This window comes from Heloderma suspectum, chromosome 6 (assembly GCF_057233095.1).
Source record: "Heloderma suspectum isolate Gila_16-S chromosome 6, 16-S_ref, whole genome shotgun sequence".
NCBI lineage: Eukaryota > Metazoa > Chordata > Lepidosauria > Squamata > Helodermatidae > Heloderma > Heloderma suspectum.
In genome coordinates, this window is record NC_139463.1 from 89,349,548 (window position 1) to 89,493,726 (window position 144,179).

A 144,179-nucleotide genomic window follows, 5' to 3' on the forward strand; every position below is an offset into this window, starting at 1 on the left:
ATTTACGTAGCCTATCACGGCTGCCTTTGGAAATCTAGCCGTGATAGGCTGCGTAAATCGTTACGTAGCCTATCACGGGTGGGTTTTTTTTTCCACTTTGTATTTCGCGGCCAGGGAGATGGGGCACTTCTCTCCGACCTGAATTTCGGCCAGGCGAGGCAGGGCGCCTTCCTCCCCGGCCTGAATTTCAGCCGGGCAAGGCGGGGCACCTCCCCCCCGGCCTGAATTTCGGGGGGAGAACCGAAGCTCCTCCCCCCCACTGCGAAGCAAGCTGCAGGACCAGGTAAGTGACTTTCGTACATCACTACTGCCAGGTAGGCTCCATCCCAGGGGGATTCGTTTGTGTGGCGGGGGGCATTGCCATGGAGTCCGTGGCAGAATTCTCCAGCATCCCTAGCCCTGATACTTCCAATTACTCAATCTTTTCCTGGTTGGTCTTTAGAATGTTTTATGTAAATCTTACTCGAAAGATCCAACAGATGAATTACCAAGCAAGTTTATAAAATTTCGAACATTGCTATTTTAACTAGATCCTCTATGGCACTGTGACTTAATTTTATGATGTGGAACAACATATTTCATTGTTATGCATTTTTGTATCTTTTGCTGGTGGTCAGTTGACTGTAAATAAAGGATTCCTTCCTTCCTTCCTTCCTTCCTTCCTTCCTTCCTTCCTTCCTTCCTTCCATATACAACATTGCATGGCATTATCTCAGCTCTGCTGCTCCTGGATTTCTTCCTGCAATAACACAGTCCCTGTCATAACCTCCCCCAAACATGGTCAAAACTGATTAATTAAACCACTTCCACCATAGATATGTATGAAACAACGGAAAAACAAAAAACAAAAACTTGAGTTGACATCCACTTTTGATTTACAGTTCTTGGGAGGTCATCATCTTGTTAAATGATTCCTTTTAAACTTTCTTGGAATGACGCTCCCCTCCTAGATAACCTCAAAACATGGCTTCGGTGACCTATCATGTGATTGTTGTTGTTGTTGTTGTTGTTGTGCTATGCTGTATTTTATGATGCCAAACACATCAAATTTAAAACTAGTTGACAGAAGGTAATACATTTACTCTCCTCCTTCTTTACTTTACAATAGAGCTGTGCAAAACAGCAAAACATGAGCTTGCCAAAATTATTCAAATTCCATCTCAAAGCTCCTTCTGACCTAAGTTCATATCAAATTGTGAACTTTTTTTTTCTTCTAGCATGAAAATGTACAGACTTCTACAGATTGTTTCTGAGCATGTGTTCGCTCCAGAAAATGCAAACTGGGTAAATAAATCCTGGTTTAAAAAAAGAACTGAAAAATTTCTCATACACCCCTGCTTTGCAAAGAAAAACTAACATTGGTTGCTCTTCTCAATTATGGGTAGCAGCAGTATTCTACACTGCATGAGTTATTTGAGATCTCCAATCCTCCTTGAATGCTGCCTGTAACGATATAGTCCCTAGTATAATCCCCCTAGGAAAGTCACTGCTGATTTTGTTGGCCCCATGCACCATAGACAATCCCTGTGAAATAAGAGGTGGGGGGAAACCTGACATCCCACTGAGCTGTAAAGAATCTGGGAGGTCAACATCTTTTAAACAGCTGCCTTTATGTTGTCTTGGCATGTATTTTCTGCCCCTGGTAAGCTGGAAAGATAATGGGCTTTTCTTATCATAGGTTTTTGAGATCCACAGAGTGCTTGGATGTGGTTCGAACAACACTGGGACAAAGAAGATAGACAGACAGACAGACAGACAGACATGGAAATGACAACAATAGCTTTGCTGTCATATCTGATCATTTCAGTTAAGGTAGAGAGAGAGACAACAAAAAACCAGTGTACAAAAAGATGTTAGTAAGGTGTATTAGGTTATAATCATGTACCATGCTAATATTATTTTGTATTAATTTGGATCTGTAGCCTGAATAACAAGGAATACATCACATTCTCAGATTTTAACTGAATTAGACACTCTCATGAAACAAAGGAACATATTTTAGGTGTTTGTTACAAATAGACAATGAAATAGATTGATGGTTGAGTTCTTCTACAGAGCCTCTGCTCTGTTGGTCAGTTTCTCATAGAGTACAGATGGGCAACCTCTGTCTCTCCAGATGGTCCAGCCTTCACCTCCCATCAGCTCTAGCCAGCATAGCCAATGGAGAGAGGTGATGGGAGTTGTAGATCAAATCATCTGGAGGGCCACAAGTTGCCTCTCCCAAAGCTGGCAAGGAAGTCCTCTGGGAATTCTTTTCATGCAGAACAGTCGGTCAGATGCAATCTCAGCGGTGGATCTGGTTGAAATGAATGAGTTCTGACATTGCTATAGGAGGTTCTGTATGACAGGTAGGACTGTAATGCACATTGTCACCACACTCTGTATTTCCTTCTATCAAGGAATACATAACCAAAGCCATGTGGAAATGGTAGATATTTGTGCCAGCTGTGTTAATGCCATCTACATAACAGTTAGCATTTCTGAAGCAATTTAGAGTGTTTGCATCTTTCCATATACATTGTCCAAGGAATCCTTAAAACAATCCTGTTATATAAAGTAGATCTGGACACCAACTTAAAAGCCTTTAAAACAGGATTTAACTAATTTAGAGAGCAATTCTATTCCCCCTAGATAGCATCAAGGGGGGAGGGGACAGGATTGTTTGGTTTCTTGGAGCAGAGGGCAGAAAAAGTTGTTCAACCTCAGAGCCTAGAAACTGTGCTCCCCTTCCAACCTCATAGCCTGTGTGGTTCTGGCTACATCCCAGCACTCCGAAAGGGGGCACAGAGATGGGGGAAAGGAGCAGTCCTGGTGGTGGGGAGGAGAGGAGACATGGAAAGCTGTGTTATGCAGCTTCCTGTGCTCACCCTGGCCTCCTTCCTTCTCGCTCAGAAGCACCGTTGCTTAACGGGAGAAATCGCCCATCTAGTGAAAATGTAGGGCAGCCTGAGCACAGAGACGAGAATCACCTCTGTTCACTGGCCTCCCTGCATTGGATATTCAGCAGCCTCCAACTGGATTACACCCTTCTTGCATGTAAGGCCAGCAACGGATACTAGTCATGAAGGTGTTGCCAGGTGTCCTCCCTCTAGGTGCATGTACAAACTTGTGCATGTTCTAAAAGACAAACATTCATCAAAAGGACCTTTTTTTGACATTGGCAATAGACTATCATTGGCAAAGTGGGCGAAGGGAAACTCAGATCAATCCAAATGCACTTAAGCTTCTGAAAACCATGGCGTATCTACTTAGCTAACAAGTATTAAAACATACACATAACTTTTAGGGAAATACTGTAGTAGCGCAACTGCAATTTAGATACCAGGAAAATGAACTATTTCAGCCTTCAATGAAAACTTGGATTGTGGGGAGATGAGCTGAATTCTCGTGGAGACGGGCAGTGGACTCCAGACATTGAACTAGGGCATGGAATGTGTGGACTGTTCAGCTGGCAGGAGGAAGCGTTTTGGGGGTGAGATGGAAGGCATGAAGTAAGCAGTATTGCATAAAACCCTCTTGAAGGAAAATGAATGGGTCACGGGTAAGCGTAGGGAGTGAGGAGAGACAAAGAGTTAGAGCAGTATTTATCAGGATGAAATATTGTACATTCGGGCCAGTTCCTGATGCACAGTCACTGCAACTAGAAGGAGGGGGAGAAGGGATCTATCGAGCATACAGAGATAATTCACTTTACTTCCCCTGTGCTTTCTATGCTTGCCTTCTGTTCCTTTGTGAATGGGTCAGCTTCAGACCTGTTCACTGCGAATGGTGATTACCTGTTCAGGTAGAATTCAACAGCCATTTGAAAAAGATCATGAGGAGAGAAGCAGAGGTCGCAGCAAGCCTCTTTTCTAAAGGTCAGCCAAGGGGGGATACACCAAAAATGCTGGAGCTCCAACCAAATTAGTTTGAAAATACATCCAATTAGTGCTCAGAGACAGCCCACAAAGAGGGATGGAGGTAAGATGTAATATATGCATAAGTGGGGAAATTGCCAAAGAAAACCAACACAGTCACATTTGACTTGAAAAGTGGAAAGCTGTCTACAATGAGGGACCTGCTAAAAAGTTGAACAGGGGAGTCAAAATGTTTCATCCCTTCAAAATCAATATAAATATAATAATTGAAACATGCGGTTCCTCAAAACCACAATAATACAAGCTCATCTAGAATATGTTCCACAGGAGAGGAAATGAAACAAAAAGTCCAAGAGGTCAATGCCATTTTTAATTAGCAATGTCAAGGAGGCTCTTAAAAGAAGGTGGGGGGAAGGATTGCATCACAAAATGGAAGTCTTGCCCAAATGAGGAGAAGAAAATGGAGCCCAAAATTGTGCAACAAAGTTGCAACCTGAGAACAGGAGATGCAAAAAAGCATTTGAAGAAGCATATCATTAACAACCTCAAGGCCAACAATAAAGAATGTTTTAGATATATCACAAGCAGGAAGCCAGCTATGGAGGTAATTGCACCATTAGATGTCCATTCAGTTCCAGGAGTACTAAAGGAAGATAAGGAGAATGCAGAGAATCTATCTGAGTTCTTTTCATCTGTCTTCACTGCAGAACATGTAGGACAGATACCTGTGCCTGAACTGATGTTTCAGGATGGGAGTGTGAGGATCTGAGTCCAATTGTGGTGACAGAAGATGAAGCTCTCCATCTTACTGAAAAATGGAAAGTTAATAAATTGCTGAGGTCAGATGATATCCATCCTAGAGTTCTTCAAGAACCCAAATGTGAACTTGCTGATCTTCTAAAAGAAGGGGTATTTCCCTCATCTTTTTTAATAGTAGGCCCTTGCAGATAATAAGAGGAGTGGGAGGACCTGAGCAAAACTGGCTGGAACGAGCATGCCTGTGAATTCATGTTTAGCCAGGCAAGAAGCCCACACCTCGTAGTCTTAAACCCCCAAGGATAACAGTGATGCAAAGGTGAAATGGGCACTCCTAGTAATGCAAAAAAATGAAAAAAAATGCACGTTTTGGAAGGGAGGCTTCCATAAGATCAAGGATTCATGGAAAGTATTGGCAATACTGAGAACATACACAAACTTTAGCTATGAAATGAGCAGAGTAGACTTTAATGCCAAAACACAGGAGAATAATCAGATGTATCAGATACGAATTTGTTACCAAGCCAGAATAAGGAAAAAGAGAACCTCTGGTTCTGGAAAATAAATGGAAGAGCACAACATGGCATTTGTAATGGTTTGTGTGTGTGTGTGTGTGTGTTTAACATGAAAGCAAGTATTTAAAATGAAGGCACACTGGAATTCATAGAGTGAGGGAGACATGAAAACATGCTCACTAAAATTATATAACCTTCTTGAAAAGAATAACTATTGATCTAAGACTGCAGTGCTATAACCATATGCCTGGGAGTCAGCCCTATTGATTTCACAGGACCTACTTCTGGGTAGACATGAACCACGTTGCACAACACATAATGGAAGTCCCCAAACCAACCAACTAAAGAAGAGCAAATTGATACAATTTGGAAGACTATGGTTATGTGAAAAATTAGTCAGCAAGTGCAGCAAGCAAGGAACCCTAACTTTAAAATAGATATTATAGCACCACATATTCCATGTATTTCCTGTCTAGAAGCCCTACACACCTTAGATCAACTTCCAACCAAGTAAAATTGCCTATATTTTTATGACTAATGCACATACATGCACACACATAATAACACACACATGCACACAGAAACATACATACATACACACACACACACACACACACAAACACACACACAAAGAATATAGCATTTGTTGTCATCCTTTTCATTGTACAGTGATGTAGTATTTAAGCTGTTTTTCCCAGCTCTTCCACAAGTATTCAGTGATAGAATAAGAATGATAATTAGTGAGCTCCTTTATTTCTTTAGCAATCCAGTTATATTTTTATCCATGGTTTTTTTTTGGTTGCCTTCATTTTTTTTTAATTGTCTTCCAAAATAAAATAAAATGACATGTTAGAATTATGCAATGGAAAGAAATTGAGTGAATCCTTAGCAATGAGCAAACTAAATCAAAGAAAACACAAAGTGGCTTTTATACCACTTTTCTTATTGAAATCTAATTGAAGGTTCTTGAGCATTCTGTGGGTTAATTAGCTCTTCCTGGTTATTATGGCATAAACAAGAAAACAGAAGGTGAGCAACCAAAGTAGATCACAAAGAAGAGAAAAGGGTTATCAGGAAGCATCCGTACATTAATTGTGGGAAGCCAGTAGGTGATGCCAGTAAGTTGACACAGGAGGCAAATATTTGCTGCAGACATTTTTCTGCAGACCTTGTTTCTTTACTACTGAAGACAGCCCAAAATAAGAAAAAAGTCCAAGATGCATGGGGATTCCTACTACAAATGTATTTTTGCAATCTGAGAACCCATTTCTGTTCTTTGTAGTCTATTATAGTATAAGCAAAACAAAACTATAGGGATAGAGGAGAAGTCCTTACATGAGTTCCTTCATGGACCTTGAAGATGGCTTTTCCCTGAAAGATGTAGGAAGATACAGGAATGAGAACGTAGAAGCAATCTGTCCGATGACAAGGTCTCCCCATTGATAAAACTCATGCCTTCTGCTAATGTGGTCATTCACTCTGTATTTACAGAAAGGAGTCTTCATGCTGTGGTGAACAGAACCTGTCTTGCACACAAACTGAGGTAACAGCACAAGCAACCACAGCAACAACAACACCATTTGGAGGTCCAAAGTTCCCATTTAGAGACACATACCCCTATTTTCCTCAAGAATATGTGATGTCTCAGATCTGCCTGTTTATAAAGGGCTTGAATGAGAGCTGACCATATGTATTTTATTTATTATTTATTTGTGATATTCATATACCACTAAGTATAATAAAATACATAAGGGGTTTTCACATAAAGGTATATATTAATTAAACCTCTACTGAAAACCGTTCAGTTGAAATAAGGGGGATATCTACACCGACTCCCCAATGTTATAATTTCTGAATGTTGAGTGTTTTTTCTTACTATTTCACACACAGATGAAACCCCGAGAAATATTTCACCCTTTCCTGTACTGATGCATCAAGCAATATCAAGAGAAGGAGGAATCCTTTGGGGATAAGATGGAACTTTTAGTTGCAGATATCTCAAGCTACTATGCATATTTTATCTCTGTAGAAATCCCAGTAAATCCAGCAGTGCAGACATCCCTGAAAATAATCAGCCTTCCTGCGACAGAGCTTCTGGCCCTTTGGTCCAGCTCTGAGTATTATTGGTAGCTTTTATAACAATGTTGTTGCAAATTTTTCTTGAGGCCTCTAGACATCCCTTGGGGCTTAGTGAGCGGGAGGGTTAATCATGCTGATGATTTCAGGGAAGAAAATTTGCTTCCCATGTGCTGCCATTATTGTGGCAGTGAAAACAGCCAAACAACTGAAGCAGGATCAGGTGGTATGTGGCTTTGACTTTTCACCCTTTCTTTGCCCAGAGCAAAGGTAATCTCAGATGACTTCCTGCTCCGATTAGGTAGATGTGAAGAAGACAGAGAAAAGTGCTATCCTGCAACCTATGGATATAATTTAGTTTATCCACAGGTTGAACCACAGACTCACATTTGTGGAGTTGCAGATGTTTAGAAAGACATTCTCCATCTTTTGAAACAGTTATCGGTAGGGATCACCAAACTCACCGGAGTCTGCCCTGTGATCCGCCCACTGGATCCCCGCATACTGCCCACCCATGCTTGCGCTGGGACACGTTCCAGCTGGTGTTTCACAGGAGTGCTGCGAGCGCCTCCGCAGCTGCCCCCGTTGGCAACTGTGTCCCTCTCCCACTGCTCTTGCCACCGCTGCGGCCGAGAGCCAGACACGGGACAGAGGCAGGGGCTGCTGCTCTTGGCGGGTCTGCGATGTGCCAAGTCGCGCAAGAGGAGGGGGTCACAGACTGGTGTCCGGGGGGCAGAACTGGAGGGAACCCACCAGGCTCAATCGCCCAGATGGACACTAGCAACATCCCTCGCTATTGGCCAACAAGGAGAAGAGCCAGATCATGGATTTCTTTTGCCTCAGCAGCCTGGCTTGGACGTCCTGCTGCAAAATTGCCCAGTGACTCCCATCTAAGTCCTGAGATGACTATTGCGGGCAGTTCTGCCCTCTCAGTGCAGGGGGGCAGCGTGATACCCTTCCAGCAGTCCAGATCCCTGCCAGCTGTCCAGCATTCAGTTTCACCTGGAGGATGTCTGAGACCTGCTAACGTCATATGTAATCTACCCTGTTGACCTTTGGGCTGCACCTCACCCAGATTTCATTTCTGACTGGCTCGTTATTCATCACTGGCCAACCTGCTGTAGGAAGGAGCTAGCTTAGCTTGGCAGCCTTCTGACATTGAACGCTCAGTGCAGGGGAAAACGTGATACTCCAAAATGCAAAGGCAGTTAGAGAACTTAGACAAGGCACTGGAAAACATTATTTGTGTATCCAAGAAGAAACACTAAAGTGAATTGAAATCATACACCAGGGCAATTAGAATCACACCCTCAAAAGTCAACAAAACAGATAAAGTCAAGCATTTAAAAAAGCAGTGATGCAGCTTGATGCAGAGAACACTGTGTGTGCTTGAATCAAATGAAATATACAACATGCAAGGCATCTACACCGATCAATAGAATCATTGAGGTAGACAACTCTTGGACAGAATTACTCATGAACTGAACAATATTCACTAGGTTGTGTTTTGGTTTTTTTGCCACCATCTGAGGAATTACATCTAGATATTTCGTAAGAGAGGGAGGTTGGTGTTTGTTTGTTTTTTAAATGCTATCATAAGAAAGCACGAGGCTTCTATCAAAGCAACATTGAAAACATATGGAATGAGAATTTAGTCCAAGGAAATATAACTCACTCCCCCTGTACCCTGTAGAATAAACGTGTAGCAGGTATGTAGTCACCAGTCAAGTCCTTCAGCTGACAATTATTCGGGAACAACCCAGGGTGTTCTCAGTAGAACTTAATGATTAATAAGAGTAGAATCTTATTCCAAGTTTATCTATACAATAGTCGACGTTTCATTGAGAAGTAGGGGCAATATTTTTTCCTTCATATGTAACGCAGACTAATGATTCATACATTTTTGAAAATGAAGATTGATTCTCACATTCTTTCACTGTTTTTCTCCTTCATTTTGCTCTTTTTATTTGCTCTTTGATGTTTAGGTCTGGCTTCCTGTAACTTGAGCCCATTATTCCGTGTCCTGCACTCTGGGATGATCGAGAAGAGATCCTGGCCTTCCTCTCTGTGACAAACTTTCAAGGTCTTGAAGAGCACTATCCTATCTCCCCTCAGCCTTCTCTTCTCAAGGCTAAACAAACATGCCCAGTTCTTTCAGTCTCTCTTCATAGGGCTTTGTTCTCAGTCCCCTGATCATCTTTGTTGCCCTCCTTTGAATCCTCTCCAGTTTGTCTGCATCCTCCTTAATGTGTGGCACCCAGAACTGGACACAGTACTCCAGATGAGGCTTAAGCAGTGCTGAGTCAAGGGGAACTAGTACTTCATGGGATTTGGAAGCTATACTTCTACTAATGCAGCCCAAAATAGCATTGGCCTTTTTGGCAGCCACATCACATTATTGGCACATATTCAGCTTGTGATCGACAACAATTCCAAGATCCTTCTTGCTTGTAGTGTTGTTGAGGCAGGTATCCCCCATCTTGTAACTGTGCATTTGGTTTCTTTTTCCTAGGTGCAGAACTTGGCATTTATCCCTATTAAATTTTGTTGTTTTCTGCCCAGCACTCCAGCCTATCAAGATCACTTTGAATTCTGTTTCTGTCTTCCAGGGTATTAGCTATCCCACCCAGTTTTGTGTCAGCTGCAAATATGATCAGCATTCCCCCTAGAATCCTCGCTGGTCAGCTCTGCTCCGCAGCAATTCCACAAAGCCACCAGCCGGCTCCGGAGTGCCAGCAATACAGCCGCCATTGCTGTGCTGTATCGCTGGCTGAGACTGATCCGGGCACAAATGGCATCCACTATGCCATTTGTAGCCATAAAGCCCTTAGATTAAGCTAAATGCAGCTGTAAATGGCTGCACTTACCTTAAACTAAGGGCTTTACAGCCGCAAATGGTGTCTGCTACGCCATTTGCGTCTGTGGTTTTTCACGCGATAGGCTAGCCTATAGGGGGTCAGGCATAACAATCTGAAGGAGTTGGAGGTTTGGCAGAACAATTTTTTTACATACTTACTGGCAGTACCCTGAGGGACCCCAGCTCCCTTCCTCAGGACAAAGACAGGCATGGTATCGGTAAGACCTAAGGCTCAGAAGGCAGCCTTTCTTTATTTAAAGCGGGTCCTGGACATGTCAGAAGATTGCCTCCCCAAGCTTTGCTTAAGAGAACAAATGAAGAAGGGTGGCTGGGCTAAGTCATGCCAAGAGTTGCTAACCTCCAAAAACTTTCTACCAGATATTTTTACTATACTGGGAGACAAAAACAAATTGAGGGACTGGATTTATGGAAGAGATAATAGGCAGGACCTAGATCTAATTACATTTTCAAACTTTTCTCCATGGTATTATTTGTTTAACATGGATCACGAAAGAGCTCAGTGCTTGCAAACTCTTGCTTCTTTCAGAACCTCATGCTTCCAGACCATGCCCACAGCATTCTTGGATGGAAGATATAGGCATGTTCAAGAAACCTACGGTTCTGTATCTGTGGTATGGGAGAGTTGGAGGATATATCTCACAGGATATTTGCTGTCCTGTCATTTATATCAAAATCCCAGGGAGAGATTCCTGGGACAGATTTTGGCATGCCTTCAGGGTAGAAGTATCTATGTGAAGATTCATTGGTTACTGTCAGACTGCGATTCTTATGTTACACACAAAACTGCTCTGTTTGCTCAGGCTGCAAAACATACTCTTGCAGGTACTCAGAATGCTATTGCAGTGGACTGTGCAGGGGAGTTTTTAACTTGATTTATGTTCACATTCTGTTATTGGATGATGTTTTAAGTTGTGTTGCTTGCAATGGGTATTAGTCAAATGCAATACAGTGTTCAGAATATTCAGAACTGTCCCAAATATGTCCACCTGGGTTCCTGGTGCAGTACAAAGCTTGACTGGAGGGGCAGGGAGGGGTGTAGCCTTGGCCTATACAGAGTCCACTTCTGGTCAGATACCCCATCTTTCCCTTCTGTTCAGATACCCCTCTGACACTCAGCCAGTTTGGACTGTTTGTCAGTGGTGTGGGTCACCCAAGACATGATGTGGACTCTGTTAGTGTACTGCCCACCCTGCTGCCTAACAGTCTTCATGTCTGAGCTGACTGAGGTGGTCTCAACTGTAGTGCTGAAGATCTCAAGGATTGTGGACTTTAATATTTGTGCTGAGGCTACTTTGTCAGGAGTGGATCAGGATTTCATGGCTGACATGTCATCCATGAGCCTGTCTCAGATAAGTTCTTACCAAACCTATATGGCAGGGCACCTTTTGGACCTGCTTTTCTGTGCTGGATTGGGAGAAAATGATGTTTGTTTGTGGAAGCCAATAGAGGCATGGACAGGACATTATCTGATCACCCTTCAGGCTACCTGCAACCTCTGCAGAGTTGTGGGGGCATGTCTGATGGTCCACCCTGGAGGCTGGTGAGTCTGAATGGATTTCTGAGGTCTCTTGGAAATTTTCCTACAAGCTTTCCCAGTGGTCCCGCCAAGGTCCCTGTCACCTCTTGGAATGAGGGGATGTCCCAGGCTAATTCTATGGTCAGACCACAATGTCCTTGACCTAGTCATAGAACCACATTAGATCCTTGCTATCCTGAGCTTCTGAGGGCAATGAAATGACTATGCCGATGATCAGAGCAGAAATGGCAGAAGACTTCTAAACAATACAACTGAACAAACATAAGAATGCATTTGCGATCTTTGATGATCATGGCGGCAAATAAATCTTTCTTCCTGCCACCATTGCATGTGCTCAATGTTGTCCAGCAACTCTAAAAGTCTATTTGGTGTAGGATTTATAATAGAACAGCTCAAACCTTCACAGACCACTGTCAGAAATGTGCTAGACATTCTGCAGATAAAGTTGTTTGTATCCATGCTGAAATGTATGCCATTGTTTGACAGAATCTGAGATGGATGGGCTTGTGAACCATCTAGTCACGTTATGGATACCTTTCAGCTTGTGCATCTTGAGGATGTGAAAAAAAAACTGCTTGGAGGACTGAGGTCTACTACTTGCTGTTTAGGTGCTTATACATACTGGCTCAGTGGCTTGTGAGATCTGCCAGAGCTGGGCTGGGTATCTGGACATCCGAGGTGGTCAATGCCTCCTTGAGGGACAGGAAGGTTCTTGCACCTTTGAAAAAAGCAGTGGTGAGGCCCTTGTTGAAGAAACCAAATTTAGATCCTAGGATTTCAGATCACTACTGCACTGTGTCAAAATAGCAATAGCTGTTCTTGGGCAAGGTGCTAGAGTGTATGGTGGTCTCACTCCAGGCAATGTTGTATGATACCAACTATTTAGATCCATTCACATTAGGTTTCAGACCTGGTGATGGGATGGAAACAGCCTTGGTCACCATGGTTGATGACTAATGGCAGGGAATGGAAAGGGGGAGGGCAACTCTGCAGGTTCTGCAAATCTCTCAGTGGCTTTCAATACCATGAACGATGGTATCCTCCTGGATTGAGCATAGAGGCCACGGTGTTACAGTGGTTCTGGTCCTTCCTGGAAGAGCCGTCTCAGATGGTGGTGCTGGAGGACATCTGTTTCATCTCATGGCCATTAGCCTCTTGGTTGCCACAATGTTCCATCTTGTCTCTCATGCTTTTTAACATCTCCATGAAACCACTGGGGAAAGTTAAGAGGTTTGGGCTGAAGTGTCATCAATATGCAGGTGATACTCAGCTCTTCTTGTTTCCATCTACAGTGTCAAGACAAAGTTTGTGAACCCCTTAGGACTATCACATATTTAGAGCCTCAAATGTTATAAGATCTTAACGTAACCCATAATCCTAGATAAAGAACAATAGGTAACCTGATTAAACAAATGACACGCAAACATGATGCTTTTCCAACATGTATTTATCCACAACTGATTCAACATTCAACACCCATGTATGAAAAAGTACGTGAACCTTTAGATTCGGTACCTGGTGGCACCCCGTTGAGCAGCAATGACTCCAAGTAAGCATTTCCTCTAACTGTTGGTCAGTCTCTCACATCCATTTTGAGGGATTTTGGCCCATTCCTCCTTACAGAACTGCTTCAGCTCAGTGACACTTGAGGACTTCCTTGCAGGAACAGCTCGCCACAACATTTCGATGGGGTTTAGGTCTGGACTTTGACTAGGCCATTCTAAAACACAGAATTTCTTCTTCCATGGCCATTCTTTTGTAGATCTGCTTGAATGATTAGGATCATTGTCGTGTTGCGTGACCCACTTTCAGTTCAGCTTCAGCTCATGGATGGATGGCCAGACATTTTCCTCTAGAAACTTCTGATACACTGCAGAATTCATGGTTTTGTCAATGAGGGCAAGCTGTCCAGGTCCTGAGGCAGCAAAACAGGCCCAAACCATCACATTTCCACCACCATGCATGATGGTTGGGCTGAGGTTCTTCTGTTTGAACTCAGTATTTGGTTTTTGCCAAACATACCATTTCTCACTGATGCCCCAAAGTTCTACTTTTGACTTGTCTGTCCAGAGAACATTGTTCCAGAAGTCTTGGGGATCATCTCTGTGATCTTTAGTGAACTTCAGACAGATGACAATGTTCTTTTTAGAGGGCAGTGGTTTCCTCCTGGCTATCCACCCATGAAAACCATTCTTGTTCAGTCTTTTTCTGATTATTGGGTTATGAAAACTCACATTAGCCAAGGTGAGAGTAGCCTGCAGATCCTTGGATGTTACTCTGGAGTTCTTCTTGACTTTCCGGATGATGTGCCAGTTTGTTCTTGGTGAGAGTTTGGTAGGACAATTGCTCCTGGGTACAGTGACTGTGGTCTTGAACCTTCTCCCCTGTAGACTCTCTGTCCAGCAGTGGATTTGGTGGAGCTCCAAATTCTTAGAACTAGTTTTGTAACGCTTCCTAGACTGATGAGCAATAACTGCTTTTCTGATGTCCTCAGAGTCATGACGTGTTTCCACACAACAGTACGGTGAAGACCACAGTCCCAAAGTTTCTGATCCTTTAAAGGGTTGGGCCTTCCAAACTCACCCCTGAAGATCTACCTAAGCACTTAAACACCTGATTCTAATTATTCTCTTTAACTGAGCTGATGCTACGATGGGTTCACTTACTTTTGCACATACCCTGACTCTTAAATACTCATCATTTGCCTAATGTATACATTGTTTTATTTCACAAGGTATGGAAATAGTTAATATAAAACTTACTGGATATTTAGAAAGGTCTGGTTTTAATTCATGAAGACTATCATGGTAAAACTACGGAATTTCTGTAATTAGCATTGCAGTTCATAAACTTTTTCTCGCCATCCCAGGAAGGCTGTGGACTTCTTAAAACAGTGTCTGGTGGCTGCTTTGGGATGGATGAGGGAGAACAAACTGAAACTTAACCCAGAGAAGATGGAGATACTGTGGGTTGGGAAACCAACGACTCTGGATGGAACATTAGAAGAACCATGCTGAATGAGACCAAGGGTCCATCTAGTCCAGCATTCTGTTCACAAAGCGGTGAACCAGCTGCTGACCAGAAACCCACAAACAGGACACAAATGCAACAGCACCCTCCTGCCCATGTTCCCAAGCAACTGGTGAACAGACGCATATTAGGGATGTACGAAAGTCACTTACCATTGCTATTCGTGTCATCCGTGGGGGGGGGAGGCCCCCCGAAATCCTAACCCTGCCAGCTCTATTCCGTGGCCACTCTGTGGAGCCACCGGCTGGGTGCATTCGCAGGCATGCAAAGTCTATGGACTCAAATGGCGGCGGTTTTTTGCCATGATAGGCTACGTAAATATTTACATAGCTATCACGGCAAAAAAAGCAGGGAAGCAAATGGCGACTGCTGTAGCCACCACCATTTCCATCCTTGTTTTTTGCCATGATAGGCTATGTATATATTTACGTAGCCTATCATGACAAAAAAAAAAAAAAAGGACGCAAATGGCGGTGGCTACGGCGGCCACCATTTGTGTCCCTGCTTTATTTTGCCTTCATAGGCTGCATAAATATTTACATAGCCTATCACGGCTCGGGGAAAGGATGCAAATGGCGGCTGCTACGCTGGCCGCCATTTGCGTCCGCAGGCCTGCACATTTCACAGGACTACGAATGCCTGGGTAGGATTTCGGGGGGAGGTGCGGAGCGCCTCCACCCCACCGCAGATGCCACAAATCGAAATGGTAAGTGACTTTCAGAGATCCCTAGTTCCACTCCTACTTGGATGGCCAATTCCAGAAGGTAGTGCTGGGGGATTATTGCTCTGTGCCATGGCAATTATGCCATGCAGTTCCACGGGGCTCTATTTTATCTCCCATGCTGTTTAACATCTACATGAAACTGTTGGGGAAGGTATGGGCTGAGGTGCCATCAATATGCGGATGACACCCAGCTCTACCTCTCTTTCTCATCAAACCCAGGTGAGGCAGTGGCTGTTCTAAATCAGTGCCTGGGCATGGTAATGGCCTGGATGAGGGCCAATAAACTGAAACTCAATCCAGACAACACAGAGGTACTGTTAGTGGGTGGTTCATCTGCCCAGCTAGGTGATATTCAACCTGTTCTGGATGGGTTGCACTCCTCCTAAAGGATCACATTCGTAGTTTGGGGATGCTCTTGGATACAGAACTGTCACTTGAGGCACAGATGAACTCAGTGGCATGGAGCACTTTTTATCAGCTTAGTCTGGTGTACCAAGTATGCCCTTATCTGGAAAGAGATAGATAGCCTTGCTACAGTTAGCCATGCTCTGATAACTTCTTACCGCAATGCGTTATACGAGGGGCTGCCTTTGAAAATGGTCCAGAAACTTCAGCTGGTCCAAAATGGGGCAGCAAAATTGTTAACAGGCACTGGCCAATAAGCTCATGTTATGCGAGTACTTTTCCAGCTGCACTGGCTGCCAGTCCATTTCTGGGCCCGATTCAAAGTGCTGGTATTAACATTCAAAGCCCTTAATGGCCTGGGGCCAGGTTATCTGAAGGATTGCCTCCTCCCATATGTGCCTGCCTGGACCTTAAGATCATCCTCAGTGGCCCTCCTCCATAAGCCCCTGCCAAAGGAAGTGAGGCAGGTGGCTACTAGGAGGAGGGCCTTTTCTGCTATGGCACCCCGGCTGTGGAATGAGCTCCCTAGTGAGGTTTGCCTAGTGCCTACATTGTAGTCCTTCTGGTGGCAGGTGAAGAACTTTTTATTTTCCTAGGCATTTTAGCATTTCAGCTTTCTAGACTTTTAGCTTTGCTGTTTTAAATCTGTGTTTTAAATCTCTGCATTGCTGCTAGGTTTTATTCTGGTTTTATTCTGGTTGTATTGCTATACCAGGGTTTTAATGTTTTATATATGTTATATGGTTTTATTGTGTGCTCTTTGGTTTTAATTTTTTGTGAACTGCCTAAAGACCTTCAGCTATTGAGCGGTATAGAAATGAGATAGATAGATAGATAGATAGATAGATAGATAGATAGATAGATAGATAGATAGCCTATGACAGCTAAAGCGGGAATGCAAATGGCATAGGGGATGCCATTTGCGTTCCCGTTTTAGCCGTCATAGGCTATGTAAATATTTACGTAGCTTATCATGGATAAAACAGGAATGCAAATGGCATAGGGGATGCCATTTGCATCCCTGCTTTAGCCGTGATAGGCTATGTAAATATTTACGTAGCCTATCATCGGCTACCATAGGGACGCATATGGCGTCCCCTACTCAGGATGCCATTTGTGTCCACACCAGCCCAGCAGCGGCTGGAGGCCCCGCTGCAGGTTGGCCCAGCTGGCGGCTCTGCGGCCTGGCCATGGAGTGGAGCCAGCCATGCAGGATTCCAGGGGGGAGGAACGGATCACCTCCCCCACCGTAGGGGATTCCGGGGGGAGGAACGGATCACCTCCCCCCACCTGTGGAACCCGGCGGAGCCAAGTAAGCAGGGTTTTGTACACCCCTAGCCCTTCATGGCTTATTAAATCAAACAAGGAGGGGATGTCCGGCTGGGTCCAGGGGGCTGTAAATTCCTCCTTGAGTGAGGGAGTGGTGCCTGCCACTTTAAAAGAGGCAGTAATTAGACCACTCCTGAAAAAGCCTAACCTGAACTTGGAGGATGTTAACAATTATAGGCCAGTGGCCAACATCCCCTTCCTGGGCAAGGTGCTTGAGTGGGTGGTTTCAGGAGAGCTTCATGCACACTTGAATGAAACAGATTATCTAGATCCATTTCAGTTGGGTTTCAGGCCTAGTTTTAGAATGGAAACTGCCTTGGTCACCCTGTGGGATGATCTCTGCCAGGAGAGGGAAGGGGGAGTGCGACCCTATTGATTCTCCTGGACCTCTCAGCAGCTTTCTATACCATCGACCATGGTATCCTTCTGGATAGGTTGTCTGGATTGGGAGTTGGAGGCACTGCACTGCAGTGGTTCTGCTTAGGGATGTCAGAGAATTCCACTATGGATCCCAAGGAGGCCGAATTCCAGTGAATTCGGCCCCCCGAAATCCGTGGTAGAGCGAAGCCTCCCACCCCACCACCCCGTGAAAGACAGATAGATAGATATCCACAGTTGGCTACAGAATCAGAATCAAAGAGTGCTTATCAATGGGACCTTCTTAAACTGGGGAGAGTTAACTAGTGGGGTACCGCAGGGCTCAGTCCTGGGCCAAGTACTCTTCAACATTTTTATGAATGACCTGTAGGAGGAGGTGCAGGGAATGCTGATCAAATTTGCAGATGACACAAAATTGGGTGGGATAGCTAATACCCTGGAAGACAAAAATAAAATTCAAAGTGATCTTGATGGACTGGACCACTGGGCAGAAAACAACAGAATGACATTTAATAGGGAAAAATGTCAAGTTCTGCACCTAGGAAAAAGAAACCAAATGCACAGTTACAAGATGGGGGATAAATGGTTCAACAACACTACAAGCGAGAAGGATCTTGGAATTGTTGTCAATCACAAGCTGAATATGAGCCAAAAATGTGATGTGGCTGCAAAACAGGCAAATGCCATTTTGGGCTGCATTAATAGAAGTATAGCTTCCAAATCCTGAGACGTACTAGTTTCCCTCTACTCAGCATTGGTTAGGCCTTATCTGGTGTACTGTGTCCAGTTCTGGGTGCCACACTTTAAGAAGGATGCAGACAAAGTGGAGAGGGTTCAGAGGAGGGCAACAAAGATGATCAGGGGACTGGACACAAAGCCCTATGAAGAGAGACTGAAAGAAATGGGCATGTTTAGCTTTGAGAAGAGAAGACTGAGGGGAGAGATGATGGCGCTCTTCAAGTACTTGAAAAGCTGTCACAGAGAGGGAGGCCAGGATCTCTTCTCGATCATCCCAGAGTGCAGGACACGGAATAATGGGCTCAAGTTACAGGAAGCCAGATTCTAGCTGAACATCAGGAAAAACGTCCTGATTGTTAGAGCAATACAACAATGGAACCAATTACCCAGGGATGTGGTGGGCTCTCCCACACTGGAGGCCTTCAAGGCAAGGCTGGACAGCCATCTGTCAGGGATGCTCTGACTTGGATTCCTGCATTGAGCAGGGGGTTGGACTCGATGGCCTTGTAGGCCCCTTCCAACCCTACTATTCTATGATTCTATGAAATGGTGGCAGCTACGGCGGCCACCATTTGTGTTCCTGCCTATTGCTGTGATAGTCTACATATATATTTACATAGCCTATCACGGCCTCTGCAGGAACGCAATTGGCATCCCTGTGTTAGCCGTGATAGGCTATATAAATACTTATGCACCCTATCACGGCATTCGTGGAGAGGCGATTGGCGGCCGCAGATGTGGCCGCCATTCTCAAAGCACTGCCAATGGCAGCAGGTAGGCACCATTCTGTGCACATTTCGTGGGTTGTGGGGTTGTGGGCTTTGCTCCTCCACAGATTTCGGGGGGGGGGGAAATGCCCTGGCATTCGGCCTCCCTGGAATCCGTGGAGAAATTCTCTGCCACCCCTATCCAGTAGAGCTTTTCTGAGTTGTTCATGGCCAGTTACATTCTGGGCCAGAGGGAGAGACTGTGGAACCCTTGGTTGCACACTGTGACAAGGTTGCACAGTATTTTGAAGATAAAGTGGCTCAGATTCATCATTAATTGGAAACCACGATTAATGCAGTTCCATTGGTACAGGCGTTCAGAGCACCGTCTGATCCAGTTTATTGGATGAGTTTCAGTTATTAAGGCCAGAGGATGTGGACAAGGTGCCTGGCCAAGTCTGATCGACTACTTGTGTTCTTGACCCTTGCCCTTCATAGGGATGTTAAAGAATTCCACCACGGATCCCAGGGGGGCCGAATTCCAGTGAATTTGGCCCCCCGGAATCCGTCACAGAACGGAGCTGCCCGACCCTCCAGCCCGCGAAAGCCCTGTGAAACAGAGCCTAATTGGCTGCCGCTCCGGCTGCGGCTTCGGCTCCGGTGGGGGTGGTGGCGGCATCGGCAGCTCCGGCTGCTGCCGGGCTGCTGCGGACACAAAAGGCGTCCTGAGTAGGGGATGCCATTTGCGTCCCTATGGTAGCCCGTGATACTTAAATATTTACGTAGCCTATAACAGCTAAAACGGGAACGCAAATGGCATCCCCTATGACGGTTTGGATTTGCAGACCAAGTGCTTTTCTTATGGACAGTTTTACACTGCATGTTCCCATGTAAACACACCTCATCTTTCTTTTTGTTTTTTTAATTTTAGCACCCAATGGAAGAACAGCCATTATAGTGAACAAAGAAGCTCTCTAAAGTTTAATTTGTTTGTAGGGACCCAAAAAAGGGAATAGACTGTTCAATGTAATTGATTACAATAGACTATATATGTGGCATTGTCTGGTTATACAGAAAAGCACTATAAAATTAATAGCAGTTAGTAAAAAAAAAGTGAAATTGGCTGAAACATACTGTAAATACCATACACAGGCCACTTTTTCACTTCAAGTTATAATTCTTCTTTTATATTCTTCACCCTTCCCCATCTCCATTAAAACCAAGTTCACCATTTTGCGCACAATTCCAGGAAGGAAGGGAGCTTTTGAATTGCTTGCTCCCTCCCCTTGCAGGTGGATGCCTGAGTTGTGTCTAAGGAAATTAATCTGGGCAACGCTGGGTACTACAGCCACTCTCTCTATATACAAGGAAGTCCTTGCAATCCTTTTAAAGAGTTATCTATATAGACTCTATCTTTGGAAGACAATCTTACTCGGTCAGGAGTGATCGCCATGATGATACAAGGAAGTGTTTGTCTGTACATAGGTCCTCAATGGACTTGAAAACCATACATCTGATTGTTATGGTACTTCCAGGATTTGTTGCACCTCCACATGGGATGGCTTTAGGTTAGGGATGTCAGAGAATTCCGCAACGGATCTCGGTGAGGCCGAATGCCAGTGCATTCAGCCCCCCGAAATCCATTACAGAATGGCCTGCCACCCCCCTGCCCCCCACAGATCCCCCCAGGACGAGACTTACCTGGGGTGGATGTTCTGGACGGCGGCGGCTCCAGAGGCGGCTTCGGCGGCGGCTGGTCTTCTGACCAGCTGCTGCCGCCGCCATTTGCAGTCTGTGTGCATGTGTATGTTTTTAACATCCACTACGCTATTTGTGTTCCCCTTTCTTTTCTTTGTCTTAGTCAATGTAAATATTGAGGTAGACTAAGACAGCGAAAAATAAGGAACGCAAATGGTGGCGGTCGTAGCCACTGCCATTTGTGTACGCGTTTTTTTAAAAAACCCAGACGTGATAGGCTATGTAAGTCTTTATGTAGCCAATCACGGCTGAATACAGGGACGCAAACAGCAGCGGCTACGGCAGCCGCCGCTGTTTGCGTCCCTGCAGGCTGCCCAGCGGCCGGATGTCCAGCTGCGGGCAGCCAGAGCTGGCTGGCGGCTCTGCAGCGTGGCCGCAGAGTGGAGCCGGCTGGTCAAGGATTCTGGGGGGAGGGACGGAGTGCCTCCACCCCCACCGCGAATGAATCCGCGAAACGGTAAGTGACTTTCTTACATGCCTACTTTAGGTATAATGAAAATTGCATCCCCCATCTTGAAACACAAGGGCGGCCAATCAAAAACTTGAAGGATTTACTGCTTCAATGTAACCATTGGTTTGCATATCCTCCAAGACTGTGGAACCTAGACACCTGAAACTTGCCATGCAGACCCAGGGTTATTTGTAGGGGTGTACAAATCATTTACCCCATTCCGCTGGGGCCATCCGCATTGGAGGGGAGGTGCTCCGTCCCTCCCCCCAGAATCCTCCCCATCTGGCTCCACGTCATGGCAACTCTGCGGAGCTGCCCAGTGGGGTTGGCTGCAGCTGGACTTCTGGCCACTGCCGGGCTGCAGCCGCAAATGGCGGCCACTATGCCGGCTGCCATTTGCGTCCCTTCCAAGCCATGATAGGCTATGTAAGTATCTACGAAGCCTATCAGAGCAAAAGGCAGGGACACAAATCGCGGCCGCTATGCCATTTGCGTCCTTGTTTTTTGCTGTGATAGGTTACGTAGATACTTATGTAGCCTATTATGGCAAAGAGCAGGGGCACAAATGGGGTAGTGGCCGCCATTTGTGTCCCTGCCTTTTGCCGTGATAGGCTATGTAGATACTTACGTAGCCTATCACTGCTTGGCAGGCATGCAAATGGCGGCCTGCATAGCGGCCGCCATTTCCGGCTGCAGCCCAGCAGCAACCGGAAGACAACTCGGAGCTGCCAGTGGCGGCAGAGCCACCACCGCCACCACCACCACCAGGTAGGGTCCATCCCAGGGGGATTCCGCAGGGTGGTGGTGGGGAGTGCTCTGTTCCACCACACACTCCGGGGGGCTGGATTCTAAAGAATCCGTCCTCCGTCCGTGGCGGAATTCTCCCACATCCCTAGTTATTTGACAGTGTACACCTAATGGTTGTTTCTTAAAACACATTACTTATAATTAATTTGAATGTGTCTGTGAGGCTGCAGCCTGCAGTACCATATTCAGGCAGTACATGGTAGACAACCAGGACATAGTTCTGCAGTTCAGACAGTTTGAAGCTAGGAGGAAGTAGTCTGAGAGAAAGACTTATATGGCTGCCCCTCACCTCTTCTGCTGGGCAGCCACCCCCCCTCCCGGGGAATGAAGTGGACAGACCCCTCCTTCAAGGGGCTATGGGGGTCACCATGGCAGGGGTTGTGCCTAGGGGCCAGGGCAGGCATAATGTGTCCAACTCTGCCAGCTGTGTAACTTTGCTTGAAGGCTTCGCTGCATCAAACTACATCCAGAAAAATAGTCATGTGATAAAGAATTATAACTAATCATTCTAAGAGCCCAACCTAACTTTTGTGATCTCTCTGACTGCTATCCCTGTTAGCTCCCACTTCTAAGTCAACTAATTCTCTCTCTGAGATACACCAGATTAACAGCCAACTAACAGCCAATTAATAACCTCAAGTTGAAAAGCTCAAAGTTTCTTTCAGTTGATGTTCAGGCAGAAGATGAAGGCAAATGTGTGAGGCATATGAGAAGGCAGGGGATTTTTTCAAATGTTGAATGTTTAATATGAGTGATAAGAGATGGTGTCAGTTGTCAGGCCCCCTCTCCAGGGATAAATTTATCTCTAAGGGAGAATTTCCAAGTTGGATACTGGATACATCTTGTCTCTGCTGCACATGCTTGTACATGTGTGGCCATTTTACATGTTAGGAAGTTTTATTTTGGACATATGGTAGGACAATTATGTTTTTCTAGTATATAATTAGCTACTCTATTTTATTCTAATTGTGTTTTCCTTTTCCTCCAAGAACCACAGTTTTCCCCATGTTTCTCCTCAAAGTAATCCTGTGTGACAGGAAAGGCTGAGAGGCAGTGACTGGGCCAGATCATCCGATGAGAAATGGGAGGCATTTCATTTGCTGGTCCTCCTCAGGCAGCAAAATGTCCTGGACCAGCACTGGCTGTGTATGTATCTGTTAGTAAGTTAGTAAGTCTGTGTCTCTTTCCTGAGTGTGTGTGTGTGTGTGTGTGTGTGTGTGTGACAGAGAGACCCCTATGTCATGTGTGTTCAAATGTTCTGTGTCTGTGCCATATACCCATAAAAGGGGAAGCTTGTGTTGAGTTCTCCACCATAAAAGAGATATTAGTCTTTTGCTTCCAGGCATGCATAGAAGAGAGACATATTTTTCCCCTTTTATTTTATGTTATTGTCTCTCTGTGTGTATGTACAAGTGTCGTGTGTGAGTTCAGTCCTGGGGACAGAGTACTGGGTTGCTACAGACAGCTAGCCCCTGAGTCCATCATGACCTTAATCTGGCCATCGCTGTGTGGCTCTGAGGAAATCATCATAGGGTGTCATCATTAGCAAAGGTAAGTTTACAATTTTGTGTAGTTGTGTGACTTCTTCCCCCTCCCAATACACACACACGCACATTTCACTGTGCATTTATGATCCTAAAGTGACTTGATTTTCTGCAGAATGGGAGTTGATGCTGGAACAGGTCCAAAGAAGTTCTTTTGTGTGGCTGTGTGATTTCCCCACCCATTTCTTGCATGTTCAAGTACATCTATTTCCCCTTTTTGAGGGATGGGATGGTAACTGTTAGTGATTCACAGACTACTCTGCCCATCCTTAGGGATGTACGAAAGTCACTTACCTTTTTGAAGGGTGACATTTGTGGGGGGGGAGGTGCTCTGACCCTCCCCCCGAAATTCTCCCTGGCCGGCTCCACTCCGCCACGACTCTCCAGAGCCGCTGGCCGGGGCCACCCGCAGCTGGACATCCAGCCGCTGGGAAACCTGCACAGAGATGCAAATGGCGGCCGCTGTAGATGCTGCCATTTGTGTCCCTGAATTTTGCCATGATAGGCTACGTAAATATTTACGTAGCCTATCATGGCAAAAAATAAAAAAAGGAACGCAAATGGCGGCTACGCCATTTGCGCCACTGCTCTTTCCGTGATAGGCTATGTAAATACTTCCATAGCCTATCATGGCAGCCTGGCAGGATGCAAATGGCTGCCGCCGCCGGAGCATCTGCCCCAGGTAAGCTTCATCCCGGGGAGATTCCGCTTGGTGGCAGGGGGTGGGAGGCCGTTCCGCCACGGATTTTGGGAGGCCGAATGCCAGTGCATTCACACTAGGGACGTACGAAATTGGCCTTACCTGGCTCCGCCTGTTCTGCTGGGGGGGGGGAGGCACTCCATCCCTCCCCCCAAAATCTTTGCCGGCCGGATCCGCTCTGCAGGGATTCTGTGGAGCTGACGGCCGGCTCCGCCAGCAGCCAGACATCCGGCCACTGGCTAGCAGGGACGCAAATGACGGCGGCTGTAGCCACTGCCGTTTCTGTCCCAGTAGTCAGCTGTGATAGGCTATGTAAATCTTTACGTAGCCTATCACGTCTGACTTTAAAACAAAAACGCGCATACGCAAATGGCGGCGGCTACGGCCGCCGCCATTTGCGTTCCTTATTTTGGGCCGTCTTAGTCTACGTAAATATTTACGTAGACTAAGATGGCAAAAATAAGGAGAACGCAAATAGCATAGCAGATGCTATTTGCGTTCCCCCTTATTTTCGCCATCTGAGTCTATGTAAATATTTACATAGACTAAGACGGCCCAAAATAAGGAATGCAAATGGCGGTGGCCGTAGCCACCACCATTTGCATATGCACGGTTTTTTAAAAAAGTCAGACATGATAGGCTACATAAAGATTTATGTAGCATATCACGTCTTTTTTTCCCTCCCCCAACACTGGAAATGGCGGCGGCGGCAGCTGGTTGGAAGACCAGCCACCGCAACCGCCACTGACAGAGCCGCCACTGGAGCCACCGCCGCCCAGAAGATCCACCCCAGATAAGTCTCATCCCAGGGGGGATCCGCGGGGGGGGCGGGGGGGCAGGCTGTTCCGCCACAGAGTTCGGGGGGCTGAATGCACTGGCATTCGGCCTCACTGAAATCCGTGGCAGAATCCTCTGCCATCCCTACAAATCAATGTCAAATACAGATAGATTTCGAGTTTAGTCAGAGTATGTATACCCGACTCCTGGTGCAGTATAAAGGCCAAAGGTACAACAGGTCTGTAGTCACCAGCAATGGCCTCAAGCTGATTGTTCCTAGGTAGAAATTCTGATATACTCAGAAGGAAAAACATGCAACTAATTTGCATAGATCAGATCCCACATGTTTCAATATAATAGGCCCTGTTCAGGGGTGAAGTAGGACCACAATTTGTTATTCATAAGCAATTCAGACCAATTATGCACACATTTTGGGAAAAGGAAACGGTTTCTGGCATTCTTTGTTAGTTTTTTGTCATTATTTGCTCCCTGATGTTCTGGTGGGGCCTGAACACTAAGATGTAGCATTTAGGAAAAAAGATGCAAGCCAGTAAGCCAGCACTGGAAGTTAGGATAGAGAAGATCTCGACGGCCACCAGGTATTTCCCTTTGGTACTCAGATAGGCGGGAATAAAGGAGAGCCAAACGCTGCAAAAGACCAACATGCTGAAAGTGATAAATTTGGCCTCATTGAAACTGTCTGGCAACTTTCTGGCTGGAAAAGCTACTGTGAAGCAGACAATGGCCAGAACACCCATGTAGCCCAGAACGGTGTAGAACATGGTGACTGAGCCTTCATTGCATTCTGCTACAATTTCCCCAGTCAGTGAATGCATGTCCATATCTGGGAATGGAGGAAATGTACTTAGCCAAATCAAGCAAATTCCTATTTGAATAAAGGAGCAGGACATGACTATCAAATTTGCCACCCTTTTCCCTACCCATTTTCTCATCTTGGATCCTGGTTTGGTAGCCATGAATGCTAGAACCACAGTGATGGTTTTTGCCAAAAGAGCAGAAAGAGCAACTGAGAAGACGATGCCAAAAGCTGTTTGCCGGAGAAGGCAAGTGATCTTCTTTGGCTGTCCGATGAAGAGCAAGGAGCAGAGGAAGCAGCAAAGGAGGGAGATGAGCAGGATGTAGGTGAGGCTCCGGTTGTTGGCTTTGACTATGGGAGTGTCCTGGTGCTTCACAAAGTTTCCAAGTATCAAAGCTGTGATCACAGCAAAAGCAACAGCAGAGAAAGACAATGAAATCCCCAAAGGTTCCTCATAGGAGAGATAGCTTATAACCTTGGGAATGCATTGATCCTGCTCTAAGTTTGAATAGTGATCTTCTGAACAATCAATACAGGAATCCATATCTGGAAAGAAAAAGTAGTGCTTTTTAAGAAGAGATAGAGAGCAGATGCAATCTGAGAAGATGGTAGAGGCCGTTAAAGTAACTTGTCTTGAATAGGGATGTCAGAGAATTCCGCCACAGATCTTGGTGAGGTCGAATGCCAGTGCATTCGGCCCCTCGAACTCCATGGTGGAATGAAGGCCCGCCTGCCCCCCACCCCATGAAAGGCGTGTGAAACGGGACACCTACCTGCTGCTGTTCGTGTTGACTTGTGAATGGTGGCCGCGTCCGTGATAGCCGTGATAGCCTATCACGGCAAACGCAGGGAGGCCATTTGCATCCCTGCGGAAGCCGTGATAGGCTAAGTATTTTGCCATGTATTTTGCCGTGATAGGCTATGTAATTATTTACATAGCCTATCACAGCAAAAAAAAAAGGCAACGCAAATGGCAGCGTCTACGGTGGCCCCCATTTGCGTTCCCTTTTTTTTTTTGCCGTGATAGCCTACGTAAATATTTACTTAGCCTATCATGGCAAAATACAGGGACGCAAATGGCAGTGGCTATGGCAGCCGCCATTTGCGTCCCTGCAGGCTGCCCAGTCGCTGGATGTCTGGCTCCGGGCGGACCTAGCCGGCGGCTCTGCGGAACCTCCACAGAGCGGAGCCGGCAGAAGAGAATTTCAGGGGGAGGGACGGAGCACCTCCCCCCACTCCAAATGTCACCCTTCGAAAAGGTAAGTGACTTTCGTACATCCCTAGTCTTGAATTATTCATATATCCTATCCCTATCAGATAACATTGCCCAAATATATCTGCCTTAATCCAAGTCTGGAAAACAATATATATATATAAAATAAATATGCCTCTCATATGAGATAGAACATGGTTCTTCCTGATGTATTATGGTAACGCATGAACTTTGAGCCAAGACATCTGGGTTTAAATCTCACCTGTGAACCACAAGCTCACCCGGAAGCTGCTTTCTCTCTCTCTCTCTCTCTCTCTCCCTCTCTGTCTCTCTCTCTCTCTCTCACACACACACACACACACTTAAGAACATAAGAGCCATGCTGCATCAGACCAAGGGTCCATCTATTCCAGCATTCTGTTCCCACTATGGCCAACCAGATGCACGAATAAGAAGTCCACAAGCAGGACATGAGTGCAACAGCACCCTCCCACCCATTTTCCCCAGCAACTGGTGTTGCTCTCTCTCTATCTGGGCATCTCTACACCAGCAGAAAATCCTGCATTTAAAATGGGGCTTTCTGCTTCCATTTTAAATTCAGGATCACTTCGACTCACGTGCTTCCTTTTCCCCCAACCCTTTCCCCCACTTCTCACGATATCTGAGTCTTCCATTCTCTTTCATTGACCTCACTCCTTTTCTTGCCATGTTTACTCTTTTCACAGAGGGAACTCGAGCAGAACACAACAGGGTAATTTGATAGCTCATTATCTGTGATGTATTTAAAAACAGAACAATGGGCATTTAGTGATGATCACGGTGTCATATAAAGAGCCTGCAAACGTCTGTGAAGGAGCAATCTTAATCGCAGGATAAAAGCCTGGTGTGAAGGAGCCCTCTCTCTCTCTCTCCAACTGCAGTGACGCTGCCTGATGTAGGCAAGCAAAGACTGTCCCCCATCATACTGCTACCCCCACCCCTGCCCCTGTTTTTCCCACCAATTACTCATGACATCCATCTCCCCTTCCTGCTCAGCTTACTTGGTTCCAGCAGCAGCATCCTACTGTAGAATCTTCACTCCCACTAGATTCTAGAGTGCCAGACACAGCAGGAGGCTCCCACCATTTTAAACCCTCCAAAATACAATACCCAACAAACTTGAGAAGGAACTCAGCTCCAAAGCAGGATGGCAGCGGTGGCTGGAGGCTGAGGTGGGAAGGCAGTGTGTGTGTGTGTGTGTGTGTGTGTGTGTGTGGGTGCTCATTTCACCACCCCTTCCAACCTGCCAACTGAGGCAGGAGTCCTACTGAGCCTGATGGTACCACTGGTCTTGGGTGTTGTGCTTACCTGGGTTTGATTTCTGTTGGAAGGAAGAGGTTTATGGCATTGGAGGCTTATGGCATTTTGAAATAGTTGCATGTATTTACAAATACTAGGGATGTATGAACGTTCCGCCACGGATCTCGGGAAGGCCGAATGCCAGCGCATTCGGCCCCCCGAAATCGGTGGCGGAATGGCTCGCCACCCCCGCCACCCCCCCGGGACGGGACTTACCTTGTGGGGATCTTCCTGGCGGTGGCGGTGAGGCGGCGGTGAGGTGGCGGCGGCTGCGGGGGCCGGTCTTCTGACATCCAGCCGCTGGGAAACCTGCACAGAGATGCAAATGGCGGCCGCTGTAGATGCTGCCATTTGTGTCCCTGAATTTTGCCGTGATAGGCTACGTAAATATTTACGTAGCCTATCATGGCAAAAAATAAAAAAAAAGAACGCAAATGGCGGCTACGCCATTTGCGCCACTGCTCTTTCCGTGATAGGCTATGTAAATACTTCCATAGCCTATCATGGCAGCCTGGCAGGATGCAAATGGCTGCCGCCGCTGGAGCATCTGCCCCAGGTAAGCTTCGTCCCGGGGAGATTCCGCTTGGTGGCAGGGGGTGGGAGGCCGTTCCGCCACGGATTTTGGGAGGCCGAATGCCAGTGCATTCACACTAGGGACGTACGAAATTGGCCTTACCTGGCTCCGCTGGGTTTCGCTGGGGGGGGGAGGAACTCCATCCCTCCCCCCAAAATCTTCGCCGGCCGGCTCCGCTCTGCAGGGATTCTGCGGAGCTGTCGGCTGGCTCCGCCAGCAGCCGGACATCCGGCCGCTGGCTAGCAGGGACGCAAATGACGGCGGCCGTAGCCACTGCCGTTTCTGTCCCAGTAGTCAGCTGTGATAGGCTATGTAAATCTTTACGTAGCCTATCACGTCTGACTTTAAAACAAAAACAAAAACGCGCATATGCAAATGGTGGCGGCTACGGCCGCCGCCATTTGCGTTCCTTATTTTGGGCCGTCTTAGTCTACGTAAATATTTACGTAGACTAAGATGGCAAAAATAAGGAGAACGCAAATAGCATAGCAGATGCTATTTGCGTTCCCCTTATTTTCGCCGTCTTAGTCTACGTAAATGTTTACGTAGACTAAGACGTGCCAAAATAAAGAACGCAAATGGCGGCGGCCATGGCCGCTGCCATTTGCGTACGTGCGTTTTTGTTTTTGTTTTAATCAGTAGTGATAGGCTATGTAAACATTTACATAGCCTATCACGGCTGACTGCAGGGACGCAAACGGCGGCGGCTATGGCCGCCACCATTTGCGTCCCTGCTTGCCAGTGGCCGGATGTCTGGCTGCTGGCGGAGCTGGCTGGCGGCTCCGCAGAATCCCTGAGGAGCGGAGCCGGCCGGCCAGGATTCCGGGGGGGAGGGACGGAGTGCCTCCCCCCCTGGCCAGGATTCCGGGGGGAGGGACGGAACTCCTCCCCCCCAGCATCAGCATAATCCACGGAAAGGTAAGTCACCTTCGTACATCCCTAACAAATACATAGACTGAATAGAGATGAAAGAAAACACGCCAATACAACAGCAGCCCTGCCTTTCCCACATCAGATCTCCAGAGAGGGAGATACTATCCCCCAGTGCTTCAGAGTTTATAGGTCACTTCACTCTCATTCCCATTCTCTATCTTTTGTCTCCCCAAAGTTCTTCTGCTGTTTCCCGCTCACACCTAGCTTGCCCCCGCCTTGCTGGAAGGGACGAAAAAGGATGAGTCATCTTCTCTAACCATCTCCAAGCCCTCCTGGGGGATTGTTGTTCATATTCCTTAACAGAAGGTGTGCTTGGAAACGTTGCCTCTTACTATTAAGGAATATGTCTGGTCATTCTGGCCCCATTAATCTTGCCAGGTTAACACCAGAATTAAGGCTATCTCATTTTGGGTTAAACTCAAAAAAGCCAGGAAATTGGAAGCTAAGGGTGATGATCTGTCTTTCTGCCTGTTGTCTATCCACATATAAGAGTATATAGCAAATTTTACACAGACACTATAATCCTTTCCCATGGCTCATCTCCTAGCTTTGCATATGGACTTGTTTCATTTTATTTTGTATTATGTATGAAACACTGAATTACTGGTTTGCACTTTTACTTGATGACACAGCACTGTGTTCTTTGTCAGTAGCTGGCTATATATATATCTTCCTTCTTTCCTTTACATATGAAGCACATTTCCAACTGAAAGAAACCATCAATCCAATGTTTAGTGTGTCAGAATGTGTGACCAAGCATACCTAGGTCTGAATGTAAAAGAGAGGTCTGCATTCTTGTATAACAAGACCTCTTCCTATAGCCACATATTCAAGTATCAGAAACATTTTCTTACTCCTTCCAGACCAAAGGCCATGCACATTTTTGTTACACTGGTTTTGCTGGATATGGTATGAGATGCAGTATGCTTGACATCTATGAAGAACCATGATTCCTACCGGTCTGATTAGAAATTTTCCCTTGAGGACACGGGGCACAATCATAGCAGCAAAATGGCTCCCCTTCCTTCTTTTTCCTGATGTGGCCAGGATGGCAGTTGTCATTACACACAGAAATGGGCAGCACCTAATCAGAAACATCAGTGGAGAATGGACAGCACTGAGAAAAAGATGTTTTGATCATTATGGTTTCACTTGTGGGTGTAAAGTATCACGGTGTTCTAAATTGGATAGATGCTTAGGCCCTTTCAGAGCCCAACAGATCCCCGGCATGGACCCAGCTTGGCTTGCATTTGCAAGCCGAGCTGCATAGTTCCTGCCATTTAGGAACTTTAGTGGGAGAGGGGTTGTGCGAAGTCGCAGGCGGATTAGTGCCAAATCCTGGCCATGACTAGCACAATTTGCACAACATCGCAGCTTAGACCGTTTGTAGCTGTGATTTTATGCAAACTGTGCTATTTCTGGCTGTGATTTTGTGCAAGTCAGGATTTGTGCAACCCTCCCACCAAAAAATCTATGAGTTGGCTTGACTCATTGCATGCCAAATCAGGCCAACTCAGGATCATGCCGCAGTACAGGGGCCTTAGTGACTATGTCGATGGCCTGTGGCACTTCACCATGTCACAGTGCAGCAAGATCTGGGCCACCCACCTCATGCCCCGAGACAAAGGCCAAATGAAGCGTGAGCCCTGCCCTATGCATTGGGTCAATGACAATCCAAGACAACCCCATAGTTGTCATAGAGGACATGAAGGCTTGATCTGGTCCTGTTAAGGCAGCAGCAGTGTGGATGTTCAGTTCCTCCAGGACCATAGTTCTAGGGTTCTCCAACAAAACATCTGAGTAGGGATGTACGAATCCCTTGCCTTGTTCCATTCCAGGGATCCGGGGGGGGGGGGAGGCGATCCATCCCTCCCCCCGAAATCCTCCCCAGTGAGCTCTGCTCTGCAGCAAGGCCGGGGAGCCGCCAGCCAGGACCAGCAGCAGCCGGACTTCCAGCTGTTGCCGGGCTGCTGCGGCCGCAAATGGCGGCCATCGTGGCGGCCGCCATTTGTGTCCTTTCATTGGGCCATGATAGGCTATGTGAGTATTTACGTAGCCTTTCACTGCAAAGAGCAGGGGCGCAAATAGCATAGCGGTCGCCATTTGTGCCCATGCTCTTTGCTGTGATAGGCTACGTAAGTATTTACGTAGCCTATCATGGCCCAATGCAGGCATGCGAATGGCAGCCGCTACGACGGCTGACATTTGGGGACGCAGCAGCCCGGCAGTGGCAGGAAGAAGAGCTGCTGCCGCCGCCGCTGCCGCCGCCGCTGCCGCCGCCACCGCCACATCCACCACCAGGTAGGTCTGTCTGGGGGGATTTCGGGTGGTGGCGGTGGGTGGTTTGTCCGTTCTGCCACAGACTCCGGGGGGCCTGATTCCAAAGAATCTGGCCTCACTAGAGTCCGTGGTGGATTTTTTCCAACATCCCTACATCTGAGACCCCTCAGTAGGGGTCTACGAATTGTGTACCTTCCGTGCCACCTGACTTCCACAGTTTGCGGCCAGTGCTCCGTACTGTCTTTCGCAAGCCCCCAGAATTCTCCTCTTTTTTTTACACTCCAAAAGTTACGAAGATAAATCTGTACCGACAGCTTTCTACGGAAAATAGCCTTTCTTACGGACGTTATGCAGAATTACGGCTGTTACAATCCTGAATAAATACATCAATAGATTTTAGCAAAATTTTGAAGTTATATATGAAATGCCATGATGAAATAGGGGAAAAGTGTAAATGTGTCACTTTTCAGCAGATTTCACTCCTTGTACCTGTGGAAATTTTTTATCACAAGTCTCTACAATTGTAGACCTCATCAGGTAGAAAGTGGATATCACGTATCACTTCTTTATAATCAGTAGAACTTTGAGGCTTATACTGGTGGAACTTTTTGGTGTATGACTCACCTTCAATAAAAAGGCACTCCCATGACTCTTTAATTTATATTATGTTTCTTTTATTGTACATGGCCTGGTTATGTTGGACAGGAAAGGTGGTGTAAAGTATTTTGAAACAATCAAGTTGTGCTACATCTGGCAGGATCCTTGCTGTCTCACCTGCTTGAACGTCCTAGGCCACACGATGCTTTTATCATGGACTGTTAACTTTTTTCCAGGAGGAGCTACTGGATTGAACATTCCCACTTTAACTCTCAGAAAGGATTGATTTGGGAAAATTACCCAGTTTGTAACATCGAATCCTGTGACTGCTTCTCCATTTTCATCAAACTCTACTGCCTCCCCCGCACTGTTGTTGAATGAGATGCCCCTCAGAAAAGGATGGAGCTAAATTCAAAGACAAAAACACACAAATGGACAACAAAGTATTTTCATGATCACGCTGACAAGTACCTATCCTAGGAATGTTGAGATTATTTTACATCAGTCTGGGTCTTGCTTCCTCACTGCTTTACTGTGGCTAGATGGATGCAAAACCTTTCCCTTGGGAAGAGTTGTCTGCCCCATTTCCTAACCAGGTAGAAATAGAAATTTGTGGCAGATTGTTTTGGCTAACTGGGAATTATGGTATGCCCCTCACTCCATTTTGTCTTAATGTGCCCCTCTGGAAAAAATAAGTTACTGACCAGGATTCTATAGAAAAGGAAAAGGAGATGGAAACAACAAGCAAAGTGATATCTATTAACCTTAACCTTAAACCTAATAACTCATACACATGACTTTAAGAAATGCTCCATTGAGAAGCTGAGAAGAGCTTCATGTGTAACTTCTGTGGCTTTTAATGTAAAGAGAACATAATACAGCTAGCACTCGTACCAGCTTACCCCCCACACAGCCACCTCCCTATCTAAAAAAATAAAAGATGTAGCTTTGATTGGAAATACCTGCCATGCCAGCACATTCCAGGACACCAGCTTTCTTCCAGAGTCCCATAATTTGTGTTTGGATCTTGATACATACATGGAATATAAAGCATGTGCCACAGCAAGGGCAGCATTGTAAACATTGTAGCTGTGACCAGTCATACTCATTTCAAAGAAAGTTCCAGGAAGGCTCTCCAGTTTCTCATCCATGCTGCAGTCTTTTTTCAACACTCTACTCTCGCTGGATTGTTTCAATGAACAGTTAAAGGCCTTTTCCCAAAATACTTTGATGAAGCCATCTTCTTTTGCCCAGGAAGGATTTACACTCTGAAGAAATTTCTTGAATCCTAATGGTTCCATTGAGTGGACTGCAAAGGATAGCATACCATGCAAGGTTTGTATATCATGACCCGGTACAGTGGTGCTTGCTGTGAAATCCCAATATGTTGTCATAATCCATAACTTACTTCTAGGTGAATCTAGGACTGCTCCCCGAATTAACAAGCTTATTGTAATTATCTCTGGCCTTGCAGTATCAGCAAGAAACACATTGGCTTTGCTTTCCATGAAAGCTGAATGTCCTTCCAATTCACTATGCGATGGCCATGCCTTTCCACCATGTTTTCCAAAGGCTGGCATTTTTTCTATAAAGTTAACACAGATGCCTCCCTGTGAAAGCATTGGCAGTAATTTTTGCAAACGCCATTCTGCATGCATATTATCCATAGTAAAGAGGCCAATCCATGTCCAGTTGAAATGCACAAGTAACTGGACAAGCCCAATGTACTGATGAGCATCGTTTGGGACCATCTGATACAAAGTACGAGATAGTGCTTTGTCACCCCAGGCTGGGGAAAAAGGTCCAGTTGTGAGCTGAAATAGAATGCAGAGATATTTTATGAATGGAATAACATCTGTATGGGAGTGGTATGTGCAATGAAAAAAGTGCTAGCAAATCCTGATTGGGTAAGATGCCTATATGGATAAATATGGACTATAACTCTAATGCTTCAGGTGAGATTTGACATAAATGTGGATGGTCAAAGAAATGGCTCATGTAAATCTTCATTGCTGACATGCTAGTTGAATGTTCAGGGAGTTTTAAACATTGTATTTATAGAGCAGCATTTATAGAATCAGATTGATTCAATTATTTGTGTGTTGAAGAGATTTTTAGGATGCACTTCCCTAAATGTATGGGGGAAGTAAGCTACAAGAAAAAGCTAAGAACATCATCACAAAATGATTTTCCACAGAGTGGACCTAACCTTTTCAGTCAGCCAATTCACATTACATACTGGAATGCAGGGCTGGCCCAGCCATGACACAGGGTGAGGTGCTTGCATCAGGGGATGAACCGGGGTGAGGAGGAAATTTCACCACTCTACTCAGCTCCCTTTATCACCTCCCTTACAAGGAGGGCCCACCTTAATGTCCTCCAGTGGGTGCTCTGTAGAACCCACTCAGCCACTCTCCTACCTTGGCATTTGCTGTGTTGGGAGAGCAGTCTTCAGGGCTCTCTAGAGCATCTGCCTGTCCTCTCCTTCACTCATCCCAAGGACACAGAACCGGTGGCCACAGAACTCTTGGGAGACCCGAGTGAGCTCCTGCAACAACTGTGTGAACTCCAGCAAGAGCCCCATAGAGCCTACATGCAAGCAGCAAATGTAAAGGTAAGGGGGGCACAGGAAGGGGGAATGGGATGGTGTTGCATCTACCTTACACAGGACCTGCTGGAATACTTGGGCAAATAAAAACATATTAGCCTGGAACTGAAAAGACAGTAGAGTTGGCTCCTGGTGTCCCTCCCTGTGGTGGCCCGGGGAGGAGGAGGCATTCAGTAAACAAGGTGGCTTGACAGAAAAGTGCTTTTCTTTTGCTCCACCTTTCTTATTTCAGCTGGTGGGAGGACCTTTAATGAGAAAGAAACACAGTGTCTTTGCAGGCTTATGTAGCAGGCACCACTCCTTTAGCTGCCCTGGCCTTCACATCAGCCACGTAGGGTTCTATAGTTAAGATTCAGTACATTGAATCCTGCCTGGAAATGGACTGTGTTCAATGGAAATGGCATTGAACACAGTCAATGTTGCTGTTAAGGAGTCTGTGACTGGAGTATAATGTACTAGCTGTGACTCATCTTGGCTTCCTGTTCACCTCTGGCTTCCTGTTCACCTCTGAGGCCAATTCAAAGTGCTGGTTTAACCTACAAAGCCCTTTGTGGCTTGGAGTCTCAGTACTTCATGGAACACCAATTCCCTGATGTGCCCACCCATGGCCAAAGAGGCCCTCCTCCGTGTGTCCCCTTTTTCTGAGCTTGGGGGGGGGGCTTCTTGGTGATGCCACCAGGTTTCATGCTGCCCTCCCAAGGAAAGATCACCTGCTGTCAAAAATGTATCACTTTCAGTCACAGGTTAAGGCTTTTTTTGTCCTTTTAAATCGATGATATCTAATCTCTATTACATTTTTTAGGTTTTAGCTTCAGTATTATGTGGTTTTAGACCATCATTTCTGTTGTATTTTATTATGTTTACTTTTGTAGTACTTTCTCTCATACTGGCTTTGCATTGTCTTTCTGTTGTTTTTGTACTGATGTTTGCTGCCTTCCTCTGGAGTTTTGTTACATGTTATTGCATCATTGTCTTTTTTGTATGACACCTCAGGAATTCATTTGACTGAATATAAATACAAAGAATCATAATCATAATCATAATAAAAGGAGCTGGAAAGATATATTTAGTGTGATGTTGTCCCATGATAAACCCAGATGCTAACTAACTGAAGTTTCTGAGAAGTCTTCGAAAGTAGCCCCACATACATTGCATTATAATATTCCAACCTAGAGGTTGGTAGTGCATTGAGATCAGTGGCTGGGCTATTTCTGTGTAGGAGATATTCAGTGTATGCCACAGAACAGAAGTGTGCATTCATTTGAAAGAAAGAAAGAAAAAGAAGCATGAAACAGATGTATCCATAAGATTTTCAGTGTAACAATAATTAAAAAGGAAAGAAAAGACAACAATGAATGTGAAAAACCAATGCATTCATTTTCATTTTCACATTCATTATTTTACATTTGTTTTTGAGCAATCTGCATGCAATCTGCCCTGGGGGAATAATAGATAACTTGGATGGAAAAGTTACAAGCAGGAGAAACAGGCCAGGCCAGTCCGCCCCCCCCCCCCGCCTTGTCTTGCTATCAGTAGCATGGCAGTGGGGGTAGGGATGTGAAGGCTTAGGGGAAAAGATGGAAATATTCAGAAAAAAAGCTTGCCTTTTTATTATCCAAGAAAATGAAAAATCACCCAATTTTGGATCATGAAATATTTTCTTTTAGAATTATGAGTACAATGTTGAAGAAAAGGTATTCATATATTGCTACCTGGTCATTAATCTCCCAAAATGTTTTCTAAAATCTATGTAATTGGGCGACCTTGAGAGGAAGCCCAGAAATGTTATCTTTCTGAAAATGTTGACCCCTTAGCGGAGGGATTATTTTACAAAATCATCTCTATATCATTCCTAGCACAGTTATTTCCACCATTCCATATTAAAATTATTGACCTAATATAATTTTGACTAAACTAATAGACATGTATGAACATTTAGGAATGCTCCAAGACTCCGAACATGTCACTAAGGTCGCTATATTATAATATGTGAAGGATATGTGTTTTCTTGATGGTTTGGGTTTTGTGCTACCGGGTTCTGTGTTTCTTGGCTTAGGGGACAGTGGTGCAACTAGAGTTGGACTTCAGTGCCTGTGTGCCTTCCTGTTTTGTTTGCTATAACATACCAGGAATGTAGAGCCAGTTGTGAATTATGGAAAAGTGAGGAGGGGAGAACGGAGGTGTCAGTTTTATGCTAATTAGCCATCATGGCTGTCAACCCCAACACCCCCCCCCCCGCGCATCACATCATTAAGTCCAAGGTGTGCAATTATGGACCTGCAGGGCTGGCTGGTGGTAGGCAACACTTTGCCTGTGGTCACCACTGTGTCCCCTTACACCCTCCGCTGTGCTCACCAAGCTGTCCTGCTCCTCCTGGTTTTGATGTTCCATTATTTCTGAAGTGTCTTACGAGCAGCTGGGCTCCTTCGGAGTGTGGTGAGGGCCTCTTGCCACTGCCACCTTCAGTTCCCAGGATTGCCGCTTGGCTGCATATGTGGCTCAGGGACACCTTCAGGCAATCATGCCGGTGGATGGTTGCAGGCTGGCAGTTTCCTCTGCAGCTAGGGATGGCGGAGAATTTCTCCCCGAAACTTCGGGGGGGGCGAGCGCCAACGTGTTCGGTCCCCCGAAGAAGTTTCGGGGAGAAATCCTCCGCCCCCCCCGCCCCCCGCCCCCCCCCTGGGACGGGACTTACCTTCCCTGAATGTCCCTCCCAGCGGCGGGTCCGGCTGGCGGTTCGTCCGGTGTTCGAGCGGGACAGGAGCGGCAGCCGGTCTTTCGACCGGCTGCCGCCCCCGCCATTGCAATGAAAGAAAAAAAAAAAAAGTCCCCTGATAGGCTACGTGACGATTCATGTAGCCTATCACGGCAAGATTTGCAAAGTCAGCCGTGATAGGCTACGTGAATCGTCCCGTAGCCTATCACGGGTGACTTAAAAAAAAAAAAAAAAAGTGTGTACGGATAATGGCGGCCCCCATAGGGAGCCACCATTCACGTTCCTTATTTGGTCGCTGTAGTCTACGTCAATGTTTACGTAGACTACGGCGAAAATAAGGGCAACGCTATTTGCGTTGCCCTTATTTTTGCCGTAGTCTACGTAAACATTGACGTAAACTACAGCGACCAAATAAGGAATGCGAATGGCGGCTCCCTATGGAGGCCGCCATTCGCGTACGCGCTTTTTTTTTTTTTTTTACAGTCACCCGTGATAGGCTACGTGACGATTCATGTAGCCTATCACGGCTGACTTTCCAGATCTAGCCGTGATAGGCTACGTGAATCGTCACGTAGCCTATCAGGGGACGTGTTTTTTTGTTTTTTTTTTTACATTCGTGTTCGCGGCCGGGCGAGGCGGGAAGCCTCCTCCCCGGCCTGAATTTCAGCCGGGCGAGGCGGGAAGCCTCCCCCCCCGGCCTGAATTTCGGCCGGGCGAGGCGGGAAGCCTCCCCCCCCGGCCTGAACTTCGCGGGGGGAGCAGCGAAGCGCTCCCCCCCACCGTGAAAAAGCTGCAAGAAAAGGTAAGTGACTTTCATTCACCCCTATCTGCAGCACACCCAGCCACCAAGAAAAGGGGAGGGGATGGAAGTTGGGACCCCTTTTGCTGCTGTGGGTCTGCAAGTGGGTCAGGGAAGCCAGCAGGAAGCCATCCTGGGGGTCTGGAGATGGTAGCAGGAAGCAGGCCAGGGTCCTGGGGAATCCAGCTTCAGCAGCCTGGGGAGTTGGGAAGGACAGGGCCTGTGTTTATGAATGCGTGTGTGCATGATGGATATATGGTGTCCTTGACTGTGTGTGTCTGTGCTTGTGTATGTCTCTGTGTGTGTGTGTGTGTGAGAGAGAGAGAGAGAGAGAGAGAGAGAGAGAGAGAGAGAGAGAATGTCTTTGGTTGCTTATCCAGGGAAAGAGAGTTTCTACGGGTGGTGATCTGGTGTGTGTGTGTGTGTGTGTGTGGGACGGGAGAGTTTAGGTAGGGATCTGGGGTGTGAGAGAAAAAGGGGGGGAATGGCAGGCAGAGATATGGGGAGGAAAAAGAGAGAGAAGAAATTGGCTTCTGTTGGCACAGAAAACTTTGGGTTCAAAGGAAGTGTTGTGTGTTGGGGCTCAGATCTCACCTTGTACTCAGTATTCTTGGAAGTTTACTTGTCTTTTTTGACTAGCCAGGTCTGCAGCAGCCATTTTAAGGTGGAACCCAGGACAGTTTTGCAGAGATCAAATATGCCCCCAGATTCAGCAGACCTTGAGTTTGATGCTATAGCAGTCAATGAATGTAGCTCTAAAGCCAATACATGACAGTAACACTGTATATCAAACTTCCCCAACTTGCTGCTATCCAGAAGTTTTGGAATACAACGCCCAGCATGCCTGATGATTGGCCATGCTGGCAGATCCTGGCGGTTGTTGAAGTCAAAAACATCTGGAGGGCTCAAGGTTTTGGAAGGCTAATGTACGTTATTCCATTATTTTCAACACATGGAATGGAACAATGTGTGGGTTATCCAACCTACGTTTCTTAAAAGAAGAAACTACATTGAGAATTTTTTTAAAAAAATGAAACTTATTCCCAGAGTTTTTAATAATGTTCACAATGGACCTCACCATTAGGGAATACTGCATCTTCTATACAAAAAAAATATTAAGTTTTGTCAGCAGAATAAACCCTCTATAGCTAAAAGGGACTCAGTAACTAGGTTCCTGTGCAGTAGCGATGGAACTGAAAAAACCACTAGAGAAAACCTTTCTAAACGAGAAAAAAATGTAGGGGGTAAAGGGACAAAATTCAAATATCAAATTCTTCCTGCCGTTATGGGGTGAAGAAACCAACTCATGTCTACAAACCTACCTGTGCAATCTTGTAATTCTCCAAGATTGTGGCAATCTCAAGTGAAATGAGAGAGTAAATTCCTCCAATGATGGCTATCAAATTGTTCTGCACATCACATTTGTAGTTTGGGTGGAATTGATGCAGTGTAGAAAGCAGGCCAAGCGTGCCCATATAAGTAATCTGTGGGTTGTAGTAGCTCTCACAGATGCGAAACCCCAAGGTGACATTAGGTAAGACTGTGGGATTTTCATTGATCTCCTTTAGAGCAAACACCAAGGCTAAAATATGCTGGTAGTTCTTCGGCATCACACTGCAATGAAAGTTATGCACCATGTAATAAAATAATACCAATAGCTGCAGCATTTTAGACAGTTTGTTATAGCCATGATTATCTCTGATGGGGCATTGGTTGCTCTCCTGAATTATGTGTAGAAGTGGTATTCAAGATTGCATTGCAGTATTTTAGCTCTCTGCTGCTCCTGGAAGCCTTCCTGTAATCCCTGGCATAACCCCTGAAAACAAAGTCAAAACTGATTTATTAAACTGTTTGCACAGTAGAAGATATACGTGGAAGAAGAAGGAGGAGGAGGAGGAGGAGGAGGACCACAAAAACCTTGAGTTGACATCCATGGAGACGATTTGGTCAGATGGAATCTCTAATGTGGAATTGGCTTAAATACATCAGTTCTGACATTGCTGCAGGGGTCTATGCCACAGGCAGTTCTATAATGCACATTGTCACCACTCTGCATGTCTTCCTATCAAAGAATACATAGCCAACGTCATGTGGAAATGGTAGATATTAAGTCCTTTGAACATTTAAGAAAACAGATATGATTACACTTTCCCCACACAGTGGATTTCTGTGTAGTGCTACCTGTTCTTGGTTTCCTATGGATCAGAAAGTGCTGGAGACTTATGGCATGTTTTTAAAATAAAACTTTTGATTTACAATATACAGTTGGCTGGGACATAAGTGGAGGCAACAATGAATTTCTTGAAAGTAGAAATTCTACCACCACATACCAGGGCCTCCGGGAGAGAAGTGGCATCCTTCAGCCACCTCACAGTTCTCTGCTCCGGTCTGAGATGTTTCACAGTCTTATAATGTCTCCCTTATGTTAGCTACAGGGGTGTCACTTTCCCCAAGCTCTGATCGATTTCTCAGTAAAAAACAACAACAACAACCACCCACAAAGACACATCATCTCCTAAGCATTAGATCCCATTGAGGAAACATCAGCCAGACATCCTAAGGTATTAACCAACAATCCACCCAAGAAAGAATTGATTGGCCAGCTGCTGTAATACCATATAAATGACAGTTAGCCTTTAAGAAGTAATTTGCTTCATGTACATTATCTAAGGAATCGTTACAACAGTCCTACCATACAGATTAGAACTGGCCACAAATTTAGAAGGCTTTAAAGAGGATTGAACTAGCAATGGATAGAACTCATGATGGTGTTCCTGGATGTGCTCCTTCTAGTTACGTGTACAAAGTTGCTCATGTTCTAAAAGTCACACATTCATAAAAAGGAACTTCTTAACATTGGCAATAGGGTGTCATGGACAAAGTGGGGGTAACTCAGATCTGAAAACAAGGGTGTATCTCTTTAGCTAACACAAATAAGTATTTAAACAAACACATCACTTTTGGGGAAATACTGTGGTAGCACATTGGAATTTAGACCCCAGAAAAAGAAACTATTTGAGACAATAATGAAAACGTGGGTCATAGGGAGGTTAGCTGAGTTCCCATGGAGACTGGCTGCAGACCTAAAACTAGGCTGTGGATATGTGCAGAGTATTCAGCTGGCAGTAGGAAGGGTTTGTGGAGTTAGAAGGATGGCATTATGTAAGCAGAAGTTACTAAAACATTTGTGAAGGAATATGAAAGGGTTGGGGGTGAATGTAGAGAGCAGGGAGAAGAAGGGGTGAAGGGAGAATGTGTCCTAATCCAAGATGGTATGATCAGGCCAGTTCCCAATGCATAGTCACTGAGGCTAGAAGGGTGAAGGGGTCTATCCAGCGTACGCATATAATTCACTCTACTTTTCCAGTGCTTTGTGCTCTTGCCCCCTGTTTCTTTATGAGCGGGTCAGCTTCATGTTTGTTCACTGCAAATGTTGATTGTCTGTTCAGGTAGAATTATACAACCATTTAAACAGATCATGAGGAGAGAAGCAGGGGTGCAAAAGGGGTCCCAGCCACAATCCTTTCTACTTGTCAGCCAGGGAAGGAAACGGAACTCCAACCAAATGTGTTTGAAATACATCCAGTTAGCACTCACACACAGCACACAAAGAAGGACTTGGGGGCTAGATTTCATACATATGTAAGTGGAAAATTGCCAAGGAAGTTCAACATAGTCACATTTGAATTCAAAAGCGAAAACTAGTCTAAAATGAGAGAACTGATATAAAGGAAATTGAAAAGGGTGTCAAGAGGGTTAAATACCTTCAAATCACTTGGAAATTACTTGAAACCAGAATAATAGTAGCTCAGCTAGAATGTATAAGACAGGCCAGGAAATGTAACACGAAGTCCAAGAGGTCAACAGCATGGTTAATGAGCAATGTGTAGGACATTCTTAAAGAAAAGAATGCTTCCTTCAGGAAAATGAAAGCCTTGGCCAAACAAGGAGAATAAATGAGAGCACAACCTTGTGCAAAGGAGTTGGAAGCAGATAATAAGAGATGCAGAAGAGCATTTTGAGGAGCATATTACTAATAGCATCAAGGCTGCTGGAACCTGTCTTCCCAGAGCCAAGACACAACTCACAGTAAAATCTCTTAGTTCAGTAATTCCAGTAATCAGCGATGAGCCTTTACAGTCCCAATAAAGATCCACAGTTAACACTTAGTTAACTAAGTCAAGGAACTTAGTTAACCACTTAGTTCCTTGACAAGAACCTGTTCATGAACATCGCAATGAACAACCCATCAGCCTGGGGTTCAGCTTTTCACAGAAGACATCCCAATGAGTTCACAATTCCGGTAAAACCAGGAAGCTTTCCAGGTTACCAATGTGTTGCTTCCAGCAAAGTCTGCTATTGTTTGCTCTGGTTTAAATACAGAGGAGTGGCCACTAAATATCCCTGGTAAAACAAAAAGGGACTGTGAGAAGCTCCAAAAGGATCTCCCCAAACAGGGAGAATGGGTATCAAAATTTCAACTGTGTTTCAGTGTAAGTAATTGTAAAGTGATGCACGTAGGGGCAAAAAATCCTAGGGATGGCGGAGAATTTCTTCCCGAATCTTTGGGGGGCAGAGTGCCAACGCATTCGGCCCCCTGAAATCGGCAGTGAAATTCTCTGCCCCCCCACCGCCCCCAGGATGGGACTTACCTTTGGCAAATGTCCCTCCCGGTGGCGGGTCCTGGCGGCGGTTCAGCGGCATTTTGTCGGGGGCGGGGGCGGCAGCTGGTCTTCCGACCGGCTGCCGCCGCTGCCATTACAAAGTAAAAAAAAAAAAAAAACCATGATAGGCTACGTAACGATTAACATAGCCTATCATGGCTAGATCTCCAAAGTCAGCCATGATAGGCTACGTTAATAGTTACGTAGCCTATCACGGGTGACTTTGAAAAAAAAAAGTGCGTACGCAAATGGCAGTGCCCCATGGCCGCCGCCATTTGCGTTCCTTATTTGGTCCCTGTAGTCTATGTAAATCTTTACGTAGACTAGACGTGCCAAACTAAGGAACGCAAATGGCGGTGCCCCATGGGCGCCGCCATTTGCGTACGCACTTTTTTTGTTTTTTTTTCAAAGTCACCCGTGATAGGCTACATAATGATTTACGTAGCCTATCACGGCTGACTTTGGAAATCTAGCCATGATAGGCTGCGTAAATCGTTACGTAGCCTATCACAGTTTTTTTTTTTTTTACTTTTGTATTTCGCGGCCGGGGAGACGGGGCGCTTCTCCCCGGCCTGAATTTCGGGGGGAGAAGCGAAGCTCCTCCCCCCCCACCGCGAAGCAAGCTGTGGGACCGGGTAAGTGACTTTTGTACATCCCTAAAAAATCCCAACTTCACATACAAACATTCAGGATCTGAGCAAGCAGTGACTGACAAAGAAAGGGACCTTGGGGTTGTGGTGGATAGCCTGATGAAAATGTCGACCCAGTGTGCATCTGCAGTGCAAAAGACACTTTCTGTCTTAGGCATAATTAGGAAATGGGTCAAAAACAAAATTGCCAGTATCATAGTCCCCTTATGCAAGTATGTATAAGCAAGGAGCAAGTGCAGCAAGCGAGGAATCCATAGTTTTGAGATACATATTATGGCACCATAGTTTGCATTTATTTCCTGTGTGGAAGCCCTTCATACATTAGATCAAATTCCTTACATACAGAAGTCCTTACATTAGTTGCTTCATGAACGCTGAAGATGGCTTTTCACTGAAAGTTGTAGAGGGGTACAAGAAAGAGAACGTAGAAGCAACCTCTCCAACGACAAGGTCTCCCCGCTGATAAAACTCATGCTGACTAGTGATATGGTCACTTGCTCTGCATTTATGTGAAGGAGTCTTCATGCTGTGATGAACAGAATCTGTCTTGCACATAAAATGAGGGAGCAGCCCTAGCAACCATACCAGTGACATGAGCATTTGGAGGACTGAAGTTCCCATATAGAAACATAGTTCTCTGTTGTTCTCAAGAGAATTTGACATCTCAGAATCACCTGTTTGTAACCTGCCTTGAACTGGAGCTGACCCTACTGAAAAACTGCTAGATTTTTGTAAGCGGAGAACTACACCAGTTCCCCAGTTTTAAATTGCAGACTGTTCAGGGTTTTTTGTTACTACTTCATGCGGGTGTATATCTCTGTGGAATTTTTGATCCCTTCTTGTACTGATGCACCAAGCAATATTGAGAAATTGAAAAAGCCTTTGGAAAGGAGATGATGATGATGATGATGATGATGATGATGATGATGATGATATATTTCTATACCGCCCCATAGCTGAAGCTCTCTGGTCCTAGTAGAGATGGTCCTAGTAGTTGCAGTTATTTCAAACTACTATTAATATTTTATCTCTATTGGAATCCCAGTCTGCAGCACAGACATCGCATAATATTATCAGCCCCCTGTGTGACATTGGTTCTGGCCCTTTGGCCCAGCTTTTATAAGGATGGCTTTATAAAATATTCCAGTGTTGTTGTTATTTTTTCTCGAGGCCCCTAGATATCCCTTGGGGCTTAGTGAGGAAGACAATTAATCAGAGACATGTTGATAATTACAGGGGAGAAAATGTGCTTTCCCTGTGCTGGCACTGTTGTGACACCTAGAGGAGGAGAACAGGGGAAGCAGCAGCGGGGGCCAAAGACCTGGTGCATCCAACCTCTCTTTGTCCAGAGCAAGGGGAATATCAGCCGGCTTCCTGCTCAGACTACTTAGACACAGAGAATATTGGTCATATTGTTTCATATAACCAGTATTTTTGACCCCAGACTCACAATGTGGGGAATTGTGGATTGTTAGTAAGAGATGTATACTATGTTGCTGTGAAACTGTCTACAGTTTTATTAATCTCAGCTCTTATGAAACAATGGTTTAAACAACTGTAGGCCAGTGAGGAAAAGAGCCAGACCATGCATTCCCTAAGCCTGGGCAGACTGGCCTTGATATCCCACCCTGAAATGGTTCTCAGTCGCAGTCCTGGGAAACAGTGGTTGTCCTATAAAATAATGCCCTACCCGGCGCCAGCTTGTCTGGCTGAAAGGGGGGGGGGCATTGTGGGCGGGTGGGGTGATAAGACGTATGGGCCTCTGATTGGTGCACCCCAGTCGCACCACCAGTCGGGGAGGAGCAGGCCGAGTTGTCTTAAACTCGACCCCCCTCCCTATCTCAGCTCTTTGGCGCGACGCAGCTATTGAGAGCTAAAGACTCGCCTGGATTCGACGAGGGATTCTTGCCTGCTGGAGATCGGTTTCGTCGTTCCAGCCACCTGGACTCAGCGTGCTTCTGCGCACCAAAGCTTCTCTTCACGCGCGGCTATCGAGTTGCCGACACTCGCGGCCGGTCTCGTGAGCTCCGGCGCTGCTCCCTCTGGGACGGCGCCTGCTGGTCGTCGGGAGAGCCAACGTTGCTGGGTGATATCATGTCCGCCCCCCCTCCTTCCGTCCCTCCTTGCCGGCTCTTCTTCTCGAGCGCCCGCTGCGGCCCCGGGTTGGCCCGCGGCGCAGTGGCAGCGCTCGAGCACGAGACCTCTCCTCTCCGCAGCCGGCCGTTACTGCCTGTGTGAGCACCAGCTGCGGCTCCTGGTGTGCGCGCCTGGGTGAGGCGCCTTACTCCTTCTTCCCGGGGGTCCGGGTGGGGTGGCGCGCACCCGCCCGCCTGCTCGCTTGGCCATTTGTTCACCCCCCACACTCACCTCGCTCGCCCGCTCGCTCGTCCGCCTGCCTGCTCGATCACCCGCCCCCTCACTCATTTGCCCGCCCGCCCACCTGTTTGTCTGCCAGCCCGCTGGCCAGCTGGCCGGCTCTCGGCCCGCCTGCCGGCTGGCCTGTCTATTAGACCACCAGCCTCCTCCTGGCTCACCTTCTGCCGGCTTCCAGCGGCTGCGGCCTTGCACTTGCCTTGCTGCGGCCTCGGAGACGTTGGTGCTGGCGAGGGGCGGCGGCGGTGCGCGTTGAGTGTGGCGCTGGTGTTTGCCGGCTGCAGCGGTCTCGGCAGCTGTGTGCTTGCCTCCCCCCCCAGCTCGACAGTTGAGACGGCCTGGTGGGGAGGGGAGTCTGGCTGCAGAGCCAGAGGCTGGGTGTTTTACCCACAGTGCCTTAGTTCTTTTTCCTATTGGCATCTCCCCCCCAAATAAAAATTAATTAATTAAAGATTTAATTCATTAAATTGTGAAGCAGCCGCAGCTGCCTGTTTGGCGCCTCCCGAGCCAGGGCACCCTCGGCTGAGGGCGCCCACGCTCAAGCGCGTCTCCATCACCGCTGATTATAAAAAGAAAAAAATCTTTGCTGCGCCTCTTGAGCTTTGATCTCTCAGTCTGGAACTCGTATCCGCTGATCGTGAAGATTGTGAGGTAGCTGCCTGTTGCCCGGGGTGCCCACTTGTTTACTTAAGTCTCCGATAGCAGCTAAGCTTAACTCACCTTTTGCATCATGCCTCCCAAGAAGGGCCAAGGTGGTAAGAAAGGGAAGGGGAGGGTCCCGCCCCACCAAAAAACCACCGCCAAGGCCCGATTCTGATGAGGACTCTCAGACCCAGTACTGACATCAATTCTTTCTCTTCTGGAAGCTGTTGAGCATTCCTCGGGGATCCCTCTCCCTCCCCCAGCCAGGCCCAAAAAACCCTCAGCGGTCTAGCCTAAGTGAACGCAGCAGCAGACCCAACGCTCGTTGCTCCTTTCTATTTCAGCTCGCCTGGACGCTATTGAGACATCCACCTCCTCTTCCTCGGCTCTTCCAGAAGGCGCACCGCCTTCAGTGGAGCTCCTCCCTTCTGTGGCCTCATCTTCCCTGGGCACACAAGCAGCAACGTCAGTTTTTCCAGCTAGGGATCAGAGCACGCCCACGATTGATACAGGTGAGACTGCTTCGGCACCTCAATTCGCCTGGCCGGGCATGGGGCAAATCATACCATGGGGTTGGTTGCCGTGGTTTACCCTTCAGGGTGGCCCAGTCCCCCCTCTCTCACTTCCTTCAGTTACTTCAGCCTCCCCAGTTAGTACTCCCCAGCCCGTTGCCTTGGCCTCAACTCCTAGTTCAACTGCTCCAGTGGCCAACCCACCTAATTCAGTGGGGCCTGGCACCTCATTCCCCTTACTGCTACCGGCAGGAGATGCCACCACGTCGGCCCCGCCACTGCTCCAGCCTCATCCGCTTAACGTCGCCTCCGCCAGTGTTTGGCAGGGGCCCGCCGGTTCGGTTCGGGACCCCCTGGCTTCCCTATCTCCTCCTCTCCTAGCCCCACAGTTGTCCTCAGTTGACCCATGTGCCAACCTGAATCGAGGATCTATGCCCACTGGTGCTACATCCTCCCCTATTGGTTTTCACTTAACCATTGCCACCAGAGAAAAGATTTTGCGGGGTGAATTTACCGATGTCTTTGCCCTGCTCTTTCACGAGCCCGAACCCAGAAATAAAGATAGGACCCTTGACCGAGATCCTGAGTGGAGCAAAGCATCACACTTCACACCAGGTGCCTCACACCTGGGAGAACTGGTTGCCAGGTTTTTTAATTTACTCTGGCATCCTCCAACAGAGATTCCCTGAGAGGGCTTGGGTTCTCACCAAATACCTTGACATAATATACAGGGCTTACACCGACTATGAAGGGAGTGCATGGCTGGCCTACGATGAGGCCTTTCGAAGGAGGGCCTCCATTGACTCCTCCATGCGCTGGGATCTGAAGGACCAGGACCTTTGCTCCAATTCATGACCCCTTCTAGGCCAGGCTTCGGCGACAGGTCCGACAGCGGCCACATCCTGGCCAAGCTGTCGCCCGCAATAGCCGCTAGACCTATTGCGGGTCCAGGGGTTCAACACCGCTGGCTGTGCTTGGAGTTCAGCTCCAAAGGTTACTGCTCCCGAAACCCATGCTGCTTCCAGCACGAGTGCTCCTTTTGTGGTGGTCAACACTCCTGCTCCTCCTGCCCAAGAGCCAGAGGTTGGAGAGGTCCCCCAAGGGATGGCCGTGGTGGCAGAAAACAGGGCGGTGGGCATCCTCCCCCTCCCAAAGGGCCCCAGCCCAGTTAAGATCCTTCTGCTCCTTCCGCTTCTAAGGTGTTACCCAAATCGTCCAGCAGTGATCTACTTGGAACGCGGCTTCACAATGGGTTTCAGGATCCCCTTTGTGGGTCTGCGCAAGCCATATCTGACCGGTAACCACCGGTCTGTTCTTAGCATGTGGCGCTTGGTGCAAGACAAAATTAACAAAGAAGTTCAGTCAGGTCGGGTCATCGGCCCCTTTTCCTCGCCCCCGCTACCCAACCTGCGGATTTCCCCTTTGGGAATTATCCCCAAGAAATCGCCCGGTGAGTTCAGGTTAATTCATGACCTCTCTTTCCCCAAGGGCCAGTCGGTTAACGATGAAATCCCAGATTACCTATGTTCCGTGCGTTATACATCCTTCGACACTGTGGTAGCCATGATAAGAGCCCTGGGCCGCGGGGCATTGATGAGCAAGTGTGATATCAAATCCGCTTTTCGCATTTTGCCTATCAATCCTCTGGATTTTGATTTGCTGGGATTCTCCTTCCAGGACAAATTTTACATGGACCGTGCCCTCCTTATGGGATGCTCCATCTCTTGCGCCATGTTTGAAACATTTAGTACCTTTCTGGAATGGGCCGTATGGGATAAGACGGTCTGCGGTGATGTGGTCCATTATTTGGATGACTTCCTGTTTGCTGGACCCGGGGACGGCAGTCAATGGTCTGACCTGATTAAGGCATTCATATCCCTTTCCTCAGATTTAGGTGTCCCTTTGGCACATGAGAAGACAGAGGGCCCAGCTGTTACTTTGACGTTCTTAGGGATCGAGCTCGATACCCTAGCACAGTGTTCTCGTCTCCTTCACGATAAATTGCTGGTATGTAGGAATAAGCTCCAATCCATCTTGCACCTTCGTAAGGTCTCCCTTAGAGCCCTCCAAGAGGTCGTTGGCCATTTGAACATCGCTTGTAGGGTGGTGGCCCCCAGCCTCGCATTCCTGCGACAGCTCTGCTGGGCAATGTGGGGTCTTCGACTCCCGCATCATCCCACCAGAGTCACCTCCGCTATGTGCATGGACCTGTGGGTATGGCTTAAATTTCTGAGAGACTTTAACGGCATCTCCTTTTGGAGGCGCGAGTTACTTCTACGCGCCGACATGCAGATCCATTCGGACGCGGCTGGCACCTTTGGTTTTGGGCTAATTTGGCAAGACTGGTGGTGCCTGGGCCAGTGACCGGAGAGCTGGGCTGCCGGCAGTATCTGTTATGACCTCACCTTCCTGGAATTCTTCCCCATTTACGTGGCTGTACATATTTGGGCAGACTTGATGGCCAACTCTGTCGCTCTTTTTTGGTGCGACAATTTGGCTGTAGTGCACGTCATTAATACATTATCCTCCAGAAACCAAAGGGTCATGGAGTTAGTTAGAGCATTTACCCTCCAATGCCTACGCCACAACATATGGTTCTGCGCCTGCCACGTGCCGGGTCTGGGGAACCCTGTAGCCGATTCTTTGTCACGAAACCAGATCGACCGGTTCCGTGCGTTGGCTCCGTGGGCACGTCCGCTGCCAGACCCCATGCCAGACGAACTGTGGGAGGCATCCCGCTGTTTGCGTCCCTGCAGTCAGCTGTGATAGGCTACCTAAATGTTTACGTAGCCTATCACGGCTGAGTAAAAAAAAAAAACCACGCGTACGCAAATGGCAGCGCTCATGGGCGCCACCATTTGCGTTCCTTATTTTGGCACGTCTAGTCTACGTAAACATTTATGTAGACTATGGCGAAAATTATATGGCGAAAAACACCAGCAGCCACAATACTAGCAGCAAATAGCAGCAGCAGAAGAGGGCAGCAGCTTTAAAGACAAGGGGAAGGGGCAAACGTGGACTATCTGCTCCTTCTTAGCTGCTGTTCTCTTTTATCTCTTTTATATTCTTTTAAACTGTTGTGTATTTTATATCCTAATATTTTAATATGTGCCTGGGAGGACGATTGGGCAACTCAGGGGGTGGGGGAGGTGCCACCATAACTGTGGTCATGGGTAGGGGGAAGTATGGCGTTGGGGGATTAACAGGCCAGCTGAGGAGAAGAGGGGCTAGACACCTTACAGCTGTCCCCTCTTCTTGTTCTTCCCCCAACCTGATGGTTCCTGGCAGCCTTACCAGTCTGCCCTCGGGTCTGGTGCTGCTGCTGCTGAATGCCAGGTCGGCCCAAAATAAGACCTCCCTCATCCATGATTTGATTGTGGATGAGGGGGCTGACATGGCATGTATTACTGAGACCTGGGTGGGGGAACTGGGAGGGGTCACTCTCTCCCAGCTGTGTCCTCCTGGGTACTCGGTGCAGCACCAACACCGACTTGAGGGTCGGGGAGGGGGGGTTGCCGTGGTCTATAGGAATTCAATCTCCCTCTCCAGGCTTCCTGCTCATTCGAGTGCAGATCTTGAGTGTTTGTACTTTGTGCTGGGTACCCGGGACAGATTAGGGATTCTGTTGGTGTACCGCCCACCCCGCTGCCCATCAGACTCCCTGCCTGAGCTGACGGAGGTGGTCTCGGACTTGGTGTTGAGGACCCCCAGGATGATGGTCCTGGGGGATCTCAACTTTCATGCCGAGGCCGCTGTATCCGGGGCGGCTCAGGACTTCATGGCCGCCATGACAACCATGGGGCTGTCCCAACATGTCATCGGCCCACTGCATATAAAAGGACACACGCTTGATCTGGTTTTCTCGACTGGGCAGGTGGATGGTGATCTGAAAGTGGAGGAATTAACATCTGTTCCTTTGTCATGGTCAGATCACTTCCTGCTGAGGTTTAGACTTCTGGCGGCCTTTCCCCTTGCAAGGGTGGGGGACCTATTAAAATGGTCCACCCCCAGAGATTAATGGATTCCGATGGATTCCAGAGGGCTCTGGGGGATTTTCCTGCTGGTATGGCTGGTGCTCCTGTCAAAGCCCAGGTCGCTCTGTGGAATGCAGAGATGACTCGGGCGGTTGACACGATCGCGCCCAAGCGCCCTCTCCCTCTGAGCAGAGCCCGGCCAGCTCCTTGGTATACACCTGAGCTAAGGGCAATGAAGCAAGAGGGGAGACGGCTAGAACGCAGGTGGAGGAAAAGTTGTGCTGAGTCTGACCGAACACAGGTAAGAGCCCACTATCGAGCCTACTCTGTGGCGGTGAGGGTGGCAAAGAGGCAGTTCTTTTCCACCAGCATTGCATCTTCTCAGTGTCGTCCAGTAGAGCTTTTCCGAGTGGTTCGTGGCCTGTTACATTCTGGGCCAGGGAGAGAGACGGTGGAACCCTCGGTAGCACGCTGTGACAAGTTTGCACGGCACTTTGAGGATAAAGTCGCTCAGATTCGTCATGAATTGGACACCACCATTAATGCAGTTCCATTGGTAGAGGCGTTCAGAGCACCATCTGGTCCAGTTTTATTGGATGAGTTTCAGTTACTGAGGCCTGAGGATGCGGACAAGGTGCTTGGCCAAGTCTGATCGACCACTTGTGTGCTTGACCCTTGCCCTTCATGGCTTATTAAATCAAACAAGGAGGGGTTGTCCGGCTGGGTCCAGGAGGTTGTAAATTCCTCCTTGAGAGAGGGAGTGGTGCCTGCTGCTTTAAAAGAGGCAGTAAGTAGACCACTCCTGAAAAAGCCTAACCTGGACCCAGAGGATGTTAATAATTATAGGCCAGTGGCCAACATCCCCTTCCTGGGCAAGGTGCTTGAGCGGGTGGTTTTAGGACAGCTCCAGGCACTCTTGAATGAAACGGATTATCTAGATCCATTTCAATCGGGCTTCAGGCCTGGTTTTGGAACGGAAACTGCCTTGGTCGCCCTGTGGGATGACCTCTGCCGGGAGAGGGACAGGGGGAGTGTGACTCTGTTGATTCTCCTGGACCTCTCAGCGGCTTTCAATACCATCGACCATGGTATTCTTCTGGATAGGTTGTCTGGGTTGGGAGTTGGAGGCACTGCACCACAGTGGTTCCACTCCTACTTGGATGGCCGATTCCAGAAGGTGGTGCTGGGGGATTATTGCTCTGTGCCATGGCAATTGTGCCATGGGGTTCCACAGGGCTCTATTTTATCCCCCATGCTGTTTAACATCTACATGAAACCGCTGGGGGAGGTTATCCGGAGGTGTGGGCTGAGGTGCCATCAATATGCGGATGACACCCAGCTCTACCTCTCTTTCTCATCAAACCCAGGTGAGGCAGTGGCTGTTCTGAACCAGTGCCTGGGCAGGGTAATGGACTGGATGAGGGCTAATAAACTGAAACTCAATCCAGACAAGACGGAGGTACTGTTAGTGGGTGGTTCATCTGCCCGGCTAGGTGATATTCAACCTGTTCTGGAGGGGGTTGCACTCCCCCTAAAGGATCAGGTTCATAGTTTGGGGGTGCTCTTGGATCCAGAACTGTCACTTGAGGCACAGGTGAACTCAGTGGCACGGAGCACTTTTTATCAGCTTAGGCTGGTATACCAACTACGCCCTTATCTGGACAGAGATAGCCTAGCTACAGTTATCCATGCTCTGATAACTTCTCGTCTGGATTACTGCAATGCGTTATATGTGGGGCTGCCTTTGAAAACGGTCCGGAAACTTCAGCTGGTCCAAAATAGGGCAGCAAGATTGTTAACAGGGACTGGCCTGCGAGCTGATATTACGCCAGTACTTTTCCAGCTGCACTGGCTGCCAGTCCATTTCCGGGCCCGATTCAAAGTGCTGGTGTTAACATTCAAAGCCCTTAATGGCTTGGGGCCAGGTTACCTGAAGGATCGCCTCCTCCCATATGTGCCTGCCTGGACCTTAAGATCATCATCAGCGGCCCTTCTCCGTGAGCCCCTGCCAAAGGAAGTGAGGCGGGTGGCTACTAGGAGGAGGGCTTTTTCTGTTGTGGCACCCCGGCTGTGGAATGAGCTCCCTAGTGAGGTTCGCCTGGCGCCTACATTGTACTCCTTTCGGCGCCAGGTGAATACCTTTTTATTTTCCCAGGCATTTTAGCTTTCTAAATTTTTATCTTTGCTGTTTTAAATCTGTATTTTAAATTCCTGTACTGCTGCTAGGTTTTATTGTGGTTGTATTGTTATATTGTGGTTTTAATGTTCTATATATTTTAAATTGTTTTATTGTGTGTTGTTTGGTTTTAATTTTTGTGAACCGCCCAGAGAGCTTCAGCTATTGGGTGGTACAGAAATGAAATAAATAAATAAATAAATAAATAAGCAAGTGTAAAGTGTTGTGCACAGGGGCAAAATATACCAACTTTAAATATAAGCTGAGGGGATCTGAGATAGCAGTGACAGACCAAGAAATAGATCTTGGGATTGTGGTGGAGTAGGGGTGGACGAAAGTCACTTAATGTTCATGAGTACCTTGAAAGTGCCTTAATGTTCATGCATTACCATGCTATAACACAAAGCACTGCCTTCTCTTTCATATCTGAAGTAGGGATGGGGGAGAATTTCTCCCCGAAACTTCGGGGGGCTGAGTGCCAACGCATTCGGTCCTCCGAAGGTTGTTCGGGAGAAACAAAAAAGTAGTGCTTTTTTTTTTTTTTTAAGTCACCCGTGATAGGCTACGTGGCGATTTACATAGCCTATGACGGCTGACTTTGCAAATCTAGCCGTGATATGCTACGTTAATCGTCACGTAGCCTATCACGGGGGCGTTTTTTTTCTTTTTTCTTTTATTGCAATGGCGGCGGCGGCGGCAGCTGGTTGAAAGATCGGCTGCCGCCCCCGCCCTGGATGAACACCCGCTGAACCGCCAGCCGGACCCGCTGCCGGGAGGGACATTCGGCAAAGGTAAGTCCCATCCCGGGGGGGGGGGGTGCGGGGTGTGGGGGGGTGTGGAGAATTTCTCCCGAAACTTGTTCGGGGGGCTGAACACGTTGGCGCTCGGCCCCCCGAAGTTTCGGGGAGAAATTCTCCACCATCCCTATGGTGGAGAGATTTTTGAATATGGCAACCCAAAGTGTTGCTGTTTTGTAAAATGCACATTCCTTTGGAATGATTAGGAAAGGAATAAAAAATGAAACTGCCAGGTTCATATTCCCCTCAGAGAAATCTACAGTGTGTCGTGAACTCAAATACTGTGTGCCGTTCTGGTCACTGCACCTAAAAAAGACAGTGTAGACTGGGAAAAGGGTAGAGAAGAACAACTGGAGGCTGGAGCAATTCACCTATGAGGAAAGGATACATCCTCTGGACTGTTCAGCTTAGAGAAAAGGTGAGTGAAGGCAGAAATGACAGAGGTGTACTAAACCATATTTTCCTCTGCATACCAGTTATTGGGGAATAACAGTGTGTGTGGAGGGAGGGGTATTTCCCTCATCTTATTTTTATTAGCCCCTTGCAGATAATAAGTGGAGTTGGAGGACCTGAGAAAAACTGGCTTGAACAAGCACAGCCAGTGAATTCATGCTGACTGAGGCAAGAAGCCCACACCTCATACTCCTAAACCCCTCATGATAACAAATGATGCACAGGTGAAATGAGCATTTCTTGTGATGATATAAACATGCACGTTTTGCAAGGGAGGCTTCCATAAGATCATGGATTCAGAGAATATATTGGTGATACTGAGGACATACACAGACCTTAGGATATGGAATGGACACAGTAGTGTTTAGTGCCAAAACAGAGGAGAGTAATCAGACAGATCAGCTATGAATCCCTTACTAACTCAGAATAAAGAAAAGGAGAACCTCTGGTGCTGGAAAACATAAACAGAAGAGCAAAATCTGGCACTGGTAATTTAAAAAAAAAAGATGAAAGGAAATATTTAAAACAGAGGCAGTGGCATTGACAGAATAAGGGAGACATGAAATGGTGCTCAATGCAATCATATAACATTATTGAATAGAATAACTATCACATCTGAGGCTGCAATCCTATCACCATATGCCTGGAAGTCAGCCCTATTGAATTTACAGGACCTGCTTCTCAGTAGGCATGAACAACATAGCACATAACTGGAAGTCCCCAAAGCAATGAACTAAACAGCAGCAAATTGATACAATTTGGGTAGCTATGATCATATGCAAAATTAGTCAGCGAGTGTAGCAAGCAAGGAATCCTAACTTCAAGATAGATGGATACTATGGTGCCACAGTTTACATTTATTTCCAATGTGGAAGCCCTACACACATTAGATCAACTTCCAACCAAGTACAGTTCTCTATATTTTTGTGACTAATGCACAAACGTGCCTTCATGAAATAACACACACAGAGACAAACACAAAATATATAACATTTGTTGTCATCCTTTTCATTGTACAGTGATGTAGTATTTAAGCTGTTTTTCTCTAGCTGTTCCACAAATATTCAGTGATAGAATAAGAATGATAATTAGTGAGCTACTTTATTTCTTTAGCAATCTAGTTATATTGTTATCCATGTTCTTTTTTTGGTTGCCTTTATTTTTTTAATTGTCTTCCAAAATAAAATAAAGTGATATGTTAGAATTATGCAATTGAAAGAAATTGAATGAATTATTAGCAATCAACAAAGTAAATTAATGAAAACACAAGTGTGGCCTTTATACCACTTTTCTTATTGAAACCTAATTGAAGGTTCTTAAGCATTCTGTGGGTTAAGTAGCTCTTCCTGGTTATCATGGTATAAGCAAGAAAATAGTAAATTTATTCTAGGAAACCAGTAGGTGATGCCAGTAGATTGACACAGGAAACCATTATTTGCTAAGAAAAATCAGCAGAACATTTTTCTTTACTATTGAAGACAGTTTCAAAATAAGAAAAAAAAGTCCAAAATGCATTGGGCTTCCTATAACAAATGTATTTTTGCACTCCGAGAATCCATTTCTCTTCCTTGTGGTCTATTATGGTATAAGCAAAATGAAACTACCAGGGTAGAGGATAAGTCCTTACATGAGTTCCTTCATGAACATTGAAGATAACTTTCCCCTGACAGATGTAGGAAGGTACAGGAAATAGAATGTAGAAGCAATCTGTCCAATGACAAAGTCTCTCTGTTGATAAAACTCATGCCTACTGCTGAGGTGGTCACTCACTCTGCATGCACGAGAAGGAGTCTTCATGCTGTGATGAGCAGAACCTGTCTTACACACAAAATGAGGCAACAGCACAAGCAACGACACCGACAACATCATTTGGAGGTCAGAAGTTCCCATTTAGAGACACATTCCCCTATTTTCCTCAAGAGTATTTGATTTTTCAGATGTGGCTGTTTCTAAACTGCTTTCAATGGGAGCAGAACATATGTATTGTATTTATTATTCATTTGTGATATTTATATACTACTAAGTATAATAAAATATGTAGGGGGTATTTATATAATGGTATATATAAATTAAACCCCTAAAGATCATGACATCTGGCCCCATCACTTCCTGGCATTTAGAAGGGGAAGAAATGGAAGCAGTGACAGATTTTATTTTCTTGGGCTCCAAGATCCCCGCAGATGATGACTGTAGCCATGAAATTAAAAGACGCTTGCTCCTTGGGAGGAAAGTAGGGATGGCGGAGAATTTCCCCCCGAATCTTCAGGGGGCCGAGCACCAACACATTCGGCCCCCCGAAATCAGCGGTGAAATTCTCCGCCCCCCCACCTCGCCCGGGACTTACCTTTGGCGAATGTCCCTCCCGGCGGCAGTTCGGCAGCGGTTCGGCGCGGGCGGGGGCAGCGGCCAGTCTCCCGACTGGCTGCCGCCGCCGCCATCGCAAAAAAAAAAAATTAAAGTAAAAAAAAAAAAGACCCCGTGATAGGCTACGTAACGATTTACATAGCCTATCACGGCTAGATTTCCAAAGTCAGCCGTGATAGGCTACGTAAATCGTCACGTAGCCTATCACGGCTGACTTTGGAAATCTAGCCGTGATAGGCTACGTAAATCATCACGTAGCCTATCACGGGGTCTTTTTTTTTTTTTACGTTTTGTTTTGTGGCTGGGGAGACAGGGCACTTCTCCCCAGCCTGAATTTTGGCCTGGCAAGGCAGGAAGCCTCCCCCCCTTCGCCTGAACTTCGGGGGGAAAAGTGAAGCGCCTCCCCCCCACCGCGAAGGCAAGCTGCGAAAAGGTGACTTTTGTACATCCCTAGAGGAAACCTATGGCAAACCTAGACAGCATAGTAAGAAGCAGAGACATCACCTTGCCAACAAAGATTCATATAATCAAAGCTATGGTTTTCCCAGTAGCAACATATGGCTGTGAGAGCTGGACTATAAAGAAGGCTGAGTGCTGAAGAATTGATGCCTTCAAACTGTGGTGCTGGAGAAGAACCCCTGGACTGCGAGGAGTTCAAATCAGTCAATCCTAAAGGAAATCAACCCTGAGTGCTCATTGGAAGGACAGATACTGAAGCTGAAGCTCAAATATTTTGGCCACCTAATGCGAAGAGAAAACTCCCTGGAAAAGACCCTGATGTGGGGATGTCAGAGAATTCCGCCACAGATCTTGGTGAGGCCAAATGCTAGTGCATTCACCCCCCCCCGAACTCTGTGGCGGAACAGCTTGCCACCTCCCACCCCCCCGCAGATCCCCCCTGGGATGAGACTTACCTGGGGAGGATGTTCCGGACAGCGGCGGCTCCAGTGGCGGCTTTGGCAGCGGCGGTGGCTGGTCTTCCAACCGTCTGCCGCCGCCACCACCATTTGCAGTCTTCCCCCCCGCCATTCATGATAGGCTACGTGAAGACTTACATAGCCTATCATGTCTGGGTTAAAAAAAAAAAAGCGTATGCAAATGGCGGCGGATATGACAGCCGCCATTTGCTTTCCTTATTTTTGGCCGTCTTAGTCTACGTAAATATTTACATAGACTAAGATGGCAAAAATAAGGGGGAACGCAAATAGTGTAGCGGACACTATTTGCATTCCCCCTTATTTTCGCCATCTTAGTCTACGTAAATATTTACGTAGACTACCCGTGCCCAAATAAGGAACGCAAATGGCGGCGCCCGTGGGCGCCACCATTTGTGTACGTGGTTTTTTTATTTCTTCAGTGTCAGCTGTGATAGGCTACGTAAAGATTTACGTAACCTATCACGGCTGACTTTGAAAATCTAGCCGTGATAGGCTATGCAAATCTTTACGTAGCCTATCACTTTTTTTTTTTTTACTTTACTTTTTTCTTTCGTGCCCAGGGAGACGGGACACTCCCCCCCAGCCAGAATTTCGGTGGGGAGGGATGGGGCACCTCCCCCCCAGCCAGAATTTTGGTGGGGAGGGGCGGGGCACCTCCCCACCCACCAAGAATTTCGGGGGGAGAAACGAAGCGCCTCCCCCCCCAAAAAAAGCTGCGGGACCAGGTAAGGGACTTTCGTCCATCCCTACACAGTGATGATTTTTGCTAACAGACAAGCAACAGTGATGGAGAAGATGATGCCGAACACTGTTTGCCTCAGAAGGCAGTTCATGTTCCCAGGCCACTCACATTCCCAAGAGTTGCCAAAGAGTGGAGCTGGCCGGGGAGGATTCTGGGGGAGGAACGCAGTGCTTTTCCCCCACCGCGGACACCCCGGAATGGATGGGTGACTGGGATTCGTACATCCCTAGAAAAGGGTGGACTCTCCTCCTAGCCCATAAGTGCAGAGGCTTCCCGCCTTCCCCTCCAAACAGAGGTCAACTGATTCCTAAGGTTAGAACCCCCAAGTAGGCAGCTCTCTTAGGTCTCATTCGGAGGATCAAGCAATTAGCATCTGTAAGCGTCATTAGGTTGAATGGGAATAAAGCCTTGGAAAAGAGCCCTATTCTCTGCGTGTTGATTCTGGCTACCTGAGGATTTCAGAAGGCGGCAGGGGCGACCTCCCTGCTGATCACATGTGCCCACAGACTTATACGCAAAATAGAGTCATGAATCTTGCATATAAGCCTATGGAGACATAGACGTATATGCAAGATTCATGACTCTATTTGCATATAAGTCTATGGGCACATCCTCCTGATTGCCATTTTTTTTTTTAAGACATGGCAATTGGCCGGGACAAGGAGGAGACAAATGGTTCTGGCTGGCAAGAAGAAGCCGAGTGCTGTTCGGCCTCCAGGCCTCCTGGAGCGGAAGGAAGTGGTCCCGATCTGCTGCAGATTCCTGAGGCCAGATTCCAAGGACACTATTTGTGTTCCCCTTTTTTCTCCGGCCGTAATAGCCTACGTAAATATTTACGTAAGATAAAATGGCGAAAAATAGGGAAAGCAAATGGCAGCCACCATAGCCGCTGCCATTTGCATATGCTGGTGTGTTGTGTGTTTTTTTTGGCCTGCCGTGATAGGCTATGTAAATACTTACACAAGGGCAACACAAAGACTCATACTTAAGGGGAACACAAATACTCATTTCAATTAGCAGCGGATTTCTCTGACATCCCTAGAAAGCACTAGGCTACTATCAAAGCAACATTGAAAACATATTGTTGCACAACTCAGAGTCAGAGAGACCACGGAGTGAAGGAAAAAGAGTTTCTTTATTTAACGCACGGGCTTAAGGCTGGAATCATTTCCAAAGAGCCAGAAGCCCCGATTTACATCAGCACATTGTTTTTATAGATATTGTGATACATAGGAAATGGCTCCTCCTCTCCCTCCCGTGTGGGGTTGCAGTCCTCAACATTTCTTCTCCTAGCACCATTGTTTATAATACAAGAAACTGGTTATAGGGTAACCATGATAAGCAGAGAACAGAAGAGAACATGATATACAATAAGCAAAGAACAGGAACATGATATGCAATTTGACTTAATCTTAGCCTTGCTGAGTCAGGAGATTTCCACATTTTTGTTTTGCTAAACAATAACTTGGCAGTAACATGAGGCTACTTAGTCTGACCCCCGATATGGCTGCTACATTATGGAATGAGGATTTAGCCAGAGGAAGTATGTCTCACTCCCCCTGTAGCATGTGGGATAAAGGTGTGGCAGGTGTGTAGTCACAAGCCAAGGCTTTCAGCTGACAGTTATTAGGGAGCAACCCAGAGTGTTCTCAGTAGAACGTAATGATTAATAAGAATAAAATCTGATTCCATATTTATCAATCCAATAGGAAATGTTTCGCTGAGAAGTACGGGCAATACTTGTCCTTCATATGCAACACAGACACATGATTCATACATTTTTGAAAAAGAAGATTGATTCTCATATTCTTCAACTGTTTTTGTCATTCATTTTGTTCTTTTTATTTGCTCTTTCACGTTTAGGTCAGGCCTCAACATTATAATGTAGCATTTGGGGAAAAAGATGCAAGAAAGTAAGCCAGCACTGGAAGTTAGGATAGAGAAGATCTCGACGGCCACCAGGTATTTTCCTTTGGTACTCAGATAGGCTGGAACAAAGGAGAGCCAAACGCTGCAAAAGACCAACATGCTGAAAGTGATGAACTTGGCCTCGTTGAAACTGTCTGGCAACTTCCTGGCTGGAAAAGCTACTGTGAAGCAGACAATGGCCAGAAAGCCCATGTAGCCCAGGACAGTGTAGAACATGGTGACTGAGCCTTCATTGCACTCTGCTACAATTTCTCCATTCAGTGAATGCATGTCCTTATCTGGGAATGGAGGAGAAGTGCTTAGCCAACTCACACAAAGGCTTGTTTGAATGGAGGAGCAGGACATGACTATCAAATTTGCCACCCTATTCCCTACCCATTTCCTCATTCTAGATCCTGGTTTGGTTGCCATGAATGCCAGAACCACAGTGATGGTTTTTGCCAAAAGAGCAGAAAGAGCAACTGCGAAGATGATGCCAAAAGCTGTTTGCCGGAGAAGGCAGGTCATCGTATTTGGCTCTCCAATGAACAGCAAGGAGCAGAGGAAGCAAAGGAGGAGGGAGATGAGGAGGATGTAGGTGACGCTCCGGTTGTTGGCTTTGACTATGGGAGTGTCCTGGTGCTTCACAAAGTTTCCAAGTATGAAAGCTGTGATCACAGCAAATCCAACAGCAGATAAAGACAACGAAATCCCCAAAAGTTCTTCATAGGAGAGATAGCTTATAACCTTGGGAATGCATTGATTCTGCTCTACGTTTGAATAGTGATCTCCTGAACATTCAGTGCAGGAATCCATATCTGAAAAGGAAAAAGTAGCAGGTTTTTTTAAAAAAAAAAAAAAATGAGAGAAAGACAGCTGATGCAATCTAGGAAGAAGGTAGAGGCCTCAAAGCAAAAGTGTAGCATGGTTAGGGATGGTGGAGAATTTCTCCATGAATCTCCCGGAGGCTGAATGCCAATGTATTCGGGCCCCCAAAATTGGTGGGGAAATTCTCTGCTGGCCCCCCGCCCCCCCCGGGATGGGACTTACCGTGGCCGAATGTCGCTCTTGGCAGCGGGTCCCGGCGGCGGTTCGGCGGCGGTTTGGCGGGGGCGGTGGCGGCGGCTGGTCTTCTGACTGGCTGCCACCACCGCCATTGCAAAATAAAAAAGTAAAGTAAAAACACACACACACACACGTGATAGGCTACGTAATGATTTACGTAGCCTATCACGGCTAGATTTCCAAAGTCAGCCATGATAGGCTACGTAAATTGTCACGTAGCCTATCACGGTTGACTTTGAGAGAAAAAAAGCACGTACGCAAATGGCGGCGCCCATGGGCATCGCCATTTGCGTTCCTTAGTTTGGCACATCTAGTCTACGTAAAGATTTATGTAGACTATGGCAAAAATAAGGGCAACGCAAATAGCGTTCCCTTGTTTTTGCCATAGTTTACGTAAATCTTTATGTAGACTAGATGTTCCAAACTAAGGAACGCAAATGGCGATGCCCATGGGCGCCACCATTTGCGTACGTGCTTTTTTTTTTTTCTCAAAGTCAACCGTGATAGGCTACCTGACAATTTACGTAGCCTATCACGGGTGTGTGTCTTTTTTTTTACTTTACTTTTTTTTTCGCGGCCAGGGAGATGGGGCGCCTCCCCCCCAGCCTGAATTTCGGCCGGGTGGGTTGGGGTGCCTCCCCCCCTCACCTGAACTTCGGGGGGAGAACTGAAGTGCCTCCCCCCCACCGCGAAGCAAGCTGCGGGACCAGGTAAGTCCCTTTCGTCCATCCCTAAGCATGGTTCAAAGATCCTGCCCTTATCAGACAACACTGCCCACATACATCTGTATTTATCCATGCCTGGAAAACAAAACAAAACAAAACAAAACAAAGCAACAAAAATAAATAAAATGAAAAATGTTGTGGATGTGAGAACTTTCTGGTTTGGTATAGTATGATGGCAGTGCGTGAACTGTGAGCCAAGACATCTAAATCTCACCTAGTCACCACAAGCTCAGCCGAAATTGTCTCTCTTTCTCCCTCTTTCCCCTCTGAGTATTTCCAGAGGCACAGTCAGCCTCATCCCACACACCATGGCCCTCCATGGTGTGGACAAGCAAAAACTGCCAACCCCCTTAGGGCTGACATCTTTCCACCTGCCCTTGATGCCACTGCCGGTGACTAATCACATTCTTCTTTCTTACGAGCGTATTTTTGCGATTGCCATTTTATTTCTCAGAAAATGGCGACCGCAAAGCTTGACAAGGCTGCCGGGGTGAGTGCAGGGCGTTTGCCAAGTGCGGGCAAGGGGCAAGAGGGGGCAGGGGCTCAGCAAGCAGGGCTCAGGGGTGCAGACAGGAGCAGGTCCACTGGATTTCTGGACTGAATCGGGTGCCCGTGCCATCCCTACATAGCAGCCCTGCTTAACCCACATCAGATCTCCAGAGAAGGAGATATAATCCAAATGCTTCCAGAGCTTACAGCTAAGTTCAGTCTCATTCTTGTTCTCCATCTTTGGTCTCACAAAAGGTCCTGTGTTATTTCCCATTTACACCTAGCTTGTCCACCCCCCTGGTTGGAGTGGATGAATAAGAATTATTTGTCTTCTCGAACTTTCTCTAAGCCCTCCTGGGATTTTTTTTCTTTAAATTCCATTACAAAAGGTGGGCCAGGAAATGTACTAATGACTATTTAGGAAGACTTTTAGTCATTCTGTCCCCATTGACATGCTCCTTTCAAGTTCCACACCACATAGTATATGTCTGTCTGTCTGTCTGTCTGTCTGTCATCTTTCCATCAATAACTGTTTTAAACTTTCACAGACAAAGATGTTCAAGGATCGGTAACGTCTTCCTACTCCTTCCAAACCAAAGACCAGGCCAACTTCCATTATATCAGTTTTGCATGATACTGTATGATATGTAGCATGCTCGATATGTGTGAAGATGAACATTTACCCTTCCAATAAGAAATCTTCCCTTGAGGACATGGGGCACAATCATAACAGCAAAATGGCTCCCCTTCCTTCTTTTTCCTGATGTAACCAGGACGGCAGTTGTCATTACACAGGGAAATGGGCACCACCTATTTAGAAACATTGGTGGAGAGTGGTTAGGTCTGAGAAAAAGCTGTTTTGAGAGTTGTAGTTTCACTTGTGGGTGTTAAGAAAGAAACGTGGAATTCTCATTTGGGAAGATTAATACTTGCAGAGTGTTTGAGGTAATAAAATCTCTAAGCAAATGACATAGAAAAGTATCCAAACACTGTCAAAATACAGTGTTGATATAAACAAATAAAAAAAGAAACCATAAAGTGGAGAAGTGGTATGATAAGGAATATTGAAACAGGGAAAGCTTGCATAGGCCAGGTATACAGAGGGGGACATGGTCTGCTAAGTGCCTTGCTCCTAGCTGATTTAGAGCTTTGTATGTCAACAACAGAACCTGGAATATGGCTCAATAGCTCATATCCTAAACACCCTGTGCATTTCTTTCAACACAAATGTGCACATGGCTGGATGCCTTATTGAGACGCCTTCTTGCTCCATTCTGAACTAGTTCCCACTTCTGAACGAGGTGAAGGGCAACTCCAAATATAGTGTATTACATGAATCCAATTGTGAGGTTACTCTGGTTCATATACCACTGTGGGTAGGGTATCCCTCTCTAGGAATTGGTGTAGTTACCACACCAGCTGAAGTGGGGAATTGGTGCTCCAAGCTGTTGAGGGTTTCTGGGCCTTCAATGACAAGGATATATCCAGAGGAAAGATATATCCAAAGATATATCCTATTCAAACAGAGGGAGTGTTGCCTCTTTCAGAACAGGAAAACAACCTGTTTCCTGGACTGCTTACCACCCACATACGGTCTCTGTCTAGTCTTGATTTAGTTGCTGTGCTTTAGCCCTCCTCCAGCCCATGATTACATCCAGGGATGAGTTCAGAATATGCACAGCCTCTCCTGACTCTGATGTTGCAGAGAAACAGAACTGGGTGTCATCAGCATACTGCCCTAGATCTCCTAATGACCACCTCCAACTGCATCATATTGATCTCCTACGGCTTTGGGGACACAATAGAGTGCAGTGAGGCTCCTCAGTTCCAGTGTTATGTAGAGATGTTGGAGAATTCTGCCACAGACTCCAGTGAGGCCAGATTATAAAGAAGTCCATGGCGGAACACACTACCCCCCCTCGCCACCCCCCAAAATCCCCACCGGAATGGACCTACCTGGTGATGGCGGTGGCTCTGGCAGCAGCTCTGGCAGCGGCTGCTCTGGGTCATCTTCCGGACGCTGCTGGTCCATTTGCAGCCGCAGCCCAGCAGCAGCGGGAAGTTCGGCTGTGGCTGGCACTGGCCGGCGGCTCTGCGGCCTTGCCGCAGAGCAGAGCAGGCCAGGGAGGATTCTGGGGGGGAGGGATGGATCGCCTCCCCCCCACCGCAGACTGCCGGCCAGAACGGGGTAAATGTTTCACACCCCTAGTGTCATGGGTCTGAGGCTCACTCACCCAATGTTATCTCTAGTTCTGGCCCTGTGTGTAAGAGCGGAACCATTATAAAATGGTGCCCCAAAGTCACAAAGGCAGTGAAAAGGGATACTGCAATTGATGGTATCCAAAGCCAATGAGGGATGCTTAAACAGCAACAGGCTTGCACTTTTCCATCCCTCTTCTGAAGAAGGTCATCCAGCAGGTAACCAAGGCTTATTCCATGTGCAACCTGGACCTGAAGCTAGACTGAAATGGGTCAAGGTAATCAGCTTCATCCAAAAATGCCTGAAAGTTGCACATCCCCACCTCCTTCAAGACTACAGGGACCACCAGATCATATAATATTGCTGTGATTCTTTAATATTGCATAGGTTGGGTCTTTATGGTCACTATGTGTTCAATATTAAAGTTATGGAAGTTCCCAAGTCACCAGTGTTTCTTTGTTTTTTCTCAACATTGTGACCATGGGAACGACAGGTCCTTGCAGACTGTCCAGGGTATGAAAGTGCATCTTGGCGGGCATGGAGGGAGTGCGAGTGAGGGCAGGGGCTCAAGGCAACCAAGATAATAGTCGTAGAGTTCTCCAACACCACATGTGAAATCACCTTAGCCAGGCCAGCCAGGGAGGCCATTGGGCAGCAGGCTGTGAAGTCCCCAACAGCATCCAGAATGATTTGTCTGTTTATCCCAACACAAGGTGTAGGCCATCATAGCCCATGCCAGGGTGAAAGATTTTCCTGGTGAACAGCATGAAACACTTCTAGGAGACCATCCCTAGCCCTCATGCATGTTTTTCTGCACTGTATGTGTCTACACGTGTGTTTGTGTATCACGAGCATCCATAGTGTGTCTGTGTGGTACTCCTTACAATATGCAGATTACCTTTGTATTGTGCCAGTGAGTATATGTGTTAGGTGCATGTATGTGCTAGGGTTGAGCCAAAACAGCCATCCCTGTCAGGCTGGAAATTGGGAGTCTTTCTTTTAGCTTTGTTGTTGTTGTAATCTGACAAACATATGCAAGAAACAAAACAAACTATGATTTGCAAGTGACAAAGTGATCATGGCACACATTGCATTTATCATACATATATACTTATGGCAGGCACATACATCAGCTCTGCAAGCTAGGAGAGAACCCTCGGGGGAACAAATATTTGAATATTCTTGAAGAAAGCCTGAACTTGCCAAGCAGTTCAAGAAAAGTGTGTGTGCGTGTGCATGTGTGTTAGAGAAAGAGGCCAAGGCACAGAGAGAGAGAGAGAGAGAGGTGGGGGGGGGGTTGTGGGCAACATTCTATAGAAGCATTATGGCAGACAGAAGGAATCTGTTTGAATCTGAAGCCCTATTCCTGTATTCCCTTGTCTGTGTGCAAGGCTGATATAGGCATGGGGATGTGGGCACCACAGACATATTGTCTGGCTCCCAGTTAATCCTTCAGAATTGTGCACAAATGTCCTGAAAGGTCTGTGCAAGTACATTACTTTTGGGCAATGGAAAATGGAGTCATGGTGAACTGATTCAGATTGAGACAATAGGAGAGGGGGGTCAATGGTTTAAAGACCACGTAAGCACCCCCTCACTAGAGCCAATCTATGTATATTGTGTAGTCTGCCGTTGTGGGGTCACATCCCATAACTGAAGAAATCAGCACTGATCACAGAATCCCATTGATTTCCTCTGCAAAACCCTTTGAAAACCCTGATGTACTTGAAGCATTCTAGCTTCAGAATGCCACTGAGCATGCATGACACAGCTAGCTTTGCAGCATTAGCTGCCCTAGGTTATAATGGGACAGAAAAACCTTAATATTTTTAAGCCACTGCTCAGAACATCACCAAACCAATGGAAGCACACCTCTTCAGCAAGCATGAGTAAAGGCGTTTTCACCGAAATTGGAAAGAATGATAAGCAATACTGGAACTGAGGGGAAAAATAAATACGTGTGCCAAGTTTAAGCCCTGTTTCACAAGCTGTACCAGTGACAACTTTAATCAGATTTATTTGAACGTTTGTGCAGTTGTAGACCTCCTAAGGTAGAACACGGAAACCAGGTTTTTAGTTATCATCTCAAGTGGTGTCATTTTCATAATCAATACAATTTTGAGCTTATAGTGGTGGAACTTCTGTGTGTGTTGTGTGACTCACCTAAACTAAAGGGGCACTCCCCTGCCTCTTTAATTCCTTTTGCAGCTCTATTTTTGCCTCCTACCTATGTATGCTGAACATGACAGGTGATGTAAAATATTTGTAAACAACCACACTATTTCTACTCCATCTTGTATGCTTTTTCCAGTCTCACCTGGTTGAACATCCTAGGCCACACAATGTGTTTTTCATGGACGGTCAACATTTTTCCGGGGGGAGCTCGTGGGTTGAACATTCCCACTTTAACTCTCACAAAAGATTGATTTGGGAAAATTATCCAGTTGGTAACATCATATCCTGTGACAGCATCTCCATTTTGATCAAACTGTATTGTCTCTCCTGCGCTGTTGTTGAATGACATGCCCCTTAGAAAGGGATGGGGCTAAATTCAAAGAGGAAAAGATACTAACAGGCAGTTAACGATTTTCACCATTACATTGACAAGCACCTAGCCTAGATATGTTGACATTATTTTGGCTACGTCTCACTCTTGCTTCCTAAATGTTTTACCCCAGTGTAGGGATGGAGGGATGGGGCTGCTGGACCTACTCACAACCTGCTTCCTGACCTGCCTGCACCTTTCCGGAGCGGTCTGCAAGCACCCGTCATTCCCACAGTGGCCATTTGCAGACGAAGTGGTGACTCAGCAACTTCCACGAATTTAATATTGCACAAATGGGAGAAGCAAAGGCCCCATCTATGCAACATTACAGGCCTAAATGGCCCATTTACATCTCCATTGCAAAATAGGGACCACGGCATCGCCCGGCGCTTGCGGACAGCTCAGGATAGGTGAGGCGGCTTGGCAATGGGGAGTGCAAGTCTGGGCAGGGGCTCAGCAGGCTCAGTGGGCATGGTCTGGGGTGGGAGTGAGGTGGAGTCCATCGGAATCCGGGACTGAGCTGGGCACCATGCCAGCCCTAGTCAATCTCACCGGTTTGAGTCTATCTCACCGTGTATGTTCAAGGCAACCAGGATATTAGTCCTAGGGTTCTCCAACGCCACACATGAGACCGCCACAGCCAGCACAGTCAGGGAGGCCCTGGGGCAGGTGCTAGGAAGTCCCCAGCAGCATCTACAATCTGCCAGCTGGGCAGCTGCGCCATCCCTGCCACAGTGTTCTGTGGCTCGACAGATGCAAAACCTTTCCTTTGACAATAATAATTTTTTAAAAAGGCATCATGGATATTTGAGTTGCAACAATTCAACCTAAAATTGAAAGGTTCACCTTGCGCCATTTCTTTATGTCCCTGGTCATAGGTGTTTCTTTGTTTTTATATGGAAGCCATAAGTTATAAGATCAACACTTGGGGAAATTGTATGATATAGCTAAGCATAAAAAAATATGCAAAGAGGGAGTTGATTTGCATATGATCAACTGTTAAGGTGCCATTATTTCTACTTATGGAATATATTTTAGATTTCATTAGTTTCATTTTAAGCACTCTAGCCAGCATTTTTGAATGCTTGTTACCAAAGGAGTAGAATTTTTGTTTTAGGTATAAGAGGGATTGGGGATCTAAACTTTCCAGTTCTTTTGTTTTTGCTTGCAAGTCCCTAATACTTTTGCAGACCAGTTTGTTTCTGCGTTGATTCCAGGGCTGCTATGTCATTTAATAAGTCCTGCTTAATCAGGTCCATACGTTTCTTTAATTTTGCACTTTAAACGATGCAGACCCCTCCAATTGTAGCCTTCATGGCATCCCAGATTATTTTAGGGGCCATGCCGGGTATATTATTTCAGTTCAAATATCCTTCAATGGCCTGCTTGATAGCTAATGTGGGAAGTTGTTGGACCTAGATCTAAATGCCATATTTGCAGTATGGCCCTTGAGAATTTAGTAACAGGTCTGTTTCAATTGCAGCATGGTCTGACAATATTTCGGGGAGAATGTTGGAATGAGTGAGGTTGGGGATCCATGAGGGAGGGACCAGAATATACTCTAAACTGGAGAAAGGAAAATAAGAGAAATCCTCAATTCCCAGATTAAAACATCTCCAGGAAACTATCGAACAGAAACATTGTAACGGAAGGACCAAGGTTTTTGCTCCCTGACTTTGTTCCAAGTGGGAGCTGGACTTCCTGTCCCAATCCACATCTCGTACCACATTCAAACAACCTGCTGTGACCAGATCTGCAAACTGAGCTTCCTTAAAACCCTTGGCCAAAAAAGAACATCGGTGCACATTAAGTGCATATATTGCAGCTAATGTGATGGGATTACCTTCTACTTTTCCCACTGAAAACAAACATCATCCCTCTGAGCCCCTTTTTATTTTATTTGCCCTTAATATCACATGTTTTGCTATAACAATAGCAACGCCTCTGGCATGGCTTATCCATATCACTCTATAATGGGTACCATCATGTAAATGAGTTAAAGTCTCTCTCTCTCTCTCTCTCTCTCTCTCTCTCTCTCTCTCATTCTCCTGCTTTAAATGTTTCTTGTAAAAAGATGATGGAGGGCCACCAAGCCAGAAGGTGGTCAGAGACTGTCCACCTCTTTATCACTTTCACTTCACCCAAACCCAAATGTCGAGGGTAATTAACAATAAATCAATCATATTCCTAACAGGATTAATTGTGGAGCTGAAAGCTCCACAGCATTGTAATATAGACTATATTTGTCTTGATTCTAATAACAATAAACATATACAAGAGACGTGCTTTCGATTGAAAATACCTGCCAGACTAGCACATTCCAGGGCTGCAGCTTTCTTCCAGACCCCCGTAATTTGTGTCTGGATGTTGAGACATGCATGGAATGTAGAGCATGTGCCACAGCAAGGGCCGCATTGTAAACACTGTAGCTGTGACCAGTCATACCCATTTCAAAGAAAGTTCCAGGAAGGCTCTCCAGTTTCTCCTCTCCACTGCAGTCTTTCTGGAATACTCCACTCTCAGAGGATTTTTTCAATGAACAATCAAAGGCCTTCTCCCAGAATACCTTGATAAAGCCATCTTCTTTTGCCCAGGAAGGATTTACACTCTGAAGAAACTGCCTGAATCCTAATGGTTCCTTTGAGTGAATAGCAAAGGATAGCATGCCATGGAGGGATTGTATATCATGACCCTTTGCAGTGGTGATTACTGTGAAATCCCAATATGTTGTCATAATCCATACCTTACTTATAGGTGAACCCAGCACTGCCCCCTGAAGAAACAAGCTCATTTTAATTATTGATGCACTTGCTGCATCAGAAAGAAACACATTGGCTTTGGTTTCGATGAAAACTGAATTTTCATCCCATTCATTATGCAGCAACCCTGCCTTTTCTCCTCGTTCTGTGAAGGCTTCGATTTTTTCTATAAAGGCAACACAGATGCCTCCCTGTGAAAGCATTGGCAGTAATTTCCGCAAACGGCGTTCTCCATGGATATTATCCACAGTAAAGAGCCCAATCCATGTCCAGTTGAATTGCACAAGTAACTGGACAATCCCTTGGTACTGATGAGCATCGTTTGGGACCATCTGGTATAAATACCAGAATAGAGATTTGTCACCCCATGCTGGGGAAAAAGGTCCAGTAGTGAGCTGAAATAGAATGTAGATGTGTTTTATGAATGGACAATAAACTTGACAATCCCCATATACTGATGAGCCTTATTTGGGAATATCTGGTAGAAAGAATGGAAGCCATGGGTGGGAAATATTTTTGTTTTTGTTTTAATCTTTTTTGTACGATTTCTAGCATAGCTGTTTCTTCGATTTCTTATGAACATTATTGATCTAACATAACTTCCACTTAATGAAACTTAGAGATATTTAGGAATGCTTCAAGTCATGCTCAGTTTCTGAACATATGACTACCATCATTATATCATAGAAGGTGGCTTTTTCAAGAAAAAAAATATGCCACACTGCATGGTTAACGAGTCACTCTGCAGAAAATGTGCATTCTTAACAGTTCGGGGGTTGTGCTATTGATATCTGTGTTTCAGGGCTTGTTCTGATTAGATTGGGGGGCCGTGGTGCAGCTAGGGTTAGACTTGGCATCTAAGTGCCAGCCCCCCTCCCAAATGACCATTCAGAGAGCAGCAGGTGATGGGGACACTGGGAAGCAGACCCTGCATCAGGTCCTGGGCAGGTATCGGCATGCCTGAGCCAACCAACTTTCAATGCCACTTGTACAGCATCCTGTCTTCTTATTTTATAACATTTTGGAATTGGAGGGCAGTGACAGGACAGGTGCTCATGTTACTAATTTTTCATTGAAATATATTATTCTTTGTTTTACAACAAACTGGAGCGCATTCCCAAGCAAATGTGTCTAGCATCAGGGTAGCAGAAGCAAAGTCCATTTTTGCCCCTGCTATGATTTCAGTGAGTTTAACATGCAAAACTGCACAGGCTCAGAATATTTGTTTTCCCAAGGGCTGGTAAATAGGATTTTGTTTTTTGTTTTATTTGCACTAAGATACCAGAAATGTAGAACTAGTTGTGAAGTATGGAAAGGCGAGGAGGGAAGAAGAGATATGTCAGCTGTGTGCTGTTTAACCATCATGGGTGTCAAAACAACAACAACTACACACAGAAACATCCCCCCACATATACGAACATTAAGACCAGGTTTCAAAATTATGTAGCTGCACCACAGATTGGGGGTTGGCAATGTGCTGCCTGTGGCCACCAGTGTGATTGAATGGATGGGGGGTGATAAAGGTGTTGAGATGATTCTGAAAGGAGAGATTTTGGAGGGATCTTGGAAGGCAGTGATTATGGTTTTTCATGTGGTTGCAGAGAAGAGGAGAATGGCAAGACTTGTGTCTCTGCAGGTATGTATGCATTATCGGCACAAGGGGTCCTTGCCTCTGTGTGTGTGTGTGTGTGTGTGTGTGTGTGAGAGAGAGAGAGAGAGAGAGAGAGAGAGAGAGGGAAATTGTTCACATGACACACTAACCCACACTCAGTGGTTCAGTGTGGGTTTTTGTTAGGGGTGGACGAAAGTCACTTACCTGTCATCGAAGCTTGTTCGCGGTGGGGGGGAGGCGCTTTGCTGCTCCCCCCGCGAAGTTCAGGCTGGGGGGGGAGGCTTCCCGCCTCGCCCGGCCGGGTACTCCAAAGTTTTTTTTTTAAAAAAAACACGCCCCCGTGATAGGCTACGTGATGATTAACATAGCCTATCATGGCTAGATCTGCAAAGTCAGCCCTGATAGGCTACGTTAATTGTCACGTAGCCTATCACGGGTGACTTAAAAAAAAAAAAAAGCGCGTACTCTAATGGCGGCCCCCATAGGGAGCCGCCATTCGCCTTCCTTATTTGGTCACTGTAGTCTATGTAAATCTTTACGTAGACTACAGCGACCAAATAAGGAACGGGAATGGCGGCTCCCTATGGGGGCCGCCATTACCCGTACGCGCTTTTTTTTTTTTTTAAGTCACCCGTGATAGGCTACGTGTCGATTTACGTAGCCTATCACGGCTGACTTTGCAAATCTAGCCGTGATAGGCTATGTTAATCGTCACGTAGCCTATCACGGGGGCGTTTTTTTTTTTTCTTTTATTGGAATGGCGGCAGCAGCAGCCGGTCAAAAGACCGGCTGCCGCTCCCGCCCCGCATGAACACCCACCAAACCGCCGGCCGGACCCGCCGCCGGGAGGGACATTTGGCAAAGGTAAGTCCTGTCCCGGGGGGGGTGCGGGGTGCGGGGGGGTGCGGAGAATTTCTCCCCAAAACTTGTTTGGGGGACTGAACACGTTGGTGCTCGGCCCCCTGAAGTTTTGGGGAGAAATTCTCCGCCATCCCTAGTTTTTGTTGAACGGGATGTTTTTTTTCTGAATCCAGGACATTTTCTGCAGGGTGGCTTGAAACAATCCTTTTGTAAATGCAGAGCTGCAGATGTTCAGATGGGGCCCCTGTTACTGCTGTCTGCTAAGCTGTGGCACATGGGTATGTGCATAAAGAGAGCAATTCCTTTTCTACATATGCCTAACGTGGAGTTTGCCTTTTTTTTTTTTTTTTACAGTGGATGAGTTCATCTGTGAACCCAAAAATGAACCAGGGGTTTTGAAGGTGGCTTTTTCAAGAAAAAAATATGCCACACTGCATGGTTAACAAGTCACTCTGCAGAAAATGTCCTGGGTTCAGAAAACACTGTAACTCACGGTTCAACAGAGAGCCTACGGTTCAAAAACAGTCCACTCTCAATCATTAAGTGTGGATTGGGGTGTAGTGCAAGCCCAGTCAGAGTTTCAGGTAGTGATCCAGGGTGTGAGAGAAAAAGGAATATGGGAAATGGATGGCAGATTAACATCAGGAAAAAAAATGGAAGGAATAGGTGTTGGCTCAAAAAACTTCACTCAGAGGAGTTCATCTGTGTGTTGGGACTCAGATTTCACCTTGTACTCACAAAGGACAAGTAAAAGACATTTATTTGTCCTTTGTGGCTAACCAGACCAATGGCAGGCATTTTAAAGTGGCACCCAGGACGGCTTTTCAAATGACCAAGTCTAGGGATGTACAAAAGTCAATTACTTTTTCAAAGGGTGACATTCGTGGTTGGGGGGAGGCGCTCCATCCCTCCCCCCGAAATTCTCTCTGGCCGGCTCCACTCTGCAGAGATTCTGTGGAGCCGCTGGCCAGGGCCACCCGCAGCTGGACATCCGGCCATTGGGAAGCCTCCAGGGACGCAAATGGGGGCTGCCGTAGCCGCTGCCATTTGCATCCCTGTATTTTGCTGTGATAGGCTATATAAATATTTACGTAGCCTATCGTGGCAAAAAAAAATTCACAAAACAGCGAACGTAAATGGCTGCAGCTACGGTGGCCGCCATTTGCATTCCTTTTTTTTGCCATTTTAGCCTACGTAAATATTTAACCATAGCCACCGCCATTTGCATTCCCTTAGTTTTGTCGTGATAGGGTACGTAAATACTTACGTGGCCTATCACAGCTACATGGAAGAAGCGAATGGCAGCCGCAGCCGCAGCCACCATTTGCAAGTCAGCGTGGATGGCAGCAGGTAGGTGCTCCGTTTCGGGCCCATTTCACGGGGTGGGGGGCTTCGTTACGCCACGGATTTCAGGGGGCTGAATGCACTGGCATTCGGCCTCACCGAGATCTGTGGCGGAATTCTCTGACATCCCTACGAAGTACGCCCACAGGCAAAAAAAAAGTTGACAGACCCATGTCAGATGGTGCAGCAGTCAAAGAATGTAGTTCTAAAACCCATATGTGAGAGAATCATATATGTCAGCCTTTCCCAACATGTTGTGATCCAGATATTTTGGACTACACTTACCAGCATTCCTAATGATTGGCCATGCTTGCCAAGGCTGATGAATGCTGAAGTCCAAAACATCTGGAGTTGGCCAAGCAAAAGTTTGTTATCCCATTACTTTCACCAGATGCAATGGGTTATCCAACCTATACTGCTTTTAAAAAGGAAAAGAAAAGAAAGGGAAGGAAGGGAAGGGAAGGGAAGGGAAGGGAAGGGAAGGGAAGGGAAGGGAAGGGAAGGGAAGTTTTTACTAAAGTTCCTAATTAGACCTCAGCATTAAGGAATACTCCTCAGGTATAATATCTTTAACTTGTGTCCCCAAAATAAACCCTCCATAGTTCAAAGAAACTCAGTAACCTGGTTCCTATGCCTTTGGGATAGGGCAAAAAACACCACTAGAGAAAAAAAATTAAAAAATGAGAACAAAATTAAGATCTTTATGCAAGGGAATAATTCACAAAATATTAGGTTGAGATTGCATAATGATTGTTAAAGAAATATGCTTGGTTACCATTCCTAATACTTAGGAGATTCTAGGTGCTGGTGTTGAGGGAACTGCAAGCATTAATCTGCCTTCCGATCCTGCATATATGGGGGAGAGGGGAACTGCCACAGTCAAATGTCTTCCAAACTGTGCCTGCCATGGCTCTTTCTCCAGCTATGGAGACTTGCAGGCAAATGCCAGCTACAGAGTCAGTCTCTCTCTTTCTCTCTTCTTATTTATTTATTTATTTATTTATTTCTATACCACCCAGTAGCTGAAGCTCTCTGGGTGGTTCACAAAAATTAAAACCAAACAGCACACAATAAAACAATTTAAAATATATAGAACATATATTTTCCATTAACTCAGGGGGTTGCAGTGCACAAACGTCAGCAAAACCAGCCTCTCTCCCACTCTGTTGGGTGCTGGGGTGCCTACTGCTGCCAAAGACTCAATCTCTGCCTAACTGTCTCTTCTCTCGGGGGCACAGTGGTCAAACACCAGAGGAAAGTGGCAGCTATGGAATTCACAGTGGTCAAGTGCCAAATATCAACACTTGATTTCTTTGCCTTGGGTTCCCTCTCATGTTTCGGACCAAATACCAATTAAACAGTCACTAATTTTGCCTTGCAGAAATAGTGACTGCCTAACTTGTCTGCCTGCAGCTCTAAAGCTTTGCATAAATGCCTCAAAAGGCCTGTTCTTTCTGCCATTTTGGAATGAAGATACGAACTCATGTCTACAAACCTACCTGTGGAATCTTGTAATTCTCCAAGATTGTGGCAATCTCAAGAGAGATGAGAGGGTACATTCCCCCAATGATGGCTATCAACTCGTTCTGCACATCACACTTGTAGTTGGGGTAGAATCTATGCGGTGTAGAAAGCAGACCAAGGGTGCCCACATTAGTTATTTGTGGGTTGCAGTAGCTCTCATAGATGTGAAACCCAATTGTGACATTAGGTAAGACTGTGGGATTTTCATTGATCTCCTTTATAGCAAACACCAAGGCTAAGATAAGCTGGTAGTTTTTTGGCATCACACTGCAATAAAAGATACATATCATGTAATAAACCAATAAGGACAGCTGAAGCATCTTAGACAATTTCTTACAGCCATGATTATCTCTGATGGGACGCTGGTTGCTCTCCTGTCCTGAATTATATGTAGAAGCAGAAGCGATCTTTGGCCTGGCTTAATGTTTTACCCTCTAAACTCTTCACTGGAAGATATTCCAAAACACAGGTAAAGGAGAGACATTGCCCTCGCAACAATGTTGGAGTAGAATCAGGAATATATGTTTTGTTCATTTGCTGTTACTATCATGGGGTCAGATATGCCCTGATACTTCCAATTACTCAATCTTTTCCTAGTTGGTCTTAAGAATCTCTTAGGTGAATCTTACTCGAAGGATCCAACAGATGAATTGCCGAGCGAGTTGCTAAGATTTCGAACATTGTTATTTTAACTAGATGCTCTATGGCACTGTTACTTAATTTTATGATGTGGAACAACATGTTTCATTGCTATGCATGTTTGTATCTTTTGCTGGTGGTCAGTTGACTTTAAATAAAGTATTCATCCATCCATCCATCCATCCATTCAGTATACAACATTGCATGGCATTATTTCAGCTCTGCTGCTCCTGGAATTCTTCCTGCAATAACACAGTCCTGGCATAGCCTCCCCCAAACATAGTCAAAACCTAATTAAAACATGTTTACCATTGAAAATATGTATGAAACAACAGAAAAAAAAAACCTTGAGTTGACATCTGCTTTTGATTTACAGTTCTTGGGAGGTCATCATCATGTGATGGTTGTTGTTCTGTTGTGTTGTATTTTACAATGACAACCAAACACATCAAATTTAAAACTAGTTGACAGAGGGTAATGCATTTCATCTCCCCCTCCTTTACTTTACAATAGAGATGTGCAAAACAGCAAAACATGAGCTTGCCCAAATTATTCAAATTTCATCTCAAAGCTCGTTCTGACCTGAGTTCATATCAAATTGTGAACTTTTTTTTCTTCTAGCATGAAAATGTACAGACTTCTACATACTGTATCTGAGTATGTGTTTCCTCCAGAAAATGCAAACTGGGTAAATCCTGTTTAAAATAAGAAGAAAAAAGAACTGAAAGAGATTTCTCATACAAGAAAAACTAACATTGGTTGCTCTTCTCAATTATGTGTAGCAGCAGTATTCTACATTGCATGACTTATCTGAGATCTCTAATCCTCCTTCAATGCTGCCTGTAACAATATTGTCTCTAGTATAATCTCCCGTAAGAAAGGCACAGCTGATTTTTTTGGCCCCTTGCACCATAGAAAATCCCTGTGAAATAAGAGGGGGAGAACTGACATCCCCCTGTGTTGTAAAGAATACATGAGGTCAACAACTTTTAAACAGCTGCCTTTATGTTGTCTTGGCATGCATTTCCTGCCCCAGGTAAGCTGGAAAATTTATGGGACTTTCTTATCATAGGTTTTTGAGATCCACAGAGTGCTTGGATATGGTTCGAACAACACTGGGACAAAGAATATATATATATATATATATATATATATATATATATATATATATATATATATGACAACCGCAGCTTTGCTCTCATGTCTGATCATTTCAGTTAAGGTAAAGAGTGAGACAAAACAACCCACTGTACAAAAAGGTTTTAGTAAGGTGTATTAGGTTATAATAATGTACCATGCTAATATTACTTTTTAATAATTTGGATATGTAGCTTGAATAACAAGGAATACACCACATTCTCAAATTTTAATACAAGAGATTTTGTTAGTATTGGGACAGACTGAAAGCAAATCGCATCATGTTTTCATATGGATGAATTTGGTTAGTTCCTTTTCCTTACGTTATACTTTTCACCATATTTGCAGTATTGGGGGCAGTCAACTACTTCTTTTCTGCATCCACATTAGGGTTGTTTTATTGTTGAAAGCAAATCCCATCAGCATCTTGGTATCAGGCATTATTTTTCTGGAAGAAAATGCCAATGAGGTTCCTACACCCACAAGATGTCTGTTGGATGCAAGACTGTAAACAATTGTTGCTTCACAGAATTAGACACTCTCATGAAACAGAGGAATGTATTTTAGGTGTTTGTTACAAATAGAAAATGAAATAGGTTGGTGGTTGAGGTCTTCAGGGCCTCTGCTCTGTTGGTAAGTTCCTCATAGAGTACAGATGAGCAAGTTCTGTCTCTCCAGATGGTCCAGCCTTCGGCTTCCATCAGCCCTAGCCAGCATAGCCAATCATGAGAGATGATGGAAGTTGTAGATCAAATCATCCAGAGGGCCACAAGTTTGCCTCTCCCAGCCACAAAGCGCAGTATCTTCAGCAAAGCTGGCAAGGAATTCCTCTGGGGATGCTTTTCATGCAGACCAGTCAGTCAGATGCAATCTCAATGGTGGAACTGGTTGAAATGGATGATTTCTGACATTGCTTTAGGAGGTTCTGTACGACCGGCAGGACTGCCTGTAATGAACATTGTCACCACTCTGCATTTCCTTCTATCAAAGAGTACATAGCCAAAGCCATGTGGAAATGGTAGATATTTAGTCCTCTAAACATTTTTGCCAGCTGCTTTAATAGCATCTACATAACAGTTAGCATTTCTAAAGTAACTTACAGTGTTTGCATCTGCTTCACATACATTGTCCAAGGAATCCTTAAAACAATCCTGTTATATGAATTATATCTGGACACCAAATTAAAAGCCTTTAAAACAGGATTTAACTAATTTAGAGAGCAATTCTATTACCCCTAGATAGCGGAGGGGGGGGCAGGATTGTTTGTTTTCTGGGAGCCAAGGTCAAAAGCAGAGGTTTGACCTCAGAGCCCAGAAACTGAGCTCCCCTTCCCCCTTGTAGCCAGCGTGGTTCTGGCTACATCTCTGCAATCCGAAAGGGAGCACAGAGATGGCGAATAGGGGGCAGTCCCAGGGGTGGGGAGGGGAGGAGACGTGGGAAGCTGTGTGATGCAGCTTCCTGTGTTTGCCCCGGCCTCCTTCCCTCCTGCTCAGGAGCACCATTGCTTAATTGGAGAAATGGCCCATCTAGTGAAAATGTAGGGCAGCCTGAGCACAGAGGCAAGGATCGCTTCTGCTCTCAGGCCTACCTGCGTTGGATACTCGTCAGCCTCAGACTGGATCACACCATTATTGAGTGTAAGGCTGGCAATGGATACTACTCATGAAGGTGTTGCCAGGTGTCCTCCCTAGATGCATATACAAATTTGTGCATGTTCTAAAAGACATTCATCGAAAGGAGCTTTTTTTTTGACACTGGCAATAGAGTATCTTTGGCAAAGTGGGGGAGGGGAACCTCAGATCAATCCAAATGCACATAAGCTTCTGAAAACCATGGCATATCTACTTAGCTAAAACAAGTAAGTATTAAAACATACACATAACTTCTAGGGAAATTCCGTGGTAGCACAACTGCAATTTAGACACCAGGAAAATGAACTATTTAAGCCTTGGATGAAAACTGGGATTGCGAGCGGAGATGGGTTAAAGAAGACACAGACAACAAGCTTGGGTTGAAAATTGGGCCACATTTATTGAAATAGCTGCAAAGGGGTAACTAGGATGGGCATCTAACTGTGTCAGCAGCTAGCTGGCACTTCTTGGGCGAAAACACACCCAGCCTGAGGGGTGGTGGTGATCTCGCCATCCTTCGGGATTGCCCCTTCTGGGGGAGGTAGACCTTCCAGTGTCACCGCCAACCCGGTGCCGCACAACACCTGGGTGAGTGAGTAGGGTTGGTCTCCCAGGCAACCCTTATCCCCCCGCCGAGCCGCACAACCCGTTCGGGGGGCTTCAGGCATCACCTGTCACCATAAGGTGCCTCTGCATGCACACCATCCCTACTTTCCTGTTTTTGCCCGTCCTAGCCGCCACAGGAGTCACAAGCCTAGAGCTTGTGAAACTCCTCCCACCTGCGCAGAAGAACTTCCCGCAGGCCCCTTTGCAGATCAGACAGAAATATGTTATACACTACACATGAGACAGGCGGACACCGTCCGTCCTGTAATGCTCCCTCCATGTCCACAGAATTCCCTGGCAGGTGGTGCATCCATCACCTCATTCGCATAGGCCATAAGCCATTTCTCTGTGCATTTTTGGACGTGCCCTGCCACTGGCAACATCATTCCATTCCTTCCCATTGATCCATGGGAGCAGTGAGGTCAGCAATAGGCTACTTCCGGCCAGGTGTGCCGGACCACCTGCATCTCAACCAAGGCCTGTTTGATCAGGTCCTCGCCTGGCTTACAGCCGAAGTCATTCCTCTCAACGTGCAGCACCTGGACCTGCGGAGGAAGATTGACAAACTTTGGTGGAACAGAGTGAGAAGGGGATTCCCACCATATGCCACGTCTGTGAAGCCACTGGATTTTAATGTGATGGGGTGACAGAAGCTGAAGTCTGAAGATGACATACAAGCCCTTCGTGCAGCTCCATACATCATAACGTGCCCATGTAAGAGCACCCGTACCGGCGTACGACGAGTCTGCTGGTCTCAGGAAGAAGCACATTAGGCAAGCAAAGTGAAAATTGTGTCAGGAAGAAGCGGACAACTCGTGAACGCAGGTCGGAACGCTGTGAAGCCCCCATTTTCAAATGCCATAACCTGCCTGAGAGAGAAACCTCCAGCGGCTACCATGGGGACTGCTTCAATGTAACAACAGTGGGTTCTGAACTGCAAATTACCTAGGCCTAGCGGGGTAGAGCTAATGTAGAAACTGCCCAAATTGCCTTTATGTCAACAGTAAGCTGTTGAAGTGATATAACGGAGGCCCCTCCTCAGACCCGCAGCATTCCATAAAACCCATAAGATGCCGACGGGGCATAATCCATTGACTTGCATTTGGCCGTGGGCCACTGCCGTGCCCTTGCCATACCGATCAGTTTGATCACCAAATATGTAAATGGGTTACATTGGGCCAGACCTGTACCTTGAAGCATATCAAGGCCCTCCAGGACAAGTCGGCTTTGGGAGCCCAGACCAACCCTGAATTCCTAAGGGGGGGGGGATTTGAAGAAGGCCATTAAGGCTGCTTCGTGGGACAGGGAAACGTCTTACTGGAAAGCTCAAATGGAGGGCCATTACCCCCGGAGCCCGAAAGGGGTATCCGGAGAGAGAGGGTGGCTAATTTACTAAAGCAGGCAACATCTGTGCCCAACCCTATATTGCACACCGAAACCTAAAATCTGACATGAAGTCAGTGAATCCCACCATTGTGGGCCGGAAGGCTAAATGGCCAGCTTGCGACTTATGATCCCAGATAGTCTGTTGTTCCTTAAGGAGGCACAAATTGCAGCCCATGATCTAGAGGTAAGGGCCATGAATCCTATTGTTGATGCTTTGCCTAATGCGCGGCACACCCTTCCTACTCTGTCATAGGTGGCTCCTGTACAGAGAGCCATGGAATGCAGAATGGCATGCCTGGCTTCAGTATCCCGGTCTCCCATAGTACTGCAAGGATAGGATCTGGGAATGGAGCACCCGCGGGGGTTAAGGCCCGGAAGACGTAGACCTAATTTCCTGACAAGGCAATGAGAATTGGGTTTGCCTAACCCGGCACATGGTGGACCCAGAACCAGATGTTGTAACACTGACTCTGGAGCGAGAACACACTGACACATGACATGACCCTCCGATTTCAGGAGGGTGGAGAATGAATAACGTGGTCGTGTTGACATACCGGGGGGGGGGTGTGTGTTACTGACTTGGCTATAAGGTCATCCAAAATGTGCTTGGCGGCGGCAGCCTCCACTCTACAGTCCACTCCCCACAGCGCGATCGGACCTGCCCTAAGAGTCTGAAACCCCCTGGGGTAGCAGCGGAACCATGTTAATCCGCAGTCCGGTTTTGAGGAGAGGCTCACGCCTCTGGAAGGAGGTGCCATTAAAGCCCTACTAAGTTGAAGCCATGCACATGGATACATGTGCACAGCAATAGTGATCCTGGTTCGATGGTGCGGCAGCCACAGTCCCTGCACTGCCCAAACTGAGCCGGCGCGAGAAGGCATGGTCAGGGGCCGCTACCCAAACTGTGAAAAGAAGATGCCCTACAATATCTTGCATGCCCCCCCCAAAGGAAAACCCTAGGAAGATGTATAACTGCTTGGAGCTGTGCCTAAAGGACCTGAAAGTTGTCCTGAGGGAGGTGAGAATAACACCTAAGGGTATCTGATTGGCTTCACCAAATGTTGATGTGGGAAACAGGCCCTCAGCCTTTTGTGAGCTAAGGGACACCGAGGTAACAGGAAAGGGGAGCAATACTTGCATTAGGTCAGAACATTGACAATGTCTTTGGACTCCATGAAGCACATGCCCATCAGGGACCCGTGGTCGGGATCCCAGACCAAGGCAGCTGCCTCATCGAAGAGGTGTATCGCACTAAGCACAGATGATCAGGGATCTCGTGATTAACAGACTGGCCCTCAGGGAAGAGAGGTTACGAATCAGGATAAATTCCCTAGAGGATTTCCTGGGTACCCTTCGAGAAGGGAGATCCCTGGATTAAATAGCGGGGGAAAAAAGGGAGGGGGCTAAAACCCTTCTGCTAGCACTGCCTTGTTAACCTCTCAAGAACATGTCGACGCCTGGCAATGAGAAATGTTGCTTACGAGGTAAGGATGGCCTATGTTGACCTAGAGAAAGGGGGGAGGGGTCCTAGAACCTAGCATAAAACCGAGTTTTATGTTAAGACGCTTTCCCCCAGTTGGGGTATCGTCTTAAAGCCAGAGTAGCGGCGCAACCTAACCGGGCATGGGCCAACCAGAGCTTCCTACCACCTCGGCCTTTCCAAGGGGGACCCTACCATCCCAAGGCATTGGGCAAGAGGTGCATGAGTGCTGACTACTACAAGGGAGCACTCATGATGGAACGGCACATGTCCTGGGAGTATGTGCCCTTGGGGCTGTATTCCCAGAATAGATAATGGTGCTGAAGCAGGGGACCCGCCATAGGCCGAGGGCCAGTGCGGGAGACAGCCTGGTGAACGTGGCCACTGCCAGATCTGTCGCCGAACCCGGCCGGGAAGAAGTCAAAATTGGAGCGAAAGGTCCTCGTCCAACAGGTCCCTGAGCAGAGAAGGGCAATGGCGGCCTTTCTGCTCAAGGCCTCGACATAAGCCAGTCACACACCTCCTCAGGTGAAAGCCCTTACGAGAAGGAGAAGCCCTGGTGGTATTACAACTCACCATATTCGCATAGGGATCTGATATGCCACTTATGTGGATGCCCGAGTGGGTAGGGGCAGGCAAGAGATCCTAAATTAATGGAGCAAAACCCTGTAAGATGCTGTGTTAAGCGGCTGGGGCTACTGTGAGGTGTGACTGATGGAGCTGCAGGTGGCCCGGATGTCGTATAGGGAGATGACATTGGGAGGGACAGCTGCCCCAGGGAGGTAAGCTAAGGCGGCAACCCCACGGCCCTGAAGGTCACCCATCTGGACAAGTGGGGCGAGGTGCAGTCATCTCACCCATATCCAGAGCAGCCGTGTCCGAGTCCCCGGGAGCAAGGGAGACGATACCGCTTGCAGCGCCCCTGACAGAGATGCCCATGAGGGCGGACCACCTCCAGCTGTGGTGTGTCGCCTGGGTGAAAACCACAAGGAGGATGATGTTGCTTGGACCTCTGCTGACGGAGATGCCGCAGGAAGGTGGACTGCCTGCAGTGGTGGAGTGCTGCCATGGTGAACCTGCAAAGGCGAGGTGGAGGCCTCAATGGTGTCCAGGTGTACTGAACCCAGAGACGAGCTGTATCCATTGTGGGCGTGCTCTGATCCCCAGCTGGAAAAAAACGATGTTGCTGCTTGTGCATCCGGGGAGGATGAGGCCACAGAAGGGAGGAGCTGCACTGAAGGCGGTGAGTAGGGATGGGAGAGAATTTCTCCCCGAAACTTCGGTGGGCCGAGTGCCAATGCATTCGGTCCTCCGAAGGTTGTTCGGGGATAAATTCTCTCCCATCTCCCATCTCTCCCAAAATAGCGTTGCCCTTATTTTTGCCGTAGTCTACGTAAATCTTTACGTAGACTACAGGGACCAAATAAGGAACGCGAATGGTGGCTCCCTATGGCGGCTGCCATTTGCGTACGCGCTTTTTTTTTTTTCAAAGTCACCCGTGATAGGCTACGTGACGATTAACGTAGCCTATCACGGCTGACTTTGCAGATCTAGCCGTGATAGGCTACGTTAATCGTTACGTAGCCTATCACAGGGGCATTTTTTTTTTCTTTCGAAGTTCGCGGCCGGGGAGATGGGGCGCTTCTCGCCGGCCTGAATTTCGGCCGGGTGAGGCGGGAAGCCTCCCCCGCCACCTGAATTTTGGCCGGGCAAGGAGGGAATCCTCCCCCCCTGGCCTGAACTTCGGGGGGAGCAGCGAAGAGCTTCCCCCCCACCGCAAGCAAGCTGCGAGACCAGGTAAGTGACTTTCGTGCATCCCTAGTGGTGAGCCTTCCGGAAGAGCCAAGGAAGAGGAGGTGGATGCCTCAATAGCGTCCAGGCGAGCTGAAATAGAAAGAAGCAGCGAGCGTTAGGTCTGCTGTCACGTTCGCTTGGGCTGAGCCACCAAGGGTTTTTTAGGCCTGGCCAGGGGAGGGGGAGGGATCCCTGAGGAACGCTCAACAGCTTCCAAACGAGAAAGATTTGATGCCAATACCGGGTCTGCGTCCTCATCAGACTCAGAATCGGGCCTTGGCAGCGGTCTTTTGGGGAGGGGGGGCGAGGCCTCCCTTTCCCTTTCTTATCACCTTGGCCCTTCTTGGGAGGCATGATGCAGAAGGTGAGTTAAGCTAAAAGGTTTCAGATAGGCGGCTTTCCCATCCCTAGCTGAAATGTAATTTATATCATGCCTTTCTTATATCATGGAATTCAAGGTGGTATACATCGGGTTCCTAGGCAGTATCCTATTCAGTTACTGACCAGGCCCAGCCGCCCAGCCCTGCTCAGATTCAGAAACCCTGCATCATATACCTCCAGACCACAAAGCTAGGGCCGAGAAGCCGGGGAATGAACCTGGGACTTTCTGCATGTAAAGCAGGTGCTCTACCACGGAGCTACAGCTCTTCTCCGAAGAAATATGAAAAGCAACTGGGCCCTGGGCAACAGGCAGCCACCCCACAGTCTTCAAGATCTGCAGATACGAGTTCAAGACTGAGACAAAAAGGCCTGAGAAGATGGGAGTGCCACTACTACTGTTTAGATAGGAGATCAGTGCTCAGGAGGTGTGGCAAGGGAGCCACACTTGAGCGCGGGCGCCCTCAGCCGAGGGCGCCCTGGCCCGGGAACAGAGGCAGGCACCTAACAGGCAGCCGCAGCTTCTACACAATTTAATTAATTAAATATTTATTTGTTTGTTTGTTTTTGTGGTTTTTTGTTGTTTTTTTCGGGGGGGAGGACGTCCTTAGCCCCCGGGCGGTGACCAGCTGGCACAGACGCCTGCTGGAGAAAGGAGCGGGGGCAGCAGGCACGCCGCCGCTGAGAGCGCTGGCGCACGAACCGAGACGTCGACGCCGGTAAACACCGGCGCCGTGCTCAATGCGCATCGCCGCCGCTCTTCCCGATACTGACACTCCCGGGGACGCAGCGGCGCAAGCGCACAGCCGCGGCCACTGTAGGCCGGCGGGAAGGCGGGCAATGAAGAGGCCAGTGGCTGGATGGACAGGCCGGCCGTCAGGTGGGCCAGCGAGCCAGCTAGCCAACCGGCGGGCCGGCAGGCAAACAGGCGGGGGGCGAGCAAGTGGGTGAGCGGGCGAGCCGGCGGGCGGGCGAGCGCGGGCCACCCCCGCCTGCACCCCTGCAGAGGAGGAGGATCACGAGCGTCACACCCGTGCGTGCACACCCAGACCACTGCCGGCGCTCATGCTGAGGTGCTCACGCTGCAGGGGAGGATGGGTCTCGGACACGTGCGCTGCCGCTGCACCACCGGCCAACCCGGAGCTGCAGCAGGCATGCCAAGCAAGCAAGGAGGGAAGAGCCGGTGAGGGAGGGAGGGGGGGCAGGCACGATATCACGAAAAAACTCCAGAGCCCCAGAGGCAGCTGCCATCAGAGACTGGCCCCGCGACACTCCCTGTAACACCAGCAACGTTGGCTCTCCCGACGGCCAGCAGGAGCCGTCCCAGAGGGAGCCACGCCGGAGAGCGCGAGACCCGCCGTGAGTGTTGAAGAGAAGCTTTTGGGCGCGCAGAAGCACGCTGAATCCAGGTGGCTGGAATGACAACGAAGCCGGTCTCCAGCAGGCAGGAGTCCCTCGTCGACTCCAGGCGAGTCTTTAGCTCTTACTAGCTGCGTCGAGCCAGAGAGCTGAGATTGGGAGGGGGAGCTGAATTTAAGGCAGCTCAGCCTGCCCCTCCCTGCATGGTGGTGCCACTGGGGTGCACCAATCAGAGGCCCCTATGTCTTGTCACCCCACCCGCCTGCAATGGCCCCCCCTTTCAGCCAGACAAGCTGGCGCCGGGGTGAGGGCATTTGTGGGGAGATGAGCTGACTTCTCATGGAGACGGGGTCCAGACATTGAACTAGGGCATGGAATGTGTGGACTGTTCAGCTGGCAGGAGGAAGCATTTTGGGGCTGAGTTGGAAGGGATGAAGTAAGCAGTGTTGCATAAGACCCTTGTGAAGGAAAATGAATGGGTCAAAGGTAAGCGTAGGGAGTGAGGAGAGAGGAAGGGTTAGAAGCATATTTATCTGAATGAAATATGGTACATTCCGGCCAGTTCCTGATGCACAGTCACTGCAACTAGAAGGAGGGGGATAAGGGGTCTATCAAGCATACAGAGATGCTGCTGCTGCTGCTGATATTTATATCCCACCTTTTCCCCAATACTAGGACTCAAGGCAGCTTTACAATACTGAAACTTGTACAATTAAAACCTATAAATAGAAATGCAAGTGTACAAAAGTTAAAAATATTATTAAATCATCAATATTGAAATTGATAAAAATATCAAAACATTAAAAGACAACAAGAAAAATTCAGTCTACCTTTCCAGTGCTTTCTGGTATTGCCTCCTGTTTCTTTGTGAATGGGTCAGCTTCAGACCTGTTCACTGCGAGTGATGATTGCCTGTTCAGGTAGAATTTGACAGCCATTTAAAAAAGCTGATGAGGAGAGAAGCTGGGCTCCAGCAAGTAACTTTTCTACTGGTCAGCCAAGGAGGGATACACCAAAAATGCTGGAGCTCCAACCAAATTAGTTTGAAAATGCATCCAATTAGTGCTCACAGACATCCACAAAGAGGGATGGAGGCAAGATTTAATATATCTTCAAGTGGGAAAATTGCTCACAGACATCCACAAAGAGGGATGGAGGCAAGATTTAATATAACTTCAAGTGGGAAAATTGCTGAAGAAGACCAACACAGTTGCATTTGACTTTAAAAGTGGAAACCTGTCTACAATGTGGGACCTGCCAAAAAGTTGAAAAGGGGAGTCAAAATGTTTCATCCCTTTGAAATACATATAAATATAATAAATGAAAATGTGGCTACTCAAAACCACAATAATAGAAGCTCATATAGAATGTGTACCACAGGAGAGGAAATGAAACAAAAAGTCCAAGAGGTCAACACCATTGTTAATTAGCAGTCTCAAGGAAGGTCTTACAAAACAAAAGGATTCCATCAGAAAATGTAAGTCTTGCCCAAATGACAACAAAATGGAGCCCAAAATTCTGCAACAAAGTTGCAAGCAATCAGAGATGCAAAAAAGCATTTCAAGAAGTGTATCGCTAACAAAATCAAAGCCAGCAATATAGAATTATTTAAATATATCGCAAGCAGGAAACCAGCTATGGAGGTAATTGCACCATGAGATGTCCATGGAGTTCCAGGAGTACTAAAGGAAGATAAGGAGAATGCAGAGAAACAAACTGAATTATTTTCATCTGTCTTCACTGCAGAACATGTAGGACAGATACCTGTGCCTGAACTGATGTTTTCATGATGGGAGAGTGAGGTTCTGAGTCCAATTGTGGTGACAGAAGATGAAGCTCTCCATCTTACTGAAAAACGGGAAGTTCATAAATTGCTGAGGTCAAATGATATTCATCCTAGAGTTCCTAAAGAACCCAAATGTGAATTTGCTGATCTTCTAAAAGAAGGGGTATTTCCCTCATCTTATTAACATTAGGTAGGGATGTACGAAAGTGACTTACCTTTCCACAGATTATGCTGATGATGGGGGGGAGGCATTCCATCCCTCCCCCCAGAATCCTGGCTGGGGGGGAGGAGCTCTGTTCCTCCCCCCCGGAATCCTGGCCGGCCGGCTGTGCTCCGCAGCGATTCTGTGGAGCCACCAGCTGGCTCCGCCAGCAGCTGGACATCCAGCCGCTGGCTAGCAGGGACGCAAATTGTGGTGGCTGTAGCCGCCGCCGTTTGCGTCCCTGCAGTCAGCCGTGATAGGCTATGTAAATGTTTACATAGCCTATCAGGGCTGATTAAAAAACAACAACAACAACGTGCATACGCAAATGGCGGCAGCCATGGCCGCCGCCATTTGCATTACTTATTTTGGCACATCTTAGTCTACGTAAACATTTACGTAGACTAAGATGGCGAAAATAAGGGGAACACAAATAGCATCGCTATTTGCGTTCCCCTTATTTTTGCCGTCTTAATCTACGTAAATGTTTACGTAGACTAAGACATGCCAAAATAAGGAATGCAAATGGCAGTGGCCATGGCCTCTGCCTTTTGCGTACGTGCATTTTTTTTTTTAAGTCAGCCGTGATAGGCTACATAAAGATTTACGTAGCCTATCACGGTGTTTTTTAAAAATCTAGCCATGATAGGCTACGTAAATCTTTACGTAGCCTATCACTTTTTTTGTTTTTTGTTTTTGTTTTTTTTTAACCTGGAAATAGCGGCGGCGGCAGCCGGTCAGAAGACCGGCCACTGCTGCCGCCGAACCGCCGCCTAAGCCGCCGCCGGAGCTGCTGCCGCCAGGAAGATCCGCCCAAGGTAAGTCTCGTCCAGGGGGTGGGGGGGTGGCGGGCTGTTCCGCCACCGATTTCAGGGGGCCGAATGCACTAGCATTCGACCTCCCCGAGATCCATGGCAGAACTTTCGTACATCCCTAATATTAGGCCCTTGCAGATAATAAGAGGAGTGGGAGGACCTGAGAAAAACTGTCTGGAACAAGCACAGCCAGTGACTTCATGCTACCTGAGGGAAGAAGCCCACACCTCGTAGTCTTAAACCCACAAGGCTAACAAATGATGCAAAGGTGAAATGGGCATTTCTAGTAATGAGAAAAACATGCAGGTTTTTGGAAGGAAGGCTTCCATTAGATCGCGGATTCAAGGAATATATTGGCAATAATTAGAACATACACAAACTTTAGCTATGAAATGACCAGAGTAGACTTTAATGCCAAAACACAGGAGAATAATCAGACGTATCAAATAAGAATTTGTTACTAAGCCAGAATAAGGAAAGGGAGAGCCCCTGGTTTTGGAAAGCATACCTGGAAGAGCACAACATGGTATTTCTATTTAATTAAAAAAAAAAATCTAAGACTGCAGTCCTATAACCATATGCCTGGGAGTCAGCCCTATTGATTTCACAGGACCTACTTCTGGGTAGACATGAACCACATTGCACAGCACATAATGGAAGTCCTCAAAGCAACCAACTAAAGAAGAGCAGATTGATACAATTTGGAAGACTATGCTTATGTGTAAAATTAGTCAGCAACTACAGCAAGCAAGGAACCCTAACTTTAAAATAAATATTATAGCACCACATATTCTATTTATTTCCTGTGTAGAAGCCCTACACAACTTAGACCAACTTCCAACCAATTACAATTGCTTATATTTTTATGGCTAATGCACACACATGCACACACAAAATAACAGACACACATGCACACACAAAGCATATAACATTTGTTTTCATCCTTTCCTAGTGACATCGTATTTATGCTGTTTTTCTCTAGCTGTTCCGCCACTATTCAGTGATAGAATAAGAAAGATAATTAGCAAGTGGCTTTATTTCTTTAGCAATCTAGTAATATTGTTATTCATGTTCTTTTTTTGGTTGCCTTTATTTTTTTAGTTGTTTTCCAAAATAAAATAACATGGCATGTTAGAATTATGCAATGGAAAGAAATTGAGTGAATCCTTAGCAATGAGCAAACTACATTAATGAAAACACAAATGTAGCCTTTATACCATTTTTCTTATTGAAACCAAATTGAAGGTTCTTAAGCATTCTGTGGGTTAAGTAGCTCTTCCTGGTTATTATGGTATGAGCAAGAAAACAGGAGGAGGTGAGCAACCAAAGTAGATCACAAAGGAGAGAAAAATGTTCTCAGGAAGCATCAGTAAATTAATTGTAGGAAGCCAGTAGGAGATGCCAGTAGGTTGACACAGGAGACAATTATTTGCTGCAGACCTTTTTCTGCAGACCTTTTTCCTTTACTACTGAAGACAGCCTCAGAATGAGAAAAAAGTACAAAATGCATTGTGCTTCCTACAACAAATGTATTTTTTCCATCTGAGAACCCATTTCTGTTCTTTCTTCTTTGTGGTCTATTATGGTATAAGCAAAACAAAACTATAGGGGTAGAGGAGAAGTCCTTACATGAGTTCCCTCATGGACATTGAAGATGGCTTTTCCCTGAAAGATCTAGAAGGGTTCAAGGAATAGAACGTAGAAGCAATCTGTCCAATGGCCAGGTCTCCCTGTTGATAAAACTCATGCCTACTGCAGATGTGGTCACTCACTCTGCATTTACAGGAAGGGGTCTTCATGCTGTGATGAACAGAAACTGTCTTGCACATGAAATGAGGTAACAGCACAAGCAACCACAGCACCAACCACAGCATTTGGAGGTCAGAAGTTCCCATTTAGAGACACATTCCCCTATTTTCTTCAAGAGTACTTGATGTCTCAGATTTGGCTGTTCATGAACTGCTTTGAATGAGAGCTGACCATATGTATTTTATTTATTATTTATTTGTGATATTTATATAGCACTAAATATAATAAAATACATGAGGGGTTTTCATATAACAGTATATATAAATTAAACCCCTAATGAAAAACAATTAAGTTGATATGAGGGAATATCTACACCAATTCCCCAATTTTAAAATCTCTGAACATTGAGTATTTTTCAAAATACTTCACACACAGGTAAAACCCCGTGAAATATTTGAGCCTTTTCCTGTACTGATGCATCAAGCAATATCAAGAGAAAGAGGAATCCTCCAGGGAAAAGGTGGACCTGGTAGGTGCAGATATCTCAAGCTACTGTTCATATTTTATCTCTGTAGAAATCCCAGTAAATCCAGCAGTGCAGACATCCCTGAAAAGAATCAGCCTTCTCTGTGACAGAGCTTCTGGCCCTTTGGTCCAGCTCTGAGCATTATTGGTGGCTTTTATAACAATATTATTGAACCTTTTCCTTCAGGCCTCTAGACATCCCTTGGGGCTTAGTGAGCAGGAGAGTTAATCATGCTGATAATTACAGGGAAGCAAATTTGTTTCCCATGTGCTGCCATTATTGTGGCACTGAAAACAGCCAAACAACTGAAGCAGGAACAGGTGGTATTTGACCTTGAACTTTCACCCTTTCTTTGCCCAGAGCAAAGGTAATCTCAGATGGCTTCCTGCTCCACACTAGGTTGATGATAAGAACACAGAGAAAAATGCTATCCTGCAAGCTGTCGATATAATTTTGTATATCAGGTTGGACCATAGACTCACAACTACATGCAGATAAGACATTAATCAACTCTTGAAACAGTTATCAGTAGGGATCACTGAACTCCTCTGAGTCTCCCTGGGCCCGGCAGCGGATCCTGCACACTGCTCTGCTTGCACTGGGACATGAACCAGCTGGTGGTTCGCATGAGCATGGTGAGCAACTCCACCCCTGCCACCATGATCACCTGTGGCCCTGTCTGCCAGTGCTCAGCAGAGAGGGGTATAGTTGTTCTTATCCACAGCAGTGGAGGCAGAAGGATGACCACTGAGAGGGAAGTGCCACAGCACTTCCCTCGCGGTTCCCATCATGCCCTCACAGCCGCCACCAAGAGCAGCTGCGTCCCTCTCTTTTGGTGCTTGGCAGAGAGGGTTGCAGTTGTTCTCAGTGGAGGCAGCAGGATGGTAACAGGAGGGCAGTGCTCAGCAGAGAGGGGTGCAGATGTTCTCTGAAGAAGCAGAAGAGGAGCCAGGATGGGAGCTGAGAGGGAAGCACCATGGAGCTTCCCTCTCGGCTCCAATCCTGCCACCGCTGGTGCTGAGAGCCACAGTTGGGCAAGGGGCAGGGGCTGCTGCTCTTGCCCAATCTGGGATGTGCCAAGTCGTGCAAGAGGAGGGGGACATGGACTGGCATCCAGGGGGTGGAACTGGAGGGAACCCACCAAGCTCAAGCCCCCAGATGGTCACTAGCCACATTCCTCGCTATCGGCCAGTGAGGAAAAGAGCCAGACCATGGATTTCTTTTGCCTCAGCAGACTGGCCTGGATGTCCTGATCAAAATTGCCCTGTGACTCCCATCTAAGTCCTGAGCTGACTATTGTGGACAGTTCTGCCCTCTCAGTGCATGTGGGCAGTGTGATACCCTTCCAGCAGTCCAGATCCCTCCCTGCCAGCTGTTCAGCACTCAGTTTCACCTGGAGGATGTCTGAGACCTGCTAGCTTCACATGTAATTTACCCTGTTGACATTTGGGCTGCACCTCACCCAGATTTTATTTCTGACTGGCTCATTATTCATCACTGGCCAACCTGCTATAGGAAGAAGTTAGCTTAACTTGGCAGCCTTCTGACACTGAATGCTCGGTGCAGAGGAAAATGTGATACTCCAAAATGCTAAGGAAGTTAGAGAACTTACACAAGGCACCGGAAAACATTATTTGTGTATCCCGGAACCACTAAAGTGAATTGAAATCATACACCAGGGAAATTAGAAACACACACGCAAAAGTGAATAGAACAGATAAAGTCAAGCATTTAAAAAATCAGTGATGCAGATGTGTGTGTGAGTGTTTGAGTCCAATGAAATACACAACATGAAAGACATCATCAGATCAATAGCATCATTGAGAGTGACAAATCTCGGATATGATTACTGATGAACTGAACAAGATTCACTTGGTTGTGTTTTTGTTTTGTCTTTTTCCCCACCATATGAGGAATTACATCTAGATATTTGGTAAGGGGGAAGGTTTTTGTTTTTTGGTATGTTTTTTTTAATGCTATCTTGAGAAAGCACTGGGCTTCTATCAAAGCAACATTGAAAACATCTGGAATGAGGATTTAGCCAGTGGAAGTGTGTCTCACTCCCCCTGTAGCCTATGGGATGAATGTGTAGCAGATGTGTACTCAAGTCACCAGCCAAGTCCTTCCACGGACAATTATGAGGGAGCAACTCAGAGTGATCTCAGTAGAACTTAATGACTAATAAAAATAGAATCTCATTCCATGTTTATCTATGCAATGGGCCACGTTTTGCTGAGAAGTAGGGGCAATATTTTTCCTTCATATGGAACGCAGACTAATGATTCATACATTTTTGAAAATGAAGGTTGATTCTCACATTCTTCCACTGTTTTTCTCCTTCATTTTGCTCTTCTTATTTGCTCTTTCATGCTTAGGTCAGGCCTCAACACTATAATGTAGCATTTGGGGGAAAAGATGCAACCCAGTAAGCTGGCACTGGATGTTAGGATAGAGAAGATCTCCACGGCCACCAGGTATTTCCCTTTGGTACTTAGATAGGCTGGAACAAAGGAGAGCCAAATACTGCAAAAGACCAACATGCTGAAAGTGATAAACTTGGCCTCATTGAAACTTTCTGGCAAATTCCTGGCTGGAAAAGCTACTGTGAAGCTGACAATGGCCAGAAAGCCCATGTAGCCCAGGACAGTGTAGAACATGGTGACTGAACCTTCATTGCATTCTGCTACAATTTCTCCATTCAGTGAATGCATGTCCTTATCTGGGAATGGAGGAGAAGTGCTTAGCCAACTCACACAAAGGCCTGTTTGAATGGAGGAGCAGGACATGACCATCAAATTTGCCACCCTATTCCATACCCATTTCCTCATGCTGGATCCTGGTTTGGTAGCCATGAATGCCAGAACCACAGTGATGGTTTTTACCAAAAGAGCAGAAAGGGCAACTGCGAAGATGATGCCAAAAGCTGTTTGCCGGAGAAGGCAGGTCATCCTCTTAGACTCTCCAATGAACTGAAGGAGCAGAGGAAGCAAAGGAGGAGGGAGATGAGGAGGATGTAGGTGAGGCTCCAGTTGTTGGCTTTGACTATGAGAGTGAACTGGTGCTTCACAAAGTTTCCAAGTATGAAAGCTGTGATCACAGCAAATCCAACAGCAGATAAAGACAACAAAACCCCCAAAGGTTCCTCATAGGAGAGATAGCTTATCACCTTGGGAATGCATTGATTCTGCTCTACGTTTGAATAGTGATCTACTGAACATTCAGTGCAGGAATCCATATATGAAAAGGAAAAAGTAGTGGGTTTTTTATATGAGAGAAAGACAGCTGATGCAATCTAGGAAGATGGTAGAGGCTTTAAAGAAAAAGTGTAGCATGGTTCAAAGATCCTATCCTTATCAGACAACACTCCCCACATACATCTGTATTTCTCCATGCCTTGAAAACAAAACAAAGGAACAAAAATAAATAAAATGAAAAATGTTTTGGATGTGAGAGAGAACTTTCTGGTATGGAATAGTATGATGGCAGTGCGTGAACTGTGAGCCAAGATGTCTAAATCTCACCTAATCACCACAAGCTCACCTGAAATTGTCTCTCTTTCTCCCTCTTTCCCCTCTGAGTATTTCCAGAGGCACAGTCAGCCTCATGCCACACACCATGGCCCTCCATGCTGTAGATAAGCAAAAACTGCCCACCCCCTTAAGGCTGACATCTTTGCCCCTTCCCCTGTTGCCACTGCCAGTGACTAATCACATCCTTCTTCCTTAGGGGCACATTCTTGTGATTGCCATTTGATTTCTCAGAAAATGGCGACCGCAAAGCTTTACAAGGCTGCTGGGGTGAGTGTGGGCCAATTGCCGAGTGTGGGCAGGGGGCAAGTGGGAGCAGGGGCTCGGCAAGCAGGGCTCCGGGGTGCGGAAATCCAGAACTCTGGATTTCCGGAGTGAATCGTGTGCCCGTATCATCCCTACAGAGCAACCCTGCTTATCCCACATCAGATCTCCAGGGAGGGAGATATAATCCAAATGCTTCCAGAGTTTACAGCTAAGTTCACTCTCATTCTCATTCTCCATCTTTTGTCTCACAAAAGGTCCTGCATTGTTTCCCATTTACACCTAGCTTGTCCATCCCCTGGTTGGAGTGGGTGAAATAAGAATTTGTCACCTTCCCAAACCATCTCTACGCCCTCCTGGGAATTTTTTCTTTAAATTCCATTAGAAAATGTGTGCCAGGAAACTTACCAGTGACTATTTAGGAAGACTTTTAGTCATTCTGGCCCCATTGAACTGCTCTGGTTAAGTTACTCACCAACATGAAACATGTCTGTCTGTCTATCATCTTTCTATCAATAACTGTATAAAACTTTCACAGACACATGTTCAAGGATCAGTAACTTGTTCCTACTCCTTCCAAACCAAAGACCATGCCAACTTTCATTATATCAGTTCTGTGTGATATTGTATAATTTGTAGCATGCTTGATAAGTGTGAAGATCTATGACATTTACCCTTCCAATAAGAAATCTTTCCTTGAGGACATGGGGCACAATCGTAACAGCAAAATAGCTCCCCCTCCTTTTTTTTCCTGATGTAACCAGGATGGCAGTTGTCATTACACAGAGAAATGGGCAGCACCTAATCAGAAACATTGGTGGAGAGTGGTTAGGACTGAGAAAAATATGTTTTGAGAGTTGTAGTTTCACTTGTGGGTGTAAAAAAAGTAACATGGTATTCTAAATGGGGAAAATTAGGGATGTACAAAATGACTTACCTGTTTCATTTCGTGACATCCGTGGTGGGGAGGGCTCTCCATCCCTCCCCCCGAAATCCTCACCAGCTAGCTCTGCTCCGCGGTGACTCTGCGGAGCCACTGGCTGAGGCTGCCCACAGTGACATCCAGCCGCTGCTGGGCTGCACAGGGACGCAAATGGTGGCTGCCGTAGCCACCGACATTTGCGTGGCTGCCTTTTGCCATGATAGGCTACGTAAATACTTACGTAGCCTATCATGGCAAAAGGCAGCCACGCAAATGGCATCCCTGCATTAGCTGTGATAGGCTACGTAAATACTTATGTAGCCTATCTTGGCATTCCTGGGGAGGTGAATGGCAGCCGCAGATGAGGCCGCCATTCGCAAGGCACCACGGGCGAACGGCAGCAAGTAAGCTCCATTCTGTGCACATTTTGCGGGGGGGGGGGGCATCGCTCTGCCACAGATTCCTGGGGGCCAAATGTGCTGGCATTTGGGCTCCCTGGAATCAGTGGTGAAATTCTCTGCCATCTCCAGGGAAGTTTAATACTTGCATAGTGTTTGAGGTAATAAGATCTCTAAGCAGATGATATAGAAAAGTATCCAAACACTGTCAAAATACAGTGTTCATATAAACAAATAAAAAGAAACCATAAAGTGGAGAAGTGGTATGATAAGGAATATCGAAACAGGGAAAGCTTGCATAGGCTGGGTATACAGAGGGGAACACCGTCTGCTAAGTGCCTTGCTCCTAGCTGGTTTAGAGCTTTGTATGTCAACAACAGAACCTGGAATATGGCTCAATAGCTCATATCCTAAACACCCTGTGCATTTCTTTCAACACAAATGTGCACATGGCTGGATGCCTTATTGAGACGCCTACTCACTCCATTCCGAACTAGCTCCCACTTCTGAACGAGGTGAAGGGCAACTCCAAATATAGTGTATTACATGAATCCAGTTGTGAGGTTACTGGTTCATATACCACTGTGGCTAGGCTATCCCCCTCTAGGAATTGGTGTAGTTACCACACCAGCTGAAGTGGGGAATTGGTACTCCCTTGAGGGTTTCTGGGCCTCCATTGAAAAAGATATATCCAGAGGAAAGATATATCCACAGATATATCCTGTTCAAACAAAGGGAGTGTTGCCTCTTTCAGAACAGGCAAACAACCTGTGTTCTGGACTGGTTACCACCCACATATGGTCTCTGTCTAGTCATGATTTAGTTGCTGTGCATTAGCCCTCCTCCAGCCCATGATTACATCCAGGGATGAGTTCAGATTGTGCACAGCCTCTCCTGACTCAGATGTTGCAGAGAAACAGAACTGGGTGTCATCAGCATACTGCCCTAGATCTCCTAATGACCACCTCCAACTGCATCATATTAATCTCCTACCACATTGGAGACACAATAGTGTGCAGTGAGTCTCCTCAGTTCCAGTGTCATGGGTCTGAGGCTCCACTCACCCAGTGTTATCTCTAGTACTGGCCCTGTGTGGAAGAGCTGGACCATTATAAAATGGTGTCCCGAACTCAAATAGTGCCCACTACGCTATTTCCGGTTCCCTTTTTTTTTTTTGCCATAATTACCTATGTAAATATTTACGTAGGCTAGAATGGCAAAAAATAGGGAATGCAAATGGCGGCCACCGTAGCCGCGCCATTTGCGTACACCGGTTTTGTGGGGGGGGGGTTGCCCAGCTGTGATAGACATAAAGACTTACATAGCCTATCACGGCTGCCTGGCTGGACGCAAATGGTGGCCGCTATGTTGGCTGCCATTTGCGTCCGCACCAGCCAGTGCGCGGCTGGAAATCCAGCTGTGGACGGCCCTGGATGGCCGGCTGCTCCATGGAGCCACCACGGAGCACAGCCAGCCAGCCAGGATTCCGGGGGGGGAGGACTGGATCACCTCCCCCCTGTCGAGGATTCTGGGGGGGAGGGACGGAGCGCCTCCCCCCCATGAACACAATACGCAAAAAGGTAATTGAGTTTCGTATATCCGTATGTGGATGTCCAAGCGGGCAGGGGCGGGGCAAGGGGGCCTGAGTCAATCCAGCAGAGCTCTGCCAGATGCTGAGTTAAGTGGCTGGGGCTATAGTGGGGTGCAACTGAGGGAGCTCCAGGTGGCCAGGGCAACGTATAGGGAGATGACATTGGGAGGGATGGCCACCCCAGGGGGGTAAGCAAAGGCAGCCAACCTAAAGGCCCCTAAGGTCGCTCGCCTGGACAAGTAAAGCGGGGTGTGGTCATCTCACCCATATCCGGGGCAGCCGCCCAGGTCCTCTGCAAGCAAAGGGCATGATGTCATTTGCGGTGCTACTGACAGACATGCCACAGGAGGGTGGACTGCCTCCTGCGATGGTGAGCCTCCTGAGCAAGCCCGCAAAGACGAGGTGTAGGCCTCAGTGGTGTCCAGACGTGCTGGATCCGGGGCTGCAGTACTCAGGTCCACTGCCAACAAGGCGGATGATGTTGATTGTGCCGCTGCTGACAGAGATGTCTTTGGAAGGAAATAGAAAGATTTTATTCAGTTTTTACTTTATATCTCATCTTTTGTCCATCATGAAACTCAAGGTGGCAGCATGTGGTTCCTTCCCTCCAAGCACTGACCAGACCCAAACATGTTTAGCTTCAGCAAGGTGGCTGCCTCAGGTGCCTACAGATTATGTCCTGGGCAGATGAGAGAAGAGAGTGACCCTAATTCACCCATAAAGCCTTAAGGGTAAGTGGAGACCAGAACCTGGGTCCCTCGGGTCCCAGCACAACACTCGAACCACAACAATACTGAGCTCGTGCAGGAAAGCAGAAGCACCGGCAAAGGCCAGCTGGAGGTGGAGTCCTAAGAGGCCCGCAAGCTCAGAGGGTGCTGGTCAGCAACAGCCCTCCCCACATAAATCTAAGGATGGACGAAAGTCCCTTACCTGGTCCCGCAGCTGTTTTCGGTGGGAGGGGAGGCGCTCCGGTTCTCCCCCCGAAATTCTTGGCGAGGGGAGGTGCCCCACCCCTCCCGGCCGAAATTCAGCCGGGGGGGAGGCGCCCCAAACCTCGCCACCGAAATTCTGGCCGGGGGGGAGCGCCCTGTTTCTCCCGGCCACGAAATAAAAAAGTAAATGTAAAAAAAAAAACACAACGTGATATGCTACGTAACGAATTACGTAGCCTATCAAGGCTAGATTTTCAAAGTCAGCCGAGACAGGCTACATAAATCGTTACATAGCCTATCACGGCTGACTTTGAAAAAACAACAAAAAAAGCGCGTATGCAAATGGCTATTTGCGTTGCCCTTATTTTCGCCGTAGTCTACGTAAATCTTCACGCAGACTACCCGTGCCTAAATAAGGAACGCAAATGGCCATTTGCGTGCGGGCTTTTTTTTTTCAAAGTCACCCATGATAGGCTATGTAACGATTTAGGTAGCCTATCATGGCTGACTTTGAAAATCTAGCCGTGACAAGGTATGTAAATCGTTACGTAGCCTATCACATTTTTATTTTAAATATTATTTTACTGGGAAATGGCGGTGGCGGCAGCCAGTCGGAAGACCGGCCGCTGCCCCAGCCCCCGCCAAAACACTGCTGAAACGCTGCTGAAACGCCGCTGGGACCCGACACTGAGATGGACATTCGACAGAGGTAAGACCCATCCCGGGGGGGGGGGTGGAGTATTTCCCCACCAATTTCGGGGGGCCGAATGCTTTGGGCCAATGGCCATAAAAAGGAAGGCCCAGGTGGAAGAGGGCGGTGGGGTGGGGACGGCAAGCCCCTCGGAAGCAATGGAGCACAGCTGCCACTGCTGAAGGTAACCAGGAGGGCAGGTCACAGCATCCACCACAGTGAGAGGGCCAGCGGCGGTGGGAGGCAGTCAAGGGGTCCGAGCAAGGCAAGGTGGGGCGTGTGCCCCCAAAGGGGGTGCTACCACCCAGGAGGCTGAGAAGCGCCGATGGCAGGCAGGCAAGGGGGGCGTGCACTGCAGAGGCAAGCACCATTGCCCAGGAGGCCATGCAGCACCGCCACTGACAAGCAGGCAAGGGGGGGTGTGCTGAAGAAGTGGGCACCACCGCTGCAGCCAAGCAGGTAAGAGGGGGTGTGCACCGCAGAGGCAAGTGCCGCCACACAAGAAAGGCGGGCAGGACCGCCCGCCAGGCGCAAGAGGTGAGGGTGCCGCAGAGGTGAGCACCGGCGGCCGCAGAGGCAAGACCAGCTGGCCGAGCGGTGAGCCGATGTGGTGAGTGGCTCATGCGCTGCCGAAGTGAGCTGGTGGTTTGCAAGAACACACAGAATCACACAAGTGGAGGGGGTCGCGGACTGGCATCCGTGTGGCAGAATTGGCGGGTGCACTGAACTCAGGACCCCAGATGGACACTTGCAACATCCCTTGCTATTGGCCAGCGAGGAAAAGAGTCAGATCATGGATTTCTTTTGCCTCAGCAGCCTGGCCTGGATGTCCTGCAGCAAAATTGCCCCATGGCTCCCATCTAAGTCCTGAGCTGACTATTGTGTTCAGTTCTGCCCTCTCAGTGCATATGGACCATATGATACCCTTCCAGCAGTCCAGATCCCTGCCAGCTGTTCAACACTCAGTTTCACCTGGAGGATGTCTGAGGCTCCTAGCTTCATATGTAATCTATGCTGTTGACATTTGGGCTGCACCTCACCCAGATTTCATTTCTGACTGGCTCATTATTGATCACTGGCCAACCTGTTGTAGGAAGAACCTAGCTTAGCTTGGCAGCCTATCAACACTTAGCACTCAGTGCAGTGGAAAATGTGATACCCCAAAATGCTAAGGACATCAGAGAACTTACACAAGGCAGTGAAAAACATTATTTGTGTATCCAAGAAACACTAAAGTGAATTTAAATCATACACCAGGGAAATTTGAATCACACACTCAAAACTCAATAAATCAGATGAAGTCAAGCATTTAAAAAATCAGTGATGCAGCTTGATGCAGGGAACATGGTCTGTGTGTTTTGGTGGGTGCTTGAGTCAAATGAAATATACAACATGCAAGGCATCTACAGATCAATCTCATCATTGAGAGAGACAACTCTTGGACATGATTACAGATGAACTGAACAATATTCACTAGGTTGTGTTTTGTCATTTTTGCCACCATCTGACGAATTACATCCAGATATTTGGTACAAGAGGGAGGTTCGGGTTTTTTTAATGTTACCATGAGAAAGCACTAGACTTCTGTCAAAGCAACTTTGAAAACATCTGGAATGAGGATATAGCCAGAGGTAGTATGTCTCACTCCCCCTGTAGCCGGTGGGATAAAGGTGTAGCAGGTGCGTAGTCACCATCCATGTCCTTCCGCAGACAATTATGAGGGAGCAACCCAGAGTGTTCTCTGTAGAACTTAGTGATTAGTAAGACTGGAATGTGATTCCATGTTTATCAATACTACAGGACATGTTTCGTTGAGAAGTAGGGGCACTAGTTTTTCTTTCATATGCAACACAGACTAATGATTCCTACATTTTTGAAAAAGAAGATTGATTCTCACATTCTTCCACTGTTTTTCTCCTTCATTTTGCTCTTCTTATTTTCTCTTTGATGTTTAGGTCAGCTCTCAATAGTATAATGTAGCACTTGGGGAAAAAGATGCAAGCCAGTAAGCCAGCACTGGAAGTTAGGATAGAGAAGATCTCCACAGCCACTAAATATTTTCCATTGGTACTCAGATAGGCTGGAACAAAGGAGAGCCAAACGCTGCAAAAGACCAACATGCTGAAAGTGATGAACTTGGCCTCATTGAAACTTTCTGGCAACTTTCTGGCCAGAAAAGCTACTGTGAAGCTGACAATGGCCAGAAAGCCCATGTAGCCCAGGACAGTGTAGAACATGGTGACTGAGCCTTCATTGCATTCTGCTACAATTTCTCCATTCAGTGAATGCATGTCCTTATCTGGGAATGGAGGAGAAGTGCTTAGCCAACTCACACAAAGGCCTGTTTGAATAGAGGAGCAGGACATGACTATCAAAATTGCCGCCCTATTCCCTACCCATTTCCTCATTCTAGATCCTGGTTTGGTAGCCATGAATGCCAGAACCACAGTGATGGTTTTTGCCAAAAGAGCAGAAAGAGCAACTGCAAAGATGATGCCAAAAGCTGTTTGCCGGAGAAGGCAGGTCATCCTCTTTGGCTGTCCGATGAACAGCAAGGAGCAAAGGAAGCAAAGGAGGAGGGAGATGAGGAGGATGTAAGTGAGGCTCCGGTTGTTGGCTTTGACTATGGGAGTGTCCTGGTGCTTCACAAAGTTTCCAAGTACAAAACCTGTGATCACAGCAAAACCAACAGCAGAAAAAGACAATGAAATCCCCAAAGGTTCCTCATAGGAGAGATAGCTTATAACCTTGGGAATGCATTGATTCTGCTCTACGTTTGAATAGTGATCTCCTGAACATTCAGTGCAGGAATCCATATCTGAAAAGGAAAAAGTAGTGTGTGGTTTTATATGAGAGAAAGGCAGCTGATGCAATCTAGAAAGGTCGTAGAGGCCTGCTTAAAGCAAAAGTGTAGCATGGTTAGGGATGTCAGAGGATTCCGCCATGGATCTCAGTGAGGCCAAATGCTAGTGCATTCAGCCCCCCAAAATCTGGGAGGAACGAAGCCCCCGCTCCTCCCAATCCACGAAAGGCGCATGAAACGGCGCACTTACCTGCTTCCGTCTGCGCTGACTTGCAACTGGTGGCCGCCCTGCGGCTCCAATTCACTTCATCATAGCCGTGATAGGCTACGTAAGTAATTACGTAGCCTATCATGGCAAGCCAAAAAAAAAACCAGCATACGCAAATGGCGGCAACTACAGTGGCCGCCATTTGCGTTCCCTATTTTTAGCCGTTTTAGCCTACATAAATATTTACGTAAGCTATTATGGCGAAACAAAAAAGGACCTCAAATCACGCCCACTATGCTATTTACGTTCCCCGTTTTTTCACCGTTAATAGCCTACGTAAATATTTACGTAGGCTAAAATGGTTAAAAATAGGGAACGCAAATGCCGGCCGCCTTAGCCGCTGCCATTTGCGTACGCTGTTTTTTTGACTTCCCGTGATAGGCTACATAACTACTTACGTAGCCTATTACAGCAGCTTTGCTGGACATAAATGGCAGCCACTATGGCGGCCGCCATTTGCATCCACAGCAGCCTGTCCGCGGCCAGAACTCCAGCTGCGGACGGCAATGGCTGGCGGCTCCATGGAGCTGCCGCAGAGCAGAGCCAGCCCAGGGAGAATTCCGGGGGGAGGGATGGAGCACCTCCCCCCCACCGCGAATCCAACCTGTGAAAAGATAAGTGACTTTCGTACATTCCTAAGCATGGTTCAAAGATTCTATCCCTATCAGACAACACTGCCCACATTCATCTGTATTTCTCCATGCCTGGAAAACAAAACAAAACAAAGGAACAAAAATAAATAAAATGGAATATGTTTTGGATGTGAGAAGTTTCTGGTTCTGTATAATATTATGCTAATGCATGCACTGTGAGCCAAGGTGTCTAAATCTCACCTAATCACCACAAGCTCACATGAAATTCTTTCACTCTCTCCGTCTTTCCCCCTCTGAGAATTTCCAGAGGCACAGCCAGCCTCAGCCCACGCCGTGTCCCTGCAAGGCATAGGCAAGCAAAAACTGCCCACTCCCTGGAGGCTGACATCTTTGCAATTGCCCCTGTTGCCACTGCCAGTGAATGATCACATCCTTCTTTCTTACGAGTGTATTTTTGCAATTGCCATTTTATTTCTCAGAAAATGGTGACCGCAAAGCTTGACAAGGCTGCCGGGGTGAGTGCAGGCCATTTGCCAAGTGTGGGTAGGGGGCGAGCGGGAGCAGGGGCTCGGCAAACAGGGCTCGGTGGTGCAGGCAGGAGCAGGTCCACCGGATTTCTGGACTGAATCGTGTGCCCATGCCATCCCTACATAGCAACCCTGCTTAACTCACATCAGGTCTTCTGAGAGGGTGATCTAATCCAAATGGTTCCAGAGTTTACAGCTAAGTTCACTCTCATACTCCATCTTTTGTCTCACAAAAGGTCTTGTATTGTTTCCCATACACCCAGCTTGTCCATCCTCTTGGTTGGAGTGGGTGAATAAGAATTTGTTGCTTTCCCAAACCATTTCTAAGCTCTCCTGGGATTTTTTTCCTTTAAATTCCATTAAAAAAGGTCTGCTAAGAAACTTACCAATGACTACTCAGGAAGACCTTTAGTCATTCTCACCCCATTGACCTGCTCCTTTCAAGTTCTACACCAACACAGAACATGTCTGTCTGTCTGTCTGTCTGTCTGTCATCTTTCCATCAATAAGTGTTTAAAACTTCCACAGACACAGATATTCAAGGATCAGTAACTTGTTCCTACTCCTTCCAAACCAAAGACCATGCTAACTGTCATTATTTCAGTTTGGTGTGATATTGTATGATATGTAGCATGCTTGATAAGTGTGAAGATCTATGACATTTACCCTTCCAATAAGAAATCTTCCCTTGAGGACATGGGGCACAATCATAACAGCAAAATGGCTCCCCCTCCTTCTTTTTCCTGATGTAACCAGGACGGCAGTAGTCATTACACAGAGAAATGGGCAGCACCTATTTAGAAACATCGATGGAGAGTGATTAGGACTGAGAAAAAGATGTTTTGAGAGTTGTGGTTTCACTTGTGAGTGTAAAGAAAGAAATATAGTTTTCTCAGTGGGGAAGATTAATACTTGCAGAGTGTTTGAGGTAATACAATCTCTAAGCAGATGACATAGAAAAGCATCCAAACACTGTCAAAATACAGCGTTGACATAAACAAATAAAAAGAAACCATAAAGTGGAGAAGTGGTATGATAAGGAATATCGAAACAGGGAAAGCTTGCATAGGCCAGGTATACAGAGGGGAACACGGTCTTCTATGTGCCTTGCCCCTTGTTGATTTAGAGCTTTCTGTGTCAACAACAGAACCTGGAACATGGCTCAATATCTCATAAACAACCTGTGCATTTCTGTCAACACAAATGTGTCCATGGCCGGATGCCTTACTGAGACTCCTACTTGCTCCATTCTGCTCTAGCTGCCACTTCTGAACAAGGTGAAGGGCAGCCCCACATAGAGTATATTACATTAATCCAGTTGTGAGGGTACCTGTTCATATACCACTGTGGCTACGCTATCCCTCTCTAGGGATTGGTGTAGTTACCATACCAGCTGAAGCTGGGAATTGGTGCTCCAAGCCGTTGAGGGTTTCTGAGCCTCCAGTGACAAGGATATATCCCGAGCAAAGATATATCCAAAGATATATCCTGTTCAAACAGAGGGAGTGTTGCCTCTTTCAGAACAGGAAAACAACCTGTTTCCTGGGCTGGTTACCACCCACATACGGTCTCTGTCTAGTCTTGATTTAGTTGCTGTGCTTTAGCCCTCCTCCAGCCCATGATTACATCCAGGGATGAGTTCAGAATATGCACAGCCTCTCCTGAATCTGATGTTGCAGAGAAACAGAACTGGGTGTCGTCAGCATAGTACCCTAGATCTAGGGATGTACAAAAGTCACTTACCTTTTTGCAGCTTGGATTCGCGGTGGGGGGAGGCGCTCTGTCACTCACCATGGAATCCTCCCTGGGCCGGCTCCGCTCCGTGGCGGCTCCATGCAGCTGCCGGCCAGGGCTTTCACAGCCAGAGTCCCGGCCATGGACGGGCTGCTTCAGAAGCAAATGCGTCCAGCGAAGCTGCCGTGATGGGCTACGTAAGTATATATGTAGCCTATAATGGCAAGCCAAAAAAATAATAATAATAACAGCATACGCAAATGGCAGCAGCTATGGCGACCGCCATTTGCCTTCCCTATTTTTAGCTATTTTAGCCTGTGTAAATATTTACATAGGCTATTATGGTGGGGGGGAAAAGGAACGCAAATACCTCTCATTACGCTATTTGCGTTCCTTTTAACTTTTAGTGTAATAGCTTACGTAAATATTTGTTGTTGTTGTTCAGTCATGTCTGACTCTTCGTGACCCCATGGACCATAGCACGCCAGGCCTTCCTGTCCTGCGCACTCTCCCGGAGTGTGCTCAGGTTCATATTCATTGCATCGGTGATGCTATCTAGCCATCTCATCCTCTGCCATCCCCTTCTCCTTTTGCCTTCAGTCTTTCCCAGCATCAGGGTCTTTCCCAGAGAGTTTTCGCTTTGCATTAGGTGGCCAAAATATTGGAGCTTCAGCTTCAGTATCTGTCCTTCCAATGAGCACTCAGGGTTGATTTCCTTTAGGATGGACTGATTTGACCTCCTTGCAGTCCAGGGGACTCGTAAGAGTCTGCTCCAGCACCACAGTTCAAAAGCATCAATTCTTCGGCGCTCAGCCTTCCTTATAGTCCAGCTCTCACAGCCATACATTACTACTGGGAAAACCATAGCTTTGATTAGACGGGCCTTTGTTGGCAAGGTGATGTCTCTGCTTCTTACTATGCTGTCTAGGTTTGCCATAGCTTTCCTCCCAAGGAGCAAGCGTCTTTTAATTTCATGGCTACAGTCACCGTCTGCAGTGATCTTGGAACCCAAGAAAATAAAATCTGTCACTGCTTCCAATTCTTCCCCTTCTATATGCCAGGAAGTGATGGGGCCAGATGCCATGATCTTCGTTTTTTTAATGTTGAGTTTCAAACCAGCTTTTGCACTCTCCTCTTTCACCCTCAACAAGAGGCTCTTTAGATCCTCTTCACTTTCTGCCATTAGGGTGGTATTGTCTGCATATCGGAGGTTGTTGATAATTCTTCCAGCAATCTTAATTCTGACCTCTGATTCATCCAACCCGGCATGTCTCATGATGTACTCTGCATATAAGTTAAACAAGCAGGGTGACAATATGCAGCCTTGTCGTACTCCTTTCCCAATTTTGAACCACTCGGTTGTTCCATGTCCTGTTCTTACTGTTGCTTCTTGACCCTCGTACAGGTTTCTCAGGAGGCAGGTAAGGTGGTCTGGTACTCCCATCACTTTAAGAATTTGCCACAGTTTGTTGTGATCCACACAATCAAAGGCTTTAGTGTAGTCAATGAAGCAGAAATAGACGTTTTCTGGAATTCTCTTGCTTTCTCCATGATGCAGCGAATGTTGGCGATTTGATCTCTAGTTCCTCTGCCTCTTCGAAACCCAGCTTGTACTTCCGGTAGTTCTCGGTTCGCATACTGCTGAAGCCTAGCTATTTACATAGGCTAAAATGGCTAAAAATAGGGAATGCAAATGGAGGCCGCCATAGCTGCCGCCATTTGTGTGCGTTGGGTTTTTTTTTTTTTTGGCTTGCCATGATAGGCTACGTAAATACTTACATAGCCTATCACGGCTATGATGAAGAAGTTCCAATGTTCCAATGTAATGGGTCTGAGGCTCACTCCCCCAGTGATATCTCTAGTTCTGGCCCTGTGTGTAACAGCTGAACATTATAAAATGGTGTCCCAAACTCACAAAGGCAGTGAAAAAGGATACTGCAATTGATGGTATCCAAAGCCAATGAGGGATGCTTAAACAGCAATTGGCTTGCACTACTCCATCCCTCTTCTGAAGAAGGTCATCCAGCAGGCAACCAAGGCTTTTTCCATCTGCACCATGGGCCTGAAACCGGACTGAAGTGGGTCTAGATAATCAGCTTCATCCAAGAATGCCTGAAACTTGCACACCACTCCCTCCTTCAGGACTACAGGGAACACTGGATCATGTAATATTGCTGTGATACTTTAATATTGCATAGATGGGGTCTTTACTGCTACTATGTGTGCAGTATTAAATTTATGGAACTTACCAAGTCACCAGTGTTAGTTTTTTTTTCCCTCATAATTGGGACCACGGGAATGGGAAGTCCCCGAAGACTGTACAGAGGATGTCAGGGCGTCCTGGCAAGCATGGAGGGAGTGAGAGTGAGGGCAGGGGCTCAAGACAACCAAGGTAATAGTCCTAGAGTTCTCCAACACCACATGTGAAATCAACTTAGCCAGGCCAGCCAGGTAGGCCATTGGGCAGCAGGCTGTGAAGTCCCCAACAGCATCCAGAACCTGTCTGTTTGTCCCAAGTCCCAACGCAAGGTATAGGCCATCACTGTCCAGGCCAGGGTGATGGATTTTCCTGGTGACCAGCATGAAACAGTGATAGATTATGGAGACCACCTCCAGCCCTCATGCATGTTTTTCTGCACTGTATGTGTCTACACGTGTGTTTGTGTATCACCAGCATCAGAAGTGTGTCTGTGGTACTCCATACAATGTGTAAATTACCTTTATGTTGTTCTAGTGAATAAATGTGTTAGGTTCATGTATGTCCCTGTTGGGCTGGAAATTGGGAGTCCTCCTTTTGGCTTTCTTGTTGTTGTAATGCATCAAACATATCCCTGCACGCACGCACACGCACACACACACACAGATTTGCAAGTAACAAATATAATTCTGGCAGCGCACATACATCAGCATTGCAAGCTAGGAGAGAACCCTTGGGGGAAACAAATATTTGAAAGTTCTTTAAGAAAGTCTCAAAATGCCAAGCTGTTCAAGAAAAGTGTGTGTGTGTGTGAGAGAGAGTGTGTTACAGGCACAGGCCAAAGCAGAGAGAGAGAGAGGGAGAGGTGGGTGGTATGAGGGCAAGGTTATATAGAGGTGTTATCAGAGACAGAAGCAATCTGTTTGAATCTGAAGCCCTATTCCTTTATTCACCTGGTTTTGTGCAAGGTGGATATAGGCATGGGGATTTTGGCACAGACATATTGTCTGGCTTCCAGTTAATCCTTCAGAATTGTGCAGAAATGTCCTAAAAGGTCTGTGCAAGCACATTATTTTTTGGCAATGAAAAATGGAGTCACGGTGAACTGATTCAGCTTGAGACAATAGGAGAGGGTAGGGATATACAAAACCCCCCTTACCTGGCTCCTCCAGGTTCCGCTGGAAAGCGGAAGGTGCTCTGTCCCTCCCCCTCGGAATCCTGGCCAGCCGGCTCCGCTCCACAGGGATTCCGTAGAGCCGCCAGCCGGCTCTGCCAGCAGCCGGACATCCGGCCGCTGGCTAGCAGGGACGCAAATGGCGGTGGCTGTAGCCGCTGCCGTTTGCGTCCCTGGAGTCAGCCGTGATAGGCTACGTAAAGACTTACATAGCCTAATACATCTGGCTTAAAAACAACAACAACAAAAGCGTGTACGCAAATGGCAGCGGCTACGGCCCCCGCCATTTGCGTTCACTATTTTTCGCCGTTCTAGCCTATGTAAATATTTACATAGGCTAGAACGGTGAAAAATAGCGAACGCAAATGGCGGCTGCCTAGCCGCCGCCATTTGCGTATGCTGCACCCGGCCGCAGCCAGCCAGGAGACCAGCTGTCTCCCCTGCCGCCGGCCCCGCCCCCGCCGCCCCTGCACAGGCCGCCTCCACCCCCGCCGACCCCGCCCCCGCCATCCCCACTGCGGAATCTGCCACCACCACACCCGCCGCCGCCGAACCCGCCGGCGCACTGTTGGAGCTGCCGCCGCATCCGCCCAAGATGAGTGCTGTCCCGGGGGACCTCGCGGGGGGGGGGCGGGGGCAGGAGGCTGTTCCGCCATGGATTTCGGAGGGCTGAATGCCAGTGCATTCGGCCTCACTGGAATCCGTGGCGGAATTCTCCGCCATCCCTTGGTTATAGTGATGAAATGTGTGTGTGTGTGTGTCTCACCTAAACTAAAGGGGCACTCCCATGCCTCTTTAATTCCTTTTGTGGTTCTATTGTTACCTCCTACCCTATGTATGCTGAACATGACAGGTGATGTAAAGTATTTGTAAACAAACAAGCAAACCAACCAACCATTTTTGCTCCATCTTGCATGCTTTTTCCGCTCTCACCTGCTTGAAAGTCCTAGGCCACACAATGCTTTTATCATGGACTGTTAACTGTTTTCTGGGAGGAGCTCGTGGATTGAACATTCCCACTTTAACTCTCACAAAAGATTGATTTGGGAAAATGATCCAGTTTGTAACATCAAATCCTGTGACAGCATCTCCATTTTCATCAAACTGTATTGTCTCTCCTGCACTGTTGTTGAATGAGATGCCCCTTAGAAAGGGATGAAGCTAAATTCAAAGAGGAAAAGATACGAACAGACAGCAAACTATTTTCACAATTACATTGACAAGAACCTAGCCTAGATACGTTGAGATTATTTTGGATATGTCTCACTCATGCTTCCTAAATGTTTTACCCCAGTGTAGGGATGGACGGATGCCCCCCTATTCAGGTCCTCCAGATGCCCACTGAGCCGCTGCCCAGACCCACTCACAACCTGCCTGCTGAGCTGCCCGCACCTTTCCGAGCTGTCTGCAAGCACCCATCATTCCCACCGCGGCCATTTGCAAACAAAATGGTGACTCGGGAACTTCCACGTTGTTAATATTGCACAAATGGCAGAAGTAGAGGCCCCATCTAGGCAACATTACAGGGCTAAATGGCCCATTTACATCTCTAATACTTTTGCAAGATAGGGACCACGGCATCGACTGGTGCTTGTGGACAGCTCAGGATAGGTGAGGCGGCTCAGCAAGGGGAGTGCAAGCTTGGGCAGGGGCTCAGCAGGCTCAGTGGGCATGGTCTGGGGGCAGGAGTGAGGTGGAGGAATCTGGGACTGAGCTGGGCACCCACTCCAGCCCTACGGTTCAGTCAATCAGTGTGTATGTTCAAGGCACCAGGATATTAGTCCTAGGGTTTTTCCAATGCCACCTCATGTGAGACCACCACAGCCAGCTTGTTCAGGGAGGCCCTTGGGGAGATGCTGGGAAGTCCTTCACAGCATCTACACTCTGCCAGCTGGGCAGCTGCACCGTCCCCACCTCAACATTCTGTTGCTCGACAGATGCAAAACCTTTCCCTTGAGAAAAGTTTCCTGCCCCAGTTCCTAAACAGGTATTTGTGGCAGGCTATTTTGGTTAAAGGGGGATTGAGGTATGTCCTTCACTCCATTCTGTCTTAATGTCACCCTCCAGAAAAACAGGTTACTGATCAGCGATCCATCCAAATGGAGATGGAGACAATGAGCAACATGACAGCTGTTAACCCTCACCTTAATGCTAATAACTCATATACCATGACTTTAAGAAAGGCTACACAGAGAAGCTGGAAGGAGCTACATGATTAACTTGTGTGGCTTTTAATGTACAGTGGACAGAATACAGCTGGAACAGCTAGCCGCTTAACTTCTCCACAGCTACCTCCCTAACCAAACAAAAATGAGATGTTTTGTTTGTTTTTTCTCAACTCGATATTTTAACAGGCTCATATGAGTTTGGAGGCAAATAGCATTATGCATCACATAAACATAGGAAATGGTTAGGAAGGTGGGGCAAATATTACACAGAAAACTGTTAGTAGGGGTCACATCATGACCATGAAACCCCCATGCACAGGTGGAGCTCTTTATTCCCCATTCTCTTCAAAGTTGTGGAAAACTCTAGGCTGGGCCCCCAAGCTTAACACAGTGTAACTGTCCTGTATGATGGCTTGCTGGCTGCTGGAGAATTCCTCTCCTTTACGAGTTACAGGCAGCCAGCCAAAGGAGTCTGTGTTCAGCTTGGTGGTTCACAAGTTGTGCAGGCCTGTTCTACACACATGTCCACTGCATGTGCAATGTTTTCCCTGACATTCTAGGGATGGCCGAGAATTTCTCCCCGAAACTTCGGGGGGCCGAGCGCCAACGTGTTCGGCCCCCCAAACAAGTTTCGGGGAGAAATTCTCCGCACCCCCCCCACCCTCTGCACCCCCATCGGGACGGGACTTACCTTTGCCGAATGTCCCTCCCGGCGGCGGTTCCGGCCGGCGGTTCAGCGGGTGTTTGTGCGGGGTGGGAGCGGCAGCCGGTCTTTTGACCGGCCGCCGCTGCCGCCATTCCAATAAAAGAAAAAAAAAACACCCCTGTGATAGGCTACGTGACGATTAATGTAGCCTATCATGGCTGACTTTGCAGATCTAGCCGTGATAGGCTACGTTAATCATCACGTACCCTATCACGGGGGCGGTTTTTTTTTTTAAAAAACAACTTTGGAGATCGCGGCCGGGTGAGGCGGGAAGCCTCCTCCCTGGCCTGAATTTCGGCCGGGCGAGGGGGGAAGCCTCCCCCCCTGGCCTGAACTTCGTGGGGGGAGCAGCGAAGCGCCTCACCTCCACCGCGAACAAGCTTCGACGACAGGTAAGTGACTTTCATCCACCCCTAGTACACACATGTCCACTGCATGTGCAATGTTTTCCCTGACATTGAAGCTTTCACTGATCTCCATTGGATGTCCACTGTGCAAATGCACTGGAGCATATAAAAAATAACAGCTCCAGTTCTAAGCAAATTCAGTTATGTGTCACACATATGTCAACCTGATGGGACATTAAATGGCATAAAGCTACTCTCTTTCTACAACAGATTATTGGAAGTTCTTGAAATTTCTTGACACTTGGAATTCTACATTAGGCCTACCTGGACACTAAGGTAGTCATCTGAGGCCCTTCTCCAGCTTCCCCTGCCAAATAAGGCAAGGTGCATGTCTGCCAACAAAGAGGGGGGACCTTTCAGTGGTGGCACCCTGTCTGTGGAACACCCTTCCCAGACAGGCTCAGTCAGTGCCTATCTTATGGTCCTTTGAGCACCCGGTGAAGACTTTTTAAAAAAAATTCCCAGGCATTTTAAGAAGTGTTTTAGTTCTTTTAGATCGCTGCATTTTCTTGCTGCTGGTTTTACTTTGGTGATGTGTACTGGAGTGTTTCTTTTTAGGATTTTTGAAAAAATGTTTTTATTATATATCTAGAAAACAATAAGAAGGCAGAAAAACAGCAACTAAAGCCAACGTAACAATGAAAAACCCCTGAAAACAGTCCCCTAACAACTGGGGCACATTGGTTTGCTACCAGAAACATGGTGACACAATTAATATTCTGCTACTGCTGCTACTTGTGCTGCATAATCTTTGTTTAGCTGTTATAATGTCCAGATGCTCAGGGCAGAAGCAGGAATATATTGTTTTAAATCTAGCTGTGATGTATGTGTTGAATAAAACTCCTCCATATGGCATGAAATGCTAGTGGTTCTGTCTTTCCTTGAATCGAAAGTAAATCCTGAGGGTTTCCTCCCCTGGTATTGCCAAATTGTCTGTTGTCCATCCCCCCCCCCCCCCGTGTAATTGTCTGGTGAGTGGCAGTTAACCAGAATGATAGCAAGTACTTCATTAGATCCTTCATATAATTATAATAATAAAAAATGTTCTTGGTCATTTGAAATTGTCTCTCTGGTAATAGTCATTATTTCTCTATGCAATACCATCCATGCAGAACTTTCAAGGAGGCTTCTTGGATGGAGGCTGACACTGATCTAAATGGTCTGTTGTCCCATAATTTGGTCCAATGAGCATCTTCTAGTTCCCTTCTTTAATCACCTCCAACACTTTCTTCAAGCGAGCCATGGAGCCCATCTAGCCATCCATTAAAACAGTGTAAAATAGAGATACAATTCCCTAACCCCCTTCTGTTCCATTAAGATTGCTTATTCTAGTCTTGTCAAGGTTCTAAGAGCATATGTCTGTATGTGAGGATCTTTGTGGAAATGAGATAGCTGTACTTCGTGTAGCCATCCTATGCCAAATCAGCTCGGAGCTCTTCTATTGATTTTGGTTTATCCTGGGAATAAAAGTCCCTGAACCAAACATATCCCTTCTTTTCCCATTCGGGAATCCTAGTAATGACAGTTGTATCCAGTTTACCTGGGTGAGAGGAGACCAAACCAGGAACAAGATAGCTTGCCCCTTTTTCCAGATCATGAAAATAGTTTTAGTCTTTGGTTTTTAATATTGTTTCTCTCCTTCATTTGTATGGATTGAAAAGGCAAAGTCCATAAGGGGCCCTTGTTCAGCATTTCTTCTTCCAGACATACCCAGCTTTTGTTTGCCTCCATAATGATAAAGTGGAGATGCCACAACTGGAAAGCATACAAGGTCTGCGAGTCCCCAACCTCTTCCGCCTGGGCTTTTGTAATACATTGTTAATGCCAGGCGAGGTCCTTTGGCTTTAAAACCAATGAATTAAGCTGAGCTTGTCAAGATTTTGAAGTCTTTGGCTAGAGGAGGATGGGGAAGACCTCAAATAATATTTTTTTAAAAAAGGAATCAAGGATATTTTAGTTGCAGCAATTCAACCTAAAACTGACAGCTTCACTTTGTGCCATTTCTTTAGGTCCCTGGTCATAATTCCCAAAGCATGGCTACTAAAATGATTATCATGTCATCTGTACACCTGTTTCTCACATGTTCTTCACTCCACCCCCTGTATCCAGCAATACCAGGGTGATGATGATATTAGCCAATGGTTCCAGGGAAAGGGTGAACAGTAGATGTGACATGGCGCAGCCCTGTTTCCTGCCCCATTCCAAATAGATAGGTGGAGAGTGCACATCATTAGTACGCATGGTTGCTTTGTTAGCAGCATAGGGTTTGGAAATTGCAGTCACAGTTTTGGTTCCTAGCTGATAATCATTCAAGACTCTTACCAAATACCAAGACAGTCAAAGGCCTTGAATATGTTGATCGAAATTAATGACAGTGGGTGGCCTGTTTTGGTTGCATCATAGATAACATTTAACCCTGTTGTATTAGATCTAATATATGCCTTTCATGAATAAATCCAGTCTGATCTACATGAATTAAGTTGCCTACCACCTTATTTAATCACGAAACTAAAATCAATGATATATTTCTTATCCTGTTTAAGTAATGTAATTGGACAATAGGATTTCACCCTTGTATTGTGTTTTCCAGGTTTGGGTATTATTGTTATCTAGATGCTTTCCAGGTATCTGGGGGATCATCTCCCTGGCAGATCTTAGAAAAAAGCTGCGCAAGCCTAGGAAGGAATAAATCCTTATGTTTTTATTTTTTTTATTCACAAAAAGAACTTCCAAATCTCTCAGGACCAGAATCTCTATTATATTTCAAATGTTTGATGGCTTGCTCAACCTCCTCTAGTGATATGTCTCTGTTCAACAGTTTTGGTTGGCTTTTGTTAATTGGAGCAATGCCACTCTTCTTCCAATACTTATTTATAAAGTCCACACTTGGGGAGGTTGTATGATATACCTGCACAGAGAAATCTGCAAAGAGGGAGTTGATTTGCATATGATCAACTGTTAAGGTGCCATTATTTCTACTTACTGAATATATTTTAGATTTCATTTCTGTCATTTTTAGGGATGTACGAACGTCACTTACCTTTCCGCGGATTATGTTGATGGTGGGGGGTGGCAAGAGTGCTGGACTGGGAGCCGGGAGATCCGGGTTCTAGTCCCCGCTCGGCCATGGAAGCTCACTGGGTGACTTTGGGCCAGTCACAGACTCTCAGCCCAACCAACCTCACAGGGTTGTTGTTGTGAGGATAAAATGGAGGAGGAGGAGGAGGATTATGTACACCACCTTGAGTTCCTTGGAGGAAAAAAAGGCGGGATATAAATAAATAAATAAATCCTCGATGGGGGGAGGAGATCCGTTCCTCCCCCCCGGGATCCTCCGCGGCCAGCTGGGCTCTGTGGCAGCTCTGTGGAGCAGCCGGCCAGGCCCAGCCGGGCCAGAGCCATCTGCAGCCAGATTTCCCACCACAGAGGGCTCTGGGGAACCCCCCCCAAAAAAACTGCATACACAAATGGCAGCGGCTATGGCCGCCGCCATTTGTGTTCCTTATTTTTGCCGTCTTAATCTACGTAAATAGTTACATAGACTATGACGGCAAAAGTAAAGGGGAGCGCAAATAGCGTAGCGGGCGCTATTTGCGTCCCTTTTTGATTCACCATTTTAGCCTACGTAAATATTAACGTAGACTAAGATGGCCAAAAATAAGGAATGCAAATGGTGGAATTCTCTGACATCTCTAGTCATTTTAAGCACTCTAGCCAGTATTTTTGAATGCTTGTTACCAAAGCAGTAGTATTTTTGTCAACCATAAGTCAATCATATTCCTAAGAGAACTGTGGAACTGAAAGGTCCATAGCATTGTCATATGGAGTATATGTGTCTTGATTCTGTTAACAATTAACATATAAAAGGGATATGCTTTTGATAAAAAATACCTGCCAGGCCAGCACATTCCAGGGCTCCAGCGTTCTTCCAGACCTCTGTAATTTGTGTTTGGATGTTGATGTATGCATGGAATGTAGAGCATGTGCCACAGCAAGGGCTGCATTGTACACATTGTAGCTGTGACCAGTCATACCCATTTCAAAGAAAGTTCCAGGAAGGATCTCCAGTTTCTCCTCTCCACTGCAGTCTTTCTGGAATGCTTCACTCTCAAAGGTTCTTTTCAATGAACACTTGAAGGTCTTCTCCCAGAATACCATGATAAAGCCATCTTCTTTTGCCCAGGAAGGATTCACACTCTGAAGAAATTGCCTGAATCCCAGTGGGTCCTTTGAGTGAACTGCAAAGGATAGCATGCCATGGAGGGATTGTATATCGTGACCTCTTAGATCGGTGCTTGATGTGAAATCCCAGTATGTCGTCATAATCCACACCTTACTCATAGATGAATCCAGCACCGCTCTCTGAAGAAGTGAGCTTATTTTAATTATAGATGGATGAGAAGAATCATCAAGAAATACATTGGCCTTTCTTTCTATGAAAACTGAATTATATTCCAATTCACCATGCAACGACGCTGCCTTAGCTCTTCGTTTTTCGAAGGCTTGGAATTTTTCTATAAAGGCAACACAGATACCTTCCTGTGAAAGCATTGGCAGTAATTTCTGCAAACGCCGTTCTCCATGGATACTATCAGTAGTAAAGAGCCCAATCCATGTCCACTTGAAATGCACAAGTAACTGGACAATCCCTCTGTATTGTGCATCGTTTGGGACCATCTGGTATAAATACCAGAATAGAGATTTGTCACCCCATGCTGGGGAAAAAGGACCAGTAGTGAGCTGAAATAGAACATAGATATATTTTATGAATGGACAAGTAACTGGACATACTGATGAAGTCCATCTGGTATTAAGAATGGAAGCCATTGGTGGGAAATGTTTCTGTCTTTGTTTTAATCTTTTTTGTATGATTTGTAGCATAGCTGCACCTTCCATTCCTTATTAACATTATTGATCTAATATAACTTTTACTTAATGCCATTTAGAGACATTTAGTAATGCTCCAAGTCATGCTCAGTTTCCCAACATATGAGTACCATCATTATATCATAGAAGGTGAAGGCAGTGTGCATTCTTAACAGTTTGGGGATTGTGCTATTGAGTTCTGTGTTTCAGGGCTTCTTCTGATTAGATTGGGGGGCCGTGGTGCAGGTAGGGTTGGATTTGGCATCTAAGTTCCAGTCCCCCTCCCAAATGACCCTTCAGAGAGCAGCAGGTGATGGGAAGCAGACCCTGCATCAACACCTGGGCAGGTATCGGCATGCCTGTGCCAACCACTTTGAATGCTACTTGTACAGCATCCGTTCTTATTTTATAACATTTTGGAGTTTAGGGCCAACTGACAGGGCAAGTGCTCACGTTACTAATTGTTCATGGAAAAATATTATCCCTTTTTTCCCAAGAAAGTGGAGCGTATTCCCAAGCAAATGTGTCTAGCATAAGGGTAGCAGAAGCAAAGTCCATTTTTGCCCCTGCTATGATAGTGCAATAATTTCAGTGAGTTTAACATGGAAAACTGCACAGGCTCAGAATATTTGTTTTTATCAGGGCTGGTAAATAGGGTTTTGTGTTAGTTTTCTTTGCTGTGATTCAGGCATGATCTTCAAAGATTTGAAAATTCAAAGAAGCTTCAAATCCTCGACTTTTCGAATCTTGGAAGATCATGCCTAAATTGGAGAAAAAAAATTGCAGAGAAGCCACGATTCTTCAAAGATAACGCCTTAATTAAAAAAACAAAATCCAAAGTGGGGGATAGGAGGGGGTAAAAGTTAGTCTCATTTGAAGGGATAGAATAACCCCCTGCTCAATGCAGGAAGCCTGATTCCTAGGTGGTTGCCCATCCCACTACTAACCGGCGCTGACCCTACTTAGCTTCTGATATCAGACAAGCATGCGCACAAGCATCCCTTTGCTTGTTGCTGAGGAAAAATTGAGTGCTGAGGAAGCTATGAGATCTGTAGCCGGAAGATGACATGGGGCCATCAAGAGCTGTGATTGGACAGGAGGGAAATGCAAACATCACTGTATATGGACAGGCAGGGGAGGGGACTATGACTGGATATGGTAGGGAAGGTGGAAAACAAGAGCACATTAAGGGGAAATACCGGGATATGAGGGTATTGAAAGTGGGAGCATAGAAGCGGGAAATTCCGGTTCCAATTGGAGGCGAGTACTGTGTAGTGTGAAAGACAGGCGGTGAAAACTCATTGGAAGTGGAAAAACCTGTAAGTGTAGATTGGCTCATAATAAGTCAGCCTTCCCCAAGAGGTTGTGATCCAGATATTTTGGACTACAACTCCCAGCATTCCTAAACGATTGGCCATGCTTGCCAAGGCTGATGAATTATGAAGTCCAAAACATCTGGAGTTGGCCAAGCAAAAGTTTGTTATCCCATTACTTTCACCATATCCAATGGGTTATCCAACCTATACTGCTTTTAAAAAAAGGAAAGGAAAGGAAAGGAAAGGAAGAAATCATATGAAAGTTATTTCACATTTTTTACTAAAGTTCCTAATTAGACCTCAGCATTAGGGAATACTCCCTCAGGTATAATATCTTTAATTTCTGCCACCAAAATAAACCCACCATAGTTCAAAGAAAGTCAGTAACTTGGTTCCTATGCCTTAGGGATAGGGCTGAGAGCACCACTAGGGAAAATGAAAACCAAAAAAAGATCTTTATTGAGGGAAATAATTTACAAAATATTAGGTTGAGAATGTTTAATGTAGGGATGTATGAATCCCTTATCTGACTCTGCAGCGGGGGATCCGCAGTGGGGGGGAGGCACTCCGTCCCTCCTCCTGGAATCCTCCCTGGACGGCTCTGCTCCATGGCGGGTCTGTGGAGCCGCCGGCCAGGGCCATCCAGAGCTGGAGATCTGGCCACAGCCGGGCTGCTGCAGCTGCAAATGGTGGCCATCATAGCAGCCACCATTTGTATCCTGCCAGGCTGCCGTGATAGGCTACATAAGTATTTACGTAGCCTATCATGGCAAAGAGCAGGGACACAAACGGCGGCTGCTCCGCTGCTGTTTCCGTGATAGCCTACGTAAGTATTTACATAGCCTATCATGGTAAAGGCAGCCAGGCAAATACATAGTGGTTGCTGTTTGCGGGGCTGCCTTTATGTCCCTTGCCGCCATTTGCGTCCCTGCTCTTTGCCGTGATAGGCTACGTAAATATGTAGCCTATCATGGCAGCCTGGCAGGATGCAAATCGTGGCTGCTACAATGGCCACCATTTGTGGCCGCAGCAGCTGGCTGAGAGACCAGCCTCTGCCGCTCTCGCTGGAGCCGCTGCTGGAGCTGCCGCCACTAGAGCATCCACCCCAGGTAACCTTCATCCCAGGGGGATTCCGCGGGATGGAAGGGGGTGGGAGGCTGTTCCCCCATGGGTTTTGGGGCCAAATGCCAGTGCATTCAGCCTCACTGAAATCCGTGGCAGAATTCTCCACCATCCCTAGTTTAATGATAATTAAAGAAATATGCTTGGTTACCATTCCTAATACATAGGACTGTAGGGAGCAGTGGAATGTTGACCTCCGGTTCTGGGAGGGTGTCCGCGGGGGGGGGGGGGGTTCGATCTGTCCCTCACTCCAGAATGCTAGCCAGCCGGCTCCACTCCGAAGCAATTCTGCAGAGCCATCGCCCAGCTCCGGAGTGCCAGCGATATGGCCGCCATTGATTGCCGTCTCGTTGGCTGAGGGGTTTGACTGCAGATGCAAATGGCATCCACTACACAACTTGCGACCACAAAGGTCTAGGTTTAAGCTAAATGCAGCCATTTACAGTTGCATTTAGTTTAAACTAGGGATGGCGGAGAATTCCGCCATGGATTTCAGTGAGGACGAATCCTGAAACATGTGGCGGAACAGCCTGCCACCCCCCCACTCCCCAGTGGATCCCCCCCAGGATGAGACTTACCTGGGGTGGATGTTCCAGATGGCAGCAGCTCCAATGGCGGCTTTGACGGTGGCGGTGGGTGGTCTTCCGACCGGCTGCCGCCGCCGCCATTTGCAGTTGGGTCTTTTTTTTTTTTTTTTTTTACCCAGACGTGATAGGCTATGTAAAGATTTATGTAGCCTATCACGTCTGGGTAAAAAAATAAAAAAAAAATAAAACGGCATACACGAATGGTGCTGGTTACATCGGCCGCCATTTGCGTTCCTTAGTTTTTGTCTTTTTAGTCTACGTATATATTTATTACAGGGAAAATAAAGGGGAACGCAAATAGTTTAGTGGGCGCTTATATTTACGTAGGCTAAAATGGCAAATCAGAAAGGAAAGGAAATAGCGCCCACTATGCTATTTGAGTTCCCCTTTATTTTCGCCGTAATAGTCTATGTAAATATTTACGTAGACTAAAACAGTGAAAAATAAGGAACGCAAATGGCAGCCACCATAGCCGTCGCCATTTGCGTCTGCATATTTTCTTTTACTTTGCCGTTTAAATTTGTATTTATGTATTAAATTACATAAATATTTATGTAGCCTATCACGGTTAAATACAGGGATGCAAATGGCGGCAGCTATGTCAGCTGCCATTTGCATCCCTGCTGCCCAGCGGCCAGATGTCTAGCTGTGGGTGGAGCCAGCTGGTGGCTCCGCGGAATCCCCGCGGAGCACAGCCAGTCGGGCAGGACTCCGGGGGGAGGGATGGAGCATCTCCCCCCCCACCGCGAAGCAGATCTGCAAAACGGTAAGTGACTTTCATACATCCCTAGTTTAAACTATGATCTATGTGGCATCAAATGCTGTAGTGGATGCCATTTACGTCCACAGTCAATCCACCCAACCAGCGATATGTCAGTGGCAGCTGTTGCTCCGGAGCTGGCCAGCAGGCAGGATCTGGCTGGTGAGGATTCCTCTAGGAGGCAGAGGTAAGTCTTCCGATCCTCCATGGACTCTGGGGGGCTGGATTCTTTTGAACTGGGGTCCGTGGAGGATTTCTCCCCCATCCCTACGTTGGATATTCTAGGTGCTGGTGCTGAGGGAACTGCAAGCAGTACTTTGCCTTCTGAATCCTGCATATATGGGGAAGAGCGGAACTGCCAGAGTCAAATGTTTTCCAAACTGTGCCTGCCATGGCTCTTTCTCCAGCTATGGAGACTTGCAGGCAAATGCCAGCTACAGAGTCAGTCTCTCTGTCTTTCTCTCTTCTCCATTAACTCAGTGGGTTGCAGTGCACAAACATCAGCTAAACCAGCCTCTCTCCCACTCTCTGGGGTGCTGGGGTAAAATGCCTACTACTGCCAAACACTCAGCTTCTGCCTAACTTTCTCTTCTCTCTGGGGCACAGTGGTCAAAAACCAGAGGAAAGTGGCAGCTATGGAATTCATATTGGTGAAATATCAAATGTCCACACTTGATTTCTTTGCCTCGGGTTCTCTCTCTTCTTTGGGACCAAATACCAATTAAACAGTTGCTAATTTTGCCCTGCAGAAATAGTGATTGCCTATCTTGTCCGCCTGCAGCTCTAAAGCTTTGCATAAAGGCTTCAAAAGACCTGTTATTTCTGACATTTTGGAATGAAGATACCAACTCATGTCTACAAACCTACCTGTGGAGTCTTGTAATTCTCCAAGATTGTGGCAATGTCAAGAGAGATGAGAGGGTACATTCCCCCAATCATGGCTATCAAATTGTTCTGCACATCGCACTTGTAGTTGGGGAAGAATCTATGCGGTGAAGAAAGCAGACCAAGGGTACCCATATTAGTTATCTGTGGGTTGTAGTAGCTCTCATAGATGTGAAACCCAATTGTGACATTAGGTAGGACTGTGAGATTTTCATTGATCTCCTTTACAGCGAACACCAAGGCTAAGATATGCTGGTAGTTCTTTGGCATCATACTGCAATAAAAGACATATATCATGTAATAAAACAATAAGAATAGCTGAAGCATCTTAAACAATTTCTTACAGCCATGACAATCTCTGATGGGCCACTGGTTGCTCTCCTGAATAATATGTAGAAGCAGAAGTGTTCTTTGGGCTGGCTTAATGGTTTGCCCTCTAAACTCTTCACTGGAAGGTATTACAAAACACAGGTAAAGGAGAGACAGATAATAAGAGGAGAGGGAGGACCTGAGAAAAACTGACTGGAATGAGCATGCCTGTGAATTCAAGTTTAGCCAGGCAAGAAGCCCACACCTCATAGTCTTAAACCCCCAAGGATAACAGTGATGCAAAGGTGAAATGGGCATTCCTAGTAATGCAAGAAATAAAAAAATGCACGTTTTGGAAGGAAGGCTTCCATAAGATCAAGGATTCATGGAAAGTATTGGCAATACTGAGAACATACACAAACTTTAGCTATGAAATGAGCAGAGTAGACTTTAATGCCAAAACACAGGAGAATAATCAGATGTATCAGATACGAATTTGTTACTAAGCCACAATAAGGAAAAAGAGAACCTCTGGTTCTGGAAAATTAATGGAAGAGCACAACATGCCATTTGCATTTTTTTTTTTTTTTAAGATGAAAGGAAGTATTTAAAATGAAGGCACACTGGAATTCATAGAGTGAGGGAGACATGAAAACATGCTCACTAAAATTATATAACCTTCTTGAAAAGAATAACTATTGTATCTAAGACTGCAGTGCTATAACCATATGCCTGGGAGTCAGCCCTATTGGTTTCACAGGACCTACTGCTGGGTAGACATGAACCACGTTGCACAGCACATAATGGAAGTCCCCAAACCAACCAAGTAAAGAAGAGCAAATTGATACAATCTGGAAGACTATGGCTATGTGTAAAATTAGTCAGCAAGTGCAGCAAGCAAGGAACCCCAACTTTGAAATAGATATTATAGCACCACATATTCCATTCATTTCCTGTCTAGAAGCCCTACACACCTTAGATCAACTTCCAACCAAATAAAATTGCCTATATTTTTATGACTAATGCACATACATGCACACACATAGTAACACACACATGCACACAGAAACAGACAGACAGACACACACACAGAATATAGCATTTGTTTTCATCCTTTCGTTATATAGTCACATCGTATTTATGCTGTTTTTCCCAGCTCTTCCACAAGTATTCAGTGATAGAATGGTAATTAGTGAGCTCCTTTATTTTTTTTAGCAATCCAGTTATATTTTTATCCATGTTCTTTTTTTGGTTGCCTTTATTTTTTTTAATTGTCTTCCAAAATAAAATAAAATGACATGTTAGAATTATGCAATGGAAAGAAATTGAGCAAATCCTTAGCAATGAGCAAACTAAATCAAAGAAAACACAAAGTGGCTTTTATACCACTTTTCTTATTGAAACCTAGTTGAAGGTTCTTGAGCATTCTGTGGGTTCATAAGTTGTTCCTGGTTATTATGGTATAAGCAAGAAAACAGAAGGAGGTGAGCAACCAAAGTAGATCACAAAGAAGAGAAAAGGGTTCTCAGGAAGCATCCGTACATTAACTGTGGGAAGCCAGTAGGTGACGCCAGTAGGTTGACACAGGAGGCAATTATTTGCTGCAGACCTTTTTCTGCAGACCTTGTTTCTTTACTACTGAAGACAGCCTCAACATAAGAAAAAAGTCCAAGATGCATGGGGCTTCCTACTAGGGATGGCGGAGAATTTCTCCCCGAAACTTCGGGGGGCCGAGCGCCAACGTGTTCGGCCCCCCGAAGAAGTTTCAGGGAGAAATACTCCGCACCCCCTGCCCCCCGCCCCTCCGGATGGGACTTACCTTTCCCGAATGTCCCTCCCGGCGGCGGGTCCGGCCAGCGGTTCGTCGGGTCTTCGTCAGGGGCGGGAGCGGCAGCCGGTCTTTCGACCAGCTGCCACCGCCGCCATTCCAATAAAAGGAAAAAAAAAAGCCCCCGTGATAGGCTACGTGACGATTAACGTAGCCTATCATGGCTAGATTTGCAAAGTCAGCCATGATAGGCTACGTAAATCGTCACGTAGCCTATCACGGGTGACTTAAAAAAAAAAAAAGCGCGTACGGCTAATGGCGGCCCCCATAGTGAGCCGCCATTCCCATTCCTTATTTGGTCGCTGTAGTCTACGTAAAGATTACGTAGACTACGGCAAAAATAAGGGCAATGCTATTTGCGTTGCCCTTATTTTCGCTGTAGTCTACGTAAATCTTTACGTAGACTACAGCGACCAAATAAGGAACGCGAATGGCGGCTCCCTATGGGGGCCGCCATTTGCGTATGCGCTTTTTTTTTTTTAAAGTCACCAGTGATAGGCTACGTGATGATTAACATAGCCTATCATGGCTGACTTTGCAGATCTAGCCGTGATAGGCTACGTTAATCATCACGTAGCCTATCACGGGGGCGTTTTTTTTTTTTAACTTTTTATTTCGCGGCTGGGCGAGGCGCCTCCTCCCCGGCCTGAATTTCGGCCGGGCGAGGCAGGAAGCCTCCCCCCCCCCCAGCCTGAACTTCACGAGGAGAGCAAGACCAGGTAAGTGACTTTCATGCACCCCTACTTCCTACTACAAATGTATTTCTGCAATCTGAGAACCCATTTCTGTTCTTTGTGGTCTATTCTGATATAAGCAAAACAAAACTATAGGGGTAGAGGAGAAGTCCTTACGTGAGTTCCTTCATGGACTTTGAAGATGGCTTTTCCTTGAAAGATGTAGGAGGATACAGGAAAGAGAACGTAGAAGCAATCTGTCCGATGACAAGATCTCCCCATTGAGAAAACTCATGACTACTGCTGATGTGTTCACTCACTCTGTATTTACAGGAAGGAGTCTTCATGCTGTGGTGAACAGAACCTGTCTTGCACACAAAATGAGGTAACAGCACAAGCAACCACAGCAACAACAACACCATTTGGAGGTCCAAAGTTCCCATTTAGAGACACATACCCCTATTTTCCTCAAGAATATGTGATGTCTCAGATCTGCCTGTTTATAAAGGGCTTGAATGAGAGCTGACCATATGTATTTTATTTATTATTTATTTGTGATATTCATATACCACTAAGTATAATAAGATACATAAGGGGTTTTCACATAAAGGTATATATTAATTAAACCTCTACTGAAAAACCGTTAAGTTGACATAAGGGGGATATCTACACCGATTCCCCAATTTTATAATTTCTGAATGTTGAATATTTTTTCTTACTACTTCACGCACAGATGAAACCCCGGGAAATATCTGACCCTTTCCTGTACTGACGCATCAAGCAATATCAAGAGAAGGAGGAATCCTTTGGGGATAAGGTGGAACTGGTAGGTGCAGATATCTCAAGCTACTATTCATCTTTTATCTCTGTAGAAATCCCAGTAAATCCAGCACTGCAGACATCCCTGAAAATAATCAGCCTTCCTGAGACACAGCTTCTGGCCCTTTGGTCCATCTCTGAGTATTATCGGTGGCTTTTATAACAATGCTGTTGCTAATTTTTCTTGAGGCCTTTAGACGACATCCCTTGGGGCTTAGTGAGCAGGAGGGTTAATCATGCTGATAATTAGAGGGAAGAAAATTTGCTTCCCATGTGCTGCCATTATTGTGGTACTGAAAACAGCGGAACAACTGAAGCAGGATCAGGTGGTATGTGGCCTTGACTTTTCACCCTTTCTTTGCCCAGAGCAAAGGTAATCTCAGATGACTTCCTGCTCCGATTAGGTAGATGTGAAGAAGACCGAGAAAAGTGCTATCCTGCAACCTATGGATATAATTTAGTGTATCCACAGGTTGAACCACAGACTCACATTTGAGGAGTTGCAGATGTTTAGAAAGACATTCTCCATCTTTTGAAACAGTTATCGGTAGGGATCACCAAACTCACCGGAGTCTGCCCTGTGATCCGCCCACCGGATCCCTGCATACTGCCCGCCCGTGCTTGCGCTGGGACACGTTCCAGCTGGTGTTTCGTAGGAGTGCTGCGAGCGCCTCTGCAGCTGCCCCTGTTGGCAACTGTGTCCCTCTCCCACTGCTCTTGCCACTGCTGCGGCTGAGAGCCAGACATGGGAAAGAGGCAGGGGCTGCTGCTCTTGGCGGGTCTGCGATGTGCCAAGTCGCGCAAGAGGAGGGGGTCGCAGACTGGTGTCCGGGGGGTAGAACTGGAGGGGTCCCACCAGGCTCAATATGGTCAGCTCTGCTCCACAGCATTTCCAAAGAGCCACCGGCCGGCTCCGGAGTGCCAGCAATACAGCTGCCATTGCTGTGCCGTATCTCTGGCTGAGACTGATCCGGGCACAAATGGCGTCCACTACGCCCTTTGTAGCCATAAAGCCCTTAGATTAAGCTAAATGCAGCTGTAAATGGCTGCACTTAACTTAAACTAAGGGCTTTACAGCCGCAAATGGTGTCTGCTATGCCATTTGCGTCTGTGGTTTTTCACGCGATAGGCTAGCCTATAGGGGGTCAGGCATAACAATCTGAAGGCGTTGGAGGTTTGGCAGAACAATTTTTTTACATACTTACTGGCAGTACCCTGAGGGACCCCAGCTCCCTTCCTCAGGACAGAGTCAGGCATTGTATCGGTAAGAGCTAAGGCTCAGAAGGCAGCCTTACTTTATTATAAGAGGGTCCTGGACATGCCAGAAGATTGCCTCCCCAAGCTTTGCTTAAGAGAACAAATGAAGAAGGGTGGCTGGGCTAAGTCATGCCAAGAGTTGCTAACCTCCAAAAACTGTCTACCAGATATTTTTACTATACTGGGAAACAAAAACAAATTGAGGGATTGGATTTATGGAAGAGATAATAGGCAGGACCTAGATCTAATTACATTTTCAAACTTTTCTCCATGGTATTATTTGTTTAACATGGATCACAAAAGAGCTCAGTACTTGCAAACTCTTACTTTTGCCTCTTTCAGAACCTCATTTATGGAACTATGCTTCCAGACCATGCCGACAGCAGTCTTGAATGGAAGATATAGGCATGTTCAAGAAACCTATGGTTCTGTATCTGTGGTATGGGAGAGTTAGAGGATATCTCACAGGATATTTGCTGTCCTGTCATTTATATCAAAATCCCACGGAGAGATTCCTGGGATAGATTTTGGCATCCCTTCAGGGTAGAAGTATCTATGTGAAGATTCACATAGGTTACTGTCAGACTGCGATTCTTATGTTACACACAAAACTGCTCTGTTTGCTCAGGCTGCAAAGCATACTCATGCAGGTACTCTGAATGCTATTGCAGTGGACTGTGCAGGGGAGTTTTTAACTTGATTTATGTTCACAAATCACATTCTGTTATTGGATGATGTTTTAAGTTGTGTTGCTTGCAGTGGGTATTAGTCAAATGCAATACAGTATTCAGAATATGCAGAACTCTCCCAAATATGTCCACCAGGGTTCCTGGTGCAACACGAAGCTTGACTGGAGGGGCAGGGAGGGGTGTAGCCTTGGCCTATACAGAGTCCACTTCCGGTCAAATACCCCATCTTTCCCTTCTGTTCAGATACCCCTCTGACACTCAGCCAGTTTGGAGTGTTTGTCAGTGGTGTTGGTCACCCAAGACATGATGTGGACTGTGTTAGTGTACTGCCCACCCTGCTGCCTAACAGTCTTCATGTCTGAGCTGACTGAGGTGGTCTCAACTGTACTGCTGAAGATCTCAAGGATTGTGGACTTTAATATTTGGGCTGAGGCTACTTTGTCAGGAGTGGCTCAGGATTTCATGGCTGACATGTCATCCATGAGGCTGTCTCAGATAAGTTCTTACCAAACCTATTTGGCAGTGCACCTTTTGGACCTGCTTTTCTGTGCTGGATTGGGAGAAAATGATGTTTGTTTGTGGAAGCCAATAGAGGCATGGACAGGACATTATCTGATCACCCTTCAGGCTACCTGTAACCTCTGCAGAGTTGTGGGGGCATGTTTGATGGTCCACCCTGGAGGACCATCAAACATGCAGATTGCCTGAGGAACTATGGACAGAGGTCCGTAACATTGTTCTGTTGTTGTTGTTCAGTCGTTCAGTCGTGTGTGACTCTTCGTGACCCCATGGACCATAGCATGCCAGGCCTTCCTGTCCTGCACTCTCTCCCGGAGCGTGCTCAAGTCCATATTCATTGCATCAGTGATGCTATCTAGCCATCTCATCCTCTGCCGTCCCCTTCTCCTTTTGTCCTCAGTCTTTCCCAGCATCAGGGTCTTTCCCAGAGAGTTTTCTCTTTGCATTAGGTGGCCAAAATATTTGAGCTTCAGGATCTGTCCTTCCAATGAGCACTCAAAGTCGATTTCATTTATGATTGAATGATTTGACCTCCTTGAGTGCAGGGGACTCGTAAGAGTCTTCTCCAGCACCACAGTTCAAAAGAATCAATTCTTCGGCACTCAGCCTTCCTTATAGTCCAGCTCTCACAGCCATACATTACTACTGGGAAAACCATAGCTTTGATTAGATGAACCTTTGACAGCAAGGTGATGTCTCTGCTTCTTACTATGCTGTCTAGGTTTGCCATAGCTTTCCTCCCAAGGAATAAGCATCTTTTAATTTCATGGCTACAGTCACCATCTGCGGTGATCTTGGAGCCCAAGAAAATAAAATCTATCACTGCTTCCATTTCTTCCTCTTCCATATGCCAGGAAGTGATGGGGCCAGATGCCATGATCTTCGTTTTTTTAATGTTGAGTTTCAAACCAGCTTTTGCACTCTCCTCTTTCACCCTCAACAAGAGGCTCTTTAGATCCTCTTCACTTTCTGCCATTAGGGTGGTATCATCTGTGTATCTGAAGTTGTTGATAATTCTCCTGGCAGTCTTAATTCCGACCTGTGATTCATCCAACCCGGCGTTTCTCATGATGTACTCTGCATATAGGTTAAATAAGCAGGGAGACAATATGCAGCCTTGTCATACTCCTTTCCCAATTTTGTACCAATCGGTTGTTCCATGTCTGGTTGTTACTGTTGCTTCTTGCCCTCGTACAAGTTTCTCAGGAGACAGGTAAGGTGGTCTGGTAACCCCATCTCTTTCAGAATTTGCCACAGTTTGTTGTGATCCACACAATCAAAGTCTTCAGCATAGTCAATGAAGCAGAAATAGATGTTTTTCTGGAATTCTCTTGCTTTCTCCATGATGCAGCGAATGTTGGCGATTTGATTTCTAGTTCCTCTGCCTCTTCGAAATCCAGCTTGTACTTCTAATATTGCCTAGGGATGTATGAAAGTCACTTACCTCTCTGCAGATTATGTTGATGGTGAGGGGAGAGGTGTTCCATCCTCCCTGCCCCGGAATCCTCGATGGGGGATGGAAGCAATCCATTCGTCCCCCCTGGAATCCTCCACGGCCGGCTGTGCTCTGCGGCAGCTCCGCGGAGCAGCCGGCCAGGCCCAGCCAGTCCAGAGCTGTCCACAGCCGGATTTCTGGCCATGGAGGGCTCTGGGGGGGGGGAACCCATACGCAAATGGTGGCGGCTGTGGCTCCCGCCATTTGCGTTCCTTATTTTTGGCCATCTTAATCTATGTAAATATTTTTGTAGACTAAGACAGCCAAAAATAAGGAACACAAATGGTAGCGGCCGTAGCTGCCACCATTTGCGTAGGGTTTTTTTTTTTTTTTAAACCCAGCCATGATAGGCTACATAAATCTTTACGTAGCCTAACATGTCGGGTTTGTTCTTTTTAAAAGACTGCAAATGGCAGCGGCGGCAGCCAGTCGGAAGACCAGTCGCCGCCGCCGCCACCACTGCCGCCGCCGGAGTCGCCTCTGCCGCCTCTGCCCAGAAAATCCGCCCCAGGTAAGTATTGTCCCGGGGGAATCCGCAGGGGAGGGGGGATGACAGGCCGTTCCACCACGGAGTTTGGGGGGCCAAATGCACTAGCATTCGGCCTCATCGAGATCCATGGCAGAATTCTCTGACATCCCTAATATTGCCACATACGTGGATGTAGGAGTGACAGAGAATTCCGCCATAGATTCCAGTGAGACCGAATTCTTTAGAATCCACCCCCCCTGTAATCTATAGCGCAACGGCCTCCTGCCCCCCCCTGCGGAATCCACCGGGATGGAACTTACCTGGGGCAGATGCGGCAGATTTGGCAGCGGCGGCAGCGGCAGCTCTGATGGCGGCTGATCTCCTGGCTGGCCGCAGCCGGGCTGCTGCGGCCACCATTGCTTTCCTTGCAGCTGTGATAGGCTACATAAGAATCTATGTAGCCTATCACGGCTACCCCCACCCCCAAAAAACCAGCGTACACAAATGGCGTCAGCTACGGCAGCCGCCATTTGCGTTCCCTATTTTTTGCCGTTCTAGCCTACGTAAATATTTACATAGGCAATTACGGCGAAAAAAAAGGGAACCACAAATAGCATAGAGGGCTCTATTTGCGTTCTTTTTTCCCCTCCATTTTATCCTACGTAAATATTTACATAGGCTTTTACGGCGAAAAAAAAAGAAACGCAAATAGTGCCCAATATGCTATTTCCGGTTCCCTTTTTTTTTTTTTTGCCATAATTGCCTACATAAATATTTATGTAGGCTGGAATGGCAAAAAACAGGGAATGCAAATGGTGGCCGCCGTAGCCGCCGCCATTTGCGTACACCGGTTTTGTAGGGGGGGGGGGTTGCCCAGCCGTGATAGCCTACATAAAGACTTACATAGCCTATCATGGCTGCCTGGCTGGACGCAAATGGTGGCCGCTATGGTGGCCGCCATTTGCGTCCGCACCAGCCAGTCCGTGGCCAGAAATCCGGCTGCGGACGGCCCTGGATGGCCGGCTGCTCCACGGAGCCACCGCGGAACAGAGCCAGCCAGGCAGGATTCCGGGGGGGAGGACTGGATCACCTCCCCCCTGTCGAGGATTCTGGGGGGGAGGGACGGAGCGCCTCCCCCCCACGAAAACAATTCGCAAAAAGGTAATTGAGTTTTGTATCTCCGTATGTGGATGTCCAAGCGGGCAGGGGCGGGGCAAGGGGGCCTGAGTCAATCCAGCAGAGCTCTGCCAGATGCTGAGTTAAGCGGCTGGGGCTATAGTGGGGTGCGACTGAGGGAGCTCCAGGTGGCCAGGGCATCGTATAGGGAGATGACATTGGGAGGGACAGCCACCTCAGGGGGGTAAGTGAAGGCAGCCAACCTAAAGGCCCCTAAGGTCGCTCGCCTGGACAAGTAAAGCGGGGTGTGGTCATCTCACCCATATCCGGGGCAGCCGCCCAGGTCCTCTGCAAGCAAAGGGGATGATGTCATTTGCGGTGCTACTGACAGACATGCCACAGGAGGGTGGACTGCCTCCTGCGGTGGTGAGCCTCCTGAGCAAGCCCGCAAAGACGAGGTGTAGGCCTCAGTGGTGTCCAGACGTGCTGGATCCGGGGCTGCAGTACTCAGGTCCACTGCCAACAAGGCGGATGATGTTGATTGTGCTGCTGCTGACAGAGATGTCTTTGGAAGGAAATAGAAAGATTTTATTCAGTTTTTACTTTATATCTCATCTTTTGTCCATCATGAAACTCAAGGTGGCAGCATGTGGTTCCTTCCCTCCAAGCACTGACCAGACCCAAACATGTTTAGCTTCAGCAAGGTGGCTGCCTCATGTGCCTGCAGATTATGTCCTGGGCAGAAGAGAGAAGAGACTGACCCTAATTCACCCATAAAGCTTTAAGGGTAAGTGGAGACCAGAACCTGGGTCCCTCGGGTCCCAGCACAACACTCGAACCACAACAATACCGAGCTCGTGCAGGTAAGCAGAAGCACCGGCAAAGGCCAGCTGGAGGTGGAGGCCTAAGAGGCCCGCAAGCCCAGAGGGTGCTGGTCAGCAACAGCCCTCCCCACTTCAATCCCAAAACTTTGGGCCAATGGCCCTGAAAAGGAAGGCCCCGGTAGAAGACGGCGGTGGGGTGGGCACGGCAAGCCCCTCGGAAGCAGTGGAGCACAGCTGCCGCCGCTGACGGAAAGCAGAAGAACAGGTCACAGCATCCACCACAGTGCGAGGGCCAGCGGCGGTGGGAGGCAGGTGAGGGGTGTGACCAAGGCAAGGGGGCCGTGTGCCCCCAAAGGGGCCGCTGCCGCCCAGGATGCTGAGAAGCGCCGATGGCAGGCAGGCAAGGGGGGCGTGCACCGCAGAGGCAAGCGCCATCGCTCAGGAGGCCATGCAGCACTGCCGCCGCCAAGCAGGCAAGGGGGGCATGCGCTGAGGAAGTGGGCACTGTCGCTGCGGCCAAGCAGGTAAGAGGGGGTGTGCGCCGCAGAGGTGAGTGCCGCCACACAGGAAATGCGGGCAGAGCTGCCCGCCAGGTGCAAGAGGCAAGGGAACTGAAGAGGTGAGCACCAGCGGCCGCAGAGGCAAGACCAGCTGGCTGAGAGTTGAGCTGATGTGGCGAGTGGCACATGCGCCGCCGAAGTGAGCTGGTGGTTTGCAGGAACCCACAGAATCACGTAAGTGGAGGGGGTCATGGACTGGCATCCGTGGGGTGGAATTGGCGGGATGTACTGAACTCAGGACCCCAGATGGACTAGGGATGGCGGAGAATTTCTCCCCGAAACTTCGGGGGGCCGAGCGCCAACGTGTTCGGCCCCCCGAACAAGTTTCAGGGAGAAATCCTCCGAACCCCCCCACCCCCCGCATCCCCCCCAGGACGGGACTTACGTTCACCGAATGTCCCTCCCGGCGGCGGGTCCGGCCGGCGGTTCGGCGGGTGTTTGAGCGGGGCGGAAGCAGCAGCCGGTCTTTCAACCAGCTGCCGCTGCCGCCATTGCAATAAAAGAAAAAAAAAAGCCCCCTGATAGGCTACGTGATGATTAATGTAGCCTATCACGGCTAGATTTGCAAAGTCAGCTGTGATAGGCTACGTCAATCGTCACGTAGCCTATCACGTGTGACTTTAAAAAGAAAAAAATAGCACGTACGGATAATGGCGGCCCCCATAGGGAGCCGCCATTCCCATTCCTTATTTGTTCGCTGTAGTCTATGTAAAGATTTACGTAGACTACAGCGACCAAATAAGGAACGCGAATGGCAGCTCCCTATGGGGGCCTCCATTAGCGTACGGGCTTTTTTTTTTTTTTAAAGTCACCCGTGATAGGCTACAGGACGATTGACGTAGCCTATCATGGCTGACTTTGCAAATCTAGCCGTGATAGGCTACGTTAATCGTCACATAGCCTATCAGGGGGCGTTTTATTTTTTTTAACTTTCGCGTTCGCGGCAGGGCGAGGCGGGAAGCCTCCTCCCCGGCCTGAATTTCGGCCAGGGCAAGGCGGGAAGCATCCCCTCCCGGCCTGAACTTCACGGGGGGAGCAGCGAAGTGCCTCCACCCCACCGCGAACAAGCTTCGGCGAAAGGTAAGGGACTTTCGTCCACCCCTAAGATGGACACTTGCAACATCCCTCACTATTGGCCAGTGAGGAAAAGAGTCAGATCATGGATTTCTTTTGCCTCAGCAGCCTGGCCTGGATGTCCTGCAGCAAAATTGCCCCATGGCTCCCATCTAACTCCTGAGCTGACTATTGTGGGCAGTTCTGCCCTCCCAGTGCATATGGACCGTGTGATACCTTTCCAGCAGTTCAGATGTGTGCCAGCTGTTCAGCACTCAGTTTCACCTGGAGGATGACTGAGGCTGCTAGCTTCATAAGTAATCTACCCTGTTGACATTTGGGCTGCATCTCACCCAGATTTCATTACTGACTGGCTCATTATTGATCATTGGCCAACCTGCTGTAGGAAGAAACTCGCTTAGCTTGGCAGCCTAACAACGTTGAGCACTCAGTGCAGTGGAAAATGTGATACTCCAAAATGCTAAGGACTTCAGAGAACTTACACAAGGCAGTGGAAAACATTATTTGTGTATCCAAGAAACACTAAAGTGAATTTAAATCATACTCCAGGGAAATTTGAATCACACACTCAAAACTCAATAAATCAGATGAAGTCAAGCATTTAAAAAATCAGTGATGCAGCTTGATGCAGGGAACATGGTCTGTGTGTTTTGGTGGGTGCTTGAGTCAAATGAAATATACAACATGCAAGGCATCTACAGATCAATCTCATCATTGAGAGAGACAAATCTTGGACATGATTACAGATGAACTGAACAATATTCACTAGGTTGTGTTTTGTCTTTTTTGCCACCAAAAAAGACAAAATGTAATTCTGACGAATTACATCCAGATATTTGGTACAAGCGGAAGGTTGAGGTTTTTTTTTTTTTAATGCTATCATGAGAAAGCACTAGAATTCTATCAAAGCAACATTGAAAACATCTGGAATGAGGATTTAGCCGGAGGAAGTATGTCTCACTCCCCCAGTAGCCGGTGGGATAATGGTGTGGCAGGTGTGTAGTCACCATCGAAGTCCGTCGGCAGAAAATTATGAGGGAGCAACCCAGAGTGTTCTTAGTAGAACTTAATGATTAGTAAGACTGGAATGTGATTCCATGTTTATCAATTCTACATGCCATGTTTCGTTGAGATGTAGGGGCACTAGTTTTTCCTTCATATGCAACACAGACTAATGATTCCTACATTTTTGAAAAAGAAGATTGATTCTCACATTCTTCCACTGTTTTTCTCCTTCATTTTGCTCTTCTTATTTGCTCTTTGATGTTTAGCTCAGGTCTCAATAGTATAATGTAGCACTTCGGGAAAAAGATGCAAGCCAGTAAGCCAGCACTGGAAGTTAGGATAGAGAAGATCTCCACAGCCACTAAATATTTTCCATTGGTACTCAGATAGGCTGGAACAAAGGAGAGCCAAACGCTGCAAAAGACCAACATGCTGAAAGTGATGAACTTGGCCTCATTGAAACTTTCTGGCAACTTTCTGGCCAGAAAAGCTACTGTGAAGCAGACAATGGCCAGAAAGCCCATGTAGCCCAGGACAGTGTAGAACATGGTGACTGAGCCTTCATTGCACTCTGCTACAATTTCTCCATTCAGTGAATGCATGTCCTTATCTGGGAATGGAGGAGAAGTGCTTAGCCAACTCACACAAAGGCCTGTTTGAACAGAGGAGCAGGACATGACTATCAAATTTGCCACCCTATTCCCTACCCATTTCCTCATTCTAGATCCTGGTTTGGTAGCCATGAATGCCAGAACCACAGTGATGGTTTTTGCCAAAAGAGCAGAAAGAGCAACTGCAAAGATGATGCCAAAAGCTGTTTGCCGAAGAAGGCAGGTCATCCTCTTTGGCTGTCTGATGAACAGCAAGGAGCAGAGGAAGCAAAGGAGGAGGGAGATGAGGAGGATGTAAGTGAGGCTCCGGTTGTTGGCTTTGACTATGGGAGTGTCCTGGTGCTTCACAAAGTTTCCAAATACAAAACCTGTGATCACAGCAAAACCAACAGCAGAAAAAGACAATGAAATCCCCAAAGGTTCCTCATAGGAGAGATAGCTTATAACCTTGGGAATGCATTGATTCTGCTCTATGTTTGAATAGTGATCTCCTGAACATTCAGTGCAGGAATCCATATCTGAAAAGAAAAAAGTAGTGTGTGGTTTTATATGAGAGAAAGACAGCTGATGCAATCTAGAAAGGTCATAGAGGCCTGCTTAAAGCAACTGTGTAGCATGGTTAGGGATGTCAGAGGATTCCGCCATGGATCTCGGTGAGGCCGAATGCTAGTGCATTCGGCCCCCCGAAATCTGAAGTGGAACAAAGCTCCCACTCCCCCCAATCCACGAACGGCGCATGAAATGGAGCACTTACCTACTGCCATCTGCGCTGACTTGCAACTTGTGGCCGCCCTGTGGCTGCCATTCACTTCATCATAGCCATGATAGGCTATGTAAGTAATTACGTAGCCTATCATGGCAAGCCAAAAAAAACCCCAGCATACGCAAATGGCGGCTACTACAGTGGCCGCCATTTGCTTTCCCTATTTTTAGCCGTTTTAGCCTATATAAATATTTACATAAGCTATTATGGCGAAACAAAAAAGGAACGCAAATCGCGCCCACTATGCTATTTGCGTTCCCCTTTTTTTCACCATGATAGGCTAAAATGGCTAAAACGGTTAAAAATAGGGAACGCAAATGGCGGCCGCCATAGCCGCTGCCATTTGCATATGCTGTTTGTTTGGCTTGCCGTGATAGGCTACGTAACTACTTACGTAGCCTATTACAGCAGCTTCGCTGGACATAAATGGCAGCCACTATGGCGGCTGCCATTTGCATCCGCAGCAGCCTGTCCGCGGCCAGAACTCCAGCTGCGGACGGCAATGGCTGGCAGCTCCATGGAGCTGCCGCAGAGCAGAGCCAGCCCAGGGAGAATTCCGGGGGGAGGGATGGAGCACCTCCCCCCCACCGCGAATCCAACCTGTGAAAAGATAAGTGACTTTCGTACATTCCTAAGCATGGTTCAAAGATTCTATTCCTATCAGACAACACTGCCCACATACATCTGTATTTCTCCATGCCTGGAAAACAAAACAAAACAAAGGAACAAAAATAAATAAAATGGAATATGTTTTGGATGTGAGAAATTTCTGGTTCCGTATAGTATTATGCTAATGCATGCACTGTGAGCCAAGATGTCTAAATCTCACCTAATCACCACAAGCTCACCTGAAATTCTTTCACTTTCTCTGTCTTTCCCTCTCTGAGAATTTCCAGAGGCACAGTCAGCCTCAGCCCACGCCATGTCCCTGCAAGGCATAGGCAAGCAAAACCTGCCCACTCCCTGGAGGCTGACATCTTTGCAATTGCCCCTGTTGCCACTGCCAGTGAATGATCTGCTAAGGTCTGCTAAGAAACTTACCAATGACTACTCAGGAAGACCTTTAGTCATTCTCGCCCCATTGACCTGCTCCTTTCAAGTTCTACACCAACACAGAACATGTTTGTCTGTCTGTCTGTCTGTCTGTCTGTCTGTCATCTTTCCATCAATAAGTGTTTAAAACTTTCACAGACACAGATATTCAAGGATCAGTAAATTGTTCCTACTCCTTCCAAACCAAAAACCATGCTAACTGTCATTATTTCAGTTTGGTGTGATATTGTATGATATGTAGCATGCTTGATAAGTGTGAAGATCTATGACATTTACCCTTCCAATAAGAAACCTTCCCTTGAGGACATGGGGCACAATCATAACAGCAAAATGGCTCCCCCTCCTTCTTTTTCCTGATGTAACCAGGACGGCAGTAGTCATTACACAGAGAAATGGGCAGCACCTATTTAGAAACATCGATGGAGAGTGGTTAGGACTGAGAAAAAGATGTTTTGAGAGTTGTGGTTTCACTTGTGGGTGTAAAGAAAGAAATGTGGTTTTCTCAGTGGGGAAGATTAATACTTGCAGAGTGTTTGAGGTAATACAATCTCTAAGCAGATGACATAGAAAAATATCCAAACACTGTCAAAATACAGCATTGACATAAAAAAATAAAAAGAAACCATAAAGTGGAGAAGTGGTATGATAAGGAATATCGAAACAGGGAAAGCTTGCATAGGCCAGGTATACAGAGGGGAACATGGTCTGCAATGTGCCTTGCCCCTAGTTGATTTAGAGCTTTCTGTGTCAACAACAGAACCTGGAACATGGCTCAATATCTCATAAACGGAACCCTCCCTGGGCCAGCTCCGCTCCGCGGCGGCTCCGTGCAGCTGCCGGCCAGGGCCTCCCACAGCCGGAGTTCCGGCCATGGACGGGCTGCTGCGGAAGCAAATGCATCCAGTGAAGGTGCCGTGATGGGATACGTAAGTATATATGTAGCCTATAATGGCAAGCCAAAAAAATAATAATAATAACAGCGTACGCAAATGGCAGCGGCTATGGCGACTGCCATTTGCCTTCCCTATTTTTAGCCATTTTAGCCTGTGTAAATTTTTCGTAGGCTATTATGGCGGGGTGGAAAAGGAACACAAATACCTCCCATTACGCTATTTGCGTTCCTTTTATCTGTTGCTGTAATAGCTTACGCAAATACTTACATAGGCTAAAATGGCTAAAAATAGGGAATGCAAACGGAGGCCACCATAGCTTCTGCCATTTCTGTGCGCTGGGGTTTTTTTTTGGCTTGCCATGATAGGCTATGTAAATACTTCCATGGCCTATCACGGCTATGATGAAGAAGTGAATGGCGACCGCAAGGCGGCCGCCATTCACAAGTCAGCGCAGGCAGCAGCTGGTAAGTGCTCCGTTTCGCGTGCCTTTTGTGGGTTGGGGGGTGGGGGCTTCATTCCACCATGGATTTAGGGGGCCGAATGCACTGGCATTCGGCCTCACCAAGATCCGTGGCGGAATTCTCTGACATCCCTACCTAGAACTCCTAATGACCACCTCCAACTGCATCATTTTGATCCCCTACCACACTGGGGGCACAATAGTGTGCAGTGAGGCTCCTCAGTTCCAATGTAATGAGTCTGAGGCTCACTCCCCCAGTGATATCTCTAGTTCTGGCCCTGTGTGTAAGAGCTGAACCATTATAAAATGGTGTCCCAAACTCACAAAGGCAGTGAAAAAGGATACTGCAATTGATGGTATCCAAAGCCAATGAGGGACGCTTAAACAGCAATTGGCTTGCACTTCTCCATCCCTCTTCTGAAGAAGGTCATCCAGCAGGCAACCAAGGCTTATTCCATCTGCACCATGGGCCTGAAACCAGACTGAAGTGGGTCTAGATAATCAGCTTCATCCAAGAATGCCTGAAACTTGCACACCACTACCTCCTTCAGGACTACAGGGAACACTTGGTCATGTAATATTGCTGTGATACTTTAATATTGCATAGATGGGGTCTTTACTGCTACTATGTGTGCAATATTAAATTTATGGAACTTACCAAGTCACCAGTGTTAGTTTTTTTTCTTCTCAGAATTGGGACCACGGGAATGGGAAGTCACCAAAGGCTGTACAGAGGATGTCAGGGTGTCCTGGCAAGCATGGAGGGAGTGAGAGTGAGGGCAGGGGCTCAAGACAATCAAGGTAATAGTCCTAGAGTTCTCCAACACCACATGTGAAATCAACTTAGCCAGGCCAGCCAGGTAGGCCATTGGGCAGCAGGCTGTGAAGTCCCCAACAGCATCCAGAACCTGTCTGTTTGTCCCAAGTCCCAACGCAAGGTATAGGCCATCACTGTCCAGGCCAGGGTGATGGATTTTCCTGGTGACCAGCATGAAACAGTGATAGATTATGGAGACCACCTCCAGCCCTCATGCATGTTTTTATGCACTGTATGTGTCTACATGTGTGTTTGTGTATCACCAGCATCAGTAGTGTGTCTGTGGTACTCCATACAATGTGTAAATTACCTTTATGTTGTGCTAGTGTATAAATGTGTTAGGTTCATGTATGTCCCTGTTGGGCTGGAAATTGGGAGTCCTCCTTTTGGCTTTCTTGTTGTTGTAAACCATCAAACATATCCCTGCACGCGTGTGCACACACACACACACACAGATTTGCAAGTAAGAAATAAAATTCTGGCAGCTCACATGCATCAGCATTGCAAGCTAGGGGAGAACCCTTGGGGTAAACAAATATTTGAATGTTCTTTAAGAAAGTCTCAAATCGCCAAGCTGTTCAAGAAAAGTGTGTACATGTGTGTGAGAGAGTGTGTTACAGGCACAGGCCAAGGCAGAGAGAGAGATAGAGAGAGGTGTGTGGTATGAGGTTATATAGAGGTGTTACAGGGGACAGAAGCAATCTGTTTGAATCTGAAGCTCTATTCCTTTATTCACCTGATTTTGTGCAAGGTTGATATAGGCATATGGGGATGTGGGCACAGACATATTGTCTGGCTTCCAGTTAATCCTTCAGAATTGTGCAGAAATGTCCTAAAAGGTCTGTGCAAGCACATTATTTTTTGGCAATGAAAAATGGAGTCACAGTGAACTGATTCACCTTGAGACAATAGGAGAGGGTAGGGATGTTCGAAACTCCCCTTACCTGGCTCGGCTGGGTTCCGCTGGAAAGGGGAAGGTGCTCTGTCCCTCCCCCCAGAATCCTGGCTGGCTGGCTCTGCTACGCGGGGATTCCACCAGCCGGCTCTGCCAGCAACCGGACATCCGGCCGCTGGCTAGCAGGGACACAAGTGGCGGCGGCTGCAGCCGCCGCCGTTTGTGTCCCTGTAATCAGCCATGATAGGTTTTAAGCCTATCACGTCTGGCTTAAAAAGAAAAGAAAAAAGCGCATACGCAAAAGGTGGCGGCTATGGCCCCTGCCATTTGCGTTCCTTATTTCTGGCTGTCTTAGTCTACGTAAATATTTACATAGACTAAGAGGGTGAAAATAAGGGTGAACACAAATAGCGTCCACTACGCTATTTGCGTTCCCTTTATTTTCTCCATTTTAGTACGTAAAATATTTACGTAGACTTAGACGGCCAAAAATAAGGAACACAAATGACAGCGGCTGTAGACACCACCATTTGCATACGCGTTTTTGGGTTTTTTTTAAGCCAGACATTATAGGCTGCATAAGTCTTTATGTAGCCTAACACGTCTTGTAAAAAAAAAAAAAAACCCCGACAAGACTGCAAATGGTGGCAGCAGCAGCCAGTCGGAAGACCATCCGCCGCCACTGCCGCTGTCGAAGCCGCCGCCGGAGCCGCCACCGCCCGGAAGATCCGTCCCAGATAAGTCTCGTCCCAAGGGGGATCTGCTGGGGGGTGGTGGGGCCGGCCGTTCCGCCACAGATTTTGGGGGGCTGAATGCACTGGCATTCAGCCTCACCGAGATCCGTGGTGGAATTCTCTGCCATCCCTAGGAGAGGGGTGTCAATGGTTTTAAGTCCAAGTATGCACACCCTCCCTAGAGACCCAATCTGTCTATAGGGATGTCAGAGAATTCCGCTACGGATCTCGGTGAGGCCGAATGCCAATGCATTCACCCCCCCGATCTCCATGGCGGAACGGCCTGCCCCCCCGCCCCCCAGCAGATCCCCCCCGGGACGAGACTTACCTGGGGCGGATCTTCCGGGCGGCGGCAGCTCTGGCGGTGGCGGCTCCGGAGGCTCCGGCTCTGGCGGTGGCGGCCGGTCTTCCGACCAGGTGCCGCCGCCGCCATTTTAAGGCTTGTGTAAAAAAAAAAAAAAAGACGTGATAGGCTACATAAAGATTTACGTATCCTATCATGGCTAGGTTTTTTTAAAAAAAGACGTGATAGGCTACATAAATCTTTACGTAGCCTATCATGGTTGGGTGGGTTTGAAAAAAACAAACAAACCGTGTATGCAAATGGTGGCTACGGCTGCTGCCATTTGTGTTCCTTCTTTTTACCGTCTTAATCTACACAAATATTTTACCGTCTTAATCATTTGTGTTCCTTCTTTTTACCGTCTTAATCTACGTAAATATTTATGTAGACTATGACAACGAAAATAAAGGGGAACACAAATAGCGTAGCGGGCGCTATTAGTGTCCCCTTTTAATTTGCCGTTTTAGCCTACGTAAGTATTTACAGAGGAAATCTGGCTGCGGACGGTTCTGGTCTGGCCGGGCCTAGCCGGCTGCTCCACCGAGCTGCCGTGGAGCACAGCCGGCCATTCGAGGATTTTGGGGGCAGGAACGAAGTGCCTCCCCCCGGCGAGGATTCCGGGGGGAGGGACGGAACGCCTCCCCCCCCACCATCCACATAATCCGTGAACAGGTAAGTCACTTTCATACGTCCCTATCTATAATTTGTAGCCTGACGTTGTGGGGTCACATCCCCTGGAAATCAGCACTGATCACAGAATGCCATTGATTTCCTCTGCAAAACCCTTTGAAAACACTGATGTACTTGCAGCATTCTTGCATCAGAATGACACTGAGCATGCCTGAGATAGCTTTGCCAGCATTGGCTGCCCTAGGTTATAATGGGACAGAAAAACCTTAATATTTTTAAGCTACTGCTCAGAAGATCACCAAACCAATGAAAGCACACCTCTTCAACAAGCATGAGTAAAGGAGTTTTCACCAAAATTGGAGGGAATGATAAGCCATACTGGAACTGGAAGTAAAATAAATAAATATATGTGCCAATTTTAAGCCCTGTTTCACAAGCTGTAGCAATGACCAACTTTAATCAGATTTATTTGAATGTTTGTGCAATTGTAGTCCTCATAAGGCAGAACATGGAAACCAGCTCAAATGGTGTCATTTTCCTAATCAATGCAATTTTGAGGTTATAGTAGGGATGTATAAGGCCGCGGTGGCTTAGTGGTTAAGACACTGAACTTCAGACTGGAAGGTCGGCAGGTTAGCAGTTCAAGACCCGAGTGCTGCGTGACGGAGTGAGCTCCCGTCTTCAGTCCCAGCTCCTGCCAACCTAGCAGTTCGAAAGCAAGAACTTGCAAGTAGATAAATAGGTACCACCTCGGCGGGAAAGGTAATAGCGTTCCATGAACCTCGGTGTTCAGTCATGCCGGCCACATGACCACGGAAGCGTGTTCAGACAGCGCTGGCTCTTTGGCTTAGAAACGGGGAGGAGCGCCGCACCCCAGATTCGGACACGACTGGTTGGGGACACCTTTACCTTTTTATGAAAGTCACTTACCGTTTCGTGGATCTGCTTCACGGTGGGGGGGAGGTGCTCCATCCCTCCCCCTGGAGTCCTGCCTGGCTGGCTCCACTCCAAGGGGATTCCGCGGAGCCGCCGGCCAGCTCCGCCCACAGCCAGCTGCTGGGCAAAAGGGACGCAAACAGGCTGCTGGACAACAGGGATGCAAATGGCGGTGGCCATAGCCGCCACCGTTTGCGTCCCTGTACTTAACTGTGAAAGGCTACATAAATATTTACGTAGCCTATCACGGCAAAGTAAAAAAAAATGCATACACAAATGGCGGCGGCTATGGCCCCCGCCATTTGTGTTCGCTATTTTTTGCCATTCTAGCCTACGTAAATATTTACGTAGGCTACAACGGCGAAAAATAGCGAACGCAAATGGCGGCAGCCTAGCCGCCTCCATTTGCATACGCTGCACCCGGCCGCAGCCGGCCAGGAGACCAGCTGCTGCCCCTGCCACCGCCCCTGCCGCCCCAGCCGCCCCCACACCAGCCACCTCCACCCCCGCCACCCCCGCCGCCGCTGTCCCCACTGCTGAATCTGCCGCCACAGCACCCGCAGCTGCCGAATCCGCTGGCACACTGTCGGAGCTGCCGCTGCCGCCGCATCCGCCCAAAGTGAGTGCCGTCCCGGGGGATTCTGCGGGGAGGGGGGCTGGGGGCAGGAGGCCATTCCTCCACGGATTTCAGGAGGCCCAATGCCAGTGCATTTGGCCTTACTGGAATCCGTGACAGAATTCTCTGTCATCCCTTGGTTATAGTGGTGAAATGTGTGTGTGTGTGTGTGTGTGCGTGTGTGTGTGCCTCACCTAAACTAAAGGGGCACTCCCATGCCTCTTTAATTCCTTTTGTGGTTCTATTGTTACCTCCTACCTATGTACGCTGAACATGACAGGTGATGTAAAGTATTTGCAAACAAACAAACAAACCATTTTTGCTCCATCTTGCATGCTTTTTCCGCTCTCACCGGCTTGAAAGTCCTAGGCCACACAATGCTTTTATCATGGACTGTTAACTGTTTTCTGGGAGGAGCTCGTGGATTGAACATTCCCACTTTAACTCTCACAAAAGATTGATTTGGGAAAATGATCCAGTTTGTAACATCAAATCCTGTGACAGCATCTCCATTTTCATCAAACTGTATTGTCTCCCCTGCACTGTTGTTGAATGAGATGTCCCTTAGAAAGGGATGAAGCTAAATTCAAAGAGGAAAAGATACTAACAGACAGCAAACTATTTTCACAATTACGTTGACAAGAACCTAGCCTAGATATGTTGAGATTATTTTGGATATGTCTCACTCATGCTTCCTAAATATTT

General features: G+C 46.9%; 1 protein-coding gene and 1 pseudogene across 1 annotated transcript; both read right to left on the bottom strand.

Annotated features, from left to right (window-relative positions):
• Positions 1-25,365: 25,365 nt before the first annotated feature.
• LOC146341766 (vomeronasal type-2 receptor 26-like) lies at positions 25,366-30,917 on the bottom strand (annotated as a pseudogene).
• A 30,037-nt stretch (positions 30,918-60,954) lies between these two features.
• On the bottom strand, positions 60,955-98,617 carry LOC146341767 (vomeronasal type-2 receptor 26-like). Its single transcript, XM_084807665.1, has 8 exons — positions 98,614-98,617; positions 89,990-90,048; positions 86,348-86,587; positions 85,914-86,210; positions 83,615-83,683; positions 76,135-76,374; positions 63,998-64,124; positions 60,955-61,853 (listed from the first exon to the last, which is right to left on the bottom strand). The coding sequence occupies exons 1-8, from the start codon at positions 98,615-98,617 to the stop codon at positions 60,955-60,957; spliced, it is 1,935 nt and encodes a 644-aa protein (XP_084663791.1).
• Between the last annotated feature and the right edge of the window lie 45,562 nt (positions 98,618-144,179).

What these genes read in the sequence shown, in the direction of transcription:
- LOC146341767 (XM_084807665.1), bottom strand. An exon ending in CATGCCTGCTGCAGCTCCGG is followed by an intron (nt 86,211 to 86,347) that starts GTTGGCCGGTGG and finishes CCTCCTCTGCAG; the next exon opens with GGGTGCAGGCGGGGGTGGCC. An exon ending in TTACCGGCGTCGACGTCTCG is followed by an intron (nt 83,684 to 85,913) that starts GTTCGTGCGCCA and finishes CCATTAATTTAG; the next exon opens with GATCTCTTGCCTGCCCCTAC.